This window comes from Festucalex cinctus, chromosome 6, assembly GCF_051991245.1.
Source record: "Festucalex cinctus isolate MCC-2025b chromosome 6, RoL_Fcin_1.0, whole genome shotgun sequence".
Taxonomy (NCBI): Eukaryota; Metazoa; Chordata; class Actinopteri; order Syngnathiformes; family Syngnathidae; genus Festucalex; species Festucalex cinctus.
The window spans coordinates 17,195,243-17,339,421 of record NC_135416.1 but is presented as its reverse complement, the minus strand read 5'-3'; the positions used below and the strand labels follow the sequence as shown (position 1 = coordinate 17,339,421).

General features: G+C 39.0%; 8 protein-coding genes across 19 annotated transcripts; 3 read left to right on the top strand and 5 right to left on the bottom strand.

The window, feature by feature from the left end:
• Positions 1 to 55,914: 55,914 nt before the first annotated feature.
• Positions 55,915 to 60,095, bottom strand: LOC144021168 (uncharacterized). Of its 4 annotated transcripts, none has more exons than XM_077525238.1 (5): positions 59,401 to 60,094; positions 59,208 to 59,332; positions 58,266 to 58,317; positions 57,156 to 57,209; positions 55,915 to 57,086 (listed from the first exon to the last, which is right to left on the bottom strand). In XM_077525238.1, the coding sequence occupies exons 1-5, from the start codon at positions 59,690 to 59,692 to the stop codon at positions 56,110 to 56,112; spliced, it is 1,500 nt and encodes a 499-aa protein (XP_077381364.1). In that variant the 5' UTR covers positions 59,693 to 60,094; the 3' UTR covers positions 55,915 to 56,109. The 4 variants fall into 4 exon arrangements, with proteins under 4 accessions (XP_077381364.1, XP_077381365.1, XP_077381363.1 ...); XM_077525239.1 differs by having other exon boundaries at positions 57,180 to 57,209; XM_077525237.1 differs by having other exon boundaries at positions 55,915 to 57,209; positions 59,404 to 60,095.
• Positions 60,096 to 60,494: 399 nt separating this feature from the next.
• Positions 60,495 to 64,530, bottom strand: LOC144021326 (uncharacterized). The gene is made up of 4 exons (XM_077525534.1): positions 63,786 to 64,530; positions 63,434 to 63,549; positions 62,586 to 62,655; positions 60,495 to 62,447 (listed from the first exon to the last, which is right to left on the bottom strand). Exons 1-4 carry the CDS (start codon positions 64,042 to 64,044, stop codon positions 61,285 to 61,287), a joined length of 1,608 nt encoding a protein of 535 aa, XP_077381660.1. The 5' UTR covers positions 64,045 to 64,530; the 3' UTR covers positions 60,495 to 61,284.
• A 235-nt stretch (positions 64,531 to 64,765) lies between these two features.
• Positions 64,766 to 74,900, top strand: LOC144020715 (uncharacterized). Of its 2 annotated transcripts, none has more exons than XM_077524453.1 (5): positions 64,766 to 65,280; positions 66,890 to 67,059; positions 67,233 to 69,119; positions 69,243 to 71,623; positions 72,438 to 74,900. In XM_077524453.1, the coding sequence occupies exons 1-3, from the start codon at positions 65,031 to 65,033 to the stop codon at positions 67,320 to 67,322; spliced, it is 510 nt and encodes a 169-aa protein (XP_077380579.1). In that variant the 5' UTR covers positions 64,766 to 65,030; the 3' UTR covers positions 67,323 to 69,119; positions 69,243 to 71,623; positions 72,438 to 74,900. The 2 variants fall into 2 exon arrangements, 1 of the variants encoding a protein (XP_077380579.1); XR_013283951.1 differs by having other exon boundaries at positions 64,770 to 65,280; positions 69,080 to 69,119.
• Positions 74,901 to 77,196: 2,296 nt separating this feature from the next.
• Positions 77,197 to 82,958, top strand: LOC144021320 (prostaglandin D2 receptor 2). Of its 3 annotated transcripts, none has more exons than XM_077525507.1 (4): positions 77,197 to 77,331; positions 78,461 to 78,539; positions 78,655 to 78,723; positions 81,475 to 82,958. In XM_077525507.1, exon 4 carries the CDS (start codon positions 81,482 to 81,484, stop codon positions 82,823 to 82,825), a length of 1,344 nt encoding a protein of 447 aa, XP_077381633.1. In that variant the 5' UTR covers positions 77,197 to 77,331; positions 78,461 to 78,539; positions 78,655 to 78,723; positions 81,475 to 81,481; the 3' UTR covers positions 82,826 to 82,958. The 3 variants fall into 3 exon arrangements, with proteins under 3 accessions (XP_077381633.1, XP_077381636.1, XP_077381635.1); XM_077525510.1 differs by having other exon boundaries at positions 78,655 to 78,727; XM_077525509.1 differs by having other exon boundaries at positions 78,461 to 78,543.
• Positions 82,959 to 85,690: 2,732 nt separating this feature from the next.
• Positions 85,691 to 105,767, top strand: cabp2a (calcium binding protein 2a). Of its 3 annotated transcripts, none has more exons than XM_077523899.1 (7): positions 85,691 to 85,845; positions 85,974 to 86,156; positions 101,828 to 101,858; positions 102,380 to 102,514; positions 103,325 to 103,434; positions 103,883 to 104,030; positions 104,779 to 105,767. In XM_077523899.1, exons 1-7 carry the CDS (start codon positions 85,786 to 85,788, stop codon positions 104,802 to 104,804), a joined length of 693 nt encoding a protein of 230 aa, XP_077380025.1. In that variant the 5' UTR covers positions 85,691 to 85,785; the 3' UTR covers positions 104,805 to 105,767. The 3 variants fall into 3 exon arrangements, with proteins under 3 accessions (XP_077380025.1, XP_077380026.1, XP_077380024.1); XM_077523898.1 differs by lacking the exons at positions 85,691 to 85,845; positions 85,974 to 86,156 and adding exons at positions 94,760 to 96,497; positions 96,695 to 96,916; XM_077523900.1 differs by lacking the exons at positions 85,691 to 85,845; positions 85,974 to 86,156 and adding an exon at positions 94,685 to 94,753.
• LOC144020342 (uncharacterized) lies at positions 105,634 to 119,017 on the bottom strand. The gene is made up of 15 exons (XM_077523714.1): positions 118,829 to 119,017; positions 118,601 to 118,717; positions 117,413 to 117,511; positions 116,529 to 117,311; positions 115,493 to 115,635; positions 114,768 to 114,877; positions 113,579 to 113,710; positions 112,494 to 112,527; positions 111,080 to 111,121; positions 110,847 to 111,006; positions 110,531 to 110,629; positions 109,635 to 110,426; positions 109,063 to 109,205; positions 107,975 to 108,084; positions 105,634 to 106,896 (listed from the first exon to the last, which is right to left on the bottom strand). Exons 2-15 carry the CDS (start codon positions 118,698 to 118,700, stop codon positions 106,761 to 106,763), a joined length of 2,883 nt encoding a protein of 960 aa, XP_077379840.1. The 5' UTR covers positions 118,701 to 118,717; positions 118,829 to 119,017; the 3' UTR covers positions 105,634 to 106,760.
• A 2,709-nt stretch (positions 119,018 to 121,726) lies between these two features.
• LOC144020644 (uncharacterized) lies at positions 121,727 to 128,671 on the bottom strand. 4 transcript variants are annotated; one of them, XM_077524326.1, is made up of 8 exons: positions 128,581 to 128,671; positions 127,742 to 127,787; positions 127,532 to 127,648; positions 127,255 to 127,353; positions 126,352 to 127,146; positions 124,795 to 124,937; positions 124,249 to 124,358; positions 121,727 to 122,618 (listed from the first exon to the last, which is right to left on the bottom strand). In XM_077524326.1, exons 3-8 carry the CDS (start codon positions 127,629 to 127,631, stop codon positions 122,483 to 122,485), a joined length of 1,383 nt encoding a protein of 460 aa, XP_077380452.1. In that variant the 5' UTR covers positions 127,632 to 127,648; positions 127,742 to 127,787; positions 128,581 to 128,671; the 3' UTR covers positions 121,727 to 122,482. The 4 variants fall into 4 exon arrangements, with proteins under 4 accessions (XP_077380452.1, XP_077380453.1, XP_077380451.1 ...); XM_077524327.1 differs by lacking the exon at positions 128,581 to 128,671 and adding an exon at positions 128,042 to 128,366; XM_077524325.1 differs by lacking the exon at positions 128,581 to 128,671 and having other exon boundaries at positions 124,249 to 124,355; positions 127,742 to 128,023.
• A 2,313-nt stretch (positions 128,672 to 130,984) lies between these two features.
• LOC144020980 (N-acetylaspartate synthetase-like) lies at positions 130,985 to 134,440 on the bottom strand. Its single transcript, XM_077524916.1, has 4 exons — positions 134,212 to 134,440; positions 132,917 to 133,254; positions 132,574 to 132,738; positions 130,985 to 131,585 (listed from the first exon to the last, which is right to left on the bottom strand). Exons 2-4 carry the CDS (start codon positions 133,128 to 133,130, stop codon positions 131,197 to 131,199), a joined length of 768 nt encoding a protein of 255 aa, XP_077381042.1. The 5' UTR covers positions 133,131 to 133,254; positions 134,212 to 134,440; the 3' UTR covers positions 130,985 to 131,196.
• Between the last annotated feature and the right edge of the window lie 9,739 nt (positions 134,441 to 144,179).

The following is a 144,179-nucleotide window of genomic DNA, read 5'->3' as shown; positions in this document are numbered from 1 at the left end:
AAAAAAAGTAGACATAAAACATCACTTGCTTACCCAAGCAAGACTCGCCTGTTAGCCAGACAGGACACAATGCAAACAAACATCTGAACCAGACCAACTGTTACAGACACAGATCTCTGTTAAATTCAGGGATGGTTTTGAAGTAGACTATATAGTGTGTCTAAATCATATTGCGTTTACATTTTTAACAGTTTTTTCTTGTATTGCTGTACCTTGAAAACGCAATTGCCCCAAAAGCAAAACATTACATTTCAGCAGGTGCCACTTAAGCAGAAAACATTTACTCAAAGCAGTAGCAGATGCCAGCGTGAGCAGCGTTAAGCACAAAGTTGTCAATCAATAAATGACAGACGAAGAAGACTTCCTGATGAAGTGTCTAGCACACGTAGCCGAGTATTTTAGTGCCATGACAGGCAAGGATGATACAACATTGAAAACAGGTGTTGAGCGTGAGTAAGCATTAATGATAGAAGATTGTGAGGCTTAAAAATACCATGTACAGTAGTCCAGAGGTGTGGAGAGCAGCCAAACTAGTACTCAAGTAAGAATATTATGACTAAAAAAAAGTCGTACTCCAAATGTGAGCAGGAGTATGTATTCAGCGAAAAAACAACGCAGGTACTACGTAATTGGTGAACAAACATCTAATAGCACAATAGACTCACCAGACAGATTTTAGTTACGTTATCTAATTATACTATGTTGGCATCTGTTTCATTATTCAAGCACAATGTGACTTCTGCCAACTCATATTTTTGTCTTAAGTGGGGTGCATTTCTTTTTCTCACAGCTCCTTTTGAATATGCACAACCTTTTCTGCAGTGAAGAACAGAGATCTCAAATGGGTCTGAGTGGGTCGGACAAGCTCAAAACAAGTGCTGTTGTTGGCCTGCAGGTTTTATTCCACACAGAGCATGAGTTGTCTGCATTAAACACTACTCTATGTCCTTGGCTTTTGTGTACCGTGAGATAGGGATGGGTACTGAATACACTACTGTTTTTGGTATGGACTGATTTGGGTCAATACTGTGCACCGATTCACGTGAAATTAAACGGTGCAATGTTTCAGTTCCGAAACGCATCTTTCTAAATTTTGACTATCCCTGAGTAGAAAAGTTGCCAAGTTTCCATTACTGTTTTGTTGTGTAAACTCATTAAATGCTTAAAATGGCTAATTTGCCCTTAAATGGGATTAGTTTTGGAGCCAATAGGTTTGTCTTTTATTATTTGAATTTATTTTTTATTTTTTTGGCATAAAAGCCAATTTCTTGGTTATGTTACAGGCTTATAATATTCATTATCCATTAATTTGGTATAGCTGTTTAAGAATGCAATATATAAACATATTTTGTTGGCAAAAAAGTATGATGTGAAATGACACTGGATTTGAGACAAATATCTGCACCACCTGGGCTGCTTCTTGCCACGTTTTGCTGTTATGCTGTCTGAGTCGCATCTTCTTCATTGTCAGCTTCTTCTTCCACCATCCGTGTCTTATACTTCCCTCATTTGCTTTCTGTTTGCTGTTTGAACACCAGATGGGAGAAGCTAAAAGACTATTGGAGATGATTAATACGGTAAAACTAATTGTCTGAGATTTCATTAAGGTTTATTGGTAAACTGCTTCATCCCTAAACTGTTCAGAACTTTTAAGTATGAAGTCATGTGCCACACAATGAAGGTGAGGATACAGATTCACATAAACTAATAATATTTCATTACCTTCTTTGTGAGTTTGCATGTTCTCCCCGTGCCCGCGTGGGTCTTCTCCGGGTACTCCGGTCTCCTCCCACATTCCAAAGACATGCATGGCAGGTTAATTGGGCGCTCCGAATTGTCCCTAGGTGTGCGTGTGAGTGTGGATGGTTGTTTGTCTCTGTGTGCCCTGCGATTGGTTTGCAACCAGTCCAGGGTGTCCCCCGCCTACTGCCCAGAGCCAGCTGAGATAGGCGCCAGCACCCCCCGCGACCCTTGTGAGGAATAAGCGGTCAAGAAAATGGATGGATGGATGGATTACCTTGTTTGCCACTGATATAGCGATTCATATTCTCTCCTCTAACAAATGTGCCTCCCAAATCTAATAAACCTCACTAACCTTTCATAAATCTCTTTTTTCTTCTTTCCTTTTATTCTTGGCAGCATTTTCTACCTTCTCCATTTTAGATGTGTGATACTGCTTATGTCTGGTGGGATTTTGTCAAGCACAATAGAGTTCAGTTAAAAAGATGGAGGGATTAGTGCTAGACATTACCCGATATCATCTTTGCCTTACTATAGCATAGGAGCTCAAAGAAAGTGCTTGTTATCCATAGATTTTCCCCATCATCACTTGCGTTTAACAGAACAGAGCTCATTCTTGCATGTCCGTGTTCAGACAAAACATAAAATACAAAATTCTGCCAGTCATTCGAATACAGATTTTGCGCCTTTTGAGATGTTTTGTATGGCGTCCCAGTGTGTTGCAATGGATTTGCCCTGCTCTCACCAGAACCTCCAGGGTTGAATAGGGGCTGAGTCTTTAAATGTCGGCAAAAGCTGTGGAATTATGATATCTGTCACATCCCTATCAAGCTTGATAGATGAGCGGCTGGAAGGCAAAGAGACAAAGGCAGCACGACAAGTTGAATGACTTTCGTGTCTGCTTGCAGTGTAGGCAAATACTTATTCGGATGCCAGATTTGTCCCGTTATCGCAGTCCTGTTTGGCACAGCTTTTCCTGGGAAAATGTCAAAAGTGTGGCTCTATCGCCATGGCCATCTCTTGCTAGTTGAGTAGCTTCTTCAACCTCTGAATCAATCTCAACTTTACTTTATTCTCTGCTGTCTAATATCTGAAGAATGCCTTTGTTAATATCTCCTGGCAAAGACAAACCTTGAGCTAATGTATGTATTGACAAAGAGGAAACAAAGCTTTTAATTCACAACAGTGGAGATAAGAAAGGCCCTGGGTGGAGTTGAATGAGTGCTATGTCTTTTTCATGTGTAGCCTACAATAACCTTCATGAGGATTATCAAGGGAGGATGCCCCATGGGAAACTGCAAAACCACTCATAGATGCAAAGTAATCACTGATTAGGATACATTGGCTGAGAGTTGGAAAAGAAACCTCTCGGGGGGACTGGAAATATGCAGTAGATGTTGTGACTAACCTATCTTGGTAAAACATTTGCCATACGACTTTGGAGACAAAACATATTGGAACTAATGAGAGACAGAGCTAGAGTTAGATAAATTGAATTGTTAATTATACTTACTATATAGCACAACAATATCAACAGAAGATAATCATGTTGCAAACATTTCATTAGTCACGCTGCTGTTATTATTATTATTATTATTATTATTAGTAGTAGTAGTAGTAGTAGTAGTTTAAGACAGACGCATATTTAGCCCATTATTGGAAGTGTTTCAGCACCTTCCAAAGTGAACAATAGAACCCCAACAACAATAGTGTGTGTTCTTTTTAACAATTGTTCTTTTTATAAACTATAGTTTAGAAGTAATATTTAAGCAACAAAAATGTATTCCTCACATCCCACAATTCCCCATATGCCATTATATCCTGTTAATGTAGTCACTGAGGAATCTTGTTGCTGCTTATATGTCCAATCAATGGATTTTCCTCTGTCTTTATAATGCCCCGATGATGTCAAATCAGTTGCAAACTCTACAGTGTAAAATGTTAAATAAAAAACATGGATAGAGGGGATACAAGGGTCACAATGGAAATATAGGCCCGCCCATGGTTAACATTAAAGAAGTGAGTGTAAATAGTTGCAGAGCCATATTTATACCCTAGAGGAACAAGCACCACTATGATGGTGTTCAACATTTAATGAGAACTGCAATAAGAAGCTCCCGTCATCAACACACTAATCAGATTAATATAGTGCTTCCTAATGAAGTACTAAAACATGCCAATGGTAAATGCTTAATTTACTGCATGAGCGATAACAGGGATCCAAAGTGAAGTGATCAATAGCAAGAATTTGAATTGTGACCACTAGGAAAATGGATACTGAGACACCAAAGAATATGAGTGATGATGGTATAGGAGGTGAAGAAAAAAAAGGGGGAAAGAGAGAGGGTGTGGTGATGAAAAAAAAAGGAAAAATAGTCCTGTCCCCAGGTTTGGTTTAGAAACACTTATAACTCAAGACCATAGATTATGACAGTCCAATCTTCTGGGCTGCTGCCTGAAAAATAACCACAAGCATCCAGTTGCCACACACACAAATTCACAAATAGAATGGAAGGAGATGGGAATAGGGGAATGAAGGGCCAGCTGGAAGAGAGGAGGTGGGCGGTAATTGAAATGAAATGAGGAAGGGTGTATGGAGAAAAGGTTGAAGTAAAAAGTCTAAGCACAAGTCCAAGCGGGATTGATGGCACAATAAAGAGCAGAGGAATTTGGAATATTGGAGGGTTTGTCCAACGTTTGGAGAAGTAGCACATGGAAAATAATGATAGGAAAAACTACAAGGGGAAGAGCAGAGAACCAACACGAGTAATAGGACACATTTTATGCTGCTGCACTGTCCTCTCGAAGACTTCTGCAAACATCTCATAGAGAACAGAAAGCTTTGAAAGGCAGGCCCAACTGAAAGAGGCGTATGAATGATTAGCAGTTTGACAATATACACCATATGACAAAAACACTAGTACACCAAAAGTAACTGGAAATGGTACAAAATGACTGACCTTGGCAAATACCAGATTTACATCGTGGAAGTTTTTGTCAATTCATCCGGAAGCCCATTCGTGGTGTCACAAGTAACCGATGTTGATAGCAACGGCCTGGCTCAAAGTCTCTTTTCAAGTTCATTCAAAAAGCAACCGCGAATCAAAAATGCTGATTGTGGACTTCAGATCCTGGCAGATAGGAGTGGTGATTCCCCAGTAATGAGAGTAGACCGGAGGGTGTGTTCCAAATACAGTGGGATGACACTTCTCAGCTTCCCTGGCAAGGTCTATTCAGGGGGGGTTGGAAAATGAGCCTCCGTCGGGAAGTCGAATATCAGATTCAGGAGGAATAGTGTGGTTTTCATCCTGGTCAGGGAACCAGCAGACCAGATCTACACCATCACAAATGAATTCGACGGGTGCACAAATTGTCGCCATGAAACCAAGCAAGCAAATTCAATCACAGAATGATCAATAGCTTTCACTGTGGATCAAATCAGTTGCGGTATAAAACAGTTCACATTTGTATTATTCACTGTCTGATATAATTGAAATACATGATTTCTACCAATTTGTCTAAACAACAAACAAAAACATACATACATTGCTCTGCTGGTCAAAGGTGCTAATTCAAATTAACTATGTGGTGTTTAGAGTCCATCAAGCGGAGTATGTGCGTGCATGCGTGTTGATTCATATGTTAAATCCTCTGAATGACATGATAACATTTAAACAAATTACATACGGTGCAAACAAAAAAAGGGGGAAATAGTTCCTCCTCAAATATGTGAAATTCCTCTGGAATTTACTTGTATTGCATTTTTGTATATTATTTTGTGACATATTAGTGTATCAAGAGGTGGAGTAGGAAACTTAAGTCCCCAGTGAAGGCCCAGGCCCATACAAACGTGTGGCACCGACCCCACGTACCTCCATCCTTAGCCGCATGCTGTTGTGCAGTGGAAGCACATAAACAATGAATGGGTTGTTCAGTGGTACACTGCACTGTGCTTAGTGCACTGTAAAAAGGTCTCAATAGGGGCCACAAATGGGTGGCCGGTGGGCCAGAAGATGCCTGGGGGCAACCTCTGCTATAGAGAAAGCATTTTATTTGCCATAAAAAAAAAGGAGCCTAATGAGAGAGCCCTGCAAAAGAAACAGCTTAAACATGTGTGGGGTGAAAACCTGTAAAAGCACCAGAAAAGAAGAATGCAATTTGGTGATGTCAGTGGGTTGCCACCAGCTTGATGCATTGACAGCAAGCAAAGGATTTGCAACTAAATATTAAGTCTTATTCTCTTCAGTGTGGTTTTAGTCCGTTTCATTACTTAGCTAAGATAAAAATGTGGGATTTTATTACGAACAGCGCTAATCATCTAAATTGTGAATGTAATCTAGATGCAAATAACTCAAAATTCAAAGTAAAATGTTGCTCCTTTGTCTCATTCATCTTGTACAGTCAAATCGAGATGTTGTCAGGTGTCATCCTGGAAATTGTGATACAAACATGGCATTTGGAAAGTTCCTTACAGGTCACTTTTTCAGAAAGAGAAGAAAAAAGTATAGTGGGCATTTTTCAAGATGGCCTGAAAAAAATTAAAACCGTATTAAAATTGTGATAGAAAGAAATAGGCCTATAGACAGAGTTGTAATATTAATATACAACAGACTTGATTGTGAGAAATGCGTTCCCCAGGTTCCAAATGACCCGGTTGGCAGTATACGTTCCCATAGGGAGGTCAAGTGTTTCATCTTCTATACCTCATTTTGGGTACATTGCGGACGCAGCCCGTGTTTCAGGAGCTTGCAATGCCTTGAGTAAGAACTTCCAGAGGTTCCCCATTGTTTTGGCTGTCCAGAGTCCCACTTAATCAGTTCAGTAGGAACCACAGGCACCTTCCGCCCTGACAAACTTATCGGCAGGCCACTACCCAGTAACCAACTGGAGCTACAGTTGCAATGAGAATGAAATATTCACAAATTAGCGGAGGCAGCAATTGCAGTTGGCTAGCCCAGTAGCTAGCGCATGTTAGACCTGTGCCCTCCTCTTACTGTGACTCTGGCACGTGTTCCTGCCCCTAATACCGACTCCCCTGTGAGAGACGGTGGCCAGCCTCCGGCTTCAGGAAAAAAAAACGTCAGCGACTCGACTCAGGTGACCGGGTACTCTCTTCCACTTGTGCCTGGCATATTTCCCATTTTCATCAACATCCTCATCCCCGGCCTTTTGCCAGTGCCCCTTGTTAGCTCTTGTTAACTGTTGGTAACCAACATTCCCACCGTGCACTGCGAGAACGTAAGAGGATGGACTTTTACATGGTGAGGTGTGCTCCTTATGGGTGGGCAATTTTTCCACTATAGCGTATAAATAAATAAATAAATAAATAAATAAATAAATAGATAAATAAATATCAGAAAGGTGGTCATTTTTCACCATGGTTGCCTGCAGAGAAGGGATCTTACCAAATTTCATAATTATTTTACATTTTGCACCATGGTTTTTAGAACATAACAGATAATATGTCCATCTAGCAGCCATCTTGAAAAATGTACGACATTTTCATTTTTTTTTTTTTTTTAAGGAACTCTCATGGAATCAGGATTATTATAATTTTGGAATCTTTCATTTTAGTTATTTTTGATTTTGTTTGGAGTTTTGTTTTTAAATTTAGTTAGCTTTAATTACCGTAGTTTTCAGGGTGGTTCAGGTTAGTTTTTTTATTAGTTTTAGTTATGTAATAAATGTTTCGTTTTTGTTTAGTTTTAGTTAGTTTCAGTATTATTATTATTATTATTATTATTATTACTATTTTTTGCTTTTTTAAATGCATTACTTGTGTGCAATATTTAAAAAAAAAAACACCATGGAAGCGATGTCATCTGTAGGTACTGTTCTATTGGCTGTTGCTAGATGATGTCACTTATGTGTGACACACTTTCAAACGTCCTTATTCCGGTATTTTGGTATTATTAATACCAAAATAAATATACTCAAAACTACATTTAAAATCATCCTCAAATTCTCATTCATTAAATTAATTACCAAAGACTAAAACGGACGACATTTTTGCTATAATTATTGTTAGTTTTAGTTAGTTTTGTAAACATAAATTGTAGTTTCAGTTAGTTTTCTTTTCTTTTTTTTTTAAAGCATTTTCGTTTTTTTTTTATTTCATTAACGAAATTGTTTTTTGAATTTTAGTTGTAGTTTTTTCGTTAGTTTTAGTTAACTAAAATAACCTTGCATGGCATACACCGTGCTTGCATCAATCACAAAGTGCACGATTCACCCCAAAATCCATATTTACCTACTCCACTAAGTATGGAGCATAAATAAAAGAACTTGCCTCACTTTTCCAGTAGTTTTAGAGAGGAATGTACATATTACACTCATTGCTGCATTTAGAGAGTATGCTGCAATAGTTTTCTCAAAATGAGACTGAGGTGATGAATATTAAAACGGTGAAAAGTGGCAGAGAGCAATGAGCTGAGAAAAAAGGAAAGGAAGATAAAGTGCAAGGAAATGACTACATGTAAAAGCTCAAAGTTGTTGAGAAGGTGGAAGAGTAAAGACAAAGTAAGGGAGGGCTGAGAAAATCCAGGGGGTAAAGAAACAGTTAAGAGTAATAGAGGTGGGAGGCCAGAAGATAAGATGATGGACAGAATTTGGCGATGAAGAGCAAAAGAGCTGCAGGGCTGTGAAAGGTGTGTCGAAGGTGCCGGTGGAGCTCATTATGGCTTATCTCTGCGGTGGGGCAAAATATTAAGTGTGTGCGGGTGTGTGTGAGAAAGAGAGCGAGAGAGCTCAGGCTTCCCTAATTTACATTTTCACCACAATCAAAATTATTTTGAATTATTATAAAATGTGTGGGTGTTGGTTCCTCAAATACAATTGATACATATCTCAGCATGTGTACATTAGCAGTGAGTTTGGTGTCATTATGCGTAAACTCGAGACTTGACTTCATTTGAATTTGGCTGCTGTGCTCACTGATGAGCCAACTCCTCTTCTTGTCTTTCCTCTCACAGATCACACGAGCTCTCTGCCACCAATCTGTGACCCTCCCGCTCGCTCGGGCACCTTCACTCTATCCTCATCAATCTGCCAGCTCACTGTGGACCACACCCAGAATGCTGAACTTTGCAGCTCTTCCTTGCCCCCCTAACTGCCCCCTCTCTCACCTTCATCGTTCTCTGCACCTTCCATCAAGCATGCATCCAGGTCACGCACCGCCATCTGGAGCTCTCACTCAAACCTGTCCACCAACTCAAGACATTAATCTCTATAAGCTATCCACTTGAAGTAAGCCAGACAAGCGGCAGACTTTTCTGTGCTGCTGCCTTTTCTTCACTTTTTCAGAACCTCTTCATCATTTCATTTCTTTTTACGTGAAAATGTCACAAATTTTCTTCACCCCTTTAAGGAAACAGCGACTTATTTTGTCATATTATACTGAACAGCAGGGAAAAAGACAGATGTACATTTTCCCACTATTCTACCTACAAGTCAACTTCATTTATATAGCACATTATCGTGTAAAGAAATAACTCAAAAGTGCTTTACATATTGAAAAGAAAAAAAAATACACTCCTTCCTCCTTACCACTCACCCAACCACTAGACACACAACCCAAAAACATCATACTCCCACACATAAATATAACAATGGGACTAATTGCTACACAAGTCGTTGGGGGACGTCCACACCAGGAGCCATGCCCAGCCCCTAGCTGCAAGGACACCACTACAGTTGCGTTCAGAATTATAGCAGTATTAAAAACACTGCATTTTCTTCCAGACATTCTATCCCTTACAGAAATGATTCTATCCATTATCTACTACTTATCGGGGGCCGGGTCATAGGGGCAGCAGCTTTAGGAGGGAATCTTGTACTGATACTAAGCAGGTCCCATCCCGGCATACTGTTTTTTTGCCATGTTGTATGTATTGCCATACATATTCATACGATAAACCCATTGAAAGGGAATTTAACTGTTAAATTTCTTCCTATTTGCTTCCAAATTCACTGGCGATATCCACGATCCATGCTGGTACCATATTTTCCGCGCTATAAGGCGCACCTAAAAGCCTTCAATTTTTTCAAAAGCTGACCATGCGCCTTCTAATCCAGTGCGCCTTATATATGGATCAAAATTGAGCCGCAACAGGTCTCGCTTTCGGTGACCCTGACGCTATCGGTGACCCTGCACGATCGGTGATGCACGTGCGCAGAGGATCCCGCCATCTTGGATTGCTAGCTAATACTAATACTTTACCTTTGAGAAAATAACAAAACAGCTGTTTATTCATTTTGGGAGTGAATGGAGTTGTCAGAAAGCTGGTTTGTATTCTATTAATAAAGTTTGACTGACCTATCTGTTTTGTTGACATTCCCTTTAGCGCAGCACCATCTAACGGATGCATAACGTAACCCCAGCCTCTACTGTAGCGCCTTATATATGGGAAAAGTTTTAAAATATTTCATTCATTGAAGGTGCGCCTTATAATGCGGTGCGCCTCATATATATGGAAAAAGTTTTTAAATATGTCATTCATTGAAGGTGCGCCTTATAGTCCGGAAAATACGGTACTTTTATTTCCATTATAATGAATCTGAAAATTGACAACCAACACCGATGCTCCATTGACTGTGTCAGAGTGGAGAAAGGACCTCTGAAGCGGCCAGTCAGCAAGCTTCCATCCGCTGCTGTCCCTTCCAGCCTGCAGCCAAACCAATTTGGTTAGATAGTCAATGATTGGTCAGGACATACCACTGAATTCAATACAAAAAATAAAAAAATAAATAATGCCTCCAAGTCATGGTTTGCACGTAATAAAATAAATAACGGTGTCACTGTGTCACACTGTCTCTAATGACCAGCGCGATAGCATTTGCCTTTTGTTGTGTTCGATATTCAAGTATTTTCTTCCTTTTACAAGTGTCATGTTGTTCACGTCACTGCAAAAGTCATTACGCACATAAAAGTGATTGCTGTTTATTAATAACCTTTACGGTGCTGTTGCAGGAAGTAACAACAGAAATAATGTAAGTTGTGGAAATTATGTTCTCCATACATCTTTGGCTAGCTAAACACTTGTTTATTGTGAGTACCTCATCATCATCATCATCATCATCATCATCATCATCATCATCATTTTCATTTATTTCAGGCAATAGTGTACAGTTGAACACAGCGGCAACAAGTCATACTGTAGTTTCATAATATAAACAGAAAAATAAATAAATAAATAAATAAATAGAGAGGAAAATTTAATTTTGCCTGAAAGGGAGTGGGAAGAAGAAAATTTATTTAATCCCACCCCATCTCTAATCTATAAAAATACAAATATACAGTACTTCCTGCAAGTTACAGTATTTATATCTTAAAAATCTTTTTAGCAATATATAGACAATATAATGGCATACCATGAACATAGTAACAGATATCACATTCTTATGGTTCATATGAACAATGGTAATACATTATATATTGCAAGAATAAGACATAAACATACATATCAACTTTAGTAATAGACAATAAGAGCAGTGGTAGCAGCAACTCACCAACTGTAATACTTAACAATCATGTCAATTCGCACAGAAAATTTCAAAAGTGGAAGATACAGTATACAGAGAATGTTGCGGTGCACAAGGACTACATCAGCCACGCTGTGGAGTACACCAAATACCAGGGAGATGAGAGGGCCAACCAACTTGCTCATCTTAAACACGTCTAGTGAGACAGCAAAGAGAGAATAACGCTGCTGCAAGCTACTTGGTTAGTTAGATTATTTCTAAGGCAGGAACACATTTCGCAGAAGGTGAGGTTGTAAAAAAAATGCATATTGCAAGCTGCAAATATGGTTTGTCCAGAAAAGAAAGGAGAGTTTTGCAACATCAGCCTTTCTGTCAACACCGTGGCACAGCACATTTCTGATGTCATCTAACATTTGTGAACAACTTTGTGAGAAAGCCAGATGTTTTGTTGCGTACTCAGTCGCTCTTGACGAGAAACGCATACATCACTGAAACTGGCCAGCTCGCCATTTATATCCGTGGTGTTGATGGCGATTTTGAAATGATGTAAGAGTTACTCATACTAAATCCAATGCATGGTCAGACCACTGAAGAGGAGATTTTTTGTTAGCTGCGTGATGCCATTGTGAATGCTGGTTTGCCATCGAAGAAATTGGAATAACAACCGATGGCGCGCCATCAATGACAGAGAGGAAAAATGGTTATGGAAAGTTCACCTCTCTCAAACAAACCTTTGCCATTTCCCAGCATGCAAGGCACTTGTGGATGCAGGCACACCACTCAGGAGTCAAAAGTATATCGATACAATTCTGAAACTACAGGAGGAACATGATCAGACTTTAGCAGACTTTAGCACACACAGAGCTACTTTTCAAATGATGTGCAAAATGTCCCTCCTGTGCTTCAAATGGAGCTCATTGACCTACAGTGCAACTCTGACCTCAAAGTCAAGTTCATGGACAATCATGAGTGGAAAGGCAGACAAGCTTGGGCAATTTCTGACAGAATATAGTCCCAGCTTTCCTGAACTTTCCCGAATGTTCAAGTGTCATGATCATGTGCCTATTTGAGAGCAACAATTTGTGAGAAAAAAAAATAAAATCTGCACATTGAACTTCACCAAGTATTTTATTTTTACTGATGCGGACCGACCTCACTGACATCCTGCCTCGTGTGGACCCCATGTCATTTCAGATTGAGACCCCTGCAGTAGCATTTCTATGGTATATCACAGTCAGTATCTTTCGGTGGTGCCATCACAAAAAAAAGAATAAATACATAAATAAATAAATAAATAAATAAATACTTGTGGTGTTAATCTTTTAGATACAACATCAGCTGAATTGTCGGAATGCTCGCATGGCTTGTTTGGCTTCCTTCAGGCCTTTAGGGTTTTGAGATTCCACTCAACAACTAGGACTACTCTATCTTGTCTACTCAGCTGTTCAAATGCTTTATTTTTTTTCAAAATACACAATATTCCTAGTTGTTGCATCGTTCTGGATAATAGACAACTTGAAACAGAACTAACTTCACTGAGTCCTGACAATCCACCCTTTTCACTTCATTTTAAGCTGCCATCTCAATAGGGGACAGTCATTGGTCTGGTCACATCTTTCGAAGCCATAAACACATGAGCCTAAAAAAAAAAGCTGAAATGTGCAAGGTTGCTCCAAATTGAGGTTAAACCAACAAAAATATGTCAAGTTCTTCGTAGGAAGGTCAATCAAACTTTACGAACAAAGACCAAGAAATCAAAAAGTACATTCATGATTTCTTTCATTTAATCCCTTAAGAAGTGACTTCCGTGACATTTGACATGCACGTAGTATGGAGGGCTGTAGAAAAAAAAAAAAAGTGATCGTTATTCACCAATCCACCCTCTCTTCCCAAAACACACATATGAACAGTCTGCTACTATAAATCTTTTTGCTTCCACAAGTGGGATGCAAGCAAACTGTATAACAGACGAGCATGACACATTGGGCTCCAAAGGGACCTATGGAGATACACAGGGTCTGCAGGCTCAGCTTCATCCATCAACACTAAGCCCACCTCTGCATTTCATCCTCCTCCATCCATCCATCATTCCCTTCTTCCCTCTCCACCTTGTTCTGCCTCGCGCCCTCAATGCCTCCCCTCCTTTCACCCGGTGTCATCTCTTCCACCTCTCTCCGTTCTACTTTAACTCGTGTCCTCCTCTCTAACCTTTAAGCCAACCTCTGCCTCTGAGTGTCATTAGGTGCTCTTCCCTCCATCCATCTTAGCCAAACCTCCCTTCTGCACCTTCCCCACCAATCATCTTCATCTACCTAAAATGTATTCCGGCATGTACCTTGGCTTTCTTTGCGCTATGCTCACTTTATCTCCCTTAAAGCATCATTTTCGTCCTCCATCTCTAACACACCTTGCATTTCTGAGCGATTCCTTTCATCTTATTACAAATGTTACCTTGGCTGTTCTTTGGTCATATCAGCCCGACACCTCATATCATTCATTCACTTTCACTGAGATAAATCCAAGTCTTATATCAACACAAATATTAAGCTCACCAATGTTGGCAAAGAAAAACATGACTTCCTTCTTATTATAAGGCCGCCTCCAGCTGTTTACATCATGCCTGTTAAGTTAAATTAAGCATTTGATTTGGATCAGAGGTTAATTTGGGGAAATCAATATGAAACGAAGGTGAATTGTGTTGTAAAAAGTATTAATGGAATTTACTTTGGAACATGTTTTATTTCGCTATTTGTGGGTGTGATAAGTGTGCTGTACCATGCTGTTTGTCGGCTTCGGTTTAATATTGCAGCTCTCCCCGGCGCGCACACCGGTACACACACCAGGACTAATTTCATTGAAGCCTCCAGCTGTTGGAACACAAGCCAAATAATCGATGAGAGATGAAGAGGGACAGGAGAGTAAGAGGGTAGAGGTGAAACTCAGAGCGGGTTGCTGATATTAAACAGCGGTTGGTCTGATTTGGTGCAACCATGTGTGTCTGTGCATGTACATATAATCTGCTCTGAGGCATTTGTATGTCTGCATTCTAACACAGCTCGGAATTAATCAGATTCATAGAAGTAAAAGCTGAAAGTTGGTTTACTTCTTTACCCCAGTCACTTCGACCCTCCCACGCCCCTCCCATCTCACTATCTTCCGTTCCCTTTCCTATTCCTCTCACTCAGCAAGAAGGACGTGGCTACGATTAATCCCATTCCGAGTTTTCTCCATTGATTAACCGCCACTTGTCTTGAGAAAATAGCCTAGGAACAACACATACAATGATTGTATATTGAGGTTGGAGATGAGCAGCAGGAGATGGAAAAGAAAAAGCATGCATGTGGAGATATAGCAAAGGAGGGGGAGGGGGGCAAAATTCACACTGTAGAAGCAAGCTATAGAAGATTTACAGTGCAACCTCCACATTTAAATAACCTTGAAGAATGTACAATTTGAGATTCAAATATTTTCCTGTAAAGTTGCATTGACAAGCTGTCATGCATGACGTTACATAAGACGTAAGCTCTACCAAATTACATTTGGATGTGCGTTTTGGTTTTTCGCACACTAATTCCCAAAAAAGGACTAGACTCAGCAATTGATGAGAAGAAAGTGTGAAGATAAAAAAAAAATAAGTACTGTCGTTACATGAAGTGATCTGACACCAGCACACGAAAATAAGCCGATATCCATCCAGTCATTTTTTGCAGTAGCGGAGAGGCAATTTGTGAAAATCTGAACAAATTGTTAACTTTGTGACAAGTTTGTGTAATTTTGCATGGTGATGGGCATGGACGTCAAAATCCACCACATACAAGTTGGGCTCACTCAATTTGTGAAAAATCAAATATGGCCGCCACAGAAGATTGGATGGCATATCTCAGACTCGCACGGGATCCTTGTACAACATCACTATTTCTATGGTTTTTAAAGTCATGGATTCATTTCAGTAGTCAAATTTCTGCTTCATGGTTATTTTTAAGGTCAAAGGCTATTTTGAAGGTAATTCAGCCAAGAACGCCCACAAATGATAATTGAGATGATGTTTGGTTCTATCCCATGTGTAATTATTACCAAGCAAAACATATTCTTATATGGCACTTCATTTAGCTGGTGCTTTTCCACCTTACAATGTTCAATATAGAATTGAAAAACATTATTTAACAGTATTTAAAAATTAAAGGAGAGTTATATTGTTGTTTATTGTGCTTTCATGCATTATATTGCAGCCCCTTTGCATCTGCACAACAGGCTACAGCAGAGCTCAACGGCATTTAGAGGACCCCTTAGAGTGTCATCACTGACATCTGATTAGCAGACAGCGATGCATCAAGGAACTCCACTGCAAACGCCCAAATCCTGTTTTTTATTTTGCAAAACAAAGTTATAAAAATACAGTACATACAATAAACATAATAGTGTTTTACAACAACGCTGAACCATATTTACAATTTCATATTTATTAATGGTTGAAATATGGAAGCTTGTGGTCCAAATATTCACAAGTGTATGCGCCATTCACCAGGTCCCATTCACTTGAATGAGAGGTCTCCAGTCGCAGAGCAGCGCCTCGCCACTCTCCCGGCGGTGTCCCCTGCCTTGTGGATGGTGGCTTTGGCCGGCCGCGGTACGGCTTGGGACGCCACAGAGTGAGGACAACGCACCACTGACTCAGAGACAAATAAAAGAGACTGAGCTCACAATTCAGTATGATTGAGCGCTGGCGGAGAGATTTGAGTGATGTTCACGAAATCACCTTTGCACTATTTCATCCAGTGTACATGAGAAATTGTACATATGGTTCAGTGTTGTCGTGAAGCAGAGCATTTTTGTCTTGACAGTGGGCGACTGGCAGGCGTCCCAACCCCTCCCACTTTTTGCTGGGCACCTGTTGTAGAGCACGGATGGCAACTGGTGGCCTGTGGGCCGCATGTGGGCTGCACCACACTGAGTGGCCCCTGATATATACATATATAATTTTTATTTTTGCTAATTTTTTCCTATACTGTACATTTCAGTGGACATCAATGCAAATTTTCACTAATCACATATTTTGTCCATATTTCAAATGCCATTTTTTTGTCATAGAAATGGTTAGGAAGTGTGTGGGCCTATGTGACTAGCGTTGATGAAAAATTGTGGCCCCCTCCATTATTATGTTTCCCATCCTACTAGGCTAGAGGCTGATTCCACCCTGATGAGTCTTTAACCTGTGTGACAACTTACAAGTGTAAATGTTGAATATGAGATGCACTTTATTAGGTGCATGGGATGCAAATAACCGTCGTATCACACCTTCGAAGTTGTTATCATTACATGTTCATTTAAAGCAGGGGTGGCAAACTGCGGTCCTCGAGGGCCGGTGTCCTGCAGGTTTTGCAGATTTCCCTACTCGAAGTGCAGCTGATTCCAATTAACAGGCTCGTTATCAGGTTTCTGCAGAGCTTGCTAATGAGCTGATCATGAATCAGCTGTGTTGAAGAAGGGAAATATCCAAAACCAGCAGGACTGCGGCCCTCGAGGACCGGATCTCGCCACCCCTGATTTAAAGGTTTCAAATTTTCGCAGTGGAACAGACTGAACGCTCTCGTAACTGCACTTGGAGGTGGTCCGGCATAGGTATTCCCTGACATCACACAGTCCTTGCAAGGTTTTTTCTGTTTTGTCAAGGTTCTCATGGCTAGCTAGCGTATTTGCCAGCCGTTTCATTGTGTGCAATAATGGCATGTTCCGATGTGTAATGGTTTAGGGGCTTGGAGTTATACAACACATAGGGGTCTATCCACTAAAGGTTTGTGTCGCCTTTGCACAGCGCTAACCATTAAAAATTGAGCAATCCGGGAGCACCTAATTCACTAAACACGCACAGATGGGGAAATTCGTCACTAAGCACACGGCCAATCAGATTGCGCCACGGTGCGCTGGTGTTATTTGTGCATATGTAAATGAGGTAATTTGCATATATTTGACACAAACTATGCCACCCCAATGCAAATGAGACTCATTGATATGCAGCGTTCATCCACTAACGCCAGCGCAAACAGCCACACCGAGTTTGCGTGACGCAAATAACGTTTTTGGAAAGCATGTATTAACCTGACGCAACCTCGATCCTGGGATCATGACAGCAGTGCATGGCACGGTGCACCGTCCCTCACTGGCTGTTCACGCAGAGAGGAGAGAGAGAGAGAGAGAGAGAGAGAGAGAGAGAGAGAGAGAGAGAGAGAGAGAGAGAGAGAGAGAGAGAGAGAGAGAGGGAGGGAGGGAGGGTGGTTGACGGAAGCATTCCTCAATGCTGATTTAGGACAACGTAACCCGGGCTGAATGGCGGGGAGGCATTTTATGATATTTTTTTACGAGCCAGATGCATACAGTACGGCCACGCCAACCTCTGAAAATTTTTATTTCTAAAAAACGATTCCACCAATAATTTTTACTTTATGAATGAGTGACGTTGTTGTCGTCCTCTCTGCTCTGTACAGCTTAATGGCGCTCTAAACGCTTACTCTCGGTCCAACCTCGCTTTCTGATAATGTCATCTTTCTCGCAACTGTTACTATAACAACCACGTTCTTGGTGCAAATCAATTGCCATGTGTGGTAAATCAGATGCAAATTTGCTCCAAGCTGTCAGTTTTGTGGGCGTGTTTGCGCCGATATATGATTAGAGCACTATCCTTAGTGAATAGGTGGGTAACTGGGCGCAGGCTGCGGGTGCATGTTGTGGTGCAATATTTCGCGCTATTACCGGACGCAACGCATTCTTAGTGAATATACCCCAATGTGTTCTGCTACGGTCTGACACATTTCTCCCAGTAGCCATGGCAGCCTTGTTTGACAAAAAAATAGTATTGTGTGGGATTTTCACCATTTTCCCTTTATTTTTGTTGCAAGACTTAAAAAAAAAAATGAATATAGAGAGAGAAATGTCAAAGTGTTTCTGGCAAATGGAGCTGCTGTGGCCACAGGAAAAATAAAGTCAACTTGGTCCAGCTGCCTCCAAGCTATGGAATTCTCGGCCAGACCATTTGAGGGTCCTTGAAAGCTGATTCTATTAAATATAGGCCTATTGTATTGTACTTTTGTTTGTCTTTTTCTTTTTAGATCTTATAATTTTGAGTGATTTTTCTGTCAGTATTTTAGACCCTTGTTGATGTGTAGTGTTTTAAACACGTCAGCTATAGGGTTTCTGGAGCTTTCACTCTCTGATCAGGTTCATCACACTTTACCCCTTTGAGATTGTTATTGCGCCAAGTGTTGTGCATGCACTTCGTGGCTTCCTTACCCAAAAAAAATCTCAAATGATTTGAGCAAAAAAAAGAAACACAAAAAAAAAGTCCCTATAATGTCTCACTAAAAGCATCCAACAGCTGCTGGTCCGCTGCAATCAGCCAAATATGATTGCTGTGACTGACTGCTTCTCTATTAATCTGAGACGTGATTATTGCTGCCCTATCTCACAATGCACTCTTAGAGCTATTAGCAGAAAGGCCGTGTATTTTTCATTTTTCTGACTGTGCTACAGAAAGAAAAGTGTCAGAGGGAAAAAGCATGCATGAGGGAAAAAGCATGCATTTGAGCTTCTGAGTCACTTATTATAAGTTGGTTCAGGCTTCTATAAAAGTAGCTACATCTGTTGCTCGGTGTTATGGACTGTTGGGGGCAGAAGATAGTTTGCAAAGTTGCTAAACCTAGCAACAATTGCTCCTCAGATTTAACTGAACGTGTGCTACAAAACAGTTCTTTCAATTCTTCACCTGGCAATTAAAGCCTTACGAGGTACAGATGTAAAGCATAAATAAAATGATATTTATTTATTTATTTATTTATTTATTTATTTATTTAATTTATTATTTGTTTCAATGTAAGAAGTCCCACTGTTCATTGGATTTGTGTTTAAAAAATAATAATAGACACAGTAATTTAGAAATGACATATGAAGCAGTGTAGATTATTTGTTATATTCCTGTGGGGAAAAAACAAAAATTGAAATTTAAATAGTAACGATAACATGCAGCTGTATTTTAACACAATGGAATGAATGCACACAATGGAATTATTATTATTATTATTATTATTACTTAAAGATATACAGTATGAACATCATCTTAAACCATCCGGATAAGAAAAGTATTATCTTCGCTAGTTGATTTATTGTTGTAAACAACCAACACCATATCTTCCACTGTGGATGAAACCTCATGAAAATTCCTTTTCGTCTCTTTATCCTCCAACCATTTGCGCCGATGTGATCTGAAAATGTCTGTTCGCCACATAATTGGTTTCACCAAATGAGGCTTCATTTCACCCATCCCGCTCACTCTGTGCCAACCAGACATTTTCTTGTGTACCCTTGTGTTCTACTAGCTGTGTTTCATCTGTGTGATCTTCAGTCAGACTTTGTGGTTCATCAGTTTCTGATCAGCTCATTTTTTCTTCTTAGCATTTTTACATTTGTTCTGTGCTCTTTGTTTTGGTTCTTGGTTAAGTTTCTTTTCAAAGTTATTGCATGTCTATCTGCTTTAGGGCATTTGGGACTTTATTCAAGTTACACAAAAGCTGTCTGTTCCCTGCTAGTGTTTGGTCCAGCGTCCTCCAACACAGCCCATATTAAAACAAACACATTTGGTTGCTTCGTAATATATGAGAGGGCCATGAGTTTGCATTCTTCCATTTATTTGAAATGCATTTATCAAAGATCTCAGAGATAAACTTGCGAGAGCCTAAACTACTTGTGCAAGTATTTTATTGGTTCCCTTGATTTGCTAATGATTAGTAGGATGATAAAAACCTTGGATCTAATAGTTAAGATCTTGCTTAAAAGTTTTGGGGGGCTTTACTGACAAAAAAAAAAAAAAAAAAAAAACGCGGACAAATGAAAAGTTCTGAACCTTATTTAAAAGCAAGAAAATTACTCTCAGAGAGTTTCATAACAAGCCAAAATTTAACCACTCTTATTTTAAGAGTGATTAAAAACTCCCAAGAGTGACTGCAATATGGAGGATTTCCCCCACCAAAATATCTTTATCTTTACAATCGCCTTTTTATTTGGCCATTTATAACGAAAACATCTTCTAATGAGTAGATTAACATCTTAGCTGTTCACAATGGGTACTCCTACAAGCCTCTGGCCAATATTTTTCAGGAAGCATTCGGGTTTAAATTTCCTGCCCTGTATCTGCGGATGTGACGTCAAGCGCATTCTCGCTCATTGTTTCCTGAATTTAGGCTTTAAATGTTGTTAGCATGTTTTCTGTAAGACTCTTAAGAACACATTAAATTATTGTTTGAATTATTTTAACTGTATTTGAGCCTAGCATTTAAGTTTTTAAAAAAATGTCCTCTGTAGTGGACATTTCATAGCTTAAAAATAAAACCTTTTTTTTTCTCAAAAATTTATTTTGCAGTATTCCAGTTACTTCACAAAGATTGGGGAATATCAAAATAAACATGATTGGACAATATTTTTTCTTCCTGGTAGTCAGGAGGATATGCTGATTGTATTATTTGATGTCATCAGCCTGAAATGCAATAATTCCATAAACTAGTTACCCTATTTTTCGGACTACAAGTCACACATTTTTTCATGGTTCTAGTTCTAGTTTCATGGTTTTAGTTCTGAAACTTATACTCAGGTGCGACATAGTTGCAGCTCGGACTCACTGCTGCATTGCCTAATCGTATTAACAGCAGTGAACAATTTCTAGTTGGAAATTCCTTTTAGTTTAAAATCGCTTACCTTGACTAGAATCCCATGTCACATTGTCTCTGAAGGTAGACTTCTGGTCTGTTATTGTGTTGTTTAGAGCTGTAAATCTTTGTGGCAGTTTCCACGTGTTAAACCAGTGACCTAGCTGAGGAGACGGTCCCTTCGTTTGTTTCCATGACAGGTGGTAGAAAACTAGCAACGTACATTACACAATAGTTGCCATGACCACTTCTTCTTGGATTTCCTCTACTTTCTTTTAAAGAAGGTGGTATATTATTGGGTATATGAAAAAGGGTCATTATTGATACCAAGAATTCACAAAATAAACATGAAAATTAAGATTAGATTGATATAATGAGTAATGAGTTTAAGTGAGAGTCTTGGAATAAACCAATTTCTCTCTCAAGTTTGACATTTCAATGTGTTGCATAAGACCATGGCCATATCCTGTATGTTATTTGCACAACTGACAAAGCTTGTAACAGGTAGAAGTAAATTACCTGTTTTCAGCATGGAAGTATTTTGGAGTGTGTGAAGTGTGAAAATGGAATGACAGCTGCATCACAACATCTCAATGATGAAATCATTCCAGACATTCAGAGCAATCTAACAGTTTAAGCTGGCTGATTTAACTCTGTGCACCAAAGGCTGAACATTAAGCAACTTTCTTTTTTAAAAGTCTGAAAATATAAGATGTATTTTTGTCTCTTACCTCTGAGGACATGCTTTTAAATCTGCGAGTGTCTTTTTTATTGACAGATGCAGAGTGGATGGCACCGTTCAAAAATGTAGAAATAAGGTGAGCGCGCTCTCAGCGCCTCTGTGCAAGTCAATATCTCGACTTTAAAGCGATTGACAAGTTGTTTTTGCAAACAAATCCCTCATTTTTGGCATGTAATCCTGTTTGTGTTGTGTCCTGTCCCTCATTTAGTCTCTTTGCTGTCAGACAAGGCATTTTATTTGACTGCCAGAAACAAAGGCAGTGAGGCAGATGAGCCTAGCGAGAGTAACACAAATCTAATTGTCCTTTTTGTGCAGATGGCGTCGCTTCCATTTTGGTTAGCTGCTACTCTTTCTCCGGCATTTCTTTTTAAATATAACTTCACCTAACCTTTTGTTTTCTCTCTGGTTTCTCCCCAGCCACCTTCCTCTCCATGGTTGGTCCTCTGATCCAAATGAGGAAAGATGTCACTGTCATTAGGAAAACTCAATCCGGGTAACCCTCCTCTATACCAGGCGGTTTAAATTGTTTTGCAGACAGCCTTTCACCTTGATCAGGACACTAAATCCACCAATTAAATTGGCACTGCCACTGCAGCCAGAGGATAGGATGGGATTGGTGCTACAGGACTAAAAGCAAAAATTACATTGACTACATTGTGACACACCACCACCGAGGGAATGTGTGTGTCAGCCTGTGTGTTTTGACAGCACGGATTGGCTGTCGCTGGTGAGCTTAGTCCATCTGTCAGAAGCCCCCAGCCCAAGGCTAAAGGTGCTATCTATCCTACCAGATGACACTGAGACTGGGAGTCCATGACAGCGTGGTGGAAAGTGGGGGTTAGCGCACCACAGCCGCGAAAAGAAGGATGGCGGAAGGAAAGAAGATGCCTAAAATAAAAGAGGACATTGATGAAAATGAAAACATGCTCTATGGTGCGTTGTAATAATCGTGTTTAAATTAAATCAGCATTTTGGAATAGTGCAAAACAAGGATGTGAGATGGAAGCATAGAAATGGGAATAATACATTACAAGAGAAAGACAAGCCTGAGTTTCAACTAGGAAATAAAAATCGTCTTAGGAGATGGGATAGATATGACTGATAGAGTCTGGAGGATTGAAGAAAGAAATTATAAGTGGAGAATGTAGCACGGATGGCGCAGTGTTCGAATCAAAGAAGATTTGTTTCACGGTGCTTTCAAACACACACGCACACTACAGAGGTGTAACTCTCTTTTCAATTACGTGTGACAGCCGCTGTCTCGCTGATCCATGCGCTTACTGTGACGACGGAGACTGGAATTATGGTGGAGCAGACAGGTGAGTCGGACAAGGAAGGAGAGAGAGGCGAAGCTGAACCTGAGCTGAGCCCTGGATGGAAAAAAAAAAGAAAAAAAAAAGCATTCTGCAAGTAAATGAAAATATAGATACAGCTGCTGTATGTACACAGCGTAAATATAACGGCGCTGCTATGTGAAAAACACTTATGTACATTTTTTTTTATTATTATTATTTTTAGGTTTTTGGGATGTCCACATTTAGTTTCATCCCCAAAAACATAAAAATAAAAAATGAGGGGAAAAATGGACTCATGTGCTTATCACACAGCAGCAACGATAACCGAAATCATAATAATAATAATAATCATTTTCAAAATATATTGTATATTTTTATACATTTACTGGCTTTCTGACCATGTTGACATCATCAACCCTTGTGTGTCACCACAATCCCATGTTTAGACTAGGGAAATATTGTAAATGTTTTGGGGGTTGCATTCCCCCTTCCACTTATGATGCACATGGCAGGACTGAGAACTTGAAACTTAAAACTGTCCAAAGTAATAATAACCCTAGATTGATCAATTAATACTGTAAATAAATAAAAAGCAAACATTGATTCATTATTTAGATGCAACAAATTTGTTTAAAAACAATAGTACACAATTTGATGTCATCTACAAACAATTTTGTATTCTTGATTGATTATTTATTTATTTTTTTTATTTTTTTTTGGCAGGTTTGAAAGGCGATTTAGATTTTGCAGTGTGTGTTTCAGCTTCTTGCACAGATGTTAACGCGGTCGACCTCTGGCTTCGTGGAGGCGCCGTACCTTGCAGAAGGGCAAATGATTCCTTCTGCTAATTATTCACACTTTTCCCACAATGACTAGTAAATGATCTCAGAGTACAATCCTTTCGCTGAACTTCTACCTTGTGAACAGTGCTGTACACTTTGCCAGAGGTTGTCTGCTCCAAAGTACAGTATGTGTCTCATTAGAAAGAAGTGGTGCTCTCAACTCATCAGTGAACTTGCTTTCCAATTAGGGGTGCAGTCCTGTACAAAAATCTGACCCGAAGGGGGGGGAAAAAACTTTCGGAGTTTCAGCTAATGTAACAAAGGTTGCTCCTGTTGTAGGGTCAAAGTGAAATCTCCCAGATAACCACAGGGATAGCCGTGAAATAACACTGTCTGAATTTGATGTGTTCACAAACATCCTGGGAGCTGATAGGCAGACATATAGCAAAAGTATGGAAAGACAGATATATGGCCCTGTGGAGGATTTGATGGAATAAAAGCAAAAACCTTTTCTTGCCCATCTATCTCTTAAATTGTTCCCTGGGTGTTGGCGCACGACTGTTGAAGGAAAATCAAAAATGGACCAAAGGAAGGCTGCACTTATCAAGTTGTATGGTCAGGAGACATACAGCACTTGCGCTTTTGCTGTTGCTCACAGAGTGGATGCGGCTTTGTATTGGGCCGAACATTTGAACAATTTCCCAAGTAAACTAGATTAACTGTGATGCGCTCCTCCAGTAACTCGAGACTGCAAAACTGTGAAGAGAGGGAGAAAATGACCCATGGCCCACTGTGGCTTTGTCGAGCTAGTTTTGCCAGCAAAAGTGAACTGAAGCACAGTTGTCTTTTTATGTACTTCATAATTTCGGCTAAAAGGCTGAGGGAACTGTCACTTCTCAGTTCAGCCATTGTTATACTTACAGAGAAGTAGAAGAGAAGGTAAAATGACAAACAGGCCAAGTCAAACAAAATATTTAATGTAATTGATGCGTGTGCGTGAGTGGTGTTGTGTGTGCAACTGCAAATTAGGAATTATGAGAATGCCACTATGACTGCCCCTGCGGTAAAATGTAATTAGACTGCCGAGTATGAAGTCAGCTCATTCATTCATTATTACAATTGACAAGATGTAGCCTACAGACTGGAAACTAGCACTGTCTTTCTCCGTCTTATATCACACCATGTCCTCAAGTTATACATTTTGCCAATACTTTGGCTCGATTTTTAATGTGTTTTACCAACAAGGAGATTGGAGGTGATTATTTCTGCTAACTATTTCTATACCGCCATGCCTCTGAATTGCATATGAATGAAAGTGATTCAGAACTAGCTACCTCCAGTTACACAATAAGGAGGAGAGACATTTCTTGAAAAACAGTCACAAGCACCAAAAGCTTCAATTCAGTTGCTGAGAGTCATAAAGGAGAAATATATATATATTTAAAAAAAAAAAGACATAGAAAAAGGCAAAGACGAATGAGTGCAAGGCACAAAAGCAGTGAAAAGATGAAAAGCAGTGGTACCAATAAGATTTTGGAACTGGAAGATGTAGACCAAGTCTAGACAAATCACTTACATACATTGCTTTTATGATTGTGACTATAAAGCTCAATTTTGTTATTAATGAGCCCAAATGACTTGATCCCGAAGTTTTGAAGCTTGCCTAGCTGCTGTTTGACGTATTGTAAGTGGGCTGTTTTGTGACGTTTGCGCAGTAACTGTAATGACTTTTTGGCAGCCCATTTCTGTTCAAGCACCTTTTTGTTGTGCTTCTTGAAACAGCCGCATCACATTTATTTGTACTGAATCCTGTATTCCAGCAGGAGTTGCTTGAGGGGTTTCTTGGCATCGTGAAGACTCTTCCTCACAGTTGTGGCTAAAATCATTCTTGGTCTACCTGACTGTGGCTTGATATCAACAAAAGCACAATTACAGGGGTGTCCAAACTTTTTCATTTGAGGACCACATACAGAAAATCAGAAGGACACAAGGGCCACATAATGTTATCAAGAGAAATTGTGTTTAGTCCTAAAAATTGTACAAATAATTTATTTGTGTGTTTGCATATTTAGAAAAATGCTACAGTATATAAACCAATTTATTTGTAATATGGCAGTACGGTTATTATATTTTTGGAATTTTTCATTTTGGTTCTTTAATAAATGCTTAGTCTTAGTTTAGTTTTAGTGAGTTTCAGTATTAGTATTAGTTTTTTTGTTAAATGTGTATTACTTGTGCGCAATATTTAAAAAACACCGTGGGAGCGATGTCATCTGAAGGTGCTTTTCTATTGGCTGCTGCTAGATGACGTCACTTCTGTGTGACATACTTTCAAACAGACCCGTCACCAGAAAGAAATTGTAGGGGGGCATTACCTTTTTTGGGGGGGGCACACTTTATCAACCTAAATCTAATGTTCATCAGGTTGAACAGCGGCATTGTGACAACTGCAAAAGTGTTCACTTAAAAGCGGCAGTTCATTCTGAAATCTAAAAGACAAACTGAAAAAAAAAATGTGTAGTTCATTTTGCATTTATTCAACTCAAAAGTTCATTTGAAACAAATCCACTCTTCACTTCTGTAAACAATTATGTCCGAATGAATGACTCTGTGACCCAGCCCCTTCTATCTGGAATTGGCGAGCAGTTGCCTTAATTTGCATGTTGGATTAGGGCTGTACGATATGGACAAAATTTCCTTTCATTTTTGCCAGACATCTCTATTCTTTGATCTTTGACTCAGCATGAGACTTCACATCATTTTACTTTTTTTATGGTGCCTTCTGTATTTTGTGTTATTTTATTTATATACTTATAAAGATTTATTTTTTTTAGTATTTTATTTGTGTGTATACTTATCTACTTATATTTACTCAAATTAATTTTATTTTGTGTTATTTTTAGGGCTGTCAAAGTTAAAGCGTTAATAGATTAATTAATCACAGAAAAATGTCGCATTAATCACGTATTAACGCAGATTAATCGCACTATTTTTTTTTTTTACCGCACTTGAGCCTTGAACGTAACCGCGGATGGTTACATTGAAGGCTGCGCAGGTCCGTGATTAGGTCAATGCACGGCATTTCCTACGCCTGTTGTTCCAAAATGAGCGGAGTAACTCCAGTTGGTGTGCTCGGTGGTAAATTTCGCTTTAAAAAACACCCCAACGGGACTTTAGATAAAACAAAAGTAATTTCCGTTTAATTAATAATTGCTTAATTGCACCCAATTGATATGATGCTGTTACGTTTTGAACAATACACGCATGCATGCAATTGCGTACATGCATTTAATCAATGTTTGCAAATGACATTCAGATAATAAAATGCGTTAATGTCAAAATATTACGGTATTTTGTATTTATTTTATATTAAGCAAATAATTTAGCTGATTAATCGTGATTAATCAAAATTAAAAAGTGTGATTAATCAGATTAAAAATTGTAATCGTTTGACAGCACTAGTTATTTTATTTCACTTGTGTCTACGAAAAGACTAATTTCTATTCCATGCACAGCACTTTGTATGCAGCAATTGATGTTTTAAAGTGATTTAGAAATAAGGTTGAGTTATGTCGATGATATACAGAAACAACATATGGGTTCAGTGAAAAACTAAGCAGAATATCAATCCAAAAGGATGTGTAAAGTGCTGTTTTTTTTTATTAGAACTTAGTGACAGTCATCAACATGAACAAACTTGGCAATAAAAAAGAGAATTCAACTCACATTGTACTGCAACTGCTTTAGTGATAAATAATTTTATGCTGCTTAGTTGTTGTTGTGTATGTGTGACTGCTTGGGTCTGTTAACAGCATACTGTGGATTGCTACAATTCATCCGTGCTGTGTGGCTTGACTAATTAAAATAAAAGTTTGCCACTCACTTGTAAACATAACCAGTGGACTCAGGATTCCCATTGATGTCAACTGTGTCATCCTGGATCGAGGTTTGGCATTTGGTGGCTCCCATTAAAGGGGCACGACGTGCTCACTGCTCAGTCTTTGTCCCAGCGCCAGCCGGCAAATGCGCACAATCTCCCCGGAAGTAGATTTGGCTAAGGCACGTCTGCAGAGCGCGCGTCTCCCCCCCGCCTCACCTCATCCCTCCTGATCCTGATTGAAAAGGATCACTACTCTTACTCCGCTATATTTTACGGAGCCCCTAAGGTGACATGGTAGAAAAAAAAACAACTTTGCGTTCCCTCGCAAAACATTTTGCGTTGCGAGGGAACGCAAAGTTGTTTTGCGAAGGAACGCAAAGTTGTTTTTTTCGCCTGCCATGTCACCTTCGCTGCGCCGTAAACACTTCCGGGTCATCTTCCATGTGAACAAAAGCGACGAGGATGGAACGTTTGTAAACATGAAACAAAACAGTGGGAAAGCTTTCCCAAAGCGACTAGGATGGAGCATGTATTTTTCCACTGCTTTGTATACACGTCGCTTTTGTTCACATGGAAGATGACCCGGAAGTGTTTACGCCGCAGCGAAGGTGACATGGTAAAAACAGCTTTGCGTTCCCTCGCAAAACAACTTTGCGTTCGAACGAAAAGATTGCGTTCCCTCGCAAAACAACTTTGCGTTCGAACGAAAAGATTGCGTTCCCTCACAAACTTTGCGAGGGAACGCAAAGATGTTTTGCGAGGGCACGCAAAGTTTTTTGCGAAGGCATGCAATCTTTGCGTTCTCTCGCAACCTTTGCGAGGGAACGCAAAATGTTTTGCGAGGGAACGCAAAGTTGTTGTTTTTTCTACCATGTCACCTTAGGGGCTCCGTAATATTTGGCAACACTAAAGTCGTTACTTTTTTTCCCTCCTTTTTTTGTTCATTATCTTTACCAGAGACGCTAACAGCGGTTCTGCCACATGACTGTGTTTCACCAATCAGACGTAGCAACAATAATCACATGGCGACTCCTTCCCTTAACATTCTACCAATCAGACGTAACAATGCAGTTATATGACCACAGAAGTGTCGGCATTTGGAACATGACAGCGGGAGAGGACGAAGCTGAACACCCATGACCTCAAATAATTAGCACGTTTACCTTACACGCCATGCGGAATAACAGCTTTATAATGCGGTGTCTTATTTGTCTGCCGAAACAAACGGATATTTCGGCATATAAAAATTCCACATCGAACCTGAGTTAACATGTCACGGTAAGTTTGACCTAAATTCCCCTTTTGCTGTATTTCGGCAGATAACACATTCACTGCCAGCCCAGCAAAAATGCATCATTTGACGTCTTTTTCCATCAATGGCAGTGAATGAGGTATTTGTCTTGTCAAGTGTTGAAAAGGACCTTTTCACATAGACTCTTTTGCAAACACTTTGTTTACTGTTGCCATAAATGAAACAGATCACGATACATGTTATATGGAGGCATGAATTGGCAGAAGCCACTAAGTGTCACAAATTATTAACGGTAAAGATAGTTTTGGTAACAGATAAATACTTGACTCCATGTAATGCCAGAACCTGGTAGAAAACATATCAACGTTAAGCCATACTTATTCAATGTAGCAATGATAGCATATGTAAACAAAAAAGATTTAGGCTAAAATGTACAAGTTTCTAATTGTTCTGTTGGATGGGTATTTACAGAAATGTAGTGACCACAATATTTTCAGGTGTACACTCTGATTTAATACATTAATCATCTGAAATCCTACTCTTAATATTGTTAACTTAATTTAACTTTGCAAATTAAACTGAACGTGTGATTTCAATGGCTTACTCGCCTGTAAACTCATATCCTGATATTTTTTGTGTCAACAGAGGGTTCACCCCAACAAAATGAATATTTTTGTCTGTCTGATTACATTGTTTTTAAAAAATACATCAATGTTCAAGCAGTTACTCAGTACTTGAGTATTCTTTTCAGCGAATACTTTTTTACTTCTACTTGAGTAAATTTTTTAATGACTACTTTTTACTTTTACTTAAGTAATATTATTTTGAAGTAACGCTACTCTTACTTGAGTACAATTTTTGGCTACTCTACCCACCTCTGCTTATCTGTTTGTGTGAGCAATCAACTTTGCACTTGTTTCTGCCCATGCAAACTTTTAGTCACTCATCCCTCATGTCACATTTCTGCTTTTAATTTCTTGTGACATCCCCCTTAAAAAGAAGCCTGCTAATGTTGAAAGCCCCGCAGGAAGCACATGTTGTTAGTGTTTGTACTGTGCGATTGTGGGCTGTGCGTGGTACTGCCCTGGCCGGTACTCTGGTGACTTTCTCCAAAGTAGCCACCAATTGACTCTCTTCAAACTCTTGTGTGTGTGCTGGCTGTGTGTATTGTATAAACGTTTACAATTCCACTGAACAGAAAAGTCATTCACTAACCGTACCCCATGACAGCCCTGTGTTGTTCCAAACATCAGTGTTCCCGCTGAACTGTAGCGCAACTAATTTTGAGGCCCAACTGAGATGAAGCTCAGGCATGTGTCCATTTCTCCCCGTTTTCAACCTCGTCTTCTGTATGTAGCACAGACTGTCCCTGCTGATGTTGACTCTTATGATTTGTTCTCTAACGATCACAAACCACGGTCAGCGACGACAAAAACATTTTTTCCTTTTGTACACAGAAGGGTGTCAAGAAACCTACAGTATGTGTAACCCAAAACAGACCCCATGTTTGTTGGTGAACTTTCAGAGGCCAAACCACATGGCAACAACTTTTTATTTTTGCCTTTGTAGTAAAATTCTGCCTTTATTCTTGCTGGCAAGAAACAATTCATTGTTATCATTTGAAAAACAGTAGTAGGGCTTGTTGATAAAAAAAAATATAGCTCAACAAATCACAGCATCAACAATAGCCAAACAAATTTTATACTAGTAACTATTAATTTAGTAAATATTGTGAAGACCACATGAACATTTGCTGTAGGGGAATGACAACATAATGTGTGGAAACATTGCATATTATTTGCCATTCAGAGGAGAAAATGTTAGGAATGTTTGCAAAAACAATAACAGCAATATTTTGTCACATTTTGTTTTAAACAGTGTTTAAAAAAACAGGCGTGGATTTTTGAAAGCCACTTTTCTGCATATTTATAACATTTGTCACCTTAAATAGTTACATCCAAATAAATTATACACACACACATACAAAATTGTTCCATTAATTTTATACTTAAATATTCAATATATATATTTCCATCCTCCAAGAACTTCTCCATGCCTCCCGGTGAAGCAGACGATCCACTTTCATCTCCTGCTTTACACCTTCAAGGCCTTTCTCGTCATCGCCTCTCCATATTTGTCTGACCGAATCGCCACTTTCAGCCCGCAGGCTCAGGTCCTCCTCCTCCGTCCCTCTGACTGTACCACAGGGAGCAGAACTTTTAGCTGCTGTACTCTTTGCCACCTGACCTCTCTCTGATTATAGTCCCATCTAAACTTAAAACATACAGTTTGTGTTCAATGCTTTAACTTCATTGCCCTGTATTTTTCTTTTTATTTTGTTTTGACGTACAGTATCCTTGATCTTGAAAGGTGCTGCCACTCACAAATAAAATATATTATTATACCCTATATGTGAATAAATACTTTGACTTGCAGTCTTCTGCACGGAGATATTGGATATTGTTATTCCTTGTATCTGCCGGATTTATCCAACCAGCTTGAGTTTAGGGGTCTTGTGTAGACTTTTAAATATCCTCACTGCATTTACCCTCCTTATAAATCCTCTCACATAGAATTTAAATCCACCCATTCATCTTCCATCCATTTTCTATTGTGCTTAATTGAGTATGATCGCCAGATTTCCTGTCCTTCAATGTATTACTGTATTTCATATTAACAGACTGACTAATGTTTAGCTGGCAGCCTGCCGCAGTCTCACAATTCCAATTCTTTTGAACACCTGTAAAAGCACAGAATATTTCACAGTGCCAAGACAGTGGCATTTGATTGCAATAAAATAAACATTGCATGCCTCCTGCAGAGTCCAGTTTGTGTGTGCGTACGTGTGCATGTCTGTGCGTGCATGGACTGGATATAACCTTCATATTTCGGAAATGTAATTATATTCAAGTGCTTTATTTCCCCCTATCACTCAAGACTGTTTGGCGCTATCTTTTCCATTTGAGTGTCTCTAGGGTAGAGAAAATCTCATTTATTAAACTTTTGTTTGCATCCAGATTACAAATCTAATTGTGTCTGTCTCTATTTTCCCAGCACAACATGCATACAAAGGTCTAAAGAGGGATCACAATACACCTAGAGTTGTTTACTAACTGCAAAATAATAACATGATAGCATGTGCACTGTAGCGCAGCGAATGGATGTTATTGCCCTATTTGCCTGACTGATTTTCAGTTTCTCAATTATTTTTTCAAATGCAGTTTAGTTGTTGCAATAAATACATAAATAAATAAACAAATAAACAGTACATTGCCAAATGTATATGTCATCATTACATAAAAGAGATAGATAGATAGATAGATAGATAGATAGATAGATCGAGTGATCCAGATGGATTGTTATTTTATATATCAGACACGAACGACTATATGAAACGTCAATTACAAGATCTGTTTATTTGAGCTTAGTACTCAAATATAAATATCAGAGTACAGTGCTAAATCACGTTTTTGCGGTTGATACGTGTGTTTGCAAAGACTTTTATGCCAGTCTGTAATGTAGATGAATGAAAGTGTAATAAATGCCCAGACCAGAGATTATCTCAGTGTCTATGAAGCTTTTTCCCTCCTTATTTTTAGGTCTAAATAACGTTAGCCAAGTAATTGTATACTGCATACAGTAACTTAACTAACTTACATTATGTAGTTTAATTTTATAGTAGATAACGTAATATTCATGAATATGAATAAATACATTTTACATTACAAACTGCTTATTTATGATAATTTTATTATGCATAATTACAAATGATGGCTTTTTCCTTACATGTCACTGTTTCTAAAACAGGACGTTTATTTTAGAAGCAAAAAAGTACAATTTAAAGTACATGTGTATATCCATTTTCCAGGGACCACTCCATCAATGCCGCCGACGTTTGTGAGTGGAGCAACACGTCCGCCATCACGGAGCAGTATGGAAATGAAATACACTGCCTTTGACGTTGAAATATCAAGCAGCAATACCGTAAGCTTTTCTATTGCACTTTATGCTTATGCGTGTGAATATTAAAGGTGGAGTCCAAAGTTTTCACTTAGAAATAAAAAGTAGATAAACACGGAATGTGTACACATGAATTCATTCTCAATCAACACCTTTGGGCTTTCTGTTAATGTGTGATGGTGATTTTGTCCTCAGCCACCACGGCCCAAGCCTGTATTTTGCCATTTCATTGTGATTTGCCAACAGTGGAAAGTCAATGTTTACTTCTCCATCCAATCGAAGAGCAGGAGGCAGCAGGGCAGAGTCCATTTTGAATGGTTTGTTTCCAAACAAAAACAGTCAAACCTTTGGGCTCCACATTTAATGCTTATTTTCATTGAAATGTTATAAATAATTTGATGCACTTTCCTTTGCAATGGTGCTACAGTGAATCTAGCGATGTTATGGACCCAAATAAAAATCTGCGATAGAGTGACTCATAAATAACTACATTTACATGCAGAAAATATTCGGGTAAAGGTTGGAATTACGGTTTCTGAAACAATTGAAGTAACATGTTTAAATGTGTGTTTATACAGCAGAAACCAGTTAAGACCATCAGGTCACACATTTTTACATTGGCTTGGCTAGGCCGTCCCTAGTGGGGGTGGACGGCCAAGGTAGTATAAGATTAGCGACCATTTTGATTGGGGCAAGCCTTGTTCCGCGTTCAGTAGATAAGCCTCCACAGCTGTGTATCTGTGTTTCTGGCATCCAGTAAATAGTTCAACTGAGAATTGCAGTCTCCTGGTTGTTATTATTAGTATAGCGAGCATTCAAGATTAAAGAACCAGTGAAAGGTCCCATCGAACTTTACAACTGGCTTTAGTATTTCCGGTGGGTTGCATGCCAGAAGCACAGTCTTATATAATTCTATTTACTGTACGTGTATATAGGCACAAACTGTGGCATTTTTGCCGTAGAGTCACAAAATAACGTCAAAACGCAGCAGAGAAATCAATGTATTCAAGTGAGGTTCCTTTAGCTAGTAGGACGGAGCTGCGCATACAAGCCGTGACTACATTGACCAAGATTGCGAATCAAATAAGCGAAGAAGAAGAAAATAGTGAATGTGCGCACAGCGGAAAACAATGCCCGTTCGATCGAGGTATTCCGAATGTGTGTATATGAGCAAGAATTCCGGTTATGAAAGGGATACCCCAGGGGTCTTATTCGGGCTTTTAAAACCCGAATAAGAGCATATTCCGTTTATTGCGGGTGTTTACATGGCCTTACAAAATCTGAATATTGGTTTTAAAAGGGTTATTGCCTGCATGTAAACATAGTCAGTAAGTGAACCGTGAAGTAGTGAGGGACCACTGTATTGCATTCTTAATCATCTACCTCCCATGGATTCATTTCTCCAAATTCCATATTCACACCTATGCTCGTATGAAATTAGTCCACTCACTCTTTCTGTCCCCCTCCATCTCGCCGCCTGTTTTTCTTACACACACATACACACGCGCACAAGCGAATATTTTACAGCAGCCCTCCACAGTTGCTGTGCTCCTGGGTGTGGACAGCTCCATCCATTGTGTGTGAATAATGTCCAAGGTCAGTGTGTACTCAGCAGGTGATAATAAAAACCATACTGCTGCTTACCACAGGCCCGACCACCGAATTTGACAGGTGCTGGGCGAAACGAGAAAGGAAGAAGGCGGAGGTCAGTGAAGTGAATGTGCTGAGCAAGGACTAAGCCTGACAAAATGGAGAGCATTTGAGAAGCTAAGGAGGGATGGAGAGGAGCTGAAACGACGATACAAGGTTTTGTATTTTAAGGCAGTAATTTCCATCCACGGTGTCATGAGTCTAGTTTAAGTTTAAGTCTAAGTTATTTATTTTCTAAACTGCTTGGTGCGAGGTTTTAGTTAACTAAAACTAATGGAAAAAAATAAAACTAAAATTCAGAAAACAATTTTATTCATGAAATAAAATAAAAACGAAAATGCTTTTTAAAAACCGAAATCTAACTGAAAGTACATTTTATGTTTACAAAACTAACTAAAACTAATTAATCATAGCAAAAATGTCCGTTGTTTTAGTCTTTGGTAATTAATTTAATTCATGGCCATTTAGGGATGATTTTAAATGTGAATTTAAGTATGGTAGATTTATTTTGATATTAAGCGCCATAACAAGGACATTTGACATCTAGCAGCAGCAAATAGAAAAGCACCTTCAGATGACGTCTCTCCCATGGTGTTTTTTAAATATTGCGCACAATACACATCTTTTAAAACTAAAACTAATACTGAAACTAACTAAAACTAAACTCAAACTAAGCATTTATTAATTAACTAAAACTAATAAAAACTAACAGAATCACCCTGAAAACTAATTAAAACTAACTAAATAAAAAATAAAATAAAATGAAATAAAAACTAACTAAAATGAAAATTCCAAAACTACAATAACCCTGGTGCTGAGGCCCAACTTTGCATCTGACTGGCTGAAGCCACACACCCTTACAAGCTTTATGAAAGATTTTCTGTTTGAGAATGTTTACTCGTTTGAATAGGGGTATTTACATTTCACATAATTGGAATGTGCATGGTGTGTTTTTGGCTGTGGCTGAGTGCATTACCCCTCAATTCCCCATGCACCTCCATAATTAGTGAGCGCTTGGTAATGTAGTCTAATGGCTTCACAGGAACATTCTGAAATACTGATGAACATCTGTTTGGCAGGAAACTCTTTTCATCACACTCTCTCTCCATTCCCCTCAACTATTTGAATATATCACTTTAAAAAAAAGAATGCAATACTTGAGTTTGCTCCCATTTCTTTAACTTTGAGATCAAAGGCTTTGTACACGAAATACCACTTTCTCTCAAATATTATTCAAAAATCTGTCTAAATATATATAAGTGAAAACCTCTCGTTTGCCAAGATAATCCATCCACCTCACAGATGCAGCATGTTAAAATGCAACTCAGATAACAACATCATTGTACAGGTGTGCCTCAGGCTGCCAACAATAAAAGGCCATTGTAAAATTTCCAATTTTACTGTATTTGGAGTCTTAGGTGGCATAAAACTAGTCGCACCTGAATCAAATCATTATTAGCAAGTTCTGCAAAAGCCCGATAAAGATCCTGATCATTTGAGTCAGGTGTGTTGGAAGAGGGAAACATGCAGAATAGATAGGGGCACTCGCGGATCGGAGTTGGTGACCCCTGCCGGTCGGTATCTGGTGCAGAGCTGTAAAAATTAATCGATAAATCAACAAGTAATTGATTATCAAAGTAATCAACAACTATTTTAATAATCAAGTAATTGTTTGGAGCCATTATTTAATTTAAAATGGTCCAAATCCTCTGATTTCAGAATACCAACAGTATTTCTGTAGTCCTTCATTAAATAAGACTAATTATCTTCTGTGTTTGAACAAAATAAGACATTTGCAAACATCTGTTTTTACTTTGGAAAACAATGAGCAAACCGGTAACATAGTACATCAATCCCCCTTTTTTTTTTAAATCACTATACGAATACAAAGTAAATAAACAGTAATTGGGGTATAAAATGCTTTTGTAATACACTTTAATGCAAAATTTAAATAAATCAGATTAGTCCATTATACAATTGAATAATCAATAGATGAATCTATTCTAAAAAATATACGATAGTGACAGCACTAATCAGGCGGGAGCACCATTTGGCTCACTTCAGTGCAGCACTTCTCTTATGTATTGGGTTGATCAGGTTTCTTCTTTTTTTTTTCCTCATATGGGGTTTTTGAGTTTTTTCTTGCCCATTTTTAGATCACGAGATATCGCTAATATTTGTCAACTATGGGCTTGCGAAGCCCTTTGAGACGCTTCTGTGATTAAAAGCTGTACAAAATACACAACTTGACTTGAATCAGGTTGTTTCTTGTGGCCTGTTGTGGCCCACTCCTCTTCAATGGCTTTGCGAAGTTGCTAGATATTGGCAGGACCTGCAACACACTTTCGTCTGCACCAATCCAGACAGTTCCAGACTGAAAAGGTTATTTTCTGCCAAGCGCGATGGCTATATTCTATGTGAAGGTTGCTGAAAGAAGCCACCTAATTGGGCACTAGAGGCATCACAAGTTGAGTGAGAAACATTTTAAAAGCCTTTTCTTAATATTAGCACATCAAAAAGAACAGGAAGTGCTAATTACAGAACTGTATACACTTAGGAATGAAAAGAAAAGAAGGAGAATATATGGACTCGTAAACGTTGATGTACGCAAAAGAGTCACATTTAAAACCAAGTCTGTTCATAAAGAGCAAAGCTTTTTCACAGACAGAAGCGAAGACACACATACACAGAGAATATAATAGGAGTCCCTCCAATTTCAAAGTCATTGCATTATTTAACAGCAGGCGTAGGGTACCTCTACTCTGCATGCGTGTGTGCGTGTTAATGTGACACTGCAATTCAAAATACACTGCTATAAATATACTAGGATTTATGAGTCTTATGCATGTTTCCCTGAATTGCGCTTCTCATTATTTTCCAGCCAAAATTTTATCTGTACTCAGCAGTTTGCTTGTATTTTAACGTTATAAAGTCTTACACCCAAACTTCATCTACCATTGAAGTGATTGTCGGTGTGTGCGTGTATATGCATATGTGTGTAATGTCTGTAAACCTGAGCGTTGATAATTATTATTATTATTACTACTACTACTACTACTACTACTACTACTACTACTACTACTACTACCACTACTACAGTATGTTCTATGAAGCTTACCAGGCACATACTCAGTCCAAATGTAATAAATATATTATAATATACCTTTTGTAGTGGAGTGGCACCCCCATTTAAAACACGATAGAAAAGCGCAGAACTTTTTAATTAGCTATTGAGGAGTGTTCTGTAAGAGTACGTTTAACATTTCAGACTGAGAGGGACTAGGAAGCACAAAAAATAATAATAATAATAATAAATCAATACTTGATACTACTAAAAAATTGAGAGGCCGTCCTGCTTCGTCATTCCAAGGCACGCTGCAGTTATGAATCAATAGTACTAAAGAAGAATTGTCGGGTTCACTTTGATATTTAACATTTTTCAGATTATTGAAAATATATTTCATGTAATTCTTTAGCCGAAGCTGTGTTAGGATGTTGTTATTTTTCAGGGGTTTGGACAAGCCGGTCAACAGTGCTCAGTGTTGCAATTTCTTCTTTCTTCTGAGTTGAGTGACCTCAGGTTCACCTGAGACGCCACTCTCTTTGTCAACTTACACCTGATTCCATCACCGCCTTCCAAAATATCACCAGACTTGTGGACCCTGTCAGTGACCCCAGACCACATGGATTACAGCAAATGACGTCTTCCGTGGGCCACCATATATTGAACCAACTTAGCATGTTCAGAGCTCTTTTATATGTGACTGCTGTGGAGGAAAGCAGTAGCGGAGCTACCACTTGCGAACCAAAGCAGGCACATATTCCTATCCTAGAAAACGGTGTTCATTATTTTTCTTTATTTACCGGAATTTTTCAGACAAAATGCAGCCCGAAACGTTGAACGTACCAGCACAAATGAGGCATAAAAAAATGCGGCTCGATCTCACTCGGCTGGGAATTATTATTATTTATTTTTTTAATTCTGAGTTACCATGGTGACGCAATTCCCAAAACAGCCCGCCAAAAATTCCCATAGGAATGAATGGAGAAGGGGTGAAAAGATCCACAAATCAAGCACCTTGGGATTGACCTGATTTCAACAGGAAGTGACTTGATTTCAGTAGGAAGTGTCCTGGAAGTGAGCTGATTTCAACTGGAAGTGACCCAGAAGTGACCTGATTTCAACAGGAAGTGACCCGGAAGTGGCCTAAAATCAACAGGAAGTGACTTGATTTCAACAGGAAGTAACCCAGAACTGACCTAATTTCAACAGGAAATTACCTGATTTCAACAGGAAGTGACCCGGAAGTGGCCTAAAATCAACAGGAAGTAGCCTGATTTCAACAGGAAGTAACCCAGAACTGACCTGATTTCATCAGGAAGTGCCCTGATTTCAACAGGAAGTGACTTGATTTCAACAGGATTTGGCAAATTGTCCGGTGCATGTGGCTTTCCACCTTGCAAGAGTCAGCAGTCACATGCAAAATTTCTGCACACATTTTTCTAGTTATCCATCTTTTACCGGCATCTTACTCGTTGAAAATATTATTAGAATATTATCAAATCTACCCTATCAAGCAGGTGAGGTCTCAGGTTTCAGTAACATTTTACTAAATGTGGAGGGACTTTGGAAGTAAACACTACCTATTTTAAGAGTAGGTACCATGTGACCAGTGCCTGTTCCCAGCATATTGCTTTTTTTTTTTCGTTTATCCCCAGAAGACCTTAAACGGCACTTCACAGATAAACAAGTTGTTCACAGGCGCAAAGAGGTTCAATTCCTGAAATGGGTACTGAGTGCATGAATCGATGCTGATGATGGTTTCTAACAAGATGCTCAAGTTACTGCATCCTTAAATAACCCCTTTCATGATTGCACAATCACAACTATACTTGCTAAGAAACACAGATGCCGTTAGTAAAAAAATATTTTCAACCAAATTACCAATAGTCATACCAGATTTCATTGCGGTATAATGGTTGTATTTTGATGAAATGGTTTCCTTATTTACATGACCATGGTGACTGAATTGTCACATGGCATAAGCAAAACCCACATTGCTTTCATCCATCCGGTTTGTGGACACCTTCAGAGTGCCCCACAATTCGTTTTTGAAAATAAAAATGTTTTCTGTAGCCCCTGGCATGCTTGACAATTTGGTGGCTGAAAATATACAAAACTTTACGCCTGCAAGTGCCCACTAGACAGTGGAGTTTTGTGATGGCGCTAGCACACTTTACACCAACAGGTCTGCTTGCGGATCCTTTATGATCTCCTGCATTGACTCTATTGAGTCAACTTCTACTTCTGTCACGTGAAAGACTGCGCCTCTCACGTGCGGAATTCAAAGGGATAGGAGCCGTTTCCATTGGCCTAATCAGCTGTGTTCACACCCACAATGGGGTAAACCTTCCATTTGTACTGCACACATCTGTGAAAACACCAAAATTCAATTCAAATTTTTCATTCCATTCTTTAAAAAAATAAATAAAAGGGGACAGAAAGAAGTAAAACTTATATCTGCCCCTGATCACCCCCCTCCCCCCCAAAAAAGATCAACACAAAATAAATGACAGTTAAGATGCTTTCAATATAACAATTAAACAAAAACAATTCAACATATATTCAATATATATTTCCAGTAATTGTGCTTTTATACATTTTTAAAAAATTACAGATGGAATGATTTAGTTTTTTAATGCAGATTATTCCTTATTCCATTACCTTGAGTGGAAATACATCGTTCTTTTTGTTTTATTCTATATTTAGGTTTGGAAAAAATAAAATAAAAATCTGTTCCTCTTAATTTGTACTCATTTTACCTTTAATTGGTAACATTTCATGATGGACTTTATACATTATTTTAAGGTGGTTAAACTCCATCAGTTCATTCAATTTTAAAGATTTTAGTTGTATAAATATTGGATTAGTGTGATCTCTGTATCCACATACAACCAGGACGAACTTTACTACCCAATACTGACGAGTGGCTCTTTTGCTGTATATGCTTATAATAAGATACTTTTTTTGTAAATTGGTTCAATTAAAAAAAATAAAAATAGACAGACCCTATGCACATATTTTGTCCTTTAAAGGTTGCCCATTTCTGATTTTGAGTCTTCAATGAACCTAATGTGAATGTTTTAGAAACATGTAAGGAAGCTCAATGTCAGCGTGCAACCACCCATATCGCAATTGTAAGAAAATTAGAGCATCCATCCAACCATCCATTTTCTTGACCTCTTATTCCTCACAAGGGTCGCAGGAAAATTAGAGCATATTTGATGAATTTATTTTTTTCCTCTAGTCTAATTTGACCAAAAGAGCTAATGTAGCTTGAAGTATTGCTGCCATAGTTACCCAAAATTTGATATTGTATAATCACTACAAATGGCAGCCTGTTGCAAGGAACTGCAGTAGATTCTGTTTTAATGGGCACTTCCTTGCTAATGAGGACAAGCCTGTTTGGTTGAAATGAGAGAAACAACTTGAAGACATGTTCATTTTCTGAAAATGACATGCACCTCATAGGGAGCTATATTGTTGTCAGTTCTATGTTTTTGTTAGCGGACCCCCTTGGGTCATAGTGTTCTATTAGTGCACAGCATCCACGAAGCCAAACACCACACAAAGCAAACAGTCGCTCTGCCCCCTGCAGCATCTGAAGCCCAGTATGGGGTCTGGAGTAATTACAATCATAGGGGGTGTTAGAGATCACCTATTTAAAGCTCTAGCAGATATCTATCAGGACAGCATTCAATCACGTTTACACATTTGGGCCAGATGGCATAACGTTTGATCTAATTAGAGACATCTTGCATTGTTGTGTCAACATTTGTGCTAAAATAAGTCCTCGCATAGATGAGTTGAGTGACTGGAGCATCAACATTTGTGGATTTTATTAAAGTGTCAAAATGGCCATTAAAAATAATTTATGAAACCTGTCAGGCCCACCACCCACCCCATTAAAAAAAAAATGGTATCATGCTGTGTTGTGAACTACTCGCTTCAAAGCAAAGTTGCCAAAAAGTGACAGTAACCACAAAATAAAGGAAAATGAAAATCAACTGTGTTGTGACTGCTCATGAAACAAATTCAGCCTGAGGATGGTGCATGAGTCAATATTCTTGTTTACCTCATACTGCTGACAGCTCGAATATCCACAAGGCAGTAATGCAATAATTGAGGATTCTTTGATGAAATCACAAAAGTGTTTTAATTTAAAATAATAATAATAAACCATTCTGACTTTAGAATATGTTTTGTGAAAGAATGCTCAAAACTTTTTTTTTATTTAAGTGACCCCTAACTTTTGACTTTAAAGCGGAATAGTTCCATGTCTAAAATAACATCGGAAAACAAGCAATGATTTCTCATGCTGTGGCTGACAAGACCTTCTTTCCTCATTCCTCTCCTTGCTCCAGGAACAGCTTTGTCCTGCTGATAATGATCTGCACAGGTGCGTTCACAATTCTTATTGTGCTTAGAAAGGAAAAACAACCAAGAGAGAGGGAGCAAGGGAAAGCAAGAGCGAGGTGTTTTTGCAGGGTGACATCTGAGCACAGACATTAAAAGAGCAAGGAGGAATGGTAATGATGCTGGTGGATGGACAGGGGGAATTAAATCTTTTTAATCTCCAAAAGTGGTAAAAAAGCAACCTGAGGCCTTTTTTGATCAGATTTTGTTGAACACCACAAGTAGGTCAATAGTGCTGTTGTTGCTCATTAGCAAAATGGGTGGAAAGCAGTGAGGAGAAGAGGGAGCTATGGTAAAAGTTTGTTGTCAATGCAGTAAGCGTCATTCCTGTGCCCTTGATTCAGAGGAGGCGGGAGTGGAGTTTGAGAAACTTAGGCGAAGATTATGTGGCGGTCTGGAGCAGATGTTGAAGTGAATAGAAGACTGATTAGCACCAAGATGACTTGAATAGGAACCCAAAGGTTAAAACTAGGGACGGGTCACTACTAGTGTTGTTCCGATACCGTTTTTTGGCTCCCGATACCAATACCCAGCTTTGCAGTATCGGCCGATACCGATAGCATACCGATACTTAAGGTTTTTTTTCCTCAACATGAAAAAGCTGACTGCCATTGGTTCAGAGCATTCAAAGACCAATAGGATATCTTAGATCGGCATGCAGTGAGCATGTCACATACCAGTGAATGTCGTGCATGAGCAAGACACAAGATGCTGCATCCAAAATCCTATATTAGCGTTGGAATTAATCGTATCGGCATGTTACTTGTGAGTAGTCACCGATACCGATACCACTGTTTTAATGCAGTATCGGCACCTCTGCCGATACCAGTATCGGTATCGGAACAACACTAGTCGCTATCGATATCAGGTATTGGGCCGATACCTAGCCTTATTTATAAGGTATGGATACTCATGATCATGTGGCTGTTTTTCGATCAGAAACTATTAATTTCCTGATTTTTAAAGGAAAATTCTATACTGGAATATATAGTTCTTTCTTGAAAATGATCTGTCATTGTGTTTTGGGGAAATTTTTTTGTATCAAAAGTACTTTGTATTAGTATCGTGACTACTCTAGAGTTGAGTATTCATACTGCTATAGTTTTTTTGATTTTTTTTTTAAGTGGTATCAAATATCCCTAGATACTAAAACTACTACAGTACAAGAACAATATGTACATTTTTTTTTTCTTTTTTACTTCCATTACCTTGCCTTCACTAGCACTAGCAATGAGTTTTTCAACCCCATTGTAGCGGGCAGAAAACATTTGTGGAAGCAATAAACACGATCAAAGAGGTCAAAGCCAGTGAAGCACAAAAATGTCAGTGTGTTTTTAAATCAGTGGTGGGGGTTGCTCTATCAATATATTTTTCACTGTCATCATACACTATGGCAACATTCAGCTATTAAGTGATTTTTCACTTTTGTGAAATAAGTTATTGATATTTACGGTATATCAAACAAATGTGCTCAATGATTGCGGATCATATTGTGCATGTTATGATGACTGCATACTTTGCCCAACGTTAACACTGGAGAATAATTTGGGGAAAATTTGTATGTTGGTTTCAAAATTACAGATTTTTTTTTTTTTTCGAGCACACCTTTGTATGTTCTTGCTCCCTATTCATTCTTTGTTTTCTCTTCTGGTTGCTTTTGCAAGTGTTGGTGGGCGGAGCTTCCTTGCTGTGCCTGTTGGCAATCATTGGCTATACTATTTAAAGTCGATCATAGAGGAAGGAGGGTCCTGGTTTATTTTTTCAGACTGCTTGTTCCCACTGCCTTTGCTTCTTTTTAACTGCTTCGTTCTTCATATTAGTTCGTGTTGTGTCCTTGGGTCTTAAGTTAGTACCTTCCTTTCTCTGTAGCAGCAGTAATTAGTACTATAATTGGTTTGTTTTTGCTAACAGCCCTTTTTTTCAACATTTGTTTTTGTGTGTGTTTTTAAAGGGACAATCAGTGATGCCTAGCGCCATCTAGTGGCCAAAGAATAGCATTTAGAAGCACGCAAGAGCACGCACACTACGGTGGCTCAGAGAGACCATATTTCGCAAGCCTACCACCAATTCTTATTTGCGTGAGCAAACGACCATCGTCGAGCGAAAGCAGGTTTAAGCGAAACGTGTTTTTTTTTTTTGTTGTTTTTTGTTTTTTTTTTTTGCATACTATTGACATTTTTTTTTTATTTTTATTTTTTTTTTAATGAATGAATTTTAAGTTCACCACTTGATGGTGCTTGAGATCACTGAATGTCCCTTTAAGTTTGTGTGCTACTTTGTAATAGAAACACTACTTAATTGCTCATGAGTCCTTGGGTCTACGTTGGGTTCCACATCGTTGCTGAAACTCATCCCAACATCCAGATAATCAAAATTCCACTGACTGACTGTAGTAAGAACATCTGATTATGCAATTGGACTTACAGCTACGTGGCAACAAGTTTGAGACAATGCGGTGAGAGGTTTGTGCAATACTACAAATACAGTATCTGCAACACAAAGTTAGCGCAGTAGGAATTAAGAGGATTAGTGCTAGCTTTTGAACCTTGTAAACATGGGCATAGAGTTGTAAGTTATATTTCATTTATGCTGTTTTTCTTAGTTTTCATAGCTTGTAACTATTTTAATTGTTGTGCTTTATTTACAGACATACACATTAAAGGAAGGCACCTTTAATTTTACATGTATGGCTTGATTGGCAGTAAATAGTTAGTTTAGCTACGAAACATGCATAAGAGCTGAAGAATACACCCCAATATTGATTTATTTAACTTTTTTCAACATAGAAGTACTTCCGTGTTGGAACGCCCTCAAGTGGTGACGTAACAAGTGTGTATACTCGCTTGGCGAACAGTAGTTCACGCAGACAGAACGACGAGGAAGACACAAATGTCACTTATGCCTTACTGTATTGCAAAATTTTGCAAGGTGTCGTCAAGGAAAAACCCGCGAGGAGCACACTGGTATGTTATCCCCCCAAAAAAAAGACTATTTGCGTAGAAAATGGCTTGCTAAGTGCTGTCGACCTCCCGGCAAGGACAAGCAGGCGCGAACGTTATGTTTTATTAGCTCGTAAGTTGTTTATAGTTCACAAATTGACCATGTTCATAATCTTATTTTAACAAAAAAATTATTGAATGTGTATTAGTGTCATTATCATCGGCATGTGCGACGTACTACATTTGTGTTCTGTCCCGCTGTTCTTCCTGTGGTGCATTCCAGTTTCATTTGCATTTCTATTAATTTCGTTCGGATCCCAACCATTGATAACCAGCCTAGGTAACGGCGTCTCGCATTTCCTTACTTCATTTTGTCTATAAATAAACACGGTTAATACACAACCTTCTTGCAAGCTTTCGTTTACATCATCGGGACGCTACGCAAAAAAAGAAAAAAAAAAACAGCTAGGGGAGGTTGGGCGCTGTAACGACGATACATATAATTTTACTATTTTTTTCTTTTTCCTGAAATAGTTTGTCAGTTCCACACGTTTTGCATTGCTCGTGCTGTGTGTCACTTTACCTGTTGGATATTTGCTCCTCCAAGACTTTTCTTCTTCACATCTTTCATCGCAACCAAAGCTATCCTGAGAATGTCTATTTAGTATTGCCATGTTGAATGTCTGATGTTCCAGGATGCAGTTGAGATTGTCCGCAAGGAACCGATCCTCGATTTCTTTTATTTCCAGACAGCACACATTCATTAGCGGATTGTCCATTCCTGCAGCTCCCGCACGAGCACCACTCACCCACCGCCTGATTCACTCGTTCATTAAAGTTTATTTTGTGCCCGAAAAGACCATCTGGCGCCACAACTTTCACATCCAAGGCAGACTTTCCTTCGGTAGGGTTATTTTGTTGTGTTGGCTCGAAGCGATAAGGTTTAATCCTTCCGGGTTTGACGCTAGATGCACGGCTGCGTTGCATAGCGCTTCCATCGTGTAGCGTTTACACACTAGTGACGTAAACATCCGGGTTATTTAGTCACGTGTAACAAACATGCCGGCGTTCGATTCATTTTAACATCGGTTTAAAAGTTATTAAATGTACATAAAAAAATAATCACGTCACCAAATTAATTATTGAAAAAGTAGCAACTTTTTGCTGCTAAAAATGGATCAATAAGTAAAGTGTCCCTTTAAGTTCAAATGTCTTAAGAAAACGGAGATTCTACAGTGCAAAAACTTGACACGATAGGATAGAGCAGGGGTGTCAAACTCATATAAGCTCAGGGGACACATGGAGGAAAATATATTACGAAGTGGGCCGAATCTGTAAATAATGATATATAAATTGCCGTCAATTATACACTGATTTTTGCCATTTTTGGGCCAGCCCTAGATCACGGAGCTCAACTGTAAACGCAGCAACACTTTGCCGGTATAAGTTCTGGACACGGTAATTCTACCTGTTTTGCATATATATAGTTCCCAGAATGCATTGTATGGCACAGTTAATGAAGTTATAAGGACGTTATCCTTGTTATATGTATTTGTGTTACCAGTAATTGAATTTGTGACATATTTAACATGATCTATGATTTAAAGAAAAACATTTTTTTTTTTTTAAACAAACCATAACTTTAAGATGTGTGTAAAATAATGACTTCCAGGGCAATTCCGTGTACAAGTTACATTACACATCTGAGGACTGCTTGTGATATTACAAATTTATATATTTGATTGTGGCTGGTTAATTAATTGGTCCGACTTTACAATTTTTTTTTACTTTACCATGTCGCGGGCCGGATTAAACCCCTTTGCGGGCCTGATCCAGCCCGCAGGCCGTATGTTTGACACCCCTGGGATAGAGAAATACTGAGAACAGTTTTGGATTCTGCACCCAGAAATTTGTTAAAAACAGTTGTCAGATCTAATTCAACAAAAATTGTGTTCCCCTGTGTAACACTTTGCTCAAACCTTTTTTTTTTTTTTCAAGCTTTGTAATGAGAATGGATTCTATGCAGTAAAGTGTTGTTTTTCATATGCAAGGTTTTCTTTAGATGTGCAATCAATACCAAATGACAACTTCTGCCTGTCCCCATTCATGACAACTCAAAACATTTTTAAGCTTGCACAGAAACAACAGTATCTCTTTCCGTGACCTCCAACTAAAGTTGGACACAAAAAGTAGTTAATCAGGCTCACATTCGCATGTAATTGTGCACACGGTATTGAAAAACATCCCTGTGTAATGCACAGAGAGCTGATGCTGATCAAGCAGCCACAGTTTTTGAACTGAGACAGATGATGGATGGAAGGGAGTTGATGATTGTGTCGGGTGACTGCTCACCCCCTCTCTTTCTTCATCTCACGTTTCGCCATCTCTCTCTCTCTTCCCATTTTGTCCCTTCATCCCCTCATATGTTTGTGCAAATCTGCCTCCTTATTTAAGCTGATGAATGATAGGGCCAGATCTGCCTGCTGGATTGTCAGCCTCTCCCTCATCTTCGTTGCATCGGACCTGCACAATTTATAGAAGAAGATGAGCATGGGGAAAGAGGAGGCGTGGGCACACACAAACAGATATGCATTGAAAAGGCTTGAAAATAAATCAGTGATAGAGTGACAGAGTGACAAAGTGACGTTGCAATGAGAGCGTAACACCACAGGCACTTCAAACAGTGACGATTTCTGGTATGTGCAACGCGTGCGGCCCCACACAGGCGGCCCTCAAAATAAATGCGATGTGAAAGGATTTTCCATTGGCATAATGACATGTAAATCATTGCCGTTTGTAAGAGAGGTCTTGCCCGGGGCGCTATTCAAGCTTGGACCGCCACTGACTCCAAAACCCACTAATAGTCAGTAATGAGGAACTAACTTGATATATAGTTGCTCATATGTGACTGTTTAACCAAATACCGTACCCTCAAATCCCTTCTGAGACACTTTATGAGAGAGAGTAAAGTTGTGGTCTGACCAGAAAGTGGCAAACGATTAAACTGTGCTAGATAGTTATTAGGATTAACAGAGAGCAATTAAATGCTAATGATATACTGAATAATGAGCCCCCGCTCACTCTCATTAGCAAACTGTTGTCATTTGTATATGAGGCAGAGGAAGGAAGGAAGGAAGGAATGGGGGAGAGGAAGCAAGAGAAAACGAGACTAATATGAGGAAACAATCTATGAGGCACGAGGGAGACGAGAGGAAAAAGAATCACAAGATGTACATTTCTTAATTATGACGTGGAATAGTATAAAGCAGCGTTCATCCAAAGTCAAATGGGCACGCCTCAGTAGCCTCTCTGGCATGTTGTATTAGCCTGAGAGCAGGATGGAGAGCAATTGCTCAAGCAGCACAAAATCTCTCATTTCTTGAAAGCGCCCAGATTTTTAGATTAGGTTGATGAGAAATGTATTCTTCTCCAAAAATGGTTTTTAATAGAGTTAAGGCCAGTTTTGCAGATGTATGTACTATTTTTAATGCTCCCCTAAATTCCCCTCTGCAAGCAAGCAAGCTGCTTTCTGTGGAATGCCAAGAGCGCCCCCATGAGGCAAGAAAGTCAACCTTCTGACTTTCCAGGGGGATGAGCATCACTTCGGAGACCTGGAAGTGCACTGGAGTAGATTAAGAAGGGAAATTATTTATACATTTCTCCTCAATTATTTATTTAGCAATTCCTCACAGTGTTTACTCTGGGGTTATTAATTATTATGCTGCTATAAGCTCCTCAAAAGACACAGAAGACACCTCTGGATACTTTTAATTCCTGTGCTTAGGATTCACAGGGATTTGCAGAGCTTCTAGCAAGACACAATTAATAAAAATGCTTCCTCAATCAATTTTCTGGACACGTTACTTTTTTATATATTTTTTTTTTCATTATTTATGTCTAACAAGAAGCATTTGGACTATCTTGCCAAACACCATCATGTGGGTATTTCTGGTTTATATTTCCAGGACAGGCAAAATGGAATAAATGTGAACTCAGCTAATCCGTCCCCTATTTTTCTATCCCTAACCTCGGTCTCCTTCTTCTCTGTATCACGTCCTCTCAGTACATTGCAAGACGTGCTCCTGTCTGCTGGCTTGGATGCTGTCAATATTTTGTCCAGATAGTGGCGGCAGGATTAGCCAGGCAGAGGAAATTTAGCCTTGGATTTCGTCCCCTTTCATGGCTTCCATGACGTTCCATGCTTGGGGGAGGGAGGGAGCTGGGGTAGGAGGGGGCGAGCGAGAGAGAGAGAGAGAGAGAGGGGGGGGGGGGGGGGGGGGTACCTTTCATAGATAGAAATTGAACATTACGCTGCTAAAGCTGTCTAAGTCATCCTGGCTGGTACTGATAACGTGCTCACACGCATTCACATGATTTATTGGTACTTGTCTCGCATTGCATATATGCAAACAAAAACCAAACAAACTCAATACATTTAATCAAAGTAAATGCGCGAGGTGACTTATTTACAAAAAGAATAAATGGAAAACAAACCAATGTGATCCCATTTTCTTCCAGTCACAGTCTTCCTATTCTTTTAGTTTTTTCTTCAAATGTGTATTCATCAGGATAATTTGTGTGTCTTTACATATTAGGGAAAACTAATGAAAATAGACACATGGCGAAAAAAACATTAAAAGTAACCATGCATTACATGAATAAAAACCTCTTCAGTCAGATCAGAACAAGAGACTGTGCATGTGAAAAATGTGCGTTTAAATTTGTTATGCCAATGACAATTGACGTGTCATTTTTTGCACAAAATTGCTCAGACGTTAAAAGCAGCTCAGCTCATCAGTGACATTGTGCTTAGGGCTCTCTCGCGACTTGTATGGAGCACTACTGACCCCTACTGCACGTAATTTAGAATTTTTTAATTATATTTTTTTCCAGTTCTGTTTTTTTTTTTTTTTTTTTTTTTTTTTAACTGAGTGCACTGTTTATTATAGGCTTTTGAAGCACTTGTAACTGAAAGAGAAGAGTTCATAAAGATCCTACGGAAGCAAATCGATGGTGGATTCAATGAAGACAATCATGCATGAAAAGCAAAGGAGACTACATGTGTGATGAGTGTAGTATTGAAATTAATAATAATAATAATAATAATAATAATAATAATAATAATAATAAAGACTGTTCAGAATAGCAGATTACTTAATAAAGGTCAAAAGAAAAATACATTTTAGTGAACTTTTTCAGACCGATGTGAACAAAGAAAATGATTAAAAAAGCTACAAGAATTAATTTATAAAACCATATTAATTGCGCAATGAAAAAGAAACTTTCTCCAAACGACACTTGCTTGTTCCAATGGTGCTGTGCTCCCATGGCCTCAATATAAATGTGCTCTGGCATTTATGTATTTATTTTTTAATAATTATGCAGGACGTACCGTTTCCAGTTTGCTGCTTGCATTCCTGTTTTGGACAAGTTGTTCTGGTCTCCTTATCCATACGTGCCACTGAACCAACCCTAAACAAAATTAACATACAGACAATCCAAACCAAATCACAGTTTTGTGTATCTTGACGTCCCTTTACATGAGAAATACTGTCTCTACTGGTTTTCTTATAACAAGACAGGTTTATTGCGTGTGAACATTTTAATGTAAAATATGTGGTTGAGTGACCAAATGGGTTTCTTTTTGTGTGCTACCAAATCTTGTCCACTGTTTTTTTTCACTCTTCGCCCATTTCTCCTGCCCCTGCCTTTTTAAGTCATGTTTTATTTCAAAGGTAAAACTTTCAATGGCCTCTGTCCATGCTCCCTTAAAAGTAAATACACCCACATATGCTCCAGTATATCTTGCATTGCACTCATCGAGTACTGTCGACATTTTCAAATGGCTGTTTGGGATTTGGCAGCAATCTCTCAGCTGACTGAACCACTAATGCCATTCTGTTTTTGATTTGGGGTCTGCCTGTGCAATAGCCCAAGTCAGACAGGGAGACAGGTTTGCTAAAATGCCAGATAAATTGAACAGCAGATGGGGCCAAGTGAGGGAATGGAGGAATTTTGATGGCTTTTAAATTGAAATGAATATATATATATATATATATATATATACATAAACTCACACAAACACACACACACATACACGCATGCCTACCTATATACTTACATAATTTTCAAATGATAACTGCTGGCCTGGCAAATTCGCAAGGATCACACCTGAAAAACATCAATCACAAAGTGTGAAAGTGAGCACATCCTGATACAAGCCTTGATGTGGTTCTTTGGGAATTTGGTTCTTCTCTCCGCACCATTATCACATTCTGGCATAATGAGGGCTTTTGTTTTAATATGCGCCCAGCACATCTGACAATTTGATGGCTGAAAGTGGACTAAATTCATGCTTGCTGGAACCATGTCTAAATATTGGTGCAGGAAGTATAATATAATTTAAATACCAAAACATAGTCTAGCCTGCCCCTGCACAGATTTATATCACCCCTTGCGCCACACTAGCACTGGGCAAGAAAATAGAACCCTCAGTGTGTCAACTCTGTGATTAACTGGGGATGAAGGTATCTGAGATTGGCTCCTGGGTGATGTAAATATCATGGCTGACATTGTGACCACAAATTAGCATATTATCCATTTCCTATTTACAATAACTGTGTTTGTACATGAAGTTCTATCCCATAATAAACCAAGACAGCATTTGTTGTCTTGTCCTAGAAAATAAAGATGAATTCCAATAGTGTTCACATTTGGCCTGACTTTGGGGTCCAATCTGTCCCTTCTGGCTCAGTGACTATAGCTAATTACTGCAGAGGCTGTGGTGCTCAGGCAATTTGCCTTTCACACTGACACAAATAAAGAAGAAAAGAGGTTTAAAGCGAGGTCATCTTCGCTACCCGCTTGTCTGCACAGAGTGGACACGTTGAAGTTCAACAGGAGAAAATGGGTCAAGTATGGTCAGTCTGTGTCTCGGGCTGCTGGCCCTGATGCGTCAATATGACATATTTCCAAGCTCCGTGTGGCTTCTCCTCAAAGTCGACCTCAGACGTCCCATGTGGGCTGCATGTTATGCATTCTCTCTGCACCAGTAAATGTCCGTTTACCCTGACAGAAGATGTGCACATGGACCAGCAGAAGGTATGGCACTCATTTTCCACTTAGCACCGACTTTTATTTTATTTTATATTTTGTTTAAGGTAGGTTGGTAGGTACTTGAAATATTTTTTTAATTGAAATCTGTTCCTATTTATTGATGACATTGCTGTGTCATTACTGTGTTCTGTTTGGGCCAAGGGATATGTTTAGGTCATGCAAGGGTTATGTTTGGTTCATAACTGTGCTTTATTTTTAGGTCTGATGCAATCAGCATGTAACACCAACTAGTTTCAACTGGTAAGAAGCTATGTGAAGTCAGAAGCTATGTGATGGCAGGAATCTTTAATCTCTTTTTCTGGTCAACAGCCAATCAGATAATTCCATGTCAGTCCTGTTACCCACGTGTCTAGCCACAGCCAATCTGATTGAGTCACCGTCTATATAAGCATGACAGAGAAATGTGTGTTTTCGTTGAATTATTCCTCTGCTTCCCTGTGCACCTGCACAGCCCAAGTTAGCTTAGCGTCACTTGATTCTTGATACATTTTCGTTGTTTGTGGTTTAGTCAAGTTCGTTCCACGCCTTTTGATGTTCTGCGAATAAAGAGCTAAAATCTTATTTGTGTCTGCGTTTTTGGGATCAAATTCCAGAGCCTAACATGCTGTTTTTTCAGTAATCAGCTTTGTCAGCCTGACTCAACTTTGCATTGTCAAAAAAATTAAATACATACAGTAGACAGCTATTTGTGTCTCAGAAATTAATGAACAATATCAATGGGAGCTGCTCATGAATAGTTTTAAATATTGAATTCTAAATGAAAGGTATGTTTTGTCCCGTCAAGGATGAACTCTGTTCTGTTTCACCTAAAACATAGTACAGTACAGTACACTACAAGGTGCACAGAGAAAAAAGGCTTATTTGATTTTCTGAAGTCTGTTCGACTGGAAGGACAAATAATATTTAAAATGAGTGAATGGAAGGATAAAAAAAAAAGAGAGAGAAAAAAAGTCCAGCATGGTTGTTATTGTCACACAGTCACACACTCGTCGATGAACACGTACAAAACATGACATGTATAAAAAAATAATAATAATAATTTCAAGCCACTTTTTTTTTTTTTTTTTTTTACATTTTATTCCTTGAGCACATAAAAAAGTGCTCATTGGTGTTCAGGGACATTAGCCAGGTTTCATTATTAACATTTTTGATAGGAGAAAGACGAGATAGATTGAAGGCGAAATCACAACATTGCAAAGAAAAATCATTCTAATTTTACAGAAAGGGGTATTCTTCCCAAAATAGATGAAGGTGGTGAAGCCCAAGGACTTCAACTTGTAGTGTGCTCAGTGCTCCTCCAACAAATGGGAATTAAAGTTTGAAGAACACATCAAAGTTCACTTCATTGTGTATTCATTGCCTGTTAAGCACTAAATTTAACATCAGAATTGTATGGCATTTAAGGTTTTTTCAGAGCTCTCGATTTAATTAAGTAGTATAGACCTATTTTCCGAGCTGTTTCTAAGCACTGCTTATCCTCCTGACTGCCTCATAAATTTTAAAGGTGGGATTTCAGGAGCATCCAATGGAAAATACTTTAGAATAAAACGCAGGGATACGCTGAAAACAAAACAAAATCAGCACTGATGACAACATCCACATTGAATAATCTCAATTTCCTACCATCATGATGTAAATTAATGGGATGCATGATTGACTTTGTCATTTCTGATGAGGTTTACCTGCTTGACTTCTATGCATGGTTCAGTTCTGTTCCCTATCATGGTGTAAAAGTGTGAATGGTTGGCAGTATGTTTGCCCTACAAGGAGTGTTGCCAGGCATTGTGGCCCCCTTTGAAAGAAATCCCAGCCTAGTGTAAAACTAGGCCTTTTGATGATATTTTTGACTATTCCTCTATTCGTAAAAAGAACACTACACGCCCACACACTGTTCTCTATTCCAAAAGCAAGTCGTGAATGTCCCAAACTACCAACCACATTTCTATCATATGAAGTGTGAAATTACAATCAAGTAAAGCTTTTTTGTTGGCTGCTTATTTCTGAAAATGTGTCCATGGGCAAGCTGGTCTGAATTTTGCCCCACTGTGATCTACCAGTTGGCGACATTTTTATTACACTCCGAGCAAGTTTCTTTGCCCATGGCTTGGCAGTAAAGGCTTGGGAATGTGCTGTTTTCATGCAACGGCCAAAGAGAGGCTGTCGCTTTATGTGGAAGTAATGTTGAAGCCAAAACGTATAGCAGGGATGAGCATTCACTTGCAGTATTAGATCTGCACCACCTGCAATTTTGTTATTCACTCATTTGCAAGGTATACTACAGATGTAGCTGACGTTTTACACCACCAAACTTTACATAAAATTTACATAAAATTGTGAAAAGGAATATCAGAAGTTAGCTACTTAGAAAAAGAAAACAATTTGAGTGAAGGGAATGAATTTGTTTAAAATAAAGATGCAACGTCACACGTTTCTTTTTTTTTCATTCCTGTCTTTTTACCTTAACATTACCCTTTCCATTAAAAAAAAAAGACCACATAATTATTTCATATCAACATTTTATCCCCAAAAAATTATACATATATATATATATATATATATATATATATATATATATATATATATATATATATATATATATATATATATATATATATATATATAGAAAATAATATAATTTTAAATGCACGTATTTTCAATTCGACTTCTTATCAGTGTGGCCCTAATACTCCATACGAAGCAGTTGTGTATTTGAAACACCTAAAATAATAATAATAATAATAATAATTTAAAAAAAATTGTGAGGACAACAAAGGTATGTTGTGTAAGTTAGTACAGTATTTTCCTTTTTTTTTTTTTTTTCTCCTTGGAAGCAACATAAATCTCTCTTTCGAGATGATAGCATCTACAACAGAAGAACTGTTTGAAATTACATTCATCTTCCTATCCTGCTTTCTCTCACACAACACACACACGCACGCACGCGCTCGGACACTCGCTCCTTTGAAAATAAGATCAGAATATTATCATCTGCACCACCTGGAATTTGTGAATGCAACTTTACCATCAGGTTTAAACCTGCATGAGTCAAGTAACAAGCAGTTTTGATCATGTCAAAAACATGTAACGAAACATATCTATCAACCTATCTATATGAGAGAGAGAGAGAGAGAGAGAGAGAGAGAGAGAGAGAGAGAGAGAGAGAGGTCTTGTTTTTAACATGGTGGGGCCAATTTTGCGGGATTTCACAGAGTTGTGGGGCCCACCCGTCCTTGTGGGGCCATTTTTGAGGGTCAAGACTTAATTGGTTTTACCGTTTAGGTTTAAATTGGGTTATGGTTGAGGTTAGGGTAAGGAATGGGGGAAGGCAATCATTTTTGATGGATGGGGTTAGTGGAAGGGTCTAGGAAATGCATTATGTCAGTTAGATGGCCCCACAAAGAGAGTAAAACAAACTTGCGTGCGTGTGTGTGCACCACCAGTAGCATTGATGAAAAACCCTTGCCCCTTCCATCAGGCATTTTCCAATAGCTTCTTCTGTTGTAGTATAGAAAGCTTACCAATAGATGGTGCTGTTGCCCTTTGCTATTATCGCATTATTTAAAGTAATGGGCTATGTGAGTCTGTGATATGAATGAAATTGGCTTCTCGCTTGTGAGCCTTTTGGAGAATTCGTGGCGAGAAAAAGGTTCGGCTCCATGCTCGAAGGTCAAGCAATTTGAATAATGAATGGGTTTATATAGTTCAGAAACATGTGGTATACTACAATGGTATCACAGATGCTAAATTAAGTACTACTATGTGATGCCACGTCAGTCTATTAAACAGGACGACTTGCCATCCAGATTTCAAATTCATCCTATCAACACTAACCTTTCACAACATCAGCATTTTTCCATCCAGAACCCACTGAAGGCCTCAGTACTACTACTACTGTAATTGAAAGAGTCCACATTTAAACACATCGTGATGGTCTTTATGACAGGAGGTCCAATACATTTTCCAAGCACTGTACAGTAAAATATGGACATGGCAGGATTGGTATATATTCACAGAATAAATATTTGGCCTCTCTTTTGTGAATGACATTTTAACAACACTTGTTGAAGTACACTGCACACAACACCTCTCGCTTCTGTTGCCTGTCCATCATCCATCAACGTGAATCCTCTGATGGCGTTTCAGGTTACATTTCTGTGTGAAGCGTTTGCCGCAGGCCAAGCAGCAGTACGGTCGCTCTCCAGTGTGGACTCTGCGATGGGCTTTGAGATTGCTCAGCTTGGTGAAGCTGCGACCACACAAAGGGCAGCAGAAAGGCCTCTCGCCTGTGTGGGTCTGCAGGTGGGCCTTCAGGTTGCTGGGGTGGGGGAAACATTTCCCACACTGGCTGCAGCGCAGGGAGTGCTTGAAAACATGGTGGGAGTCTGGATGGGATAACAGATATCCATGATGGGAGTTTGCAGGGGGAGGCTGTGTTTTATTGTTAACCCACAGCGCGGCAGTTAGTTTGTTTGCAAGGTGATCTCGCTGGACTGTGGGGGGCGTAGCTTTCGATGTGGAGGGAATTTTGTTCACTGGATTCAAGTGTGAGATCTGAGTGTGATTTTGAGACAATGCCGCAGTGCTGTTTGACGGTATGGGAGGAGGCTTTTTCAAAGGTCGCCTGACGTGTTTCGCAAGAGCCTGCAGTCTGTCACATGCGGCATCTTTCGAATTCCTTCCTTCCATTATTACGCTCTCGTGGCAATTTGGATTTTGCGTTACCACACATGAGAAGGATGCAATTCCTGACTTGGTTAATGCCTTTTTACTCACATACTGAATGTCAACATCACCGTCTGTAGCCGCTAAAAGCTCCTGCTTAATTGGAATGCTTGGTGAGTCAGGATTTTGCATGGAAGACAACTCAGAGGTCGAAAGCTGATCTCTGCTTGTATTCACACGACTCCTATCATCTTCTACAACAGAGTCTAGCAGCTCATTTTTTGCTTGCTGTAAAGAACAATTGCTTTTGGCTGGATCACACTCCCCGTCAGCTCCAACTTTGTTATGATGACGCGCAAGGCCTGTCCAGCCAGTGTGCCTTTCCTCAAACAGTTCTGTCGTCATGTCCGAGCTCTCCAGGCCTTCAAGAAAGTTGTATACATTTGATATCTGTACGTCTTTCTCTGTCTTATTCTTAAAAAATACATCACCTGTGCTGCTTTCCTGGCAATCACCTGCATATGCTCCAGCAGATCCTTCTTCATCTGAGGAGGAGACAAATAGTTTCATTACAAGTTTACCAAGGATAAACTATTATTTTCATTGAAAATGTTACCGGTAAGTGTTAAGCTGAATTTACACTGCAGGGTCATGTAAATTCCAATTCAATGCCTTTTGTAGATTTTATTTATTTCTATTTACACATATCTTTCAAGTGATATGGTTGTGTTTATGGATGGAGCACATGAAAGAAATAATCACATGCACAAGTGGCCAAATTGCACATAGTTAACTCCACAAGTGTCAATACCAAGCAGTGTCAACAGAAGTAAACACTAATACATAAATAATACAAATATTAAATGTTACATATCATTTAAAGAGTTCCTAAAGCTTAAGGCAAGTTAAACTTGAGACTTCACGTCACAATGTTCCCAAGGTCAATGTTGTTCAAAGTTGCTACAGTACATAAATGATAGGGAATCGGCTGGCCCACTTTGCTGTGGGTTCCATTTACAGTGTTTTTGAATGCAGGCATTTGTATTGTTTGAACAAACACAGGCGAGTATAAGTCACCAATCAGTGTACATTGAAGTGAGCTCAAATAACCCCCACTATGTCGCTAAACAATAAGAATTAATGCGCTTGTTGAAGGGGCATTCTGCTGGCATAAACTTTGATAATTGTCCGTCGGCTCAACCCTTCTAACCTCCTGTAGCTAAAAATGTGGATCTGATTTTTGTCCACATTTGGAAGATGGTTGATTCCAAGCAGATATCTAACTGATTGCATGCATTTTTTTTTCTTATTAATGATACCATTACGTACAGTTCAACTGCACCACATAAGCAAGCAAAGAGAAATTGCAACTCTTGGAACCATGCAGGGTAAATACAGCCTTAAAGCTCACTGATGCTGTAGTTGTATCAAATATTCTTCAAAGTTTTTTTTTTGGAGCGGTATTAGTTTGACGTGTCTATAAATTAATTTTAAATGTAAAGTGCTGCATCATGCTGAGGACTGTGTGCGTGTGTGTGTTACATTACATGTGACAGAACTGTATCAACAACTTCCACATGCAGAGGAAAGTTAAAACTTACTGACTTCTTCCTTCACATTGACAGCAGGCATCATATCAGCGTGTTCAACTTTCTGGGGGGAAAAAAAAGGGCAAACAAAATAATTCTAACCATGTTGCCAAATTTCACTAGCCTCAGTCTTCATTTGAATAACAACAAAGCTCCTTTGAAAACCAAGTGGTTTGATCTATAATGAATATAAAGGGTGCCCCAAAAGGCACTTTGTGAAGCATTTGCACAGACGAAAGGTGATCAGTATTCGCCAGTTATTGTAAGCATCGCTAAATAAGCATTGCCGATGGCTTGCCAGTTGACACTGAAGCAGCATTGCAAAATTGACACCTTGCAAGTTTTTCTGCCACCGCCGACAGTTCAGCGCCAGGTTGAAAAGCTTTATAGCAGTCACGTTGCTCCAACGCACAGTACAATGTATACTATACATAGCAGTTTAGTCTAAACAGGAAATGTTCTTAACAAACTACTGTATACAGTGGAAGGCCTGCTTCGACCACCACTGACAAAAACGTCAAACTGCGAAGGTGTTCGCCAAGTAATGTGTATCTGGAGGGCTGCACTGAAACTAAGCATCCACAAAAGGTTTATTTGGTGGATACTTATGAAAATGATAAGTCTTATCCTTAACAACTTGTGGTTGTTTAAATGCTATACAGGCATATAATAACGCTCAACAAGGTTGTTGACTGATTCTGTCCTGTTTCATCTAGAACTGTTATATAACATCAAAGCGTATGTAGCAGGAATGGAGCGCTGTTGATTTGTTGTGATTGTATTATAATGTATTGCTGTTAATCTTTTTGTTATGTTAGTGTTGTTGTCTTTCTATAGAGCGCTCAGGCTGTTTGAAAGTGCTATACAAATAAAGTTGACTTGACTTGTCTTTGGAACACCCTCTGTTATTGAGTCCTCTCATTATATTTTATATGTCTGCTGAGTGATAATCACATGCGTGTCCTCCTCTGGGGTGAAATTGGCTGGAGGTCCATCTGCCTCTGATTCTATTTCACGGTTTTGGCTGCCCGTCCATCCAGAGTCAACTTCTTTTCCCCCACCACAGGACATCAAAACATCTGAAAATAAAAACATTCAATAATATTTTTTTTTTTTCAATACTTATTTGTTTTGTGTCTGTTCTCACCACCGTGCAGTTCTCCAAGCCTTTCTTCTGGAGCGCTGCCATCGTCATCATCACTAATTGAAATGTCAATAATCCTCTCATCTTTTTTCACACCATGATCATTTAATTTCATCTCAGCGTATTCCAACTTTATTCTCAGGGTCTCCAACTCCTGATTCCTGCGCTTCATTTCATCCAAAAAGCAGTCTTCTACCAGCTGTGTGACCTTATACATGGCCGTTTTCACCACAGTCTCCATCACGTCTAGAACCTGCGCCTGGAAGGTGACAACGAGGGTGTCCAAGGCTGACATGATGGCAAATCAGCGTACGTTCCGTCGAAAAATTGTTCCAAAATTAAAGTATGTAGTGTTAACTAAGTTCAAAGTAGGGTAATTAATATAAGTAACCGTCGACCGCCAGTTTCAGACTCGTGATTCGTCTTTGAGTGAGCTGTCAGCGTAGCAACAGCGAATACTTGCCTGCCTTAGCTTAGCAAGCTTATGCTAATAAATGCATTTCATTGACCAATAGCGGAAAACGTACGATTTATGTTATCATAATAGCTCACGCTTTTAAAGTATCCACAGGTAAGAACAACGTTCCAAATCAAACTAACGAACAAAAACACACATGGTAAATCTTTCAAGTTTGTGACGACCTGATTGTTGTTGCTAGACAGTGACGCGCTACGGTGGCTGCGCTTAGCCTTTAAGACACAAAAACGCGTTTCACATAAGTGAAACTCAAATACTGCACCACCCGCTGGTTGTTATTGGAGATTCTGAACTTTGTTAGAATATGCTACTCAAGTCTACCCGTTAGTACTGGAACTGCTACCTATAAATAGGCCTAATTATAAAAAATAAATGTGTGTATGTGTGTATGTGTGTATGTGTGTATGTATGTATGTATGTATGTATGGGGTTAGGGTTATTTGGGTATTTATTATTTATTTAAGAACCAAATTGGTTATTTCTTTCTGGTAACACCACATTATAATTCATAAAATTGGCACCATTGGACAAACTTATCCATCAATGACACTATTACATTTGGAGGTTACATCTTTTAAAATAATAACTTTAATATCATTCAAAGTATGTATACATTTTTGCAACACCATGTTTCTTAAGAACAGCATGACACATAAGTATGTATCTTACAAGATCACCAGTTCAATGCTGCAAACAGAAAATATTTTTGAGAGCCCTTGACGATATATCAGCCAAATGAAAATAGTTTTCAAACACTCCTCTGATGCCCCAGAATATTATATCAATGCACAAGGATCAACGTCAGCTTCCAAAACACTGAAAAACTACATACATTATAATAGCAATTTATCAGGCTTCCACATCCTGGTCTTTGAGGGTTGGAGTCCTGCAGATTGTGTTTCTGTCCTCCAACCCACCTGATTCACATAATGACCTCATCAGCAACTTCTGCAAAAGCCTTACAACGAGCTTTAGAATCAGGTGTGTTGGATGACGGAAACATGGGAGGACCAGGATTGGAAAAGCCTGCATTATATTGTTTTAAGATGGGTGTATTTTAAAAACTTCATCTAAACTTTGCTACAGTACATAATTTCCATTTCTGTAGTGATATGTTGCTCCATGTACTGTATATTAAAAATATGTTTGCACCAATCATCACAATGCATTCATGGGATTGCCTGAATGATCCAATTATTAAACATTTACTTCAATCATGTATCCCTCATTTAAAATAAAGGGGGACATATTTTGTTATTATAACTGGTCACAAAATCACGCTACATTTTCCCCAAAATTATTAATATTGTACAAATACAAGTATCATACACAGCCAGAGAGCATGCAGATAGTGATTCAAGAAAAGACAACAAGAATTGAATTCCATGTTAATTTAATTTGATCTAACTTCACAGATCTGTTAAATGTTTGCGTTGATGTGATTTCAAATGATCGAGGCGCTTAAAAGTGAGCCCACACACGGTGCAACTGTATGGTCTTTCTCCTGTGTGGGTACGTTGATGCACTTTTAATATGTCAGCACGTGTGAAGCACTTATTGCATGTGGTGCACTGATGAGGTTTTTCCTGTGTGTGGATTCTCTGGTGCAACTTTAAATTCCAAAGACGGCTGAATTTGTTACCACATACAGCGCAACCAAACGGTTTGTTGCCGGACTGTCCACACTTGTGAGTTTTCAGGTCTTTCAAAGAGGGGAAACCTTTACCGCAGTAGCTGCAGAGGTGAAGCCCTTGCCCGGAATGGATTTTCTGGTGGAGTTTGAGGTTACAGGACTGAGTGAACGTTTTTCCACAATACTCACAGAAGTACTGTGGCCTTTGTTCAATACCTCTGTGTATTTGCAGGTGAGCCTTAAGAGTGGCAGAATCAGGAAAGGACAGAGAGCACTGGTTACAAATGTGCCTCCTATTCCCATTTCCTGCTGTCTGAACCTGAAATCGATCTCCAAGATGTGTAGTATTACACACATTGTATACATTTGAGGAACCATACATATCTCCTGGACAGTCCAAAGATGTGTCAATGTGAATGCCATGGTCCTGGAAGCTCAATCTGCCATCAGAACCAGTAGAAGCTTGTGCAGAGGACACCAAGCTTTGGTTTTGAATGAATCCTTCCTCATTGATCAATAAACAGTTGAACTCTTTGTTAGTCCTTGTGGGTGACCCTGCAGCTGACCCCACTGTCCCATTGGGATGTCTTTGTTCACCTGTTTGGAAAGTTTGACCCTCAGCCTCCTCTAGTGCTTCTGTATTTTCTTCATAGTGGCTAATGTATGTCAGATCATTGCTCTGCTGTGATGATGATCCTCGTAAATCATCCAAATTGTAGATCATCCTCACGACTCCATATTCAGTCTTTTTAGAGCCACCTAAGTTTTCCTTCATGACATACCTGTTCTGCAAAAGTGGTTCACATTGATCACCCGAGTCAACTTTGTGAGTTGATTCCAGCCTCTGGTCAAAGCCTGCTTCATAGTTTACGTGAGACTTTGGAAATCCCTGGAATCTAGACTGTTTACTTGGTCCCCGCAGATGTGAGCACTCCGTTTCTGACAACAGGAGAAAACAACCAAGAAAATTATGGGCACAGAGAGGCAACAAGTTTGCGTGTAATGCTTAAAATTGACATCTCCATGACAATTTTAAGTGTTTTTTTTTTGTTTTTTTTAATATAAGAGGGTACAAACCATCATGATAATTTAAGTCAGGTGTGACATTAAGGGCTTCCTCCTTGTGCAATCTTCGCACATCTGAGGACTACCAAACAAAAACAAAACCAGTCATATCACATGATTGCATAAACATTATAATACAACAGCCAAGATAAATTTAAGAAACTATGTCTAGTCAATGCAGAGTTCCTGAGATTTACAGTCGGTATTGAAAGTTTGGGCACCCTAGGTAAAAAATGTAAACATTTGTATATAAATAAGCCAAGGAAAGAGGGAAATACCTCCAAATCGCATCAAATGTGCCTGTGTGGGTTTTCTCCAGGTACTCCATTTTCCTCCCACATTCCAAAAACATGCATGGTAGGTTAATTGAAGAGTCTAAATTGTGCCAAGGTGTGATTATGGGTGTGAATGGTTGTTAGTCTATGTGCCCTGTGATTGGCTGGCAAACGGTTCAGGGTGTACCTCGTCCAATGTCCATAGACAGGTGTGATAGGCTCCAGCACCCCAGCGACCCTTGTTAGGCAAACCGCAAAAAAAAAAAAAGGATGGATATACTCTATATAATAATAGCAATAGCAATAATAATAATAATAATAATAATAATAATAATAATAATAATAATAATAGTTTTTTTATGACAATGTATAGATGTCACATCTGTAATTTGATGTCATATGGATTTTTTTTTTCTGGCTTTCCTTGGCTTCTTTATGCACTTAAATTAATACAAATGTACACCTGACGTGCCCAAACTTTTGATTGCCACTGTTTCCACAAAATAACAGTTGTTAAATTAAATAAATAAATAAAACATGTTCACTTTGCAAAGGCAATACACCTAAGCTGTTCTCTAAACCTACCTGTGATGCCTTCAGGTCGCTCTGGCCTTCCACTTCAGAACGGGACGTTTGTCCATCTCTTCCCTTGTGGCAATTTATATCTTCCCGGAGTCCATTCTCTTGCTTAAGATTGAGTTCTGTAGAAAAATAAAAATAGATTGGATTTAGGATGGCTGGACTGACCATAGACTTGAAGGGCTTTTGGTTTGAAATTAACATTCAGCATAAAACAACAAACTAGGTCAGCCATTTACCATTAAACATACCAGCAGTCTGTTAAAACTTGAAAAGGTCTAGTTCATCAAAATTAGATTAGAATTAGACTATCAAGAGAAGTATATAATTGAATGCGAATTGTGGGGTTGAATATCACCTTTCAGTTTCTCTGCGTCGTACATCGCGAGTCTTTCGAAGTCAAAGCACCTCAGTTCTACGTCGTCGCGCATCTCATTGCGTCGGCTCTCCGACAACTTCAGCCTCATTTTTAATGACTCAACCTGCTCCCTGCAGCGTTTCACTTCCTCCAAAAAACTGTCCTCCACAAGTCTGGTGATCTCATACATGGCAGCCTTGAACACAGTTTCCATCACCCCAGAAAGTTGGGATTGAAAGGATCCAAGTGGGTCGGCCATCACCTACTCCCACACTGAAGAGTAGATGGTGCAGCAACTGAGTCTCACGCCTTGGAATCGACTTGAATGAAGCCCTCTGTTTTCAGTAATTAGCTACCGTTAGCTTGATATTTTGTCGACCGCTTTCAGAGGACAAACAGAACAAACCGTGACTTCTTTCCTAATGCGTATTGTACCGGTAGTCTGGGTCGGCCACGAAAAATAATAACCGACTATACTTCGAAAATCCTGTATCTCCAATATTACTATTTTTCTTCTAGCTTCCGTGCGTAAACATTGGCACTTCCGACTTTGTAACTACGGCAAATAAGTTAGGACATATTAAACCATTTGACTTAATCTATCTTGCATTTTGCATTTGTTGTCAGTAAGTCGGTATTATAGATTCAAATTGTGATACATTATGACTCGGGAGGGCATATGAGAATAATAGTATTCAAAAATTCGAAGCAAACACGGTTATTGAGCTGGAGAGCCGCGCATGCGCGTTTCTTGTCGCCGGAAACGACTGTAGAAGATGTGCGTCATCACTGATCTGTAAATATTGCGGGATAACTGTCGAAGCCACAGGACGTCCATCTTACTCTTCCCATCTCGCGAGCAGACACGATACATATACGTACAGATTAGACATATAAAGTTTAAAATATTCAAAAACAAATCATAAGTACTAAGTACTGATTCAAATGTTCTCCAATTTGTAAATGTATATGCCGAGAAACGTTTCTTGGGAGGAGTAATATGGCGGTATCGCGGCTTCAAAAGTCTTGGCCCATCGGCTATCCATAATATATACAGATCAGTGTGCGCCATACATTTTGCACACAAGCAACAAAGCGGCTCGGCTACGGTTGCAAGAGGCCATATTGACAACAGCGGCCATCGGCCATAAGGCATTCATGCTACACTTGTTACCACTAAGCTGATAAATGCAGTTCGCAGTGGACCTGCAATTCCTAATTCGAGATAGAGAATAACATTAGACGATGTCAACGGGCGATTTTGAAACCAAGTGCACCTCCTTTATGGAGAGTGCAATGAAGGCTATAATCGCAGAAACGACCAAACTTTTCGAAGCTATGGTTGACGAATTAAAGGCCGACTTATCAAAGGTCAAGACGGAGAACGAGGTCCTCCAAACAACATGTAGACGAATGGAGGATGCGAAAACACTGGCGGTTAGTCGGTCCTGCCAAAGTGTTCGTCCAAGGATGCGTGATACAGCAGTTCAGTGTGGTGAGTTTTTATGATTTCATGAGTCTTACACACTTTTTTGTACTTATGTTTCCCCAAGTTATGCGTGAAGACGTATTTTGTTAGACTTAAGAGGTTCATAGCCGTCCAACACGTTCAGTCGTTTTGCATTTCGAAGTGGATATTTTGCCGTGACCGGCAACTCGTCACTTAGCACTATTTTGCCGTGAACAGCGCGACAACGGTAACCCAATTCCAGTTAAGTTGGGAGGGACGTTGTGTTAAACGTAAATAAAAATAATACGATGATTTGCAAATCACGTTCAACCTATGTTTAATTGAATACACTACAGAGATAAGATATTTAATGTTAAAACAGTAAAACTTATTGACTTTATTGTTTATAGCAAATAATCATTCATTCAGAAATTTATGGCTGCAACACATTCCAAAAAAGCAGAATCATAGTCATGTCTACCACTATGTTATATCATCTTTTCTTTTAATTTTTTTTTTTCAACATTCAATAGAGCGTTTTCACTGACGTCACGAACTCTGCAGTAACCCGGATGCGCGGCCATATTGGCGATATTGACGTAAACAAGTTAACGCAATCTAATGGAGAATCGTTCCGTTTGACGAGTCTTTATTGATGTCAAAAGAAACAACTCAAAAGCTTGACAAAGTCCACCAAAGATGCGAAGATATATAGGGAAGGACTTGGCAACGGGGAAAAGCCCGCCCTTTGGAAAAAATATGTCTCATCATTTCAGTTACTAAACAAAAAATAGTCATCTATTAATGATTAATGGTACAGTATTTTATTTCCAAAGTGAATATGTTATACATTTTAATTAAAATCAACAACTGATGGACAAGCGTTCACCATTGCCCTCTATGAAGTTCTCTGTTGTGGTGCGGAGTGTTGACAGTGGAGTGTCTCCAAGATGGCTGCTTCCGCGTTGACGCATGTTGACGCGTCGTGAAAATTTGTGAAGCTTTGTAGGTAGATTTTTTTTTTTCCCCATTCTTGCTTGATCCAGCTTCAGCTGTTAGTCATGACAGGGTCTCCCTTGTCATATTGTATGCTTCATAGTGTGCCATACATTTTCAATGGGAGACACAGCTAGACATAGGCAGGCAGTCAGGCTAGTCTAGTACCCGCACCCAACTACAAAGCCACACTTGTAAAGCATGGAGAATATGGGTATGGTCAATGGACATTGACATTGTCTTGTTGTAATAAATTAACCTTGCTCTGCAAGATGAATTCTTACAGGACTCTTTGTGAGTTCACAAGCTCCGAGAATACATCTAGTACCGACTCGGTGCGTGTTGATTTCCACAGTGGTTTGGACCAATTTGATCAATCCACATCCATTTCACACTTTATTTTACCTTTTATTTTAAGTGTGAAATTGAAAACAAATTGCTACAGAATTGATGTAAGTCCCACTTATTTCCGATCAAACCACTCCCATTTTGGGTTTAGGTTTAGAATACATAAAAACGTAGATACAGATGCCGATATAGAAAGTGCTGTACTCGCTCATCCCTAGTTATCAAGATACTTATTCTCACTGATGGAGGTGCACCACATATATTACATGCATTTCAGGATTTTAATTTGACTTTGTGTATTCATTTGCAGAACTTCTTCCTGGTGATTCTTTGTTGGAAGTGCAACCATTGGAGCAAAGCATAGATGAACAAAACAAACAGTGTGATAAAGATTATCTGGTGTACATCCTGAAGGACCATGACTACATTGCTACAATGGATGCAAATTCAAAGCTGACAGTTTCACTTCCAACCCATAAGGTTTGTATATCTTCTGGTAGCAATTTTGAAATGTAAAAAATGGTAAAAGTTTTACTTCCGAGAGATGCTCCAGAGTTCATAAAATGATTTCAGTTTGAAACTGCGAGCATATCTGGATGTCACACTAGCTAGCTATCACTGTATCTCTGTACAATACATCTCATTTAATCCAGGGTCATAAGATTACCTATGGGTGTGTACTGTGCCTTTTCCTGGAGAAAGCCTTCCAGATGGTTTTGATGAAATTCTGGTCCACCATCTGATGTCTCAGGAGAGGAAAGTACTGCACCATCAACACTGTGTATCATGAGGATGGAGCTGACCTGGACTCAAGATATTATGAGTTGGTGGGGAGAATACTTTGAACACCTCATCAGGGAGACATCCATCGGGCATCTGGTTAGGATGCCCGATGGATGGCTCCCTAATGAGTGTTCTGGGCATGTCCCACTAGCAGAAGGCCCCAGGAACAACCCAGTACACGTTGGATAGACTATGTCTCGTGGCTGGCCTGGGAATTCTATGGGATTCTTCTGGAAGAACTAGAAAAAGTAACTGGAGAGAGGGAAGTTTGGTCTTCCCTACCAACTCTACTGCCCCATGGCTCAATAGAAAATGGAAAATGGATGGATGGATTATTTTTTATTTTTTATTTAAATCATCTCTGTTTGGTGGGAGATTAACATTTCTGGCATAGAAAAATAAGGCTTGAGTGGTTTGCTTTTTTGCTTCAGCTTCTCTATTTTGTGTAGAGAGTTGCTTTAAAGGGATAGTTCGGGATTTTTTTTTTTTGTAATGAGTCTGTATGGCATCTTCACCAACAGTGTGGTGTGCAATCACCACTGACTTACTGCTGACAGAGTCCTGTGTCCCGAGAACTGGTCCGGTTTTTGGTCGAGACAAAAGTTGTCCGGCTAGTTGGTTGGGTTCACGGAAATACAGTGTTTTTCTTCTAAAACAGTGTGTGTTCAAAAGAATGATAAATTTGCATCACAAAACCGCAAACTAGAAAAAAGTCAGATCCATTACAGCCTGGCACTATTTTTCTGTTCATATTACTGCGCGGCGCAGAGCATCCAGCTGACAGACGCACACGTTCTACCGTAATTATAACTTTGAAAACACACGATAACATGTCTAACACGACACTGACGATGAAGACAATGTCTTTAGCACTGAGCCAAGGGGGTATCTTTATGAACCCGAATATACTGATGCCGCAATTCATCAGATGAACGGACAGAGAGAGAGAGAGAGAGGAGGGATAGAGAAGTGGTACAATTTTATACTGACAAACGAACAGCCGACACCGAACACAAGAAACTAATTCGAGCCGAATTAGGACACGAGCAACCAACATACGAGTCTATTCTCCACCGCAAGACGTGCGATGCGTTCACAAACACTCTTACACAAGAATGCCAATCAGAATGTGCAACAGAAACACACAACACAACTTATTTAATTACACTAGCTCAGGGATCCCCATTTAAATTTGCAAGAGGTTCACTAACCCGATCAGCCCAATTTACCGGGGTCCAGATATGCAAAACACCCAACCGCAATAATTTCATTTTCTGTTTTTTTTGTTTTTTGTTTTTCCCCAATCGTAAACATGTCAATTAATTGACAAAAACTTAATTTCTTAAATAATTCAACATATTTTTAGTCTTTTGTTCAAATATTTCATTCATTAATTTCTTGTTTGTGCAAATATTTATTTGTTAAATCTTTCAAGGAAGGGTCCCCATCACTAGTTATGAAAACGGCAATTTTCACATTTCCTTTCTCTTTCAGCATTTGGCCAAATATGTGTCCCCTCGTCTCGTATGTGTTTTCAAAGCTGTGATACCCAAACTGTCCTCTATAATATGTTTTAGTCTCCTTGTGATAGAATCAGCGGTAAGTCAGTGCTGATGCACACCACTGTAGGTGAGAATGCCACACAGCTTGTCAAAAATCCCGAACTATCCCTTTAATATGTGCCGTATAATGTTTCTTTTGTCTGTTTATTTTCAAGGATTCTACACACACTGCAGTCAGCACGAACATATTAACAGGTGAGAAGTTAAAACTGGGTAAAAATATTAAGCCATTTTGAAATTGGTATACTTAAATAAGGTTCACAAATTCTAAATGTTGCCGTTCTAAAGTCCCTTTTCTGTCCATCTCACTTTTCTTAGATTCATCACCGGCTGCTTCTTGTGGAAATGAAAGAAAAGGCTCTGAGATTGGCCAGCAGTGTTTAAATGGAGAGGACAGAAAAAAACATGAGAACCATGTGCCCATTGTTCAACCCAGTTTGGAAGAGTCATTGAATCAGTCAAGAGAGCCAATAAATAATCTAAGCTCACTTGGTACAATAAGTAATAACATGGACGTAGAAGCCAGGGGTGGTCAAATATTAGTCGGATTGGTGACCCAAGGATGTGCTTGTCCAGCATCAACCTTGAAAGAACAGTTGAAGGCATCAGAGTCTCAAATTGAGCAACCATCATTCAAGGAAACACCAGTACATGAAAATGCATGTGTCACTGAGCAACAATACAATCGGGTTCCGATTCCAGATGAGCGGAACAAAACACTTTTGTTTCTTACAACTGGTGCTGATGATGCAATACACGATGAAGTGAAAAATTCACCTTCCAATTGCGAAGGGGTCACACCTTCGTTTTGGATTGCACAAGTCTCTTCAGGTCAACCAGAAGAAGCTGTCACCATTGTTTTGCCATCAACGGGAAAGAGAACAATTGGGACATCAGAGGACAGGCAGGACCATAAGTCTGCACCTCTCATTTTTTCAGTATTCTCTTTGTCAGAAACAGGTTTATATTCTGATGTCCAGGATCCCTGCATGGAAATTGAAGAAGCAGCGATTTATGCTCAGAGCAGTGACATTCCATCTGCATCAAAGTTACTCAAGAGCCTAACAGCTTTATCCCCACAAGCACTATCGTGTCAGATCGCGGACGGTAGCACGTCTGTAACACTTCAGGATCCAATGCTACTCATTGAAGCAATGGATCAACCAACAAATAATTCTACCTCCCCCCATGAAAAGGCAACAGCCGAAGACCAGTGTACCCTCTCTGTTGCAACCTTACCATCTGTGGTCCATTGCCCATTACATTCTACACAAGCCGCCAATGTAAGTGACCAAGGTCCAGAAGCGGTGTTACCAAACGAGACACTTTTTGTCACTTATACAACAGAATCCAGCAATTCTGAGTCCTACATTAGCGTTCCCACAGTGCTCCAACAACATAGTGTTACTTCTTCTGACATTATTACATCTACTTCATCATTGACTGCTACTGCAAACAAAGCACTTGAGCAGTGCTCTCTCCATACTCCAAGGATGTTGGCAGCACCATTAGAGACACTAGTAGTCTCAGACCCTGACCCAAATAATATCTTTGTTTTGTCCGAATCATCATCCCAGCAACCACAACATAAGATTGTCCCACTGTCCCCAAATCAAATTTCAGCTGTTGTGACAACAGTTGCTACAGTCAACAATACGTGTAAAACGTCATCTTCAGAACTTTCTGAGGGGTTAAATGATGTTATGGCCACAACGGGTGCTCCCCCTGCCCTTTTTGATACAGCAGAACTAAGGTCAAGCAAAATACCTCACACACAAATAAAAATAATAATTCCCAGGGCTACAGCTGTTGTAGCAAATCAACTACAAGAGTCTGAGACGTTAGTTGCACCTACCAACCAGAATGCAGTTGGACCAGATGTCACTCTGTCAATATCTCAGCACCCAAACATGTGTGCGCAAATAAATAAAGATGAAAATGAAACCCCGCTGCAGGCTGTACATGTACCACTTACCTTATCCACGCTGTCATCCCCACAACTGGAATGTTTGTCACGGCAGACAAGCTTTTGTGAAAATCTCCAAATAACTCCCGGCCAACAAAAAGCAGAGGTGTCAACTAAAAGTGCACCGATAAACTGTTTTCCACAAGTCCCATCAATTGGACACAAAAAGCTGCCATATCTTGCATTGTCCACAAAGTCAGTTTTGGTGTCACAGATGCTTTCTCATGAAAAGGAATCTGAAGTTGTCCTCCCAGACAGAATCACATCTGTGGTCAATGACCAGGCATCAGAAGCAAAAGTCTGTCCGTCAGAAGTGTCTGCATTACCAACAAGCATTTGTCCCAAGTTAAAAGAATTTTTTGCTGCTAAAACCGCGAATGCCACTATGGTATCAGAGAACGCATTGGCAAACACCATTTTGGTGGGGGAACCAACCACTTTTTTATTACCCTGTATACCTTCCAGCGAGAACGAACCGGTCTTTGAAAAATCTACTATGGACTTGGCAACGGTTGAGATTTCAGCTGAAGATGACCGAGTGCATGAAACTTATACTCTGGATGAGGAAATGATGAGCATTGCAGTGCAGACATGCGGTTCATTAAATGGCTCTTCTACGCCTTCACAATTAATCCCCATCACCAAGGACATATCTGACCCTCGTTTGCAATTGTCCAAAACTCAATTCCTTTCACAGTTGGCTGTTTCACCTGTAATCCAAGATGCACAAAAGGTAATGTTGTACCACACAAGTTACCACATGCCTTGGTATGGGGTATATGCCACGGAAGAGGCGGGACTTCCAACTTCCGTGTTTTTGCACATGAGCTTTGATTCCGGTTCCAGGTTGCGACGTGTGCCGTGTTCCAACACTCGCATCCCCCACCCCTGCTCCCCCCAAACAAGTGCTCGCGTCGATTTTGCGAGAGCGCGCAGGGCGTCTCAGCTCTCTGACGTGCTTCGGACATCTGACAGACACACTACACATTTGCACTAGTCGACGGGAATGCGCAACCGAGGGGCACAAAGTGGGAAGCACAAGTATTGGGACGCAGCCCACATGTTGCGAACCGGAACCGGAATCAAAGCTCATGTGCAAAAACAGTCCCGCCTCTTCCGTGGCATATACCCCATAGTAATAGTTTGTGTTGTTTTTTAAAAAAAATTCTAGGGGGCTGCAACTAAACGATTTTTAATAATCAATTTAATTCTTTGTTTTATAATTATTACCACATTGGTGCAAATTATTTGCTAGTATGTCTACATAGTATGTATGTATATAGGCAAGAAGGGAGTGTATTTTTTTTAAGTGTCCGTTTTACAGTAAACCAGAACTGTGAGTGACAAAACAACTTGGTAATAAGTAACCGTGTGATGCAGTGGGTGACTAATGTTAAGAATCGCTTGCCAACACTTTGTATTATCGATAGTATCAATTCATTGTTGCAGCCTTACTTAAAAGTGTAACTCATTACTGATAATGCTTATTGATTGTGTTTCTCTGTCATCTAAACCCTGCATAAAATGTCATTTCTCTTATGTTGTAGGCATTAACAAATGATTCTACAGATGCCCAAAATGTGTGTGAGGAGACCAGTGCCAATGGCAACAAAATGTCACAGATAGAATCCATTGTTGCCCCTCTCCAATGCGACCTGGAAATGCACTCTCCAGCCAGAAGAACGAAAACGACTCTGGAGCCACCGACAAGCAAACAGGATTCCTCTAAAAGCCCCAACAAAGCCAGATTGGAGAATATGTGTACTACTGAACCAGAGACTACCAATGAGCCTGTACCTATTTGTACAAATATTGCCAGTCCCTTGTGTCCCACAGGGCAACTAAAAGAATCTGAGTTTTCCCAAGTAAAGAAGCAACAGAGTTCAATTACTAGTTCAACTGAAAGTATGGCTACATTTGAGCTTGTTTCTGCTCGCCCCTCAAACCCAGTTCTAAAAAACTCTACAGACAGTACTTACGCAATTAACACACCGTTGCCACACACTGAAATGAACGTCACCCGTGCAGATTCAACAGAACATTCATTATGGTCTGACAGTCTAAAAATGGACAATCCTATTGAATCTGAAAAGCCCTTAGCTGAAGATTTTGCAAGTAAAACATCTGGATCTACTACTACTACTACTACAGGTACAACTGACATGAAAAAAATAAAATTATCGCCGCTGAGTGGTTGTACGTCCACACCATGTGCTAATAATGCGGTCTCTGAAAAATCGGGAGATTGTAATCAGAGTCCGGGGTCAGGTTTAACTAAAGATAAACATCGCGTTACACAATCAACACTCGCTTCTGTGAGCACGGCAAATCCTAGCACAAATAAACGAGAGGATAACCCAAACAAGTTACAAGCCACTACTGTGTGTCTAAGGTCACGTACAACAAAAGACATCACCACCGCTCTAAAGATTAAATTCCCACCTGAGAGTCGTAAGAGGTTTGTCTCTGCCAAGAAAAATACTAGAATTAAAAATACCCAATCAAATTGTTCTCAAGATCAATCTGCCTATAAAAAGACTTCTCCAAAAAGTTCCCAAGTAACCCTTGTCAGTCCAAATGAGTCCAGTTTACTTACAAATGCTCCTGGTCCTAAAACCCCTTACCGTGAATGTCTCAGGAGTTGCACCTTTTCAAAAGAAGCGCAGACCTTGAAACAGACGAAAAGAAAATCAACTTCATTATTGGAGAAAACTGCTCCCGCAAGTGCTCGGTCGTCCAAATTGGCTAAGAATGGTGCAAGTTTAAGTAGTACTGGAGAGGGTAGGAAATTAAGATTCAATCAAACTTGTACTGTTTCAGGAAATAATGGAAAGATACAAAATGCAAAGACTTTAGCCAAAGCGGTAAAAGCTAAAGCTATAGACAAAAGTGTGCAAACTAAATTAAAGAAAACAAATCCAGTAATAAAGCACGATACCAGCGATGAATCGGGAAATGAATGTACTTCTCAATTTGTGTGGACTCCTCCTAAAGCGCTATCTGGGGAAGAAACCTCATTCAGAGAAACAAGGTCATCACTTTTCCAGAGAGTTACAAACAGCCCAAGATCTCAAAGTCAGTCTGTCGTTTCTCCCCCAAGTCTTTCTCACCAACTGACACTTGTCAAAGCCCCAGCTTTTGTATCACCTCTGCCGGTGATTGGTGAGCAGTTGCTCAAGAACCAATGTGGGGATTGTGGTCGCGTTCTTAGTAGCAGTGCTGCTCTTGAGAGCCACATCAGCCTCCACACTGGTTACAGACCGTACTCTTGCACACTCTGCGGAAAGAGCTTCCCTGACTCCAAGGGTCTTAAACGCCATGGCAGGGTGCATCGCGATAGTAGGATCCATATCTGCCAGCAGTGCGGGAAGGGTTTCGTCTATGGTTTTGGGCTCACCAAGCATATCCAGATGGTCCATGGCAAAATCAAGCCATTTGTCTGCCAGATCTGCAACAAGGCATTTTTCACAAAGCGAGATGTGGAGGACCACATACGAATCCATACAGGGGAGAAACCATTCCACTGCCATCTATGTGAAAAAAAGTTTGTAAGGAAAGTTGAGCTAAATGTGCATCTGAGGTGGCACAACGGCGAGAAAAGACACTGGTGCCCATTTTGTGGGAAAGGATTTTTAGACTACAACAACCTGAAAAGACACAAGTATATTCATACAGGAGAGAAACCACATTCTTGCCCACATTGCCCCAAACACTTCACACAGTCTGGGCACCTGAAAAAGCATGTTAAAAATGTACATAAAGTAAAATGAGAGGGAGCCTGCAAGTTGGCTTTTTTTTGTTTAGTTTTTAAATACAGTATTTTTACAACATGCTTGACCTGGTATTCTTTTTTTATTAACTGTATCTGTATTATATGGAACCAGATGAATTGTGTTTTCCATCTTGTTATTTGTAGGCATTTATGTGCCTTCTGATTGTAAAATGTTGCATAAAAACTTCTTGGTCATGCTCTGTTTACATAATTAAACATAGTTTTTGCACAAACTTTATATTTTGTGTCTGGGGGTGGTGTGTGTGTGTGGGTGGTGTGTGTGTGTGTGTATTATATATATATATATATATATGTATGTATGTGTATATATATATATTTATGTATGTATATATATATATGTATGTATGTGTATATCTATGTATGTGTATATATAAGTATGTATGTGTATATATATGTATGTATGTATGTATATATATATATATATGTATGTATATATACAAATACATACATATATATATATGTATGTATGTATGTATATATATATATATGTATGTATGTATGTATATATATATATATATATGTATGTATGTATATATATGTATATATATAATCCCAGCATGCTGAGCAGCATTGTGTAAATAGTTATTAATGATGACATTTTTATTGTTAATGTTAGAGATTAATTATTCATTCATCATTCCCTAGTAGTGTTGATCCTATACCTTTTATGCAATTATTATTCATTCACTATTGGTGTATTTAATTCTGCACAGTGACTATTGTGGTTAAAGTCATTTGTATAAATTTCTGGCTAGACAACATTTACTTCTGCAATCACAAGTTGAAGTAAAAAAAACTTTTCACCTGTAACGCATTTGAAGTCATAGTGCAGTCATTATGATTGTGGCCCCTTTCGGCCATCTGTAACCATGTTCGGAGAATGAATGAATGAGCAAAGACATTACATGTGCTGAATCTCAAAAGAAAGTGACGTTGTACTTCGTGTTGTAGCCAGGAAATGTACATTGTCATGGTTTTACTCTGAGTATCACCTTTTGAAATATAAACATTTGATTACTTCCTCTAACATGTACTTCAAACCTGTAAACTCTTTAAGACAACCTACTATTATCTGTTTTCAAAATGTTTCAAGCTAAATTTGTATGATACAGATAGGTGAACACAACATCACACACTCACACAAATGTTTCAAGCCTAACTTAAGATTTATGTATTTTATTTACATAATAAATTCCCCTTTTCTTTTTTCTTTTTTTTAGATACGTTAAACACAACCCTACCAAAAAAAAAACTTATATGATAGCCTACATATTTATTAGTCTAATAAAGCCTATTTATTTGAAATGCATATTCCTCTGCTTTATCCATTTAGTTTTAATAAAGTATAATTACTTTATTATTTTTACATTTTGAGATGTCTGCATTCAGTTTCATCCTAAAAACATAAACATGTAAAAATAAATAAATAAAGGGAAAAAATGGACATAAGTGTTTTTCACATAGCAGCACTGATATGCTATTTACGTGTATAGGTAACCTGATTGTTGTGAAATTCAAACAATATAATTTATGTATTTGAAATAAATACTCTAATTTTTATTCATTTAGAGTAATTATACTTTATTAATACTAAATACATAAACCTGAGGATTATGTGTTTCAAATAAATAGGCTTTAGTAAACTAATGAATATGTATCATATAAGGTTTATTTGGTAAGTTTGTGTTAAAATTATCTTAAAAATGTAAATGGGAATTTGTCTTGTAAAAAAAATTATATAAATCTTAAGTTAGGCTTGAAATATTTCTGTGAGTGCATTAATGCGGACAAAACAATTTTTTTCATTATGTTTGAAGGAAGAATTGAAACACAATATACACTTCCTGGAAATGATGACCTGATTTCCCATATTCATAAAAGCAATAACAGTAAATCTGCAGTGTAGGGCAATTAACTTCTCTTCATTTGCCACGTGATCAAATTAAACATCTATTTTTATATCATCTGACAAACGTGGGTGTGCTCTGTAATAGTATAATTACTAGTGTCGCAGATACAACAGCCCAAGCGAGGAAAATTCCCTTCCTGTGTAATGCTTTGATGAGTCATAGAGCACATCCACATATCAGTGACTTAAGTCTGTTGGGTTTGGCTCCACTAGCAGCCACCATGAACAGAATAAATGGCAAATGAATGGAAAAGTGAATGTTAATATTATGTATGTACCAGCAGATGGCGCCAGAGATGTATGAATCCAGTCGTACTTATTTAATGCCGTACCTTTTAGACAATACTAGTCCTATTTTATTCCAATCATGGGCCAATGGTTTTGTGTCAATAGACAAATTATCTGTGACAATGTGATGTATCATCATAGCTCCGGTGGAGTTGACAGTCATTAGCCAAATGCAGGTATCATATTGTGTTTCTTTGTCCAGTTGTCTGCAACCATTCCCATTTTAACTTAATCAATCAAAATAACAGCCAAATTTGCATTTGTGTTAACGCCCTGCGTCACTTCAAAAACTCCCCATCAGCATTTAAGGAGGGGCCAGCACGGTTGAGTTGTGAGTGTCTGGGGTGAAGTGACAGAGCAGGCTGAGATGAGTACTTGTGACAGTAAGACAATCACACAACAAGAAGTTGGACGGGAGCAAATGGTCGCCGCACTCATGTGTAAATTCTAGGTGAGTATGACATCATCTACTAAATTACTAGCTGGACTCACAAATTGTATGTAGCTGTAAAGTCACCTCCATCACTGAATGTTACTTTGAATTGCCATTCATAGTGCTAAATCATTTGGACTGGAAAGCTTTATTTTATTGAAACGGATGGTATGAGGAACATGCAGTGTGCACTCTGATGGAACAAAAATAAATCTTAGGTGATGTATTTCAAACTTAATTTTAAACTACATCAAACGTTTAGGGCTCCATATTCAGACGAGCGTAAAAACTGGCTTATCTTGATTTTCGCGCTAATGCTAGCCCCGAAGCTCTTGTTTGGGAATTGATGCCATGCTGGACATTCCGGCATATGGAGGGTGTTTATTTTTACATGTGCCGGGTGCACTTGACAAGTTGGTGGTGAAAGTTAACTAAACTTTTCACCTGCTGGAAGTACGTCTAGGTTTTGGAGCAGGTATTCTAATGCGATTTTGGTGAATTGGATCAGGGCACAGGCAGGCAGATTCTGAGTTGTCCGGACATGTGTGATGGATGTGATCAGATTTCATTCATAAATACGACAACAGCAAACTCTGAATCGTTGCACAAATCAATTCATTGAGCAAATCAGTTTTTCCTTTCCTTCTACCATGTCAAGCGCTATCAGCGCAGCTGTTATGCACAGGATTAATAGGCAATGGGAGAATCTGCTTCGATTTGGCCATTACTTAGGTAAGCTGTGTTCACGCCCACAATGGCGCAAAATGCCTTTTTTTTTTGTTTTTTTGTTTTTTTTTATGTGCCACACTGCGCCCATGCCTGGCTTGCACTGGGCACAAGAATTGAGGCATTAATATTTCTCTAAGATACATTTATAAGACAATAATAGTTAAACTAAGTTTTTATATATGCATTTATTTTAAAACTTGTTTATATTTTATCTTGATCTTTGCGTGCTTTATCTTATTAGACGTGTCCTTAATTGCAAAAGCACCATACAACGAAGCAGTGGTTTAGAATTATTGAATGCATTAAGAAAATCTAATAAAAATGCAAATGTCACTTTCCGCGTGTATAGCTAATCATGTCTGTAAGAATTCAACAGAACAAACCTGTCCTAACCATATTGTGTCTAAAATCACGGCAGACCCTGAATCTGTGATAGCTATGCCAACATTGACCATCAGCTGTAGTTACAGACACCCTCATCTTCATACCAAGCCACTGTAAGTAAGTACTGTAGTTGGATGAGCATGTTGTTATTGCAACTCACATAGTCATTTTCAGAAACTACATAACATTGGCCCTGGAACATTGTTTAACTTTTTTTTTTCTTTACAGCTGATGAAGATGTTTCTCTGCAGGCAGCATTCCATTAGTTGCACAAGACAAAAGTAAACAACTTGCAAGGCAAGTCAGTACCTTTACTATTGTAGTGTATCATTCATTCAAGTAGACTAAAGCATTGTTATTTCTGGGACAAAAAAAATGTTGCCACAGTGCAACAGTTCAGCCTAGTAGTTAGTTCATAGTTCAGCATCACTTCTATACATGACATGTTGACTTCAATTATTATGTTTACTTTTGACAACCAGGTAAAAAAAAAAAAAAAGGACAAAATAACAACAATAATTGGGAGTTTAAAGTGAGTTGCTAGTGTCGTGCTGTTCATGTTAAGCATTTCCAAAGTGCACTGTTCATCTAATCAGTGTAACCACATACCAAACTTGGTATGTAGTTTGTCAACACAGAAACAGGCTTTGAAGCGTTTGAATCAGAAAGGCAACATGGTCCTATCTTTTTTTTTTTTTTGCTGAGGAGGCAGAAAAAGATTTTTAACCTCATAACAGACTTTTCGTTTTTATGTCACTGTACTGTGCAACACATTGAGAACTCATAAAGTTCTGCCCAGAAGTACTTGGACATAAAACAGTACCACATACATCAAGATAAGGACGATTGGATTAAGGCCAAGCGGTTCATCTTTAATTTAGGATGTGTCATAAAATAAAGGATCACAGCAATTTTCAGGAGCTTAGAATTATTTGGATTGAATTCAGTAGCACAGCATACAGTAGTGAGCATAGTGGTGACGTGTAGGCAAAAAGGAGGACTCAAATGCAGGGTAGAAAAGTAGTAAATTACAGTTTATTAAACCAAAGTAAAAGAAAAAAACAGAATCATGAGTTTGAATACTTGTGTGAGTGTGAAAGTGTTTTTCTGCCAATGATAGCTCATATTGTTGGTCATCTTTTGTCGCGAAAATAAAATGTACCGGTACCATACGTTCTCTCCCACTACTGGCTGGTAAGTAGCTAGTAGTAGTAAATAATTGAAAGTTACTACTATACAATATAATGTGGTAGGCCTACATTATATCTGACTTTCTTTATATTTTCAATTTTGTCAAAGCAACTATTCAAACGTAGGCCTACTACATTTAATTTTAATACACAGATGGCCATTGTCAAGACAGTGATACAAAAACAGCATATTAAAAATGATGATGTAATCTTCATATATCCAGCCGTCCATTTTGTTTACCGCTTATCCTGTTTAGGGCTCAGGAACATATTCCGGCAGAAAAAAGTCAAACTATACACTGACTGGGCTGGGAGCCAATTAATCACCGAGCGCATATTTGGCCATATTCTATGGCCAATCCGCCATGCCATCTATGTATGTGTAAATTGATTTCTACAATCATTCACACGTCCGCAAATCTGTCTGCCTGCACTTCGATGAAATCCACCAAAATCGTGATACATCACCTGCACCACCACTTAGACGGGCTTTTTACGAGTCTAAAATCTAGTCTACTTTTTGCCACAGATCTGCACTTTAAAGTAGGCACTTGAATATCACGTTACACCCCAATCAACTCTTGACCTTAAATTTGATCTATTAACTCATTCACTCCCAGCCATTTTCACTGAAGCAACCCATTCGCTCCCAGCTGTTTTACTGGATTTTGACTGATTTTGCAAGACCCGTAGAATATTGTGTTCTATTGCTATAAAAACATGGAACTTACCAAAAGAAAGATTACAGTCTCTTCTTTCATCAGAAATAAAAATTAACAAATTTGTATCTGTTTGCAGCAATTAGCATTAGAATATACGCTGCTGCCACCTGCTGGCCTTTTTTGTAATAACTACCATTGCTTTAAATGACCTCTTCAGGTCAGAAGTTGCATCAAAGCCTATATGCTCTAACATTAAAAAATAAAATAAAAATCATGAAAAAAAAATGTATAAATACGTTTTTGGGAGTGAATGAGTTAATTGACATGGTTGATTATTTTAAATTCTGTTTATTTTGTAGCCCAAAATAAACTAAAAGGCATGCTAGACAGGAGTATATCGCTGGGTTTGGGCCAAAACCTTGTACCTCCAAAATTGTCACTTTTCAGGAGAGCCCAAAAACGCCATGTTTGTGCAACCATTAACATTACAACATCAAAGAGAGCGAGCCATTTACCTTTTACATTGGTTAATAATTTGTAAAAATGACACTCACACGTGTGGATTGACCAAAACTATAGATTTTTGAAAAATACCAATCAATCAATCAATCAATCAATCAATCAATCAATCAATCAATCAATCAGTCTTTATTTGTGTAGCACTTTTCATCCAAAAAATGCAACTCAACGTGCTTTACATAATTTAGAAACAAATCCCCAGCCCGTCGCCCCCCCCACAATACTGACTCACAAAAAAAAGGTGAGCATAAAACAAACATTCAAAACAAACCAAAACAAATGATCCAAGGCCCCTAAGGCTCAGCACAAGGCAACCAAAATGCTATCTCAGGGAGCCACCTGCGCCAGGAAAGGTCCGAAAGCTATGACCGCAGACCCAACCTCAGCTTCTGTCTCAGGGGGCTCCCTCTCAGGAAACACTGGAAAAGTAAAATGACCACACTATAATATTTTTTTAAGAACATAAGACCGAGCTAAAATTATAAAGAGAAAATACTAAAAGAATAAAAGGTTAAATGGTTAGGTAGGTAGTGCAACATATCATTAGCCTGTTAACAATAATTAAGTACACATAGATAAGTGACGGTGATTGCAAAAAGTTGCATGTGCAAATATGTTAGTCTTGTTTTTTTTTTTTTTTTTCATTAACTGTAGTCAGTGTGTCTTGTTTCTTTCAGTGCACCAATGTCCAACACAACCTTCAGCTCCAATGCCACGGGGGAACAACATTTTTGTCCCCTGCTGCAGCTCATGCAGGAGCACACCCTGAACAACCAAACCAAGACCAACTGGATCGTCGTTTCCTTCCACGGCCTGCTCTCCTGTCTTGGGATTTTGGAGAACGCCCTGATCCTTTGGGTGGTGGGCTTCCGCCTGCAGCGTCGCACCGTTGCCTCCGTCTGGGTGCTGAATCTGGCCATGTCCGACTTCCTGGCCACCCTGACTCTTCCTCTCTTCACTCTCTACCTTGGCTCCTCCCACAGTTGGGAACTTGGCAACACCCTCTGCAAAATACAAGCATCCATCTTTTTCTTGAACATGTTTGTGTCCGCCTTCCTGCTGGCAGCCATTTCACTAGACCGCTGCATCCTGGTGATCAAACCGGTGTGGTGCCAGAATCACCGATCGGTAGTGCGGGCGTGGAAAGTGTGTTTGGTGGCTTGGCTATGGGCAGCAGTTAACACATTTCCCTACTTCTTATTTCGCTCTGTGACTGAGACCAAGGATAAAAGGAAACTCTGCTACCATAATTTTGCCTTGTATCAAACATTGGGAAGCACACTTGAGAAAGACTGCGAAGTGAGGCAAACGGCCACAGCTATCTCGAAGCTGTTGCTGGCATTCCTGATTCCTCTCATGGTGATTGCGGGAAGCTACATCCAAATCGGTCTCAGCCTGAGGAAGAGGAGTCGAAGGAGGATGCAGCAGAGCATCAAGTTAAACGAGGCGTTAATTGGATCAAATAATAATGAGGCGTCAGGAGCTACAAGTTCAACCAAAATGTCTCCGAAGTCGCTTGCTTTTGGCCGATCGCTGTCTCTGACATCTGCACCCTCGTCCCCAACCACCTCGTTTAGTCTCAGCAATCACAACCAGCTGTCCAAAAGCTTCACCAAGATGGTGACATCTGTGATTGCCGTATTTGTCCTGTGCTGGGCTCCCTATCACATCTTCTGCATGATTGAGGTGTCCGCCCTGTACTACAGGGAAAACCTGAAAGTAGTGGAGGTGGGATTGCATCTCGCCACGACGTTTGCATTTTTAAATCCAGTTTTGAATCCCATTTTGTACGCCTTTAGCTGCCCACACTTTTGCGTGAAAATAAGGCAAAGCCTGGGGGCCGTCTTTGAAGGACTCGTAGAAGAGGGAGGAGGAAAACGATTGGCTTCAGCAAGGAGTGTACGATCTCATATGAGGCCAAAGTGTAATAGAGGGTTCTGCTTTGCGACACCAGGCTCACCAAAGTCTCCACAATCCCCTCAGATTTTGCTTGACCCCCCACCACCCTTTGCTGCTACTGACAATTAACAGTGCCCCAAGGAGCATTCAGCATTCAGACTGCGAATCAAGCACTTCACGTCATTCTTTAGCCACGTGTAATGAGACTCATCCTCATCTGTTCTGTCTGCAGCTTAAGTAATAAAAGCAATTTGCATTTTGACCAATATTGATCTGCTTTAATCGTTTTGCAGTGCTTGAGTGAAATGTTAAATCCTGCAGAAATTTGCTGAAATTCATCCTTTACCCATCACAAAAAATGTTCCTTTAAATCAGTGGTTCTTAACAGATTTTGTGAGTCAGTTTCCAGGGTTTGGTCATGACACACACCCGACTCAAATGATTTGTGATGATACGCCTCGCTTGGCCACCATTGGCTGCAGCTGATCACGCTACATTATTTGGTCTGTGCTGCAGGGAAGTCGACTTGTGATGCTACGTCGTGTCATGTATTTAATATCTCTTCACACTATGTTGAGCAAAAAATGATAGTGGTCAGATGAATATGTGCAACGGCTGCCGGTGGAGAACTGTAGGACTAGGACCTATTCCCCCACACACACCGTGAATCCTGGACGAGGTGGCGGCGGATCCCACACACCGTCGATCGCCTCCCCACTCCTCGCCTCTGACCTGAGATCAGACGAGTCGACCTGCTGAATTTAAGCACATTATGAAGAGGAGAGGAAATGAAACTAATCAGTAGCGGTAGCGATTAATGAAGAGGGAAATCGCCATTCATCTTTGGTTGTTCCTGGTCCAAGGCGAACATATTAGCTGGTAGGCTTTTTTGTTTTTTTGTTTTTGTTTTTTGTTTTCCCCAGTCTGGCAGTTTTCCCACCATCCGCCTCAAAGTTGTTTATTGCCAGCAAAAATGTTACAGACTTCCTCAGGCCATGACAAAAGTTTCATTAATCTTGCTGTAAATTTGTATGTTTCATCAGCCGGATTATGAAAATATGAATTGAAGGTTGAAAAGTTCATTACTAAAGGTAAAATTTTGCAAGATTTTGGTGAATTTTGAGGTTCTCGAATAACACCAATTTGTGTGCGTGTGTATGTGTAATTGTTAATCGCTAGAGGGCGGTTTTATCATTCCATCCATTAACATGAAACATGTAAAAGTAGGATTATGCTTTTCAGGTCCCCTAATCCAGGATCATTATAAATCTGCACTGCTGAACATTTGACCACCTTTCTGGAAGATTGGATTTGATCATATCAGACAATAATTTTGATTGACTGTCTCACAACTGCTGTCACAAATTGTCTGGTTCCGTCGCGCCTGACACACAAAGGGTGGTGGGTGAAATGTGGGTCAAGCCGACGTGGGATTACTATGGAGGTAGTTGCAATTTGGAGAGAATATTAAAGAGAGAAGATCATGAATATAAAAACAGAACAGGATTAAAACGAAAGAGTCAGACCTACATACACAGCTCCCTTTTGAGCTCAGCAATTCAACAGATAATCTCTCAGCAGTTGGGACATTGCTGTTGCATTGTTTCCTTCTCCAGACCAAAACTTTGAGCATGCACAGTAGGGATGTAACAATATCCAAATATCACGATACAATATTATCACGATATGAAGGTCACGATACGATAATTATCATGATATTGTGGGGGCGTTGGCGATATTTAAAAAAAGATCACAATATTGTAAAAAAAAAAAAAAAAAAAAAAAAAAAGAGCTCGTACTAAAAAAAAAAAAAAAGTACAATATTGTGCTTTTGTGCATAACAGCAATGCATATAAACCACCTACAATCTCTAATAAGAATATTGAGGCACTTACTTGCAAATGCAAGCACACATTGATCGCTTCACAGGCAAATTAGGTTCCCCTTTATCTGACAATTAGCATAGATTTTAAACATAGAAGGCCAAAACATCCCTAATGAAAATTAAATTGCACTAATAAACTAGCCACTAGAGGGTGCTAGAACTGCACAAATGGAAATCAACTGACTTTTTTAACAGATGTGTTCCTTTTAAATATTGTGAACATGACGACGACTATTGTGGAAGTTTTAATATCACGATATCACGATATTGCCCTTATCGTGACATCCCTAATGCACAATAATACTTTGTCATTTGAAGGAATGACGCAAGTTGAGCACTGTTTTTATAAATGAAACCAATTCAGAGAATGTGGCTCGATTTTAGCACTACATACATGCAAACATAATAACATTCAATGATTTAAGTCGATCAGATTGGATATTTCACTCAATATGTGAAAATGCCTATAAAAGTACTATCCTAAAGTGGAAAATGTGAGACAGGAGGAGAATCAGAGTGAGAAGGTAGCAGGAGGTTGAAAGAATTGCTTGAAAGGGCACTAATACAATGTTTATAGCTGACAGATGCTAGCAAGAGCATTAAATCTGTGTAGCATGTTTGCGATTTTCTTTTGGCCACCAGGCACAAATGCTATAATCTATACTCTGCTATTTACTTGAATTCAACATGTTGATTGCTTGTTGCTTTTACCAAACAAAAAAATAAATATTGCATTGTGTGTGTACATTACATTAATATCACAGATAAATCCAATCAACTACAGCACCTTGAAATAACAGGAAGCGACAGCAAGAAAGTGGGATTCTTGTAGGGGGAGAAAAAAATGTGCCTATAATTCATCTGACATACTTCATGAAAGAGTGCACGTTTGAAATCAATTGTCTAAATTTGTTATTGCTTAAAAAAAATCCGCATACGCATACATATTGCCATGAAAGCAAATAATGCTGTGTTTTGTGTTTGGGTTGAATTAAACAACGGATGCACTGGACCCTAGCATGCAAATGAAAATATGATGCATAGAGCAGTAGGGATGAACGGGAGGCAGGGATGAGGGAAGGAGGAGCAACCACAGTAAGAGATGTGCCTCAGATTATCAACCAGTGTCAGATGCTCTACAAACGGATAAAGAGGACGAAAGGAAAGAGCAGACATATTTGTGCATGCAAGTTGGGCAGAAAAGATGACAGACGTGAAGAACATGTCAACCATGGAGGTACCAGAGGGAAAGTTACAGAAGAAGGTCAGTTGATGTACAACCTGCATCCTGCTATTATTTTTCTTTTTTTCTTTTTTTCTTTTTTTTTTTTATCTCAGTCTGTATTTCTCATTTGAGGCCTAACTATAATTGTGTATTTACATTATCTACAGGGTTCCATCAAAAAGAAGATTGAGTCACTGAGGCGTTGGAGTTCAGCTAGCATAAAGAGGCCTCCAAAGCCAAAGGCCAAAACCTTAAGCCTGTCCTCCCCTGTGGGAGACCGTGATGACCTTTGGCTGCAAGAGGGAGACAGGAGGAGGCTGCGGCCCATTGTGGACTCTGTGTTTGGACAGGTAGGATTCTTAACTGGGCAATATTTTGTTGTCAATTATAAGTTTCAGAAGAGATAGCAAGGAACCTGGGGTGAAAATAAACATGCAGTTTATCTCAGTAATGCAGGGGTGTCCAAACGTTCTCATTTGAGGGCCACATACAGAAAATCAGAAGGAAGCAAGGGCCACATAATGTTATGAAGAGAAATTGTGTTTACTCATAAAAATTGTACAAATAATTTATTTGTGCTTTTGCATATTTAGAAAAATGCTACAGTACATAAACCAATTTATTTGTAATATGTCAGGAGAGTTATTATAGTTTTGGGATTTTTTATTTTAGTTTTTATTTCGTTTTGAGTTTTGTTTTTTAAATGTAGTTAGTTTTAATTAGTTTTAAGGATGGTTCCATTAGTTTTTATTAGTTTTAGTTCTTTAATAAATGCTTACTTTTAGTTTAGTTAGTTTCAGTATTAGGTTTTTTTTTGTTTTATTTTTTTTATTTTTTTTTATTTTTTTTTTTAAATGTGTATTACTTGTGCCCAATATTTAAAAAACACTATGGGAGCGATGTCATCTGAAGGTGCTTTTCTATTGGCTGCTGCTAAATGACGTCACTTCTGTGTGACATACTTTCAATCGTCATTATTCCGGTTTTTATCTAAAATAAATCTACTAAAAATCACATTTGAAATCATCTCCAAAGGCTCATGCATTAAATTAATTACCAAAGACTAAAACGAAGGACATGTTTGCTGTAATTATAGTTAGTTTGAGTTAGTTTTGTAAACATAAAATGTAGTTTGTTAGTTTTCGTTTTTTTAAAAACATTTTCGTTTTTATTTTATTTTGTTAACAAAATTGTTTTTTGAATTTTAGTTTTAGTTATTTCGTTAGTTTTAGTTAACTAAAATAATGTTTAATGGCACCTGTCTTTTTCAACACCCTCCCTTCTTACTTTGACCATCTCCAAACATTTTTGTTTTTGTTAATTTATTTTAACTGAGTCAAATGACATTTTTAGCATATGTCGCGGACCACTGAAAAATGGATGGCGGGCTGCAAATGGCCCGTAGTTTGGACACCACTGCAGTAATGCATACTAAATTATAAAAAGAGAATTGTTGAACCACCTTACGATTACAAATTAAAATGCTGACCAGTTTAAAAAAGAAAAAAAGAATCACTTCAATTGGTAACGCACGATTGAATTAAGTTAGTCCGAAGTGACTATATTAAGTTTAATTAATTACAAGTTTGTTAAACTTTATATATTCACATGAATTAAATTAATCCAAAGTGACTCCAATCCAAAGTATTAAATTTAAGTAAATCAAAATTAATTCAACTTAATCCTTGTGAGGAATAATTAAGAAAATGGTTGAATGGATATTCACTTTTGGACCAACTTAATTCAAACGTGTGTTACCAATTGCAACAATTTTTTTTTAAGTTGGTCAACAATTCAATTTGTAATCTTAAATTGGTTCAACAATTCTCTTATAGAGTGTAGAAGCCTACTGCATGAAGTTTGTCAGCACGGCTTTCACATAAAGGAAATGGTGAGTTTTTGGACACACATAACAGCGGTAAATCTAAGATCAACTTATTTTATTATACTTTGTTGAGCAGCAAAAAGATTCAGTCAACAAAAGAATGTGCAAAAATAAGATTTTGTTGAGACAGATCTTACAGTACTTTGATGCCGCATCTCTTGAGGTTGCAACGTTTTTCCTTCTGCTGAAAATCAAAAGAAATGAATGCGTATCTGCTGCGTTTGAATTTAGAGATTTTGTGACAAAAACTGAAGCCTAGAAGAACAACAACATGAAGGGGAAATGTGTATTACTGCATGATATAAATACATCAATGTCAATGTATAAGTGTCAAGTCAGTACAAGTATCAATATACAAACTATATGCATCCACTTTCTATATCATTTATGCTCATTTGGGTTGTGGTTTAGCTGGAACCTCTCCCAGCCGACTTATAGAGGAGACGGGGTACAACCTGGACTTGTCACCAGCCAATTGCAGCACGAGTTTTTTGTTTTTAGTTTTGAATTGATCTTAAATCTTTTCCTTTTAGGGGCTAAGTGCCAAGGTCTGTTGTTTATCCTTCATAGTATGTAATGTTAACTTGCATACAGTTGTTTCCAGGCTAGGAGTATTAGCGGTGTGTTTTTAGCAGTCTAATCTTTTCAGTATTAATCCATAATGTAGCTAATTTACCATTAATAGCTGCTTGTGCTACATATACTGTATGTAGTTTCCAGCTGGACCAATATTGAAATGTATGACTTAATTTTTTGAATGTGTACTTGTACTTTATATTTAAGTTAGCTTCAGGGGTTGACATCGCTTCTCTATCCTCGCCCACTCAACTGCTCCGTGTGTCACAGGTTTAGTGACCAGAGATGGGCGCAGGTCTCGAAGTCCAGGTCAAGTCTCAAGTCTTTGACCCACAACACACACGCTCTCAGAAGGGTGCTCGGGTGTGAGAGTGAATTACCAAACACACCCATGTTTGTTTGTATGTACTTCCAGATCCGTGCAATCAACAAGGTCTTCTCACAATGGATATATACGTTTGAGTTTTAAATTGTGAAAACTTATGCCCCAAAAAAGCTATAGACTAATTAACCGGGGGTCCAAAACGCCATCATCCTGGGCATGATTTAATTTACGTGGCCAAGTGCAGCTCATTAGGTAAAGACTGTCTCAATTAATATTAAGTAAAAGCAAAATAATAATTGCTTCTAGTGTGGTCATTAAAATGCAAATATAGGCAAGGCAAGGCAAGTTTATTTGTATAGCACATTTCATACACAAGGCAACTCAATGTGCTTTACATGAGGAAAGACAACACATAAGCATCAAGAAACAGTAGTTACCATTCAGAGGAAAAATAAATAAATAAATAAAAATAGGTTACAAAATTTACAAAAAAAAAAAAAACAACACTTAATTAAAGCTGTTTAAAAGTCCCTAATCAAAGGTATAAGAAAAAAGCAAAGTTTTTAACCTGGATTTGAAAGCATTTACACTAAATATAAGCAGCAGTTTCCATTTCAGACAATTAACTATTGGAATGAATAAACTTCCTATAGTTAGCAGGAGTGAGAAAGTGAAATTTCTTGCTGGAACTCATGACATAAAGGTTACCATGCATTCACACAATAAAACACAACAGGTCTTGCACATGCATTAGTGATTGTAGCAACAAAGCATACATGAGAAACTGATTGTCATTCAAAATGTTATTTTTTCAGTTATGTGCAAAATAAATGAACAAAAACGCCGGCAACCCCAAGCGCTATCTCCTAATAATATTGTCCTTCCTTCCCTCACAACTAAATTCCAAACCTCAATTTTAACTTCTTTAGAACATAACTTTAGAACTTTAGGGATATAAATAAGTAACATAAATGAACAAAAAAAAAAGTCAAAATTACTCTTATATTGTACACATTGAAATGGAATATACTTTGAAGTTACTTAAATTGAATTTTGAATTTAATTCTTTTTTTTTTTAGTTGCTTGGACACTCAGTTACTTCACTTTCTGACAGGATGTGTAGCCTATAGATACCCATTTTGATCATATAGGCATTCTTTTCTTTTAATGCTTGAATTGCTCTTTTTCCAAACAGACAGTACGGCTAGCAACATCATCTGTGCTTGTATTTGATTGGGATGGGAGGGTCCTGCTATCTCTTCTAGCAGGGTGGCTCCCCCTCCCCCTGCTGTGAGTCTGGGTTACTTTTTTTCATCATCTCTGGGTGTTGTTCTACAAACTTATTTGCATCAGCCTCTTCAACACTTTCTCTTAAACATCTGATCAATTTTCCATTGCATTATCCTTTTTTAATTGTATTAATTCAACAAGTTGTTCATTACCCCTCGCGTTTTTTCTTTTCTTTTTTTTTGCAGTAAACACATGCATTTGAAACAATCAGAGCTCAGTTAACTATCCATTGCTGATCACATGTCAGTCTGTCAGCTAGTTGAGCGTGGTGGTTTGCGGCACATGTACGCATGTGCACATCGATAAATAAACTGAGACAGAGCCGCAATAGGAATAAATAAAGTAATAAATGTTGGTGGAAACGGATTAGTTACACAAGCACACTGGAACGATGCAGAAGCCTTGTAGACTTGTTAACTCTTGTGTTGTAAATCTGATGTTAGTAAATGCGTGTGTGGAAGCCTGGCAGGTTATTTAACGTGTTTTGTTTTGTTTTGGTTTTTTGGACAGTTGCGTAGCCGTCATATTTTCGGGACAGAGGCACCGTTCTGGATCGTTTCAGTCCTGAATCTTTTACCAGACTATTCCGGGCCACTTTCACCCCTGATAGTGTAGGATAAATCAATCATCCATCCATCCATCCATCCATCCATCCATCCATCCATCCATCCATCCATCCATCCATCCATCCATCCATCCATCCATCCATCCATTTTCCCATTTTCTTGACCGCTTATTCCTCACAAGGGTCGCGGGGGTGCTGGCGCCTATTTCAGCTGGCTTTGGGCAGTAGGCGGGGGATACCCTGGACTGGTTGCCAGCCAATCGCAGGGCACACAGAGACGAACAACCATCCACACTCACACGCACACCTAGAGACAATTCGGAGCGCCCAATTAACCTGCCATGCATGACTTTGGAATGTGGGAGGAGACCGGAGTACCCGGAGAACTCCACCCAGGAAGGCCGGAGCCTGGACTCGAACCCGAGTCCTCAGTACTGGGAGGCGGACGTGCTAACCAGTCACCCACCGTACCGCCTAGGGTAAATAAGTTCAATTAATTATTCAATTAACAATTGTTTTTTATTAAATTAATAATTAATTGACTCATTAATTGAAGTAGACTCAAATTTAATATTTAAATTTTACTTGAGCCTGCGGAGCACCAAATCTATTTTTGATAATTTTATCAGGATAACAGATGATAACCTCGTTAAATCAGTCATTAAAATGAAGGTTGTACCCTTGAACAGTTTTGTGAGTTCTTTGTTCACCTTATGAATTGATAAAACACACACACAGTACACAATCAGGTTTTGATTTTGTGCACATTTATTATCTAATCTATTTGTAACTACTGTGACATGAAAATAAAAAAAATAACTAAAACGATAAAATAATCAAAGAGAAACTGTCTTAATTAAACGAGGTGATGGAACTTCCTAATCAGGCAAACCTGGGACCAATAGTTAACCTAATTGCTTAACCCAATTGAATGCACCAATTTGTACAATCTGGTTAATGTTTGCAAAGTTGCACTTACAGATGGTCTGAGTTTGTCCCAAGACACGTAGCGGTGTTCCTGGTTTGGAGGTTCGGCAAGCCAGTTCGATGAAGGCAAGATTCAGGAGAGAGAGAGAGTTCATCAGGATGGAAGGAGCCTCACGGCCTGGACTGCTGAGGCAATCCTTCGGGAGTCGATCTGCCGTCTGGAAAGGCCTCGTTTTGTTTCAGTTTCAGAGTGCCCTGCGATCCGTTGGGCCTGGCAGAGACACAGCGTGTTTCACTGGGCCTGTCACACAGCAATGGCCAGCCATTGCCATCTGCAGAGCCAAAAAGAGGGAATAGCAGGGATGGCACATGGGTCTTATACCAGTGTTGCCCCACCCCTACTCCAGGGGTCCTGTCTCTGCGTCTCAGGTTTCATAGCTGTTGGAAAGTTACCAGCTTGGTTGCAATTTTGTAAAGAATCATCAGGTTGAAGTTTGACCCCATGTTAGACGAGATTCTAAGGTCAAATTTTAATCAATGCAAACACGTACAGTTGGACACATTAAAACAAATGTTACCGAGAGCTTACAACTGTTAAAACGTGCACACAAATGAATAGTTAAGTGGGGAATATGCCACACAAATAAAACACATTCACAATATTTCATAGCTAACATTTCAAAAATGGCAAACTCATAACATTTCATAATTCATTGTTCTGTTTCAAAATTTGTTTGTTTGTTTGTTTTTCTTTTTTTGTGTGTTTTTTTCTCATATCAGTCAGTCTCCTGGATTCCAGAGCTGGGTAGGGGCTGTCTGTCTGTGGAGGTGAGACAGACCGTCTCAACCCCCCACCTTGGCGTGCCCAGGACATAGAAATGAAGTTCCTTTGTCCTTGATGAGGTTCTAAAACTTACAACCGGATCATAATTGATACAATAGGCTTTATGATGGAACCAGTTTGACCCATGCATGAACAGATTACAATTTTATAATGGGGAATGTCGATTGATCATCATCCTTTAGCAAATTGTATTCAATGTGGCATGCTTTGGGACAGCAGCAGTTACTACAAAGGGAAACGGTATCGTTCCAGGAAACTGCATAAATATCACTTTTCTATACACTGTTAGGGTTTGATATTATATATTTGGTATATAAATTTATTTCAGAAAAGGGGCCTTTAAGGCCAAATTTCTCTTACTTTTTTTTAAACAGATACTATTGTGCCTTTGAAGCAAAAACTCACAACAACTTCATTTCAGATGCTTCGTTTGAAAATTGGGTCCAGACAGTAATCAGTACTCAGCCAATAAAATAAAGAAATAGTGTGCAACATCCACCAATTCACATTGTTAAAATAAGTCATCTATGTTCTCAGCAACAAATGTAGCAGATGATGAAGGTGGTGGGGGCTCTAGGATGAGGGCCAAAGGCTGATGGAAGTCATTTAGAAAGAAAGGCAGAAGAGATTGATTGGGATTTGACAGGGATTAAAGTTGAGCTGCAATGAGTAAGAAGACAAGACAGCCAGATGCACATCTTTCCCACCACGTTTTTTTCCTCACAAAATAAGACTAAATGAACTTTGAGGCATGAAGCACAGTCTGGACACACGGATTTGGCAGATATGATTCAGTGTGTCAATTTGGCCATCCATCAATCCCATTTATTACGCTTATTTGTCTGGATCAACCGATCCCATCTGACTTTGGGCAAGAGGTGGGGGACATCATGGGCTGGTTGCCAATCAGTCATGACACTAGAGAAAAACAATCATTCACAAAAGTGTTCATAATTATTTCCAATTTAGCATCGCTTAATGGAACTTGCATGTTTTTGGAATGTGGGAGGAAGCCATATTATGCAAAAAAAAAAAAAAAAAAAGCCCAAACAAACACGGGGAAGACGTGTAACCATAAACTCTGATTGGGAGGCAAAGGTGCTAACCAAATATGATACTATTTTATGAATCAACATTCACACCGTCACTAAGTGTGGACTGCATCTATGCTTCTGGCACCCAAGCCATGTGAGTGGACCAGTACATCACCCGTGACACATAATTATACATTATATAATACCCTATCAGCTATCGGAGTTAAATATGAAACATATTTTGGCATTGTAATTTTAGTTCCGTGACTATGCAACGCTGACAAGTGATCTGTAGGTCACAAATTATGATATACTGTAAATGTATTTTGATGATGACAACTTTATACTAACATCATGTCCAGCTTGATGAAAGTAGGTTAGCATCTGCGCCTTCACCAAAGTGGCATTTATTACAGCAACAGTTGTGTCCTCTACCATGGGACAGAGATATATACACATGCACGGTGCACGAGTGGTTAGCACGTCCGCCTCCCAGTGTTTGGCCATCCTGGATGGAGTTTGCATGTTCTCTCCATGCCTGCGTGGGTCTTCTCCGGGTACTTCTCCGGAGCGCTTTCTCTAATATGCTGATATTGTACACGCACACACACACACACACACACACACACTCACACATGATTGTGCGAAAATGTACAATGCGGAGGAAGCCCACTTTAGGGCTGAGGCTTGTTAATCTGATGGTTGACCATCTGGATCAGTGAGCTAAGGCGCATACTATTATATAACTGAGACAGTGTGGATTCAAGTCGTGTTGTTTGTCAAGTCATCAGTCTCCTTATACGATATAAATTACATTTACATTGTACTTAGAATTTCAAGGTCAAGAAAAGGTCAATCAGCGTGATTTGAGGAACACGTTTGTTTGTAAAAACAAAACAAAACAAAACAAAACAAACAAACAAACAAACAAACAAACAACGATTGTGTGTGGAGAAAATGTAAGAGCTTTAACCTTTCAGTGTCTAGCTGTTTTGTGCTGCATCTGGATGACCTCTACCGTTGGCCATTGTGTATTGCAGTTTGAGTGCAGCTTTAGAGTCCCAACAGCGAAAAAGATTAGCTCTGCTGCGCTCTCTTGGTTGCTTTTTGATAATGCAACTTGTTGAAAGCTCTTCTCTTCACAATGACGTTTGGCTCTCAGTAATCCCCAGTGGCTGCTTGTTGGTGTGCTGGTCAACAATCTGCATGCATTTGCCCTATGAAAGGCAGTGGACCATGTCACTCGTACCATACCATATATATTAGTAGCCTATATTAATATAGTTACTACTTTTGCAACTGCATTTTTCCCTCCCCCACCTTTCCAAAAATCCAATTATATTTTCTATAAACAGTACATCATAAACACAAAGTTTTGTGTCTATAACCATACATTTGTAGTTATCTATATGACATAATCAATTTTAATTCACAAGTCACGTGACGGATGCTTGTTTGCTTGCAAGCCTGGTTGCAGTATGGAAAGCCCGGTGTTGTTCCGGTGGGATATATTCCAGTCACCAGTGGCTTTAGGTGTTTTTTTTCCCCCAGGGCTCAAACATGTAGGATGTGTAGCTATCAGGAAATTGCGAGACCAAATCATTTTTCAGTGGGTCGTGGTTTCACGTATCGAGCGGACACTCCCACAGCATTTGAGAATCGAGACAACGTATTGATTTTTCAAGACTGTGAACTCTCATTTGATAAAGTTGGCAGGTTTTTTTGTTTTTTTTTAGGATTCAAACTTGTCAGAGTCGTTCACCACACTCATATCTGTGCTGTGCCAAATTTATCAGACATATTTTTACTTTGCAGCACAACAATTTCTTTAAATGTTTTTACGTCAACATCAAAGCCATCATCATTTGAAATGATAATACTTGAATATTTACAATATCGTCTTGTCTACATACTATCATTATTCACGTAATATTATTTAAATTTGTCTACGTATTGGAACAGTTTCAAGGTGCTTTATACAGATAGAGTATCGGTCAGAATTTTGTATTGTGACAGCAGTAGACAAAATACATCATCATGAAAGGGTTACTTGCAGTGGTTCACTCGCCTGCCTTCTATGCAGCCAGGATGGGTTCAGTTCCCATTCTTTTATGTGCCCTGTGATTGGTGACCAATGGCGTGTGGTGAGGTCTGCTTTTGTTATGAACAGGATGTTGGTGTGGAATAGATAATGGGTGAATGGACATTACTGTATGTCATGCTTAATGACAGAAGTATTACTATATTTTTTTGTAACTGTCCTAACAGGTTCCCTAAGTGTATACCTAATGGTATACACATGGGAATATCTGTCTCATTCATATGGCTTGTTTTTAAACAACCCAATCAATTTTCTATATACCCTAATTTTCAGCATTTTAATGTTGCAAAATTACAAATTTCTTCCAATTCCATGTTGCCTGCTTGTAACGGGAATTCAATTCAAGCCTTTCCTCATGTCCGACATAACTCTTTCCCCTAATCCGAAATGCCAGGGATTAAACAGACGGCCAACTCCCCAACCGTAATTCTGCCCATACACCCTCCCCCCTTCCACGCGCTCTCATGCACATGCGGAGTTGTGCCAGGCTAGTGGTCATTTTGAGACCGTAAACATGATGTTCAAGGGGCAGAGAGAGGAAAGTCTGTGGGATGGATTAGATTAAGTTGGTCCAAATTCAAAAGATCACTCGCAGTGGGCTGGGGTGACAGATAGATAGACGAAATGTGTTTGTGAGAGAGAGAGAGAGAGAGAGAGAGAGAGAGAGAGAGAGAGGGAGAGAGAGAGAGAGAGAGAGAGAGAGAGAGAGAGAGAGAGAGAGAGAGAGAGAGAGAGAATGTTGATGTCATGCAATCAGAGATTGTGGGATGTTTCAGCCCGGATATTACCAGGCTCTCCAATACTGACCTATCACTCTTCTCCAACTGTTCATAATATTATCCTTCATGTCTTAAAACTCGTTTTTTTCCCAGCTTTTAACTTATTGGAGTTTAATATTGGACGCAGCACCATGTGGATATATTGGCTTGACCTGGACCAGCAGAAATTTGGATTGTAGCTTGTTGACACAATAGGAAAGTTTGCTTACGGGTTTTGAGATATGCGCAGGATGTAGCTCGCTGTTGGATCTCGGACTTGAACGTGACTGGTGAGGACGAGCAGAAGTGGACAAACAAGGGGAAACGAGAGGGTGGTGATGGGAAATATCAACAAGACATCTAGAAAAAATAGTACAAAGAGTAAGGTAAGGATGTTGGGACTGAATGATCCTCTAGTATGTACTTTACACATTTTGTAAAAATAAGTCAAATAGTGAAAATTCTGTATTAGATGCTACAAATTGCACAGTAGTGTCGAATTTCACATTTTAAATGCATACAGTCGAGATGAATCTGTTCCACTGGTGCCATTGATCCTTTTAATCGGATCCCCTCTTCCAAGGGGGTGTCTCCTGTCGAGCGAAGTGGGTCCCCACTGGCCACAGCCATGCTCGGGGGCCTGAGAGAAGCAGGTGAGATGGACACGGAAGAAGAGGAGGAAAGAGGGAGCGAGCCGGAGTTCGATGAGCCGCTCTGCGCTCTGGTTAAGAACTGCAACATGTTGCACAACATTGTTGGGCCTGCCTGTGTCTTCCTCAAACAAGGATTCGCACAGAGCCAGCTCGTATGTATGACTTGCACACACTCGCAACAGAAAATACTCTGGAGTCATGAAGATGATCTTCTAGTCCAGATTTATATCATGGAATCATAATATGTAGAGATCAATAACAGGCTAGAAGAGCTAATTGAAAAAAGGCATTAAGATTATGGCTGATTTACTGAGTTACGGTCCACAGAGATATGAGGTAACCTTGAATGAAGAGGAGACGTTAGGTTTCAAAGTTGCTGTTTAAGGCAACTTCCAAACAGTGGCACAGTACTCATTTCTGCAACACATCCCCAGACCATGCAAAGGACAGGCCAGAGCATGCATTTGAACTGCTAATCTCCGAACTGCGTGGTAGATGTGCTAACCCCTCCACCAATGTGCCGCCGATCTAATCAAGGGGCATGTTGCCATCAGCATCAAGTTCAGGGATGGGCAAATTAATTCAAATAATGATAATAATAATAATCCATCCATCCATCCATCCATCCATCCATCCATCCATCCATCCATCCGTCCATCCATCCATCCATTTTCTAGACCGCTTAATTCCTCACAAGGGTCACAGGGGGGTGATGGAGCCTATCTCAGCTGGCTTTGGGCAGTAGGCGGGGGACACCCTGGACTGGTTGCCAGCCAATCGCAGGGCACACAGAGACAAACAACCATCCACACAAACGAGCACACCTAGGGACAATTCGGAGCGCTCAATTAACCTGCCATTCATGTCTTTGGAATGTGGGAGGTGACCGGAGTACCCGGAGAAGACCCACGCAGGCACGGGGAGAACATGCAAACTCCACTCAGGAAGGCAGGAGCCTAGACTCGTAATAATAATAATAATAATAATAATAATAATAATAATAATAATAGTAATAATAATAATAGTAATTATTATTATTATTATTATTATTATTATTATTATTATTATTATTATAAATATGATTTACATTTTTATTTTTTTCCCGCCCCCACCCAAAAAAATATATATATTTAAAAAATGCTGATAAACATTCAATAAGCTATAAAATATGAGCAAATGTTGAGACAAAAATCTGCGATTTATTGAATCTGGGGTGCTAAACTGCAAATTTGCAGGGGCCGACCGTAGTTTAAGTAATATTACCAATCACCACTAGATGGAAAACATGTCTTAGTTGTATACTGCAGTCTACTTACACTGCAGTCTACTACAATATTGAGACAGTCCTCCAATTAATCCGACCACATAGGTCGTTTTGAAATGTGCCAAATTATGACCAAAGGGTACGTATTGTATTTTAGCAACTACTATCGGCCTTATAAATAACAAAAACTAAAATAAAATAGTAAACTTAACTACAACAGGAATAATTGAGCTTTGAACCCAGGTTGTTTGGTCAGAAGACAAGCATCTATCTGGCTTAGCTAACAGGCCAGTACTTCGTGTTGACTACATGTTTTGTAGTTTTGTAACGTCAACCGTACTACGACCATCTTCCTAACCTCAACCATTAGTGTCCCATGTGAAGACCTAACATATACAACCTCACTTAGTATCCCATCCCAGAAGTCACTACAAATTCCCAAAAGTGACGATGAATTGACGTCAAGAAGGAGCATGCGCAGAATGTACCAACGTTTTGTTCGTGGGGGACCTGCCATGGAATATGCTCATTTTGGTCGTATTTTCGTGCATGATAAAATGACCAAAATTGTGTTTATTGTTGGAGGATTTGTTGTTCTTTAAGTTGCCCATCCCTGCTCTAAGGTGTGAATGTGAGATTGAATGTTTGTTTTGTCTACACTTATGTGTGCTTGGCTGCCGACACACCCAGGTTGAAACCCACCTCTCAAGTCAACTGACATAAGCTCGAGTACAACCGCAAGCCTAGTGAAGCTAAGCATGATGGATGGATGGATTTATGCAACCATCGTAGCCCACGATGAAAACAAGTCTGAAACCCTTGATCCTATTGCACCTAGGTTGTGATATATAATCCCAATTGGGAAGTTTTGTAGTTAATCAATAATGATTGTTAATGCTACAAGTAAAAAAACAAAAACTGTTAATCCATTGATCAACAGTATAACAGTTGACCTTATCATTTGAGCTGGAACATAAGTTTAGGCTGAGAGGCAACTTACAACTTGAACTGCTCACCAATCAAACACTTATTGCAACTAATTGTCGCTAAAATAGTGTATTCAAGTTTTTTGTTTTTTTTTGAGACACACTCAAAGTACATACTGTGCACAATAATAGCACACTTGTATATAATTTTATTCTAGTCTTTACTTATTCTATTACTTCCAGCTGCATTATTCTTTCACCTAATCTCTATCTCTGTCAAACCAGTCCAGGCAGGCAAATTTGTGATATTTGTGACAGAAGTGCTCAACATTAATTGTATACAACTTACTTTCATATCACAAATTTATCCAGTCATGCCCTTATTAACCTTGCGCAAAGCCGAGTAGGAACAGAGGTTTGCCCTGACCACTCCCATGAATTTGTAAACGAGCCAAATTTGCCTGGCGGAGGGATCTAAGAAGGAACAATCAAAAGCCCTGACATTAATTCCTCTAAGTCACCTGGTCCAATCGGGCAAGAGTAAAAGTCTTTACTGCTGCTGGTCATTCAAATGAGGGGAAGCTCATTCTTTACAGTTACCTCAGACAGCTCATCCAATCATCACACAGTAGCCAAACGTCTGGGCCGGCCCACTGTCCATAAACCCCTAAAGACACTTCACCCTGCTTTCACGTGCTATGGGAAAGATGGACGTTACCATCAGGAAACTGCTAATTATGATCGAGTTCTGTTCATGTGATTTTGTTGTTATAGCAAAATTGTGTATACAACTTAATTGTATAGATTCTAAAAGAGCCTGTTATAAGTGTTAATATTTCTTGTCATTCGCGAATCCTTCTGCACTCTCCGCCATGTTGAAACTTGAAATATATATATATATATATATCCATCCATTTTCTTGACCGCTTATTCCTCACAAGGGTCGCGGGGGCTGCTGGCGCCTATCTCAGCTGGCTCTGGGCAGTAGGCGGGGGACACCCTGGACTGGTTGCCAACCAATCACAGGGCACACAGAGACGAACAACCATCCACACTCACACGCACACCTAGGGACAATTCGGAGCACCCAATTAACCTGCCATGCATGTCTTTGGAGTGTGGGAGGAGACCGGAGTACCCGGAGAAGACCCACGCGGGCACGGGGAGAACATGCAAACTCCAACCAGGAAGGTCCGAGCCTGGACTCGAACCGGAGACATATATATATATACAATTTTTTAAAGTTGGTGTTTGAATTATGTTTTTACTTTTTATTTTAATTTTCTTTAGGGGACAATTCTTGCTTGGTACTGGCAAGATTATTTCTGTGCTTTTGTGCTCAGCGGTTCATGCATTACGATTTCTGATTTTATTTTAGTGTAATGAATTGCAATGATCCTGTGGAAATGTATGGGAGTAACAATATACATTTTATTTAATAAATGTAGTGGGGGAAAAGTAAAAGTTGTCCTGAAATATAATTAATTAATTCAAGTAAAAATACATGAAAATTCAAGTATTTACTGTGTATTCTATTAGACTGTCACACATTCTGCAATACGGTATGTACAGTAAGGTCTTTCCATAATTACCTTATTGCATTTATGCTTAGTTCAGAATAACATTGATTTGTAGCGGAACAGAAAAAAATGGGCATGCAAGAAAAAAAAAATCAATCAACAAGCCACATTATGTCAGCTTGATGTCAATATTCATATTTATTGCAAGTGATTACAATTCAATCAAGAGCCATACATGTGAATGTGCAGGTGAATTAATATCGGTTTAATGAAACCACAGCTGCCAAAATTGGTTTGGGGTGGAAAATGAAAAACCGATAAGCTTTCGTGATTTGTAATACAATTTGTGGCTGTAATCTCCTTGTGTTGTCCCCTCTGCAACCTCTAATCCGACGCTGTATTATTCCTGCTGATGATGCCACAACCTCGCAAAACATATCGTGAACAGATGTATCCTTGTTTCACCTCAACGATGTTTCACAAACCTTTATGCATACGTACCCTTTGAGGTTGTTTTTTTTTTTTTTCCTTGGGGTAATGTTTCAATAGGTGGAGACGAGCTCGTTTACCTGCCAGTTGAGTAGAAGCACCTGTGGCAAAAGCCAATCTATTGCAGGGATTTTACTTTCTGGATCTGGATTCCCCAACCTTAATGATGAATGCCATGAATCATCACTATGTATCAACTAGGCAGCCACACTCAACAAGGGGGCAGAAAAATCTGTAAAATTGTTATTATAGAAGGAAATATAATTGTTTTACAAACGTACTTTACGCTTGCCGATCTCCTGCATAGACTCAAGTGAGTCAGTCTATGCTTCCGCTATGTAGACAACATGCATCTGTTGAGCTGAATTTAAAGGGAATGAGAGGGGCTGATTCCATTGGCCGGGAAGCAAGTTGGCTGTGTTCACTCCCACAACAGCGTAAATGTACATATTGACCTGCGTATGTCTACAAAAATACAAAAAGAAAGACAATTCCACCTAAAATAGGGCGCTTGATTGTGAAAGTGTGCATTAAATGTAAAACAGGAAAAAATGATTTTTTTTATTATTATTATTTTTATTTTTATGTTTGCTGCCTTTTATCTTCTCGGTCGTTTGATTCTAGTTGTTGCAAGTTCACTCAGCATATACAGTTCGATTTTTGTGCGTGTGCTGGAATGGAGCCTTGTTTTTTTGTGGCTCAACTAAGCACAACACATTTTTCTGACATCAGGCATAAAAGATTGCTAAACTTTGCTAAGTGAGTTTGCTGTCAGTATCGCCCATATAGTGTGTACATAGTCAAACTGCTTTTCATTTTTCTCTTCTTTTCATGCACTATTTGAACACGATCTACACCCGGCAGGACCGAGACCTGCGGCCTGAAGAAATGGAAGGTAGGACAACTCTTTGATTAACATATCTTCCCTGTCATTCATTTCAATGTAATCACTTAATTGGGAACTGGAGAGCTGTTCACACTTTGCCCTCACTTTGACACATCCCAATTCTGTTTTTGAACTGTACAAGTGCTCAATGGTTTTCACGTAAAGATGCATAACAAAGAGTACTACAGTAACATGAGATTTATAATAAATATTCCTGTAGAAAATAAAATTGTATAAAAGATGAAGAGGATGGCATTTTCCCCGTGATTGTTTTCAGATTATGAATGCTAAGTAGATGTACGACATTTGGTCCATGTCAACACAACAGCTTTGATTGTAAAGATATAAAAAATGCAATCGCAGTTTCATTTTATTGGTGCAGTGGTTTGGGTTTCCAAAGTGATTTTCATCCAGAATCCGTCAATCCTTTAAAAAAAAAAGAGAGAGGTGTGATGCATACAGTCAAGCTAAAGCAAAAAAACAAACAAGCAAAAAACATATTTCAATGTAAATATAAATTATTCCAACAGAGCTGCGTGAGGCATTCCGAGAGTTTGACAAGGACAAAGACGGCTTTATCAGCTGTAAGGACCTTGGCGAGTGCATGAGGACGATGGGATACATGCCAACAGAAATGGAACTGATAGAGCTCAGCCAGCAGATCTGTAAGTCCAGAATTGAAAAAGTGACAATTGAAAACGAAAACAAGCAAAAGTCCTTTATCCGCCCAAAATGATTTTTTTTTTGTTTTTGTCTTTTTTAAATAATATAACACATTTGACCAAAAAACTTTGGATTTATTTGGAATGTATAATTTGATCGGCCCTTGTTGACACGGCTTGTTTTGTTTTTTAAGAAGCTATACAAATGTATATATATACATTTTATTAAGTTATAGCTAATTAATGTTTTTAAGTTATCCATACCCAAAAATCAGTATAGTTCAATTTAATAAAAAATTATTAGTACAAATCACTTATAAAATCATGCAGTTACACCAACTACAAAAATTTAAGTTAGTAGTAGTTTTTGTAAAATTTTGAGTATTGTATACTTAATGTATTTAATTATTTTGAATGTTCGGGTTAACAGTGAAAACAGGAAGAACTGCTACTTGTTGAAGAAATACGTGATTACTGTATTTTTCCATTGTTTTGTATTACAGTAGTATATTGTTTTTTTATATATGTAAATATTGCAGAAAATATGTAATATTACCATTGTGACTTTTCCATCTTCATCCCATCTATGTAGGGCCCATCTTTAAGTTCTACAAAACCAAAACAAGTCATAAATGATAAATAACTCGTTTATCAATAATCAAACAGTTGAGCTGGCATCTATGGTCTTTAAAATGTAAAAAGTATTCGCTTTCTTAATGTACTCTTGGTGGAGTAAGTAATTTTTCATGGCTCAACATGATTCTACTTTATTTACTGTAGTTTCTTTTACGCTTCCTGTTTGTTGGCCTCCAGGTGGCGGCAGAGTAGACTTTGAAGACTTTGTGGAGTTGATGGGTCCAAAAATGCTGGCTGAGACTGCAGACATGATTGGAGTCAAAGAGCTGAGGGATGCCTTTAAAGAGGTAAGCATTATAGATGCGATTTGTCCATTATTTGTCCATTAATAATAATAATAATAATAATAATAATAATAATAATAATAACAATATCCGGTTCGAGTCCAGGCTCGGACCTTCCTGGGTGGAGTTTGCATGTTCTCCCCGTGTCCGCGTGGGTCTTCTCCGGGTACTCCGGTCTCCTCCCACATTCCAAAGACATGCATGGCAGGTTAATTGGGCGCTCCGAATTGTCCCTAGGTGTGCGTGTGAGTGTGGATGGTTGTTCGTCTCTGTGTGCCCTGCGATTGGTTGGCAACCAGTCCAGGGTGTCCCCTGCCTACTGCCCAGAGCCAGCTGAGATAGGCGCCAGCAGCCCCCGTGACCCTTGTGAGGAATAAGCGGTCAAGACAATGGATGGATGGATGGATAATAATAATAATATGTGGTATTTTTTTTCTTGTGATTTTCCCAGTTTGACTCTGATGGGGATGGTCAGATCAGCCTTGGGGAGCTGAGAGAGGCCATGAAGAAGTTGATGGGAGAGCAACTCAACCACCGCGAGATCGATGAGATCCTGCGTGACGTTGACCTCAACGGGGACGGAGAGGTGGACTTTGAGGGTGAGTATGTGTATCGCCCACAATGTTAGATACATCTGCATACAATTTTAACAGGCACACTTAAAAGAAAAAAAAAAGTATTAAAAAATGTTAGTTTTTTTTAACAACCAGCAAAAAACAAACGTGATTTTAGGAAGGGTCTCTCAAAAGTACAAATCAAGAATAAAGAAAATAAAGTTAGAGCACACAGAATATCCAGATCTTGTTTTTGTCAGCTAGCTTAAACCAAGGATGCATCAGTTGGATACAAGTGAAAACTTGACAAGGAAAATATCCAAGATGCATTTTATGCTGCTATCGCAGAACAACTCAGAGTTGGGGGAAGTTAACGAGTACACAACAGTACAAAGTGACTCACAATCTCAGAAAGACAGTTCTCACGTATGTCCCCCCCCCCCTCTGGAAATTCACAAGCTCTGCATTCTTCATATTGGGTAATGACCATTGACGCAACATTTAGGGAAGTGTTTTTTTGTTTTTTTTTGTGAGATACGCAACATTTCTGCCCCAGAAGTCGGGTTTCAGTTAGAAATATTTTGAAATGAATACGTCTGTGACAATATAAATCAAAACTATCATCTTTGAAAAGGCAACATAAAAAAAAAGAAAAAAAAAAAGAGCTCTCTATTGAATGTGCAGGTGTACCTAATGTTATGGCCAGTATCTGTACATTATACGTCCCACTCCATAAGATTAAAATGGAATGAAAGTTGGTCTCACCCTTGATAAGAATATTTTCTTTCCTCAGAGTTTGTGCGAATGATGTCTCGCTGACTGGACCGTCTTTGCTGCAATGAATGGGGACTACACACTGTCAATGTTTTTGTGATTGTAATTCTTCTCATACGTGTTTGTGTCCATCCTTTCATTTGCTAACAAGTATAAGAGACCCCTCTGCATGTATTACTATTTTGTGACTATTTCATGTGACTGTCAAGACATGAAGCACAAGAAAACAAAAACATTTTTCATAAAACGAACATGCTGCCGGCAAACTTTTTTTCACAGTGGATAACCTCATTTCAGTTACCGGTAGTTACACTTTGCTATGCAACTTTCAAATAGTATATGATTTATTTATTTACTTTTTTTTTTCTTTTTTTTTTGAAAATGAACCAAATTATTTTGTAGTAGGCCTATATGTTATATTGAATAAAAATAAGTCTAATTCAAGACTTTGAAAATTACTGTGACACAATTTAGATTTTAACAACAAGTAAATGTGATAAAGTGCTTTAAAACCAAATACTGTACTGAAACCCAGTTGAAATCTGTTCCTCATTGTTGGTCGACAATGTTAGAATATAATGGAATACATTTTATAACCAAATTGTACATAGGGGTTGTGATATACAGTATTTGAAGCAAACTTGTTATGAAGTCAAATCAACCAAAAACAGTGTGAGAACGTCAATCATTTACTACAAGAATCACTTTCACCCAAAATAGAATTAAAATAAAAACAGATTCATATTAAATAATGAGAGAACAGAGAGATGAGACATGAGATGAAAAAGTCAGGGGGGGGAAAGACCAAACTACTTCTTGTATAATCCAAAATCCTACTTGTTCACATAAAAGAATGGGGTCAACAAGTCGCTGGTAGATGGTATTGTATCAAGTCTTTATTTTTTTCACTGTTTCAACAAACAAATGCTCTATTTTTACAGTTTAATATCTTAGTAATATGTACATTTTAAGAACGGATATAAATAAAAACACTTTTGTCCAACTTAATTCATGTTGGTTGTTTGATGAGGTTCCACCACATTCTTTATGACTCCATGCATGAATTGACCTTTGTCCATGTCGTTGAATGTTATGAAGGCAACCAGCACGTCGTTTTGTTACCCCTACATGAAACTTAGATTTGCAACCTTGAAAATGCCCAATTCCCGTTAACTTCCATGTGCACAATTGTTAATCATGCAGAGATGATCAACCTTTGCAAGAATTCAATTTTAAAACATTTGAAGAGACTGACATTCCAATGAAAGAGGAAGAGAAAGTAGAAAGTGGACAGTACCCAAAATGCATCAGTTCGCTTATCACCCAATTTGGTATTTATTTATATGTTGAAGTGGTAAATTGTTGTATTTTGTAAATTGTGGTAAATTGCTAAATTGTTGTGGTAAAAGGCACTTCCCAAGCGGTAAGAAACTTGTGCGGATACATTGAACCGGGCTTTCAATTAGGGTGATTTTGGAAGGTCGCTGGAAAAGCCATCAATTGGGTGATACTGCCCTCTAGTGGATTATCCGCGCGATGCATTTGTCAGATCATATAGGTCAGGGTTTTAATGGGGAAAAAAATATTGTAATCATTAAATAGAAGGCTCAAAATGTCTAGTATTTAATACAATACGTTTGGCTTTTTTTTTTTTTTTTTTTTTTTTTTTTTTTACTTCCATAACATTTAGTATATGCTGTGAATAAAGCTGTGGAGGATATCCACATTTCAGTCATTGCAGTCGCTCAGATATCACTTGGTAAATAAGGGCCATATTCGTGCAATATAACCTTTCACCTTCACAGAGTGCTAGTGCACAACAGAAATTGTGCTCTATGGGAAAATGCGGACCAGGCAAGATAAAGTATAAACAGAGAAACACCTTCCTTTTGGGGTCGCTCCACCCAGCGTGTGTACATTTCATGACACGCTGAAGTTGATGGGAGGATCCGCACGAACCAAAATGTGTGAAGCGCATGGGCCAATATGCCCCGAAGGCATCTACATCTCGCACACCAAAGATTTCATTGCACTGCATTTTTCATCATTCCATTCAGCATTTCCTGAAGAACGGTACCAAAACTCTGCACAGTCCTGATTGCCATTGTAACTGTTTGGCTGGTCGTCACCCCAAAACCTGCAATGTCAAGAGAAACAATATAAGTTAAAGTATATATTAAGGAATAACCTTGTGTGGTGAAGGCCAGATGAAGCCATATTGAAGCTTTCCATGCAATTGGTTCAAACTTCACAAAACGGTTCTTGTCATGAGCCACAAAACATCCTGGTGGACCAAACCTTGATTGTCATTTGAACTATGTGTGATGGCTTTTTATTTTTTTATTTTATTATATATATATATATATATATATATATATATATATATATATATATATATATATATAACTACTGAAGGGGCGGCACGGTGAACGAGTGGTTAGCACGTCCGCCTCTCCCAGTTCTGAGGACTCGGGTTCGAGTCCAGGCTCCGGCCTTCCTGGGTGGAGTTTGCATGTTCTCCTCGTGCCCGCGTGGGTCTTCTCCGGTCTCCTCCCACATTCCAAAGACATGCATCGCAGGTTAATTGGATGCTCTGAATTGTCCCTAGGTGTGCTTGTGAGTGTGGATGGTTGTTCGTCTCTGTGTGCCCTGCGATTGGTTGGCAACCGGTTCAGGGTGTCCCCCGCCTACTGCCCAGAGCCAGCCGAGATAGGCGCCAGCACCCCCCGCGACCCTTGTGAGGAATAAGCGGTCAAGAAAATGGATGGATGGATGGATGGATAATTACTGAAATGAAAACACCATAACTAACTAGACCTTGTTACGTTCATTTATCGTTTGAGATGCCACAAATCAATTTTACTATACTCAACAATACATACTATATATCCTGCTCATCTACAAACAGATGAATTTATATGTCAAAGTATTTTCAGAATATTTCGTTTTCATATTTAATTTTTGTGCCTTTCAAGGTGACACAGCTGGGCAGACTTAGGCTTAGTATGAGTATTAATATTTAGATTGAGCTGCCCAACCACTATGAATGGCTTTAATGCACGCTGCAGAAATTCCATCCTGGATGCTTAACACACTTCAGAACCTCAGCACAATTTGGCCCGTAGCTAATATTGGGATAGACCACCAATACCACCAGTAGCAACCCTTGATAATCGTGGCAAATAAAGCACAATGAGCTTTGATCTTTTACTTACTGTAGGGTCATTGCGGTTCCATCCACCCACTTCCAGTGGCCTTCTACTCCCTCATCGGTCAGTCCAAGCCAGACCTCTTTGTAACTTGAAAACAAGTCATTAACAAATCTCTAGAAAAAGAAAGATGACAGTCATATTGGTTGTTTATATTTCTATAACATATACAGTAGAACTTCGCAACAAAAGACCTGTGAAATCACTGAAATGGATGAATACAAATAAAATCTGACACATGGTGGTGTAAGTTGGTGGAAGGTTATGGGGCCATTATTCTATCAAAACCTATTTACTAATGCATATTTCAATCCACACATTTTTAAAAAGAATGTGTAAGTCATAAATGCATAACAGAGTTTACGTTGTGATTCTATCGGAGCGAGGTGACCCAGAAGTAGTTGGAGGATTTTTTTTTTTTTTTTAACCTTTTTTAATTTTCTTTTTTTTTTTTCTTCTTTTTTTTTTAACCTTTCCTAAGCATTTGCAGAATTCCCACGTTCCTATCCTCCAACTACATCCAGGTCATCTTGCTCGGACAGGCACACATTTAAACTCTTCATGTCTTCATGATGTATCAATACGTTACAAAACTCCTAGTCACCGCCTACACGTGATGTATAAATGATACGTCGTATGCAAGAGTGTACAGGAGGGTTTGACGCAATGGAGGACCAAAACTGTCCAAATTAAAAATAAATAGACTAAATAAATCAATTAATGAATAAAAGTGAAAATCAGACAGATATAAGAAATATAATTCAAAAATGAAACACAAAAAATACATGTAAATGGAAATAAAAACAACAAAAATATATATTCTAAATATATAAAGTAAAAATACATACAAAAATACTAAATGAGATTCAAAAAAACAAATGTTGAAATAAATACAAAAATAAATATGTAAACACGTGTTAGGGGCAATTTGTTTTTATTTTCAACTGCAGCCCTTTGAATCAATTGTACTTAAAGTACTTTTTTTTCAAACAAAATTGTTTGTAGGCAATGTTAATGAGTGAAAGTGATGGTCAGCATGAGATTGACTGTGCCTTGAAGAAGGAAATATTGTTTACAGTACAGTATCAACCTACCATTTCTTCCCTGCTGTTTATGATGACCAAGTCTGCGCCTTTACCCTGACAGTAGTTTCTGCTCATGTACCATGTCTTGCTGGAAGTAGAAACAAAGTAGCAGCTGTTCTCAAACTTCTTCCAGTCACTTGGACAAACCTTGCCTGTAATGGAATGTTAATTATTGATAGAAAGAAATATATATGACAACAAGTAATCAAAATATTGTCATAATTACCTAATAAAGGAATTAATTGGCATCTTTGTTGAACACTTTTTTTTTTGTCAGAGCAGACATGCATGTTGGACAAACCATTTTCTTTACATTCATCATTCATGTACATATATTTTTAAGTGTATACTGTGTAAATACAAACATATTCTGAATAAAAATAAATATTTTCACAGTGTTTTTAAACGCTTGTCTATATTTCCATTGGCCTACTTTGTAAATATACAATATAATCACACACATTTTAATGCATATCATATGCATATGTCCATTTCAAAATGTCTGAAAAGGGGTAGAAACTATCAAATGGTTTATTTTCTAACATCTAAGCTGTTAAATACTGAAAGCATTTTTTGGTTACCTTGCGTTGCGTTGAGTCTTGTGACGGTAGCCCGCAGCTGGTCGACCTCAGCAGTCATGTTGATGATTTGCACCCTCTGCTGGTCTCTCTCTGCAGTCACATTTTTCAAACGGCTTTCAAGATCTTTTTTGTCTTCAACTGTGGAATTGTAGGAGGCCATCAATTCGTCAGTCGCTTTGGCGAGTGTGGTGTAAATGGCCTGCAGAGTTTCCTTTTCCAATGTTAGGTTTTGGTGACTGCTTGCAATGTTGTCTCTCTCGCTGGAGGAGGAGTTGTATCGCTCCTCCAGGTGCTCGACATCCTTCATCAGGCTGTTGTAACTCATTTGCAGTTTCTCTCGTGACCGTGTTACATTGTTGACTTTGTTCTGCAAATTGTCCCTCTCTTTTGTCAAAGAATCGTAGTTGGCCTGTAAGGCATTCTTGCGCTTGCCCAGTGTTTCATACTTTGTTTGGAGTGAGTCTTTGGCAGTCGACAAGGCGTCATTATTAGTCTGCAACTGCTCCTTACTGGTCTTCAGCTCCTCAATTTCTTTGTTTAGAGCAGCGTTACTGGCTTGCAACTTGCTTTGACTCTCTTTTAGTTGCTGTGCTTCCGCTTTGAGTAAATTGTTGTTGGTTTTGATTTGAGTTGTCGATTTAGATATGTAGTTGTAACTTTGTTGTAGATGCTCATATGAACCTTCGAGATTCCTCTTCTCACTTTGCAAAGTCTTCAGTTGGGACTTGAAGTTGTCTTTCTCCCCTCCAGCAGCTTCTAACTTTATCTGATTGTCTTTACCCACCTTTGAGTCTAACACAGAAAAAAAGAAAAATGCATTCAAGTGAAGTACTTTTACACTGTTAGCAAACTTTTGACGTCTGTGGCAAAGTTAAGTAACAATGAGGTGGACTCACAGTGGACAGATTGACCGATGATCACAGCCACCAGAATAATACACATCAGACCGAGGACAAGTGTAGCAGCCCTAAAAGGGCTGTTTCTCAAGGCATAAACTGAATGAAACACATTACATTAGATTAATATGAACACAATCTAGTTTGGCTTTGTGTCTACAGAACGTTGTAACAACCTGAAGGGGCAAACCAGACAACAGCCATAAAGAAAAACCTTATTTCACAATTCACATTAAAAAAACAACTTGTATACAATAGGTCACCTTTTCTGATCACTTTATTTATAAAGTGTGGCAATAAACTGGAATTGTGTTACCTGAATATTGAAACTTGCTGCCGTCCGCTAAAAGACGTTTGTAGCCGCTATCATCGATTTCCATTGTTGTCTCTGTAGAAGTTTGGAACTGAACAGTCATTTTTGCAACTGGTTCCTCTTTGTTGTTGAAGTAAATAGATGATCCAGGTGCAAGTTTTTGCTGTATGAATAAATATATTAGCATTTGATTTTTGGCAATTTAAACTGAATGTAAGATATAAAATAAGACTTACCACTCTTTGTGGTGATGATATAAATACTGTAGTCAAAAGTTGCTTTGGCAACACACGGTAAGTAAAATTAGAGCAGTTAGTTCAGTAGTCCCTTCGCAATATTATCGATTTGAATCATAGTCACACTTCACCCACTGATCTATTCTGCGTTTGTGACTGTGAGAAATAAAGCAGCTTCATGCAGAAGAAGTCGATGCAACCACACAGAAACTCGGGAACTATTTCACAATATGAAACAATATCCGGAAGGCGAGATTCTACAGAACACACAAATGCTGAACGTGCAGTTTTTGACATTAAATTCTCAGGGGGGAAAAAAAAAAAGAAAAAAAAAGGTGGTTATTTTTTTTCAAACCTGGATTATTCACACACACACACACACACACACACACACACACAAAAATCTGAAAATACTGGTTGAATAGATCCACAATTTTATTCTTAACATTTAAAACTTTATTTTATTTTATTTTTCCATATATCTTAGTCATGATAGTTTTCAATTTCAACGTGCATATCCTGATATACACAACTATAAGAATGAATAAAAATCTGTATTGAATTCTGCAAAGTAGGCACAGCTAGCTAAAGACATTCACCACCATTGATGTTGCCTCTAAGTGGTACAACTCAGATTGGGGGGAAATAAACATGTTTTTCAAGAAGGGCAGTAAAAATAAATAATAGTTCTGAGGTCTGACGACAACATGCAGGCATATCAGCAGTGCATTCATGCACTCGAGGGTCCTTGAACATGATGAACTGTAACCAAAACAGAAGGGTTGGCTGAGTTTCTAGACATGCATCTATGCCAGCCAAAGTGACAAAAGGAAATTCTGAAGTTTGGGACTTTTAACATTGTGGCAGTCATTAGACAAGCGAGCACATACATGAAACTGGTCGACTTAAATTGCTTTGAAGTATTACATTTTGCCGGTTTCATTAACTGCTGATGCAGCATAATAACAAAGGGAATAGAAATTCTGACCTGGCTCTTCGTCTGAGAACTAAGAACTTCAAATGGACGTCACTTCTGTGTGCGTTAGCAACTAAACAGGATGTGGCCTGCATCCACTCACAGTGTATGCTTTGGATTATATTTTCCTGGAAAATGCTATCACAACATATCAACAAGAATGAGGAACTGCTAAAGATTGTCTTAAATGACTAAGCATCAGAGCTCAAAGAGTCGTTCATTAGAAACTTTACTCCAGTACAAATATTTAGACCCTGTGTGCACATTTTTGACTAGGGGTTGTGAGGTAACACATGCATGGTGGTTCACAGTGCCCCCCAACATGGAGCCAAGTGCAAATGGTTGACACGGCGTGGAGAGGGAGGACTCAGGCACAGGCGAAGAGTTGGCAGTAACGGCTGCAGTTCATTAATAGGAAAAAAACAAAACACCTCTTACTGAGGGAAAAAGGCTCAACATAAAGAGCTCCAAACTGGAGAGGAGAAAAAGAACACTCAAAACAGGGACAACAAAAGGGAGGAAAAAGAGGGGCAAACAGAAGGAGCAAGGCAACAAACAAGGACTGTGACTCAAGCACTGTGTGAACGCTTCCGTGCACTGGTTGTGACACTTCGGCAGCTGCAGGTGGTGGATGATGACTATTTATTGGCTGGGTAATTGGTGGCATGTGGAAGCAATCATGGGCGGGGACCGATAGTTCCGGCTGCAAACAAACCTCCAAGTTTCAAACTAGTGAGGCCACATGACGTGTAAATGTCTTTCTTAAATCAGATGACATTTGTCTATTTTTATATTAGGCCTACCTGATATTTACAAAATAGAATGAGACGTGAACATGAGAGATGAATATGAAAAGGAAAAAAAAAAGAAAAAAAAAGAGAGAGATGAATATGAATAAACAACATTTATTAATCATTGTTGTGTATTTACATTCATTTATTGATCATTGTTTTGGTGTTTATTTTATCATGTTTTTTCCCCCACGTTTATGCATTTTCATGTATTTGATGAAAGAGAATCCATACTCTAGCATGTTATTCAGAATCAAGTAATTGTAAATCCACGATTAACATCGGAAAAGGAAATCTGAAGAAAAAAAAACAGCAGACCTTTTAAATTGACTTCCATTACAGTTAGTATATGATGTGGATGATATCCATATTAGCACTTTTCCTTTTAAAGTCCCCTCTTTAGGCATTTTATGTGTTTCTCAAACTTGAATATAATCACTCAAATATCACCTGCATTACTCATTAGGGGACATATTCTGTGCACGTTTCACCTTCATAGCGCGCTACAGTAGTGGAGTGTGCAACAAGAAAATGTGCTTGTCTTTCGGAGAATGCGGTCCAGGCGACATCCAGTATAAACAAGGGAATCCCCTCATTTCAGGATTGCTCCAACCAGAGAGTGGACATTCCACAAAGGTGTGTACTTATACACACATCAATGGGAGGATCTGCTCATAGTCAAAAAAGTGTGCAGCCGTGTGCCTTTTCTGGCATCTACTAAACGCTATCTACATCTCACACACCCAATATCTGTGTGTACTACATTTTTCATCATTCCATTCGGACTTTCCTGAAGAACGGTACCAAAACTCCGCACAGTCTTGATCGCCATTGTAACTGTTCGGCTGGTCATCGGCCCAAAACCTGCAATGTTGAGAGAAACAATATATATTAAAGTACTGTATATATTTCCTAGCTTTCCATGCAATTCGTTCACAAAAACGTGCAGCTCATGAGGCATAAAACGTAACCTTGCCAGCAAGCTGAATTCTTGCGGTATTTGTTCACAAACACTACGAGAATCCGTAATGTACTGCTCCCGCTGATACGTTCGCAGCAACCTTTTTTTTTTTTTTTTAAGGTCAGACCAATCAGGCATTGTTTAAGGCGGGACATGCAGCTGTGACAAAACCAGGAAGCGCCGGGGAAAACAAACAATCCTAACATAGACGAATGGACGCTGCAATTAATTCTGTTTTTGCAGTTTTATTCATTGTCCGTTTCCTTGTTGAATGTTGAACAACGAGAGGCACTTCGTGCATTTTAAACTGGAAAACCTCCCATCAAGACGAGACCGAAGACGACATTTTTATGTTGCCATGATTGGTCAACAAACGTGCACAAGATGCCGCATCGTCCAATCAGCTCCAAGTATTGTCCAGAATGTCCCGCCTTTCCCGAGCAAATTACCATGGAGCATTCCCAGAGTGATATTGTGGAGAACTCCCTTGTGTGAATCACAATATCAATCTGGCTATTGCCAGGTTACATAAAACCCCCTGGTGGGCAAAACCTTGATTGCCATTTGAACTATGTGTGATGACTTTTTTTTTTTTTTTTTTTTTTTTTTTTTTAAGTCTTGCAACAGTGACCACATGGAAACAATTACTGACATTAAAACACCATTATTAGATCTTGTGGGGCTCATTCATGTCATTTGTTTATGACATAAATCCAATAGGAGTAGGTTCACATGTATTTGCAAGTATTTTATTTATATCATTGATGGATGCCCATCGTGGACATCTGGCAATGATGGGCCCATGTAATGACGGTTTTGCTCACGTCTGTGTATTGAAATACATTTGAATGCACGTACTAGCAAATACGATTAAACATATTTGCCCATCAAAAATGTTTAATCTACATTAACAGTTTCCGTGAATTAATCAAACACAATGAGAAAATATCTTTCACTTACTTTAGTGTCAGTGCGGTCCCATCCACCCACTTCCAGCGACCTTCTACGCCTTCATCAGTCAGTCCAAGCCAGACCTCTCTGTTAGTTGAATATAAGCCATTAACAAACACCTAGAAAATGAAAGATAATGGTCATGTTTCTCGTTTATACATCAACCGTACAACAAAAGACTTGCCACTTAATTCAAATGTCAAATGGAGGAAACCAAATGCATCTGGTTATAAATGTTGGTGGAAATTAATGTAAGTGGCCGATATGGCTTTCAGTTTATCGATGCGTGTTCTTCTAAGAAATGCTGTCTTGATTTATTAAAAAATAAATAAATAATCATCTTTTAATAAACAAGTGTTGCGTGTGAGTTTGAGCTGATTACTAATCTTGAAGCCTTTTGTAATATTCATTCATACTGGGTATGAGTTTTGTATATTTTAGTTTTTTCATTGTGCTTTTTTGAATAAGGTTTAGGGAAATTTGATTTTGTTTTCAACTGTACAACAATTTATGACTATTGCCCTATGAAATCAAATTTAGCTGAAGTACTTTTTTGAAACAGAGCAGATTAGTTTGCTTTTAAAGTTGACAAGTGAAATTTCCAGAGCTGGGCATTTCTGATAATCAGTAATTCCCGTCTTTAAACCCAATTGTAACCATGAGATGAACTGACTCTCTAAGAAGGAAATGTTTTAAACAGTATGGAATCAACTTGATTCTATACTGTAACCCACCATTTCTTCTCTGCTGTTTATGATGACCAAGTCTGCTCCTTCACCCTGACAGTAGTTTCTGCTCATGTACCATGACTTGGTTGATGAAGAAGCAAAGTAGCAGTTGTTCTCAAACTTCTTCCAGCCACTTGGACAGACCTTGTCTGTAATGGAATGTTATTCATTGATAGGGGGAAAAAAAAGGTATCATTAGAACCAGTAATAAGAAAGAAATATTGTCATACTTACCGAAGAAAGGAATTAATTGCCATTTTACAATTTCTTGTTAGAGCACACATTTACATGTGGTTGGAAAAATACATTTTTGTAATCAAATTTATCTTAGAGGATATCCAAGTGCTATTTTTAAATTTGTATTTTATTTATTCCAGACGTCAAAAATCACATGAGCAAAACATAAATACAATCCCACATCTACATATCTTTAACGCCTAAGAGATTTCAATATATCCATACATACACTAAAACATATACATACAGTAGGCCTATTTCTATGCATGCTCAACACACATATCACATAAACCTTGTACCTCCACAATCGTCACTTCTCAGGAGAGCCCAAAAACATGTTTTTCAATTATTAAACTTGCATCATTGAAGAGAACAAGCCATATTCAACACTTTAGATTGGTCAATCATTTGTAAAAATGACTCCCACATGTGTAGACTGTCCAAAAGTAATATGAAATTTGTCAAATTGTGACTTTGGAGGTTTCGGCCGAACGCCAAAGATATGTTTACGCATATCCTGTACATAGGGCCAACATATTTGATTTTCTGTTGTTTTTTTTTTTAGCTTTTTTTTGTTTTGTTTTTTCACTTTCTGTGAGTAGACATTTACAAACAAATGTTCAGCGTGTTTACACCCTTGCTGTATTTCCATACTTTGTACATAGAAAATGTATAATCAAACACATTTTAATACATATCCTACACATCTGTCCATTTCAACATGTCTGAAAATTGGTAGAAAGTGTCAAATGTTTTCTTTTCTTACATCAGTTAACGTTAAATACTGAAAGCATTTTCTGGTTACCTTTTAGTCTTGTGACGGTAGCCCGCAGCTGGTCGACCTCAGCAGTCATGTTGATGATTTGCACCCTCTGCTGGTCTCTCTCTGCAGTCACATTTTTCAAACGGCTTTCAAGATCTTTTTTGTCTTCAACTGTGGAATTGTAGGAGGCCATCAATTCGTCAGTCGCTTTGGCGAGTGTGGTGTAAATGGCCTGCAGAGTTTCCTTTTCCAATGTTAGGTTTTGGTGACTGCTTGCAATGTTGTCTCTCTCGCTGGAGGAGGAGTTGTATCGCTCCTCCAGGTGCTCGACATCCTTCATCAGGCTGTTGTAACTCATTTGCAGTTTCTCTCGTGACCGTGTTACATTGTTGACTTTGTTCTGCAAATGGTCCCTCTCTTTTGTCAAAGAATCGTAGTTGGCCTGAAAGGCATTCTTGCGCTTGCCCAGTGTTTCATACTTTGTTTGGAGTGAGTCTTTGGCAGTCGACAAGGCGTCATTATTAGTCTGCAACTGCTCCTTACTGGTCTTCAGCTCCTCAATTTCTTTGTTTAGAGCAGCGTTACTGGCTTGCAACTTGCTTTGACTCTCTTTTAGTTGCTGTGCTTCCGCTTTGAGTAAGTTGTTGTTGGTTTTGATTTGAGTTGTCGATTTAGATATGTAGTTGTAACTTTGTTGTAGATGCTCATATGAACCTTCGAGATTCCTCTTCTCACTTTGCAAAGTCTTCAGTTGGGACTTGAAGTTGTCTTTCTCCCCTCCAGCAGCTTCTAACTTTATCTGATTGTCTTTACCCACCTTTGAGTCTAACACAGAAAAAAGAAAAATGCATTCGTGAAGTACTTTTACACTGTTAGCAAACTTTTGACGTCTGTGGCAAAGTTAAGTAACAATGAGGTGGACTCACAGTGGACAGATTGACCGATGATCACAGCCACCAGAATAATACACATCAGACCGAGGACAAGTGTAGCAGCCCTAAAAGGGCTGTTTCTCAAGGCATAAACTGAATAAAACACATAGATTTTCAATACGGCAAATTAGAACAAGGTCTGCATTAACTGGACAGCATTACAGGAAAAGAAACACGCGCGCGCACGCACACAGACATACATGCAAACACGGTCTCCCGGGCGGGGTTTCATGCTCATTACTGGTTGGCTGTTTCCTCAACCCATTGAGGCAAAGTACTCGTGGTGTAATGGATCACAAAAGTCACGGTTTGGATCGAATCACGGATTTGAGTCATAGATCAGAAGAAGGTTTGGGATATTCTGCTTTCAGACAAAATTGCAGGATGAACCTAAACTACATTTTAATATGTATACGTTAACTGAACAATGCATTTCTTGGTTCAATTAAAAATGGTATTGAAACAGTCCTGTGGAGATTTTTCTTATTCATTTTCTTAACCGCTTATTCCTCACAAGGGTCGTGGGGATGCTGGAGCCTATCCCAGCTGGTTTTGGGCAGTAGGCGGGGTACACCCTGGGCTGGTTGTCAGCCAATCGCAGGGCACACAGAGACAAACAACCATCCATACTCACAAGCACACCTAGGGACAATTCGGAGCACCCAATTAACCTGCAATTCATGTCTTTGGAATGTGGGAGGAGACCGGAGTACCCGGAGAAGACCCACGCAGGCACGGGGAAAACATGCAAACACCACCCAGGAAGGCCGGAACCTGGACTCAAACCCGAGTCATCTGAACTGGGAGGCGGACGTGCTAACCAGTCATCCACTGTGCCGTCCTTTCTTATTTATTTATTTATTTATTTATTTATTTATTTATTTATTTATTTATTTATTTATTAATTATCAATAAAAGCTGATCCGCTTAAGAGGAACAATAACAGGAAGCTGTGTGTGAATTCCTTCTGTGAAATAAATGTGTCAAAGTTGGCTTTGTGTCTACAGAACATGATAACAACCCTAAAAACACAAAACAGACATTCTATCCATAATAGTTTCAACCTTAGGAAAACCTCATTTCATAACTCGCGTGAAAAAACTTTCTTAAATGCACACAATAAGGTAAAATTTGATGATCATTTTATTTATAACGTGTGGCAATAAACTGGATTTCTGTTACCTGAATATTGAAGCTTGCTGCCATTTGCTAAAAGACGTTTGTAGCCGCCATCATCAATGTCCATTGTTGTTTCTGGAGAAGTTTGGTACTGAACAGTCATTTTTGCAACTGCTTCCTCTTTGTTGTTGAAATAGACCATCCATGTACAATTTTTTTGTTGCATGAATAAAAACAAGTATTAGCATTTGATTTTTGGCATTTTAAGCAGAGATATAAAATAAAACTTACCACTCCTTGTGGTGATTCTATCAATACTCAAAAGTTTATTTGGCAACAAGTAGTAAGTAAAATTAAAGCAGTTAGTTCAATAGTTCCTTAGCAGTATTATCGATTTGAATCATAGTCACACTTCACCCATCAATCTATCCTGCATTTGTGACTGTGAGAAATAAAGCAGTTTCACGCGGAAGAAATCGATGCAACCACACAGAAACTCGGACACTATTTCACAATATGAAAGAATATCCGGAAGAACAGTCTACAAACCACAGAGATGCTGAACATGCAGTTTTTGCCAAACTTACAAAAGAGTCAGAGTCAGTTGGTGAACTTTTTCAAACCTGTATTACTCATGCAAGAATTCTGCATATGCTGGTTAAATACTGTATACACAATTGTATTGTTAAGATTAAAACATTTAACCTGCTTTTGTTTTCTCCCATTCGTGAGGTTGTGGGCTCGATCCTTACCCGTGGTGACTGTGTCAAAGTGTTCTTGAGCAAGACACCGAACCACAATTTTCCCCCAGCGGACCTGGCAGCGCCTTGCATGGCAGCAGCCGACCACTGGTTGTATGAATGTGCGTGTGTGGATGGGTGAATGTGAGGCTTCAATTGTAAAGTGCTTTGGGCACCATATGGTGTAGTTAAAGCGCTATATAAAAAGCAGTCCATTTAAATGTATCTGAGCCATGATTTTCAACCTGCATATTCTAATATTATGCACAATTCCAATAATAATAATAACAATAATAATAATAATAATAATAATAATAATAATAATAATAATAATAATAATTAGGGATGGCCAAGTACCAATACCAGGTATCGGTATCGGGCTGATACCAGCCTTTTTTCAAGTACTCGAGTACTCGTGACGCAGACGAGTACAAGCGACCGATGGCAGAGGGCGAAGACGTTAAGTGAGTCCTCCTTGCCTGTAACTGGCGCTAGCTTGCAGCTTCACCGGTTTGGAAATACTTCAAAATTGGGAATCTTAAACTAAAAGAGCATTTTTGCGTTTTATTTTGAGCATTAAATCTATTGAAGAGTGACTGTGCTGTTTTTTTTGTCAAAATTAAAGGAAATATATTTGTTTAAAAATATCTTTTAGTGATTTTTTTTATTTTTCAAAATGTACTACTGGTATCGGCAGTTGGTATCGGTATCGGTGAGTACTGAGGGTCTGAGTATCGGTATCGGTATCGGTCTGAAAAAAAGTGGTATCGAACATCCCTAATAATAATAATAATAATAATAATAATAATAATAATAATAATAATAATAATAATAATAATAATAATATGAATTGCATTTTGTAAAGCTGGCACACTTCGCTAGAATGCATATAAAAAGTCTACACAACCCTTTTCAGAATGCCAGGATTTTATGATGGCACCAAGATAAATTATTGAAAAATGTTCACTACAATTGATGCTACTTATAACCTGTACAATTTAGTTGTGGGGGACATCATTTTGAGAGGAGCAGTAAAAAAATAAAAATAAAAAAATAAACAAGGGTCAATCCACCTCCATTTACCCAATGAGTGAAATTGCTGAAATTGTGCAATTCACAGAGAGCCACAGCAGAATGATCAAAGAGTTGTACGTGGCCCTGGAGTCGCGGGTTGCCGACCGTTGGCTTAATGCTTCAAGAAAGCTATTTAATTATGTGGAAATTCTTTTCATGATTTTTTTAAAAAGTCTATAGGTCTGGGCTAAAATGACAAAAGCGCGACTGCAGGGGAAGGTTTTCTCTGCCAACTGCAATCTCTCACGATGTTTGCCACTTTCTTTAAGAAAGATATGGATGTTTTTACTTCGCTTTCTTTAAAGTAGCACGAAGGAACTTTTCAACCTTAATAAAATATTTTCATAACTCTACTGATGAAACATCGACTTCAAACTACTTGAATGCCATGGCCTGAGGTGGTCTGTATCATTTTTACTGGCACGAAACAAATTTGAGGAGGATGGTAGGAACACTGGCACACAACAAACTACAAATGTGCTGACTGCTTTATGGCAGTCATTCGTTACAAAAACGGAAGCCAATTTGAATGTCGACGCACGATTACTGCTTTCCTGCTTTCCTGGCAGAAGCTGCAAAACAACTGAAAAGGTTTGTCTGAGGAGACAAAAAAAGGAAAAATGGAAGCTACCCAGTTAAAAGGGCAGTCAAGGGATCAACACTTGCCGGGCAATCACTCGCTGGCGTGAGCTAAAAAATGACGCAATGTGCTTTTTGTCCTCATGAGAAACATGATCTTCCTTCAGGCATTACATTACTGCTTTTGTCCATATGGTGCCGCCATAATCAACATAACTTGAAAGTTCCTTGGTTTGCTTTCGTTTAATTTCTTTAATCCCCTTTGATAGAAAATGACTTCCAAAAGCCGCACAGTGTGACGTTTTCAGTCCTTTTCACTGATTCTAATATAGTTTACAATTTTTTTGCTTTGCTCGGTAGTGGGCAGCAATGTGGGCATGTGACCATTCTAGGTCGACTACCCAGAATGCACTGTGACGTAAACAATAATGGCGGCATATATGCATATAAGGTTTCCACAAAATATACTAGATGTCAGGCAATTATTAAAAAAAAAAAAAAAAAAAAAAAAGGATCTCGTCATTGTGCAAGTAACAATTAAGGAAATAATTTAGACCAACAAATGTAGTTTTCACTGTAACCTGTTTTTAAGTTTGGTGTCAAACCTCTGATACGTCCACCATACCTGTTCTTATCCTTGCATCCCGACTGTTCTACCACTTGTGCCAAAAGTTTCCCTATGTTGCATGATTGCATAGCTAATATCAAATAGAACTGAGAGTGTTTGGACTGATTTCTAATGTCTATTCTTATAATTATAAACAATCCGGATATGAATAGAATGAGATGTGAAAAATTAGACAAATATGATTTTTATTTGTTCATACAGATTTCACGTTTATGCATTTTCATGTATTATGTGAAAGAGAATCCATACTCCCCCATGTTATTTTTTCAGAATCAAGTAATTATAAATGTATACATCCACGGTTAATTTAACATACGGAGCTAGGATATCTGAAGCAAAAAAAAAAAAGCAACAAAGAACAGCAGAGCACTTAAATTAACTTCCATAACATTTAGCATACTGTGAATAAAGCTGTGGATGATATCCGTATTTCAGTGATTAAGAGGAAAAAAAAACTGTAGTACTGTACTTTCCTTTTAAGGTCCCCTCTTTAGGTACAGTATTGTTTTCACAAACTCAAATTCAATCACTCAAATATCACCTGGTAGTATAATACAGGCTACTAACATGCTACTTTGGAGGCACATGTGTGTTAGTATTTTGTATTTAACAAATCCAATACAAGTAATTTCATCAGAATACTGCACTCATGACTGAATACATTGGAGTTGTTGCAATAGTAGTAGTAATAGTAGTCGTTGTTTTACACATTACGAGAAAATTTGTTTGTCTTTGGGACAAAGCAGTCCAGGCGAAGTACAGGAAACACCTTCATTTCAGGGTCGCTCCACCCGTTTCATGAAAGTGGTGTACTAAGTGTAAGTGACACCTCTCAGTCAATGGGAGGATCTGCGCAGCCAAAAAATTGCACAGCCGCGCGTCTTTTCTGACTTAAGCGCGTGGGAGAATATGCCTTGAAGGCATCTACATCTCACACACCCAATATCTCTGTGAACTACATTTTTCATCATTCCATTCGGCGTCTCCTGAAGAACGGTGCCAAAACTCCCCACAGTCCTGGTTGCCATTGTAACTGTTGGGCTGTCCAGAAGCCCAAAATCTGCAATGTCAAAAGAAACAACAGAAATTAAAGTATATTATTAAGGACTAACCTTGGATAGTGAAGGTCAGATAAAGCTGTATGAAAACGTGAAGCTTTTCATGCAATTGGTTCCACAGAATAAGGAATAAGAGCAGAAGCATTAAAAGGCGCTTTCGGGTGAGTCTGGCAAACCTCGGCAATTTCCTTGGCAGCCATTTTGTTTTATTGAGAGAAGATTAACTTCCAGGTTAAAGCTAATACGATATTGTGATTGATTTTAACAAATAATATGAATGATGGATCATCCAACAAATGACAAAAAGTGAGACAGAAATTACTGTTCAAGTTCCTCTATGACAATTGATGAACCACCGGCTTTCTAATCTTGAAATTGAGAGAGATTGGTATGTTTAGTTTTAACCGGCGTTGACTATTGTTTAGTGCATACAAGGAGTACAAAGAAAACTGCTTGATGAAATCCTAACAGAAGTAAGTCACTTTCAGTATGCAGTCTTCTAGTCCATCCTATACAGCTACACTGAATCATTCATTTTATGATACTCATAATGTAATGTCGATATGCCAACCCCTGGATTGTTTTTAATTCAATATTTGATGACCGTCTCAGAAATGGTAAAAAGGATGCAGAGTTGAACAAGTCCAAAACACTGATTTTTTTTTTTTTTTTTTTTTTAAGAAGAACACCACCATATGTATTAGCCAACATTTCAACTAGCCAGTACAAAATGAAAAATTTATAATGCAAATGAAGTGAATAAGGTTACGAATTAAAGTTACTACATTTATTCATCATCAATTTCAAAATTTCACCTTCTGTAACGATTACACCTTGAAAGTGACTACTGGCTTGTCAAAATGTTGGATACTTTTCAATTGTATAGATAAGACAATCATTTTCACGTGACATATGCATACTGTATTCCCACGTCAACCTCTGAAACTATATTTTAAAAAATGACTGCAGCAATAATTTGTATTTTAAGAACATTAAAAGAATGAATGACATTGTTGTCATTCTCTCCACACCTTAATGGCGCTAAATGAAGAAAACACTTTTGCACCCGTTTTGTGATCATTTCATTTTTCTCGCAACTCTAAATTGCCATGTTCTTGCCGCAAATCCATTGCCATGTGTGGTAAATCAGGTGCAAATTTGCTGCCAGCTGTCAAACTTTGTGGCCGTGTTTGCACCAGTATATCATTAGAGCAGTATCCTTAGTGCATCGGATCGGATGTTAAAAGGGAGCAAGCTGCGGGTGCAGTTGTGGAGCAATTTTTAGCGCTCTTAGCGGACGCAGCACATTAGTGGATTTGGCCCTCTGTATTGTTGTAAAGTGCAATAAGTCAGGTCTTCCATAAATGTAAGAAATATTTCTAAATTCATGTGACTTGTAAATTTCAAGAAAACAGTAAGATACATAAAACATACCATTAAAATTCTAGTTTTTTGTTTTTTTTTACATGTTTATGGGAAAATGAGATATTAAAATAATTGATTCATGGTTTTATGAATCGATATCAGGCTTAAAAAGGAAAACCAATTCGACATTGATGATTTGATTTTTTTTTTTTTTTTTAATCCCAGCCCTAGTAAATAAAGCACAATGAGAAAATATCTTTTACTTACTGCAGGGTCATTGCGGTTCCATCCACCCACTTCCATTGACCTTCTACTCCCTCATCGGTCAGTCCAATCCAGACTTCTTTGTTATTTGAATATAAGCCATTAACAAACTTCTAGAAAAAGAAAGATAATGGTCATGCTAGTTGTTTATAATTCTACATTTTGGATACATTACAACAAAATATATGCAAATTAATTGTGAAATAGAGGAAACCAAATAAAATGTGACACATGACTTGACTTGACTTGACTTGACTTGACTTGACTTGACTTGACTTGACAGGGGACATGGCCCTGCTTATTATTTTATTTACCTCTATCCATCCATCATAAAAAATCATCTCTTCAGACAAGTGTTAAATGTGTGTCTGAGCTGTTTATACATCTTGTGGCTATGAGTTTTTTGTTTTTTTTTATCCATTTTACTTAAAATACTTTTCTCAAACAACAATTTAGAGTTGCTTGTATGAAATGTTGAGGAATGAAGTTCCTAATAAATCATAATTGTAAATATGAGATTGACTGTGCCTGTCTGATGCATCAACTTACCATTTCTTCTCTGCTGTTTATGATGGCCAAGTCTGCTCCTTTTCCTTGACAGTTGCTTCTGCTCAGGTACCACGTCTTCTTGGTAGTCGAAGCAAAGTAGCAGTTGTTCTCAAACTTCTTCCAGCCACTTGGACAGACCTTGTCTGTAATGGAATGTTAATCATTAATAGAAACAAATATATGAAAACAAGTACCGGTAATATAACTATTGTCATAAATACCTAATAAAGGAATTCATTGCCATCCAACACTTTTATGTTCGAACAGACATTTACATGTGGTGAGACAAACCACTATTGTAATCAGTTTTATCTTATGCAAGTGCTATTTTTGTTTTTTAATTATTGTTGACATGTCATAAACCTAATGAAAAAACATACTGGACATACAACCCCACTTGAGCACATTAGAGATTTAAATATATCTATACATACACTAAAATACATTATATGTATACATCTATGCCTTCTCATAAGCAAGCCACCTCTTTGAAGGTAATTGCTTCCAAATCAGAGATTCTAACTATATTTTTGACACAAGAGCCACATTAGCAGAGCAAAGTCAAGGGGGGAGACACTTTAGCGACAATATAACCCCCCCCACCCCCCACCCCAACAATAAACTGGAACATCGACGGGAGTACGCTGTGTTGCCATGTTTGACAGTTACCCCCTTTTTGAAAACAACATTGAGATGAAAGGAGACTTTTAATGTGGACATTTGCATGTTTGTTGCATAACTATGGCGTTAGAATAATGCCAAAAACCCGTAAACACAAAAAACGTGATCGACGTACACAAAACCTGATCTTCGTACACAAAACATGATCTACATACACAAAGAAGCATATCTTCAACTACAACAACAACAAAAATCTTTCAAGTGCAAAAAAATGTTTTGCATACGTAAAAAGCAATTCTACATTTACGGATAAAACCCACGTGACTTTTGGCAGTGATATTCTGCCGAGCAGTTTTACGTGCGGAAAACCCATGATCCACACGCGCAAAGCCAGTAAACTTTACAGCAGGGGGCGCTGTTGAATCAGCGCCGAGTGTTTGGCCAACTCGTTGAAGAACTACTACGCTGTGATTGGTCAACTGCTGGTCACATGACATAAAAAAGCATGTCAAATAAAAAAGCTGCTGTAAACATCCATCCATCATCTACCGCTTATCCGGGTTCGGGTCGCAGGGGCAGCAGCTTTAGCAATGAAGCCCAGACTTCCTCACCTTGCTCTCACAAGATGAATTCTCACGGGGTTTGTGAGTTCACAAACTTCGGAGAATACATCTTGTACCGAGCACGCTGATTTTCACTGATCCGAAGCACTGGGAACGTCTTGGGATCCCGCCGGTGGAGCGCGTTGAAGTGGCTGGGGAGAGAGAAGTCTAAAGCTGCCGCCCCCGCGACCCGACCTCAGATAAGCTGTCGAAGATGGAAGATGGATGGAATGGTACTCAAGGTATGACAAGGTTTTGGGGGTGCCTAAGCAAAAAAAAAGTTGGGAAACACGGATCTAAGTTACGCAACACTGAAAGCATTTTTGTCCATTACCTTTTACCGTCACGTTGAGTTTTGTGACGGTTGTCCGCAGCTCGTCTATCTCAGCACTCATGTTGATGATTTGCACCCTCTGCTGGTCTCTCTCTGCAGTCACATTTTTCAAACGGCTTTCAAGATCTTTTTTGTCTTCAACTGTGGAATTGTAGGAGGCCATCAATTCGTCAGTCGCTTTGGCGAGTGTGGTGTAAATGGCCTGCAGAGTTTCCTTTTCCAATGTTAGGTTTTGGTGACTGCTTGCAATGTTGTCTCTCTCGCTGGAGGAGGAGTTGTATCTGTCCTCAAGGTGCTCGATATCCTTGATCAGGCTGTTATAACTCATTTGCAACTTCTCTTGTGACCTTGTTATATTGTTGAATTTGTTCTGTAAATGGTCCCTCTGTTTCATCACAAAATCGTAGTTGCCCTGTAAGCCCTCATTGCGCTTGCCGAGTGTTTCACACTCTGCTTTGAGTAAGCCTTTGGCAATCGCCAAGGCATTATTATTCGTCTGCAACTGCTCCTTACTGGTCTTCAGCTCCTCAAGTTCTCTGTTTAGAGCAGCGTTACTGGCTTGCAACTTGCTTTGACTCTCTTTTAGTTGCTGTGCTTCCGCTTTGAGTAAGTTGTTGTTGGTTTTGATTTGAGTTGTCGATTTAGATATGTAGTTGTAACTTTGTTGTAGATGCTCATATGAACCTTCGAGATTCCTCTTCTCACTTTGCAAAGTCTTCAGTTGGGACTTGAGGTTGTCTTTCTCCCCTCCAACAACTTCTAACTTTATCTGATTGTCTTTACCCATCTTTGAGTCTGCCACAATAGAAATAATAGAAATAGAAACATGTATTATAGTGAAGTACACCGCTGGCAAACCTTTGACGTCTGTGGCAAGGTTAAGTAACAATGAGGTGAACTCACAGTGGACAGATTGACCGATGATCACAGCCACCAGAATAATACACATCAGACCAAGGACAAGTGTGGCAGCCCTAAAAGGGCTGTTTCTCAAGGCATAAACTGAATAAAACACAAAGATATATATATATATATATATATATATATATATATTATATATATATATAAAACATGTCTTGTATTTAAAAAGTCCTGTGGAGATTTTTCTTTCCTTCTAAATAATATTAATATTAAATAAATGATATTTCTTAAGTGTGGTAATAAACGGGAATTGTGTTACCTGAATATTGGAGCTTGCTGCCACCAACTAAAAAACGCTTGTAGCCGCCATCATCTACGTCCATTGTTGCCTCTGATGAAGTTTGGTTCTCAACAGTCATTTTTGCATTTGCTTCCTCTTGGTTGTTGAAGTAAAGTTTTCATTGAATATAAGCATTAGCATGTGATTTTTGGGGCATTTTCAAATGAGGTATAAAATAAGAAGACTTACCTCTTCTTGCACTGATTACTGGTATATAAATATTCAAAAGTTGTCTCTTCAACATGTAGTGAGTACAAAAAGAAAAGTTAGTTAAATAGTTCCTGTGTTATCTTTTTAAACGATAGTCTCACTTCATCCACTGATCTGTCCTGTTTGTGACTGTGAGAAATAAAGCAGCTTCACGCAGAAGAAATCGATGCAACTGCACAGCAACATGGGCACTATTTCACAATATGAAACAATATCCGGAAGAAGAGATTCTACAAACCACAGAGCAGCTGAATGTGCAGTTTTTAGAATCATACTTACAAAAACCCTCTGCGTCGGTTGGTAAACTTTTTCAAAGCTGGATTGCACTCACAAGAATTCTGAACACGCTGGTTAAATACACAATCGAATAAAAAAAACTTTAAACCCACTTTTTTTTCCCCCAAAAAAACATATCTTAGTTATCAATTTCAAGATGCATCTCCTGATGTTATGCACAATTGTAATACATTTTGGAAATGCCTGTATTGAATTCCGTATGCGCACCAGAGGAACTAGATATGTAAGCAATGTCATGTGAAATTGTCCGATGCGCAGCGAGCACAGTGTTACAACTTCACTTCTGCCTGCTCCTGCTGAGTCAATGTAGACAGTTCAAACTCATTCACTGCCACTGACAAGTACTTGTCAACTTTATTTTCCCACAGTGATGGCTGCGGGAGCTTCTAATTCTGCTCCGCTGTAAATTTCAAATTTGGAAACAACTTTTACTGATGCACAACTGTGAATGCCCCATTTTAGACTGAAGATCAACAGTTTGAGAGACCAGTGGGAGAAACAAGTGAATTTTGCGAACCTACCTTTTTCTACTGCTGATTATAAAAAAAAACGAAAAGGCAGAAGCGAGAGAGTCTATTCATTCATTTGGTAGATTCGGTTCTGTTCCCACAGTTTAGTGAACTGTAGTCTACTGTAGACTGTATCAGCAGCGAACGGCTGCTTCTTTTCATCTACAATTTAAGAATGGCCCCTGTTATGAATGTTCTGGCCTTTCTATGTTTGAGGTTGATTAACTCATTCACTCCCAGCCATTTTCATAGAAGCAATCCCGTTCGCTCCTGGCTGTTTTACTGAATTTTGACTGATTTTGGCCCACAGAATATTGTGTTCAATTGCTATAAAAGCATGGATCCTATCAAAAGAAAGATTAAAGTCTCTTCTTTCATCAGGAAAAAAAAGTTTCCGTTTTGCAGCAATTGGCACTAGAAGAGAGCTAAGTTTAATCAGTTTTCACAAATCTATTTAAAATTGTAAGTAATTCAGCTTTTTTTCTAGATGGCCCTGGTTGATCTCCTTTGCTCTGCTGCCACCTGCTGGCCGTTTGTCTAATAACTACCATTTCTGCAGCCGTTCTTTGCAGTTGAGAGGCTGCATCAGAGCCTTCTGTATGCTCTAGCATTAAAAAAATAATAATAAAAAAATAAAAAAATAAAATAAAAAAAACAATTTAAAAAGAAAAAGGAAAAATACGTCTTTGGGACACTTAAAACATAAAAACGTATTTACACGTTATTGGGAGCAAATGAGTTAATGGTTTGCGCCTTGTGGCGAATCCTTTGTATTTACTCTCATGATGTCTTCTCTTTATGGTAGACTTCCATACTGATGCACCTACTTCTTGGACAGTGTTCTTCACTTGAGTGGATGTTGTGAAGGGGTTTTCCTTCACCATGGAAAGGATTCTGTGATCATCCACCACTGTTTTCTTCCATGGATGATCAGGCCTTTTTGAGTTTACAAGCTCACCAGTGCATTTTGTTTTTCTCACAATGTACCAAACTGTTGATTTGGCCACTCTTAACATGTTTTCTGCTCTCTCTTTGATGGCTTTGTTCTTTTTTTTTTTTTTTTGTCAGCCTCAGGATGGGCTGTTTCACCCCTATTGAGAGCACCTTTGACAGCATGTTGTATGTTCACAGCAACAGCTTCCAAATGCAAACGCCACACCGAGAATCAACTCCAGACCTTTTAACTGCATATTTGATGAGAGGTTATTGAGGGAAGGGCCCATGCTTTTATTTTTTGTAGCCTTCTGAGTCAATTGTCCAATTACTTTTGGTCCCCTGAAAAAGAGACAGCTTCATTTTAAAGAGCTGTAATTCCTAAACCCCTGCTCCAATTTGAATGTCAACACCTAAAATAACAAAACTTGTGTCACTGTCCAAATACTTTTGGGCCTAACTGTAGTTCTGAATTGCTGAGATATACAATACCCCTTATAAAGTAAAACTCTTCTCTCAGTTGTCATGATTTTATGGGTGCTGAAATGGGGGCCAGTTGATGCAACCAAGGAACAGCATGAGTCGCCCCCTCCCCTCGATATAACTGCCTGTATTTCATTTGTGGCAATTCAACACATTTAATCGCCACTTCTTTATTGACAATTAATTGGCTGGCCCATTTCTACCACTACAATGTGCAATTAGCGATCGCGCTATGCCCATAGCCTGCAAAAATGCACCTTGATCCTGAAGTGTTTTGTTTTACTGTCTCTGCCGTGTGCATGCATGTACGGCGTACGTGACAAGAGGGCAAAACAGGTGGCACATGTGACAGATGTGGCGAGGAAATTCTTGTACTGTTTAGCCAAATTGGCTAAAAGGTTTCATGACCCCCTGCCAACCCTGAAGTGACGTTAGAAATGTTTGTTAAATAGTTCCTCAGCAATGTCATCAATTTATCTCATGACACACTTCATCCATTAATCAATCCTGTGTGTCAGAATGTGAGAAATACTGTAAACCAGTTTCAGGTAGAAGAAGTATTTGCACAACTCAGGTACTATTTCACAATATGAAACAATACCAGGAAGAAGCTATTTTACAAACCACAAAGATGCTGAATGTGCAGTTGAGAAAAAAGTCTGAGTCAGTTGGCCAACTGTTTCCAAGTTTTCTTACAAAGCATGGAGTGCAGCACAGAATGGAAAATACTTATGTAGACTATATACAGCATTTTATTCATCCATTTTAAACATTGTCATGTTCACGTCTTTTATTTTATTGTTGACAAGAGGGGAAATTATTCTAATTCTCATTCCACTGTTGAATTTTATGTTTGATCACTTATAAAGAAATTTTAAAAAGGAAAAAAACAAAAACTTTCAAATGAGTTTCGAAACGCATTATATATATATATATATATATATATATATATATATATATATATATATATATATATATATATATATATATATATATATATATATATATATATATATATATACACACACACACACACACACACACACATAGGCTACGCTCAAGTGATTGTAAGGTCACAAAATGTGAAAAAGACCAAGCAGTATGAATACTTTTTCAAGGCACTGTAAAAATCTCTGTCCATAATTTAGACTGAATAATGTCATTATTTGTCCGCTCTCATTCTATCTCTAAACCAAGAAATTAATCTTCTAGTTAAGATGAGGACAAATTGAAAGGCATATTTTTCACTTCCAGTCTGTAGTGATGATGGCGAACCCTATAGAACATTCTCGCTAGCAGAGACGTTGTTGCACCATCTGTGATATATCCATTTGTGACGCCACAACAATGAAATCCCAGTCGCTGGTAGAGCCGGTGCGCAGCGGGTGAGTAGGCCGTTGTTCCCAGGACAACGGTGGCGTAACCCTGAGTTTTGGCAAACTGCAGAACTTGAAGTCCAAGGGCCACACCCACGCCGCACCTCCGACACCTGCGGTCAACTGACATGCGCCTCAGCTCAGCAAAACCTGCCGCCTTCTGGACAACTGCTGCTACAACACCTACCACTTGGCCGTCCATCACCGCGACCCACAGGCGGGAATCTGATGGAGAGAACACGGAATTTCAATTGAAGAGAATTAAAAGCGAGAGCTGGCCTTGTATTCTTATATTACAATTGATGCTATTGTGTGAGTCAGTTAGTGTGACTCAATCACACAATGTTGTCTTGCAGAAAAGCTCAATCAGAATGTGAAATGCGCCAATGCCTTGTATGTAATGTAGGCTAATAATGTATTGTAAATAATGTAATGTTTCAATCGCTCCTCGATGTTGTCAGTTTCATGCAACCTCGCTCACGCCACTTCATCGTTGCGCATCACAAATGAACAGTCTGCCTAAGTCTCAAATATTACCACAAATTTTCACTTTATGATGTGAAATGAGTGAGATGAAATTAAATGAGCTATGAAATATGAAACTTGACGATGAAAAATGATTGTGATGGTCCTCCAAAATGCACACAGCATATATAGAGTGGCTGGTAAATACAGTAGTGTTGTGTTCCTTATATATTATGTGGGGGGAAAAAACAAAACTGCTGAACCATCATAACATTTTAATTTTCTTTATGCAACCAAATACAGTTGAAACATCCATGATAAATTCTCCTGAAAATTTCAGGTGAAATATCTTTTTCCTAAGGTACTGGTTGCTATGGACATTTGAAAGTCAAGTCAAGTCAATTCAAGTCAAGTCATTCAAGGGTCAAAGCTAACCTGTTTTTCTCAAGACGTGCAATTTCAACCTGCCAACATTAAAACTGCTGTAAATTTGTCAAATTTTTAGATATGTCCATATATTATATATTATTTTAAAGGGAATTAAGTGTAGAATTTGAAATTTGTACACAAAGAAAAAGTCTCTTGGATCAGAGTTCATTCATTAAAGTGGGAGCAAAAAAGGTGTTGTTTTTATTTAATGTTTTTGTTCACTACATGTATCTAGTAAACCTCAGCATTGCTTTTTTTTTAATAATAGAAAAATAACAGTTTTGCCTTTTAAAGGCTGAAACAGTACTACTGTACTCACCTAGTGATTGCATGTAAAACTCTTCAATGTGACCCATGTCATTGTTCATGGCTTCGTCCAAATAAGCATGAATGATTCGCCTGCTGTAGAAGTAACGGCTGCACAGCACAACTGCAGGGAGGAGTCCTATCAGCCACCAACACATTGTGAGCACATAACCGACAGCTGCTTGAAAAAATGAAAAGATAAGGACAGATGTATGAATGAAAAAAATTAACATAGTTGTCTAATCATCTTTTCTCTTTGGATGCCAATTATGTTCAGTGATTTTTTTTTTTTGCATGGAAAAGTGAGTAGGAAGTATGACAAAACATAAAATTCTGAAATTTGACGTTGACTGTACCTGTAATAGTCATATAGAGCAGGAGGCTCTCCGGATGACGTCTCAAGCCTCTGAAGGCCGTGTCAAAGACCATCTCCATCATTCCCTCACAAAAGATCCGCTGCACATGCACTTCATCCTCTGGCTCAAACTCACGTACAATTACAGTTGAGGGTTTTGTTTGATTTCCATTTTGATATTTAGAGGCCACACCGTTCATGCATTTTCCGTCCATAGCAAGTTTTTCCTGCTACTTGTAGAAGGTTATACAGATTGGATTTGTTTGTTTTCTTCTTATTCTTTTTGTGAGCAAACAGGTTTGAAGAAAGGCGAAGGGTCAGAACAAGATCACTGTTTCTCTGGAAGTACAGCAAAGTAGCAAGTAAGCAACTATGAGCAATAGTTCCTTGCAAATGAAATACAGCGTGAACTGTATGAGTAAATCAAAATGTATTTATAATTTAAGCATGCATAACATATAATAGTGCATATAAGGAATAATTTCCTTGTGTCACTCTTACTTCATGTTGTCTTTTATATTTCATTTTTATTGTTAATTTGTGGTAGAAATAATTGTGATGCTCATTTTTTGCCTAGCCAGCAAGTTAACACATAGTTAAAATGGGAACTTTTGTGAATGTTTATTGTTTTGCTTTGTTTTTTGTTTTGTTTTTTTTTAAATAATAAATTGGGCTCATCTGTGCTGATAGAGAATAACTTAAAATAATAAATAAATAAATAAATAAATAAATAAATAACTTAATTACTTAATTACTTAATTAATAAGCACATAACAATGCAATTGGCTGGCAACCAGTTCAGGGTGTACCCCAGCTACTGCCCAAAGCCAGCTGGGATAGGCTACAGCACCCCCGCGGCCCTTGTGAGGAGTAAGAGTTTTAGAAAATGGATGGATGGACATCAGACATGACAAAATAGCTACAGCACTATAGTCTACATGTAATCTACAAATAAGTGGGTATAGGGAAGAACGATTTATTGTTTCATATATATACAAAATTACATATTTACTGGATGTATGTTTAACAACTAGCAGCAGTTCTTGCTTTATGAGCCAATTTAAAAATCTTGAAACCGTACAGCCTCCCTCATGTTTGTAAATGTTACTGTACATATTGCACTTATGCAGAAACATCAGGATGACATCTTTTCCTGAAATCTCTCTCTATCCTTTTCTTATAAAAATGCCACTTGGGGATGAGAGCTCAGCTACAGTGTGCTTTCATTACTTCTTTTTACAATCATCTTTTTGTTTACATAATGCTAATAAAACAAGTAAATGGTACATTACTTACCAATTGCGATAATTCTAATAATCCACTAATCCGGCGTGAAGACCGCTTGCTTGCATCGTATCTGAAATGGTTTCTTCCCAGAGAAGACGGTGTCAGCAACACCTGCAAATACTTGACTCTTTCATCATGTGCACTCTGGTTGCACACTGTCCATCACTTCAACCTTTCGTGGCAATTATGTCATAAATATCAGAAAAGTCCCATTCATCATTACTGGAGGGGAGAAAAACGAGAATAATATTTCACGCATTTACATGTGTTTACCCGGCTTTAAGTTGCTGCCTTGTCTGGGCGTGGGCTGAAGCGTTGACTTCCAGATAAGCCCCTTATCAATTTCACCTACAGTTGAGGAGGAGCCAGTTTGCTTGCTTTGTAACTAAACTCTATCATTCCTATTAAACTGGTTGCTTCTTGCTAACATTAATATGTATACATATGTAGGCATGAGCTTAATGAGCAACATGGGTCCGAAGTTGAGTTTGTATTTTCGACACCTTTGCAATAGTAATGGGCGCATCGATTCCGAGGTACCCCTAAGTTCATGTCTAATTCTTTGCTTTGCATATTATTCACCTTCTCAAGCTTTCCCCTTTCCTTATGTCTCATTAGATGTCCTTTCAAAATAAATCTTACTACAATGTCAATGAATGTTACCATATAGGACATTACAGTGATTGTAGTTATTTAAAAAAAAAAAAAAAAAAAGTTAATTAACAAAGAATAACTATTTAATTTCTCAGTAATTTTAAATCTTTTTCTCCTTTTACTCCCAAGTTTTAAAGTTGCATTTACAGTTTATTCACTTAAATAACGGACAAATATTTGTGAAAATAAGATTCATTTGTGAACATATTTTAGCAAAAAATACATGTATTTATAGTGGGGTTTTTTTTGTTTGTTTTTTAAAGAACAGAAATATTGTGTGTTATCACTGTTACAGTAATTATTTTCCATTCAGTATATAAGGTCACGGTCTATTTTTGAAAATTAAATATTTAATATATATATATATATATATATATATATACATATATACATATATATATATATATATATATATATATATATATATATATATATATATATATATATATATATATATATATATATATATATATATATATATATATATATATATAAATACAGAATTTCGATGTTTATATTTTATTTTACAGATTTTTCCTATATATATAGGAAAAATCTGTAAAATAAAATATAAACATCGAAATTCTGTTTTTTTTTTGTTTTTTGTTTTTTTAACAATGCACCTGCATGAAAAGTTTGGACCAGTGTGGGAAATCAATGAACTCTGGTCCGTTTAAAATGGACCAAACAGTGCACGTGTAAATACACGCAATGTATTCCTCCACTTCACAACAATTTTGCCATTGCTTGAAGACATAAGCACCTAATCTCATCTGTTTCTCTGCTGGCTCAAGTCTTATACTGGCACTCAGAGACATGATCCACAAAAAGATACAGTTTATCCATCAGCCGTAAATTGGAAAGGAGCCAAACACTGAAGTGTGCTCACGCTCATTTCTACAGTGTGAAAATAGACAGAAGCAGTGATGACAGAAAGTGGCGGGGGGATTTGGCAACAAAACAAATGGTAGCGAGTGACTCAGAAGGGAAAACTCCATAAAAGTCTTTGAAGATAAAAAAAATAATCCACATTGGACCAGCCTGAACACGCCTGTGCCATGAGGTGGGATCAGTCGGATTCTATATTTAACTGTGATGACGCGAGTAAGTTGTGATGCATGGAAAGTGATACAGGAACAAATGTGTGAATAGAGGAAGGGATGCATTGCTAAAACAGGATCAAGAGACAGAATGGGAAAAAAAACTGAAATTCAAGATTTTCTGTACATTAATACATTATGTACAAAATGCATTTTCTCCGAAAGAAGCAGTTGTACTAAAGATTCAATATTAATGAAACCTAGCCCTTTATACTTTTTAACCCTAACCATTAGTACAAAATCCATACGCTTAAATGTACTGTATCCATTATATTGCACTACATGGTGTCGATAATAGTGCTATATATAAAGGAGCTCATTAACTATTTCAATATTTATTTCAACATTTTTTTCCCTTCATTTTCTTCCACTTATCCGGTGTCAGGTCGCAGCTTGAGCAGGGAGGCCCAGACTTCCCTCTCCCCAGCCACTTCGTTCAGCTCTTCGGGGAAATCCCAATATCTTCCCAGGCCAGCTGGGAGACAGTTTCTCCAGCTTGTTCTGGTTCGTCCCCGGGGCCTTCTGATGGTGGGCCATAGCTGGAACATTTCAGATGCTCGACCAGTCAATTCCTTTGTTTTTGTTGTATACTTGAAGACATTTGGGTTTCAGATCAAAAGATGAAGATGTGACAAAAGTTTAGAATTCCAGCTTTTATTTGTAGGTATTTACATCTAGATGTGTTAAACCATTCAGAATAGAGTACCTTTTTTTTTTTCAAGTGAATCAAGGTATTGGAATGGCCATTATTCAAAAAAGTTCAAATGAATAACAGTTCATATTTGGTAGCATACCCTTAATTGCAATAGCTGCATCAAGCCTGCAAGCCATTGATTCACCAGACTTTTGCATTCTTCATTTGAAATGCTTTTCCAGGCAGTCGCCTTTCAATTTTTGTTTGTGTGGGAGAAAACAAGAGAACAAGACAAAAGAGACCACTCGATATCTCCTTGTTAGCAAATTATGAAAGTATCTCAAACTTTCACTCCAAAATTGTTGAGAAAGTTTTTTTTTAAGATCAAATCAGCAACTTTTGGAACTCAAATAGACTTTTTGATATATTTCAGTCAGGGATATGACCACATCACAGTACAGAAACAGCTCTTATTAGAGTACTAATTATTATGAGACTGAAGAGTAATGCAGTGATGTTGTCGGTGCAGCATACAGTTGATCACAATATAAATGTTGAACATGTTGGAGACTAAATGGAACAGTCCTAAAATGGTTTAGGTCGTGCTTGGAGGAAATGAGTTATTTTGTGACTATTGTAAGTTTTGAATCTGATCAAAAGGACATGACATGTGGGGTCCCTCAAGGGTCAGTCCTTGGAGACCTGCTGAGATGTATATGTTATCCTCGGTATTTAAATGTTATTGGCTGTGGGAGATGGTATTCAGAGCCCAATAAGTGTGTATTGCGCAAGTATGTCATTGTTTGAAACGCCACAGTTAAAATAAAGAAATTTTACTCATCAATAACTTTATACCATTTATCCTGCACATCTAAAAACATATATGCATAGATTTGGAAGTATTTTTTACAATAATCTTCTATTTCATTTGTTTAATGTCTATGCCAGGGGTCTGCAACCGGTGGCCCTGGAGCCACATGTGACTAGTCCCTCTCCTATAGCTCCCTGTGGAGCTCTTAAAATAAATAAATAAATAAATAAATAATATTTGTATATATATATTTTATATTTTAAATATATATTTAAATGAATTCATGATTAAATAAAAAAAGAATAATTAAGTATTCAAATAAAATGTCAGAGCCCAAAATTGCAGGGAGACACGAAGGTTAGATGAAAACGTTTTTCAAATTACCTAGAATTGTCCAAAACAGGATCATAAAATGTTCAAAAAGAAAGAAGAAAATCAGACAATTACAATATAATGTCCATGAAATTCTGGGAAAAAATAAAAAATAAAAGCTGAAAGAGAATGTTCAAAAATAACTATAACATGTCCAAAAACAAAAAGAAGAAATGCAGAAAATGACTATAAAATGTCCGGAATTGTGGAATTGTAAAAAAAATAAATAAATAAAAAAATAATAATAATAATAAAAAGATTAAGGCAGGAAATAAAATAACCATAAAATGTCCAAAAAATAGCCAAAATAATGTCATATACAGAATTTTAAAAAAAAAGGCAGAAAAACCGCAACATGTCCAAAGAAGGAAGAAGAGAGGCAGAAAATGACCATCATTTCATCCATTTTCTTGACCGCCTACTCCTCTCAAGGGTCATAGGGGTGCTGGAGTCTATCCCAGCTGGCTAATGGGCAGTAGGCGGGGTACACCCTGAACTGGTTGCCAGCCAATCGCAGGGCACACAGAGACAAACAACCATCCACACTCAAGCACACCCAAGGACAATTCGGAGCGCCCAATTAAGCTGCCATGCATGTCTTTGGAATGTGGGAGGAAACCGGCGTACCCGGAGAAGACCCACGCAGGCACACAGAGAACATGCAAACTCCACCCAGGAAGGCCGGAACCTGGACTCGAACCCGAGTCCTCAGTACTGGGAGGCGGACTTGCTAGCACGCAGAAAATTACCATGTCCATAAAATTGCAAAAAATGTCAGAAATTTGACAGAAAGGCAGAAAAGTAAAAAAAAAAATGTATGAAAAATTAAGTGTGGAAAAATACAAAAAAAAAAAAAATCCAAAAACAGAAGGCGAAAGAAAGAAAAAACTGAATCTCAACGTAGTGGATGTTGCATATTTTTCTATTATAGTTCAGCTCTAATTAGCTTTTGGGCCTTCAATAAATTACACGTTGTGTATTGTTTTGCGGCTCCAAGACTGATTTTTATTTATTTATTTTTTGTTATTTATTTGACCTACAATGACTCTGGTCTATACTGATACATTATCTTGACAAGATGAGAACCAAATCTCAGCAGCAAATATGACTAATCCAATTTACACAGTCAATAAAATGCATGCTGAAATGTGTATGCTTGTGAGCGATTTCTCGGGCATATTTTTGGGATGCTTCTTGTGAGTTGGAGATGCTTATATACATACTGTAGGTGTGTATGTGTGTGGGTCTCCATGTGCGTAAATCCTGCTTGTGTGATGCAAAAAAAAAAAAACGTCTGTCTCCCAGTGGGCCACTCTTATGGCATATCAGCTGCGAGAAATGCTGGCAGCAAGTTGCTCGTGTGTGTGTGTGTGCCGTCACACTTAAGCCTTCCAAATGTTCTCCAATGCAAGCAATCCAAGTACAAGATTCAAACATCATACCTCTTCTGTTGTTCTGTTTGCTTTCTCTTATCTCCTTCTGTGTGAAGAAAGCACCATTATCTCACACTATCCTCCTTGTTTTTATGGTAACGGGCCAATAGAGGGTGCTAGGGTGCTGCCCATCACTCATTGGAATCAGCTTGAATAAGATGAAAATTGAATACTGAAAATGTATGTGCATATATATATATATATATCCATCCATCCATCCATTTTCTTGACCGCTTATCCCTCACAAGGGTTGCGGGGGTGCTGGAGCCTATCTCAGCTGGCTCTGGGCATTAGTAGGTACACCCTGGACTGGTTGCCAGCCAATCACAGGGAACACAGAGACGAACAACCATCCACACTCACACGCACACCTAGGGACAATTCGGAGTGCCCAATTAACCTGCCATGCATGTCTTTGGAATGTGGGAGGAAACCGGACGACCCGGAGAAGACCCACGCAGGCACGGGGAAAACATGCAAACTCCACCCAGGTAGGCCGAAGCCTGGACTCGATCTTGCGTACTCAGGACTGGGAGGTGGATGTGCTAACCACATCCTTCTGCCTTTACACCCTCACACTTGTTTGAATTGTGACAGTCTGTGGTTCGTCACAAGTGACTCTAATTAGACTAAAATATGAAAGATTGACTCACGAAGGTCGATTTGAAAGAAATTAATCGTTCCAGATATTGATGGCACTAACAAAGGACTGTGAGGAAAAAACATTCAGTCACAGATGTACAGACAAAGAGGAGAACGGCTGTGACGTTATTGGTGAACTGATTGGTGAGACGCAAATGAATCAGAGGAGCTTCTCGGCTCATGTTGGAAGCTTACATGTTGCATGTTTGTAGTGTTTGTTGATTTGACGATTCAAAAATAGGAACTTGTGACGTCAATTGCCATCTGAGCAAGAAAGATGGTCGCAGATATGGAAATCTGCCAAGCAGTTGGCATAATGTTTACATCATATTGGAGAATGTTTATTAATTGACATACTGGACTAACTGAAATCTAATTAGCATTTACTATATACTGATCAGTACAGTGTGCACATGCAACACTACATCTCATTCAATTATGCAATAAAATTATTGTGTTGGGTTCTTTTCACAGCAATACACTCAATTGCCGATAAGGTTACATGAATGTATGACGAATCAAAAATCTTCATCCTGTTGGAATATGTTATGTTCCAGCCTCAGCTGACTCGCTAATGGAAAATCACACAGAACATGATGCCGCCACCACCATCACCATGCTCCACAGGTGGTCTGGTTGACTGGCTCACCTTGAGTCATCCTAACAGACCTCTGCACCCAACATTACCCAATATTTTGTCAGTCCTGTCAGATGCAAATTTAAATTGAGCTGAAGGTGTTTCACAACTCATCTGTCCACTTGTATGCATAATCTACTCTCCATGTTTTTGGAATTACGATGGAAGTTGAATATTAATGACTATTCTATCCATGTTACATTACCATGTGTCCTCTCCCTGACAAGGCGAGGTCAAGTAGGACTCAGACGCAGGCGTAAGGTAGGCCACCAAGGCAGCAGGTTTATTTCCGGCCAACAGAGGTCTCCTCTCAAACTGAGAGGAGAACAGGGAGGGGAAAAAGTGGAGAACAAAAAGCGCTCCACTAGGGAGGAAAAAACAGGCAAAAGGTACTGGGGACAACAGAAAGCGCTCCGCTAGGGAGGAAAAAGGGCACAAGGCAAAAGGGGTAACTGAAGGCGCTCCAAAAGGGAGGAAAAGGCACAAAAACAAGGCAACAACGCTAGGCAACATGAACAAGGACATAAGGACTGTGGGACGCTTCCATGCACTGACGGTGACACTTCGGCACAGAGGGGAGAATGCAGCTGGCTTTTATTGTGTGGGTTGATTGGTGGCAGGTGGTGATAATCATGGGCGGGGACCGGTAATGAGTGAGCGGCAGGAAGGGCAAGTGACCTGGGGTGAGAGGAGAGTTAGGGTTTTCAAAGTAAAACAGGAAACATGGATAACAAAACAAAAGCATGGGCCGTCACGCCGGTGGCGGCGTGACAGTACCCCCCCCTCAATGGCCGGCTCTTGACGGCCCAGGAATGTCAGGGTGTTCAGCGTAAAAATCATCAATTAGCGAGGGATCAACGATGAACCGGGAGGGGACCCATTGTCTTTCCTCCGGGCCGTACCCCTCCCAGTCGACCAGGTATTGTCGCCCGCGGCCCCGATTACGAACATCTAACAGTTTCCTGACCTTGTAAACGGGGCCGCCTTCAATCATCTCCGGGGGGGGTGGGTCGGGTTCGGAGGGCACTAGTGGGCTTTCGTGGACGGGTTTGACCTGGCTGACATGGAACGTTGGATGAATTCTGAGGGATCTTGGTAGGCGAAGTCGAACGGCGGCAGGACCTATGGACTTGGTTACTGGAAAAGGCCCCACAAATCGTGGGGCCAGCTTTGGACATGGTACCTTGAGCCTGAGGTGTTTGGCTGATAGCCAAACTCGCTGGCCTGGGCGGTATTCTGGTGCCGGTCTCCTCTTCCGGTCGGCGGCCCTCTTCACCCGGTCTCCCTGGCGTTGAAGCGCCGTCCGGGCCGCCGACCAGACCTTGTGGCACCGACGGATCATGGCCTTGACCGAGGGGACCGTTGCCTCCTCTTCTAGTTCGGCGAAGAATGGCGGATCGTAGCCGTGGACGCATTTAAACGGGGTAAGACCTGTGGCAGATGTGGGCAAAGAGTTGTGAGCAAGCTCGACCCATACCAGGTACTTGCTCCAGGTGGTCGGGTTCTGGGAGACAAGGCATCGCAGTCCGGTTTCAAGTTGCTGATTCAATCGTTCTGCCTGTCCATTGGCCTCAGGGTGGTATCCAGACGTCAGGTTGGCTTTGGCACCTAGAGCTTTACAAAATTGTGACCAGAATCGGGAGACGAACTGTGGTCCACGGTCTGAGACGATGTGCAATGGAAAGCCGTAGAACCGGAAAATGTGGTGGATCATAATATCTGCTGTGGTCTTGGCGGACGGGAGCTTGGTTAGTGGAATGAAGCGAACCATTTTCGAGAATCTGTCAACAACTGTGAGGATCGTGGTTTTACCGTGAGATGGGGGCAGTCCGGTTACAAAGTCTACTGAGATTTCTGCCCATGGTCTGGATGGGATTGGTAGTGGCTGGAGTAGACCCATCCGGGACTGAGTGGACGTCTTGTTGCGGGCACAAGTCGGACAGGCGGCGATGTACTCTTTTATGGTGGTCTCCATTGCCGGCCACCAGAATCTCCTGGCAACAGCATACATGGTCCTGCGGACTCCAGGATGACAAAACAGCTGTGATGTATGAGCCCAGTGTATCACCTGAGACCTTAGTTCCTCAGGCACGAAGAGTCGACGTGGCGGGCAAGACGTGGGGGGAGTGACGTTGCGCAGTGCCTCCTTGACATCGTCCTCAATTTGCCATCTCATGGCTCCAACTATGCAGTCCCGGGGCAGGATGGTCTCAGGCTCGGCTTTCAATGGCTCGAATTCGTGGACTCTTGACAACGCATCCGCCTTGACGTTTTTGCTGCCTGGTCTGTAAGTCAGAGAAAATACGAAGCGGTTGAAAAACAAGGACCATCTGGCTTGTCGAGGGTTGAGTCTTTTGGCCTGGCGTAAGTATTCCAGATTTCGGTGATCGGTCCAGATCACAAAAGGGAGTTCGGTGCCTTCCAACCAGTGTCTCCATTCTTCAAGAGCCACTTTTACGGCGAGAAGCTCCCGATCTCCGACCGAATAATTGCGTTCAGCTTTGGATAATTTTCGTGAGAGGAAGGCGCACGGATGTGTCTTGCCATCCTCTTGACAACGCTGAGACAGAACTGCCCCAATTCCAATGCTGGAGGCGTCTACCTCCACCACGAACTGGCGTTTGGGGTCAGGGACCCTGAGGATTGGGGCATTGGTGAATCGTGCTTTTAAGTCTCTGAATGCCTTTTCGGCTTCCGGGTTCCACATGAACCGGACTTGTGGGGAGGTCAAGGCGTGTAGGGGCGCGGCAATGGTGCTGAAGTTTCTTATGAAACGACGGTAGAAGTTGGCGAATCCGAGGAACTGTTGAACCTTTTTCCGAGAGTCCGGCGTGGGCCACTCTCGTACGGCGCTGACCTTGTCCGAGTCCATCTCCACCTTCCCGGGTGAAACAACAAATCCCAGGAAGGAGATGGTGTTGACGTGGAACAGGCTCTTCTCAGCTTTCACGTACAGATGATGATCCAGTAGGCGTTGCAGGACTCGGTTTACGTGGTCTCGGTGGCTCAATAGGTCAGGAGAGTAAATCAGGATGTCGTCCAAGTAAACATATACAAAGTGATCTATGAAGTCCTTGAGTACTTCATTTATCATGGCCTGGAAGACGGCTGGAGCATTCGTGAGGCCAAATGGCATGACCAGGTACTCATAATGTCCTCGTGGAGTGTTGAAGCCCGTCTTCCATTCATCTCCCTCGCGGATCCGAATGAGGTGATAGGCGTTCCGGAGATCGAGCTTGGTGAAAATCTTAGCCTGTTGCAGCTGGTCGAACACCGAGGACATCAAGGGCAAGGGGTACCGGTTCTTAACAGTGATGTCATTCAGGGGACTGTAATCAATGCATGGGCGTAGGGATCCATCCTTTTTACTCACGAAGAAAAAACCTGCGCCTGCAGGTGAGGAAGACGGTCGGATGAGGCCGGCTTTCAAGGAGTCGTCAATATAATTGTTCATGGCTTGGCGTTCTGGTCCTGAAACCGAGTACAGTCTCCCCTTGGGAATGGTCGAACCGGGAATCAAATCGATCGGGCAGTCATACGGTCGGTGTGGAGGAAGAGTCATGGCCTTGGTTTGCTGAAGACCTCCCGCAGGTGGTGGTAGCAGGAGGGAACAGTGTGCAGGCTTGGGTACTCTTCTTGAGCCGGTGGGACGAGAGTCACCTGGTGAACCTGGGCTGTGGAGTTTCGGGGTGAG

Excerpts from the sequence above, each read along its gene's own strand:
- LOC144020715 (XM_077524453.1), top strand. The coding sequence starts at position 65,031 with ATGTCAACGGGCGATTTTGAAACCAAGTGCACCTCCTTTATGGAGAGT. Across the intron at positions 65,281-66,889 it reads TGATACAGCAGTTCAGTGTG|AACTTCTTCCTGGTGATTCT; the intron begins GTGAGTTTTTAT and ends ATTCATTTGCAG. Across the intron at positions 67,060-67,232 it reads TTTCACTTCCAACCCATAAG|GGTCATAAGATTACCTATGG; the intron begins GTTTGTATATCT and ends CATTTAATCCAG.
- LOC144020644 (XM_077524325.1), bottom strand. The coding sequence starts at position 127,796 with ATGTTGAAGAGACAACTTTTGAATATTTATATACCAGTAATCAGTGCA. Across the intron at positions 127,649-127,741 it reads AGTAATCAGTGCAAGAAGAG|AGGAAGCAAATGCAAAAATG; the intron begins GTAAGTCTTCTT and ends TCAACAACCAAG. Across the intron at positions 127,354-127,531 it reads CAGCAAGCTCCAATATTCAG|TTTATGCCTTGAGAAACAGC; the intron begins GTAACACAATTC and ends TGTTTTATTCAG.
- LOC144020342 (XM_077523714.1), bottom strand. The coding sequence starts at position 118,700 with ATGACTGTTCAGTACCAAACTTCTCCAGAAACAACAATGGACATTGAT. Across the intron at positions 112,528-113,578 it reads AGATATTGGGTGTGTGAGAT|TTTGGAGCTCTTTATGTTGA; the intron begins GTAGATAGCGTT and ends TCTCCTCTCCAG. Across the intron at positions 111,007-111,079 it reads TATCATCACCACAAAGAGTG|CAAAAACTTGCACCTGGATC; the intron begins GTAAGTCTTATT and ends TTATTCATACAG.
- LOC144021168 (XM_077525236.1), bottom strand. The coding sequence starts at position 59,692 with ATGTCAGCCTTGGACACCCTCGTTGTCACCTTCCAGGCGCAGGTTCTA. Across the intron at positions 59,333-59,400 it reads GCTTGGAGAACTGCACGGTG|ATGTTTTGATGTCCTGTGGT; the intron begins GTGAGAACAGAC and ends TTTTATTTTCAG. Across the intron at positions 58,318-59,207 it reads CCCCAGAGGAGGACACGCAT|AAAGTTGAACACGCTGATAT; the intron begins GTGATTATCACT and ends TTTTCCCCCCAG.
- LOC144021320 (XM_077525507.1), top strand. The coding sequence starts at position 81,482 with ATGTCCAACACAACCTTCAGCTCCAATGCCACGGGGGAACAACATTTT.
- cabp2a (XM_077523898.1), top strand. The coding sequence starts at position 96,450 with ATGGGAAATATCAACAAGACATCTAGAAAAAATAGTACAAAGAGTAAG. Across the intron at positions 96,498-96,694 it reads AAAATAGTACAAAGAGTAAG|GGGGTGTCTCCTGTCGAGCG; the intron begins GTAAGGATGTTG and ends CCCTCTTCCAAG. Across the intron at positions 102,515-103,324 it reads AGAGCTCAGCCAGCAGATCT|GTGGCGGCAGAGTAGACTTT; the intron begins GTAAGTCCAGAA and ends GTTGGCCTCCAG.
- LOC144020980 (XM_077524916.1), bottom strand. The coding sequence starts at position 133,130 with ATGGACGGAAAATGCATGAACGGTGTGGCCTCTAAATATCAAAATGGA. Across the intron at positions 132,739-132,916 it reads GCTCTATATGACTATTACAG|CTGTCGGTTATGTGCTCACA; the intron begins GTACAGTCAACG and ends TTTTTCAAGCAG. Across the intron at positions 131,586-132,573 it reads GTTTTACATGCAATCACTAG|ATTCCCGCCTGTGGGTCGCG; the intron begins GTGAGTACAGTA and ends TCTCTCCATCAG.
- LOC144021326 (XM_077525534.1), bottom strand. The coding sequence starts at position 64,044 with ATGGCCGACCCACTTGGATCCTTTCAATCCCAACTTTCTGGGGTGATG. Across the intron at positions 63,550-63,785 it reads CGACGCAGAGAAACTGAAAG|AACTCAATCTTAAGCAAGAG; the intron begins GTGATATTCAAC and ends ATTTTTCTACAG. Across the intron at positions 62,656-63,433 it reads GCGACCTGAAGGCATCACAG|TCCTCAGATGTGCGAAGATT; the intron begins GTAGGTTTAGAG and ends TTTGTTTGGTAG.